Below are 144,179 nucleotides of genomic sequence, written 5' to 3' on the forward strand. Positions count from 1 at the left end.
AGGGAAGCTGCCTGCTGTGCATGTGTGGGTGCTGCTGGGCACTGGCAGTGCTGGGCCCTGGGGGTGCTGGGCACTGAGCACTGGGACTGTTGGTTTTGGGGTGCTGGGTTCCGTGCACTGGTGTTGCTGGATGCTGGGCATGTCCGTGTGCTGGGCATGGCTGGGTGCTGGTCCCTGAGGTTGCTCGGCGCTGGTCCCTGTGCTTGCTGGGTGCTGGCTGGTGCGTGGGCTGGGTGCTAGGTACTGGGGGTGCTGGTTGCTGGGCCCTGGGAGTGCTGGGTACTCTGCATAACGCGGTGCTGGGCAATGGCAGTGCTGGGTGCTTGGCGCTGAGGTGCTGGGCATGTCTGGGTGCTGGTTGTTGGGCGCTGGGAGTGCTCGGTGCTGGCCGTGTGCGGGTGTTTTTTTGCTATGCCCTGGGGGTGCTGGGCGCTGGGGCTGAGTGCTAGAGGTGCTGGAGTTGCTGGGTGCTGGGCATGTCCGGGAGTTAGTGCTGGGCCATGGGGGTGCTGGGCAGTGGGATTTCTTCCTGCTGGGTGGAGGGAATGATGGGTGCAGTGTGCTGGGTCCTGGGTATGCTGAGCGCTCTGTATCTCCACGTCCTAGGCATGTGTGGGTGCAGGGTATTGGGTGCTGGGCACTGTGGATGCTGGGCAGTGGGGGTGCTTGGATGCTGGGTGTTGGGTATGCCGGTTTCTGGGCACTGGGGGTGCTGGGTGTGAGACCTGTGGGGGTGCTGGATGGTGGGTGTTGGGGGTGCTGGGTGCAGGGCACTGGAGGTGCTGGGTGCTCGGCATGTCCGCGTGCTACCTGCTGATCACTGGGGATGTTCGGTGCTGGTTTGCTGCGTTCTGGGCACTGGTTTGTTGGGCGCTGGGCATGTTTGGGTGCTCGGCATGTTTGTGTGCTGGGAGCTTGGGGCACTGCCGGTGGGGGGCAGTGGGGGTGCTGGGTGCTGGGTATGTCCGAGTGGTTGGTGTTGGGCAGTGGGAGTGCTGGATGCTAGGTACTGGGCATGCTGGGCCCTGGCATTGTTAAGTACTATGCATAACTGAGTGCAGGACATGTCTTTGTGCTGGATGCTGGGTGCTGGAGGTACTGGGTGCTGGGTGTTAGGCATATGCAGTGCTGGGTCCATGCGCTGGGGTTGCTTGGTGCTGTGCTCAGGGGGTGCTGGATTCTTGGCCTGTGCGTGTGCTGTGTGCTGGGCACTGGTTGTGCTGGGTATGTGTGGGTGGTGGGTGTTGGGCATTGTGGGTGCTGTGTGCTGGGCCCTGAGCATGTCCGGGTGCTGGGTGGTGGTCACCAGGGAAGCTGTCTGGCTGCTGGGCAGTGGTGGGCGGTGGGCGTGCTGGGTGCAGGGCATAGATGTTTGGCAATGGTGCTGCTGGGTGCTTGCCCCTGGGGTTGGGGTGCTGGGCATGTCCAGCTGCTTGGTGTTGGGCGGTGAGGGTGCTGGGAGTGTGTGGGTGTTGACTGCTGGGCGCTGGGGCTGGTTGGTTTCTGAGTGCTGGGGGTACTGCGTGCTGGGCATGTCCAGGTGCTGTGTGTTGGTGGTGGTTGTGCTGGGTTGTCCTACACCCATCAGTTAGTGCTGGGCCCTGGGGCGCTGGGTACCGGGGTTGCTGCGTACCATGCATAAGCAGGTGCAGGGTATGTCTTTCTGCTGGGTGCTGGGGCTACTGGGTGCTGGGTGCATTGGGTGCTAGGAACTGGGGTGTTGGGTACTGGGAATGTCCAGGGGCTTGGCATGACCCCAGGTGCTGGGCACTAGGGGTGCTGGCTGCTGGGAGATAAGGGTGCTGGCTTTGGGCATTTGCAGTTGGTGGTCATGACTGGGTGCTGGGCGTGTCCGGGTGCTGGGCGTGTCCGTGTGCTGGGCATGTCCGGATGCTGTGTGCTTGGTCCTTGGGGTTTGGGTGGTGGGCAGTGAGGGTGCTGGCAACTGGGGTTTCTTGGTGCTGGGCGGAGGGTATGAGGGGTGCAGTGTGCAGGCATTTCGAGTGCTGCGTCCTGGGGGTACTGGGTGCTGTGTTTGTCCAGTTCCTGGGCATGTCTGGGTGGGGGGTGCTGGGTGCTGGGTGTTGGGTATGCTGGATTATGGGCACTGGGGGTGCTTGGTGTGAGACCTGTGGGCGTGCTGGATGCTGGATGCAAGGCACTGGGGGTTCTGGGCCCTGGGCATGTCCAGGTGCTGGGTGGTGGTCCCTGGGGGTGCTGGGTGGTGATCACCAGGGAAGCTGGGTGCTGGGCATGTCTGGGTGCAGTGTTCTGGGCACTGGGGGTGGTGGGCGGTGGGGGTGCTCGGTCCTGGGCAATGGCAGTACTGGGTGGTGGGCCCTGGGGGTGGTGGTCCCTGGTGGTGCTGAGCATATCCAGGTGATGGGTGTTGGGTGCTGGGGGTGCTGGGCATGTGTGGGTGTTGGTTGCTGGGTGCTGGGGCTGTTGAGTTCTGTGCACTGGGGTTGCTCGGTATGTCCGGGTACTGTGCATGGCTGGGTGCTCGGCCCTGAGGTTGCTGGGTGCTGGGTGCTGGGCACTGGGCTGGCTGGGTGCTGGCTGGTGCGGGTGCTGGGTGCTAGGTACTAGGTGTGCTGGTTTCTGAGCCCTGGGAATGCTTGGTACTATGCTTAACTGCATGCAGGTTATGCCTTGCTTCTGCTTTCTCGGTGCTGGGGCTACTGGGAGCTGGGCGTATTGGGTGCTGGGCACTGGGGTATGGGGCGCTGGGCATCTTTGTGTGCTGGGCCTGTCTGGGTGCTGGGTGTTGGGAGGTGGGGATGCTGGGTGATATGTAATGGGGGCCTTGGTATTGCTGGGTATTATGCATAACTGAGTGCAGGGTATGTCTTGATGCTGGGTGCTGGATGTACTGGGCATATCCGGTGCTGAGTGCATGCGCTGGGGTTGCTGGGTGCTGTGCTCTGGGGGTGCTGGATTCTTGGCATGTGTGTGTGCTGTGTGCTGGGCCCTGGTTGTGCTGGGTATGTGTGGGTGCTGGGTGTTGGCAGTGTGGGTGCTCTGTGCTGTGTCCTAGGCATGTCCGGGTGCTGGGTGGTGTTCCCTGGGGGTGCTGGGTGGTTGGCACCAGGGAAGCTGCCTGCTGGGCATGTCTGGGTGCTGGGCACTGGCAATGGTGGGCGGTGGGGAGTGCTGGGTATGTGCAAGTGGTAGGGGTGCTGGCGTGTCTGGGTGTTGGTTGCTGGGCCCTAGGAGTGCTGGGTACTGGGCGCTAAGGTTGTTGGTGTCTATGCATTGGGTTCTATGCACTGGGGTGTTGGGTGCCGGGCATGTCCGGGTGGTTGGCACGACTGGGTCCTGGGCACTGGGGGTGCTGTGTGCAGTGAGCTAAGGGTGCTGGCTGTGGGCATTTCCAGTTACTGGTCATGACCCGGACATACCCAGCACCCAAAACCCCAGTGCCCAGCACCCAGTAGCCCCAGCACCGAGCACCCAGCAGCAAGGCATAACCTGCACTCGGTTATGCATCGTACCCAGCACTCCCAGGGCCCGGCAACTAGCAGCCCCAGTACCCAGCATCCAGCACCAAGACATACCCTGCACTCAGTTATGCATAGTACCCAGCAATACCAGGGCCCAGCATCCCCAGTACCTAGCCCCCCGCACCCGCACCACCCAGCACCCAGCAACTCCAGTGCCCAGCACCCAGCATCCTCAGGGCCCAGCACCCAGCCATGTCCAGCAGCCGGACATGCCCAGCACCCAGCAACCCCAGTGCACAGAACCCAGCGCCCAGACACCTAAAGCCCCAGCACCCCCAGGGCCCAGCAACCAACACCTGCACACACCCAGCACCCCCACCGCCCAACACTGACCACCAGGACATGCCTGGAACCCAACAGCGCCATTGCCAAGCACCTGGACATGCCCTGCACCCAGACGTGCCCACCAGGCAGCTTTCCTGGTGCCCACCACCCAGCACCGCCACCACCCAGCACAAGGACATGACAACAAGCCCCCAGTGCCCAGCACCCCCATCACTCAGCACTCAGCAACAGGACTTGCCCAGCACCAAGCACCACCAATGAGTAGCAAGGGGTGCTAGGTGTGGCGGATGTTGCGCATTGGAGGTTCTGCAGGTGACTGTGTGGTGGGCAGCTGAGAAGGGGCTATCAAGGGAAGGTGAGATCCACCAACAGCTTTCAGTCCTCGCTACTTCTGCGTGGGAGTTTGACATACTGTTTGTGCGCCTTGAAACTGGGCTGAGTGGGTGTGAGAGCTATGGGGTGGAGGAAGCACAGAGCTCCTGTGTTTGCAGGGCTGTGAAGGGATTACCACGGGAAGGTGAGAGCCACCAACATCTTTCAGTCCTGGCTACTTGTGTGTGGGAGCTCAAGGGTGCTTGACTGCTTTGCAGTTGGGCTGCGGCAAGGCTGATGGTTGAGTGGTGCAGCAAGCGCAGAGCCCAGTGTTGGTGGCGCCCTGAAAGGGCTGCCAGGGCAGGCGAGTGCAACCAACAGCTTTCAATCCTGGCTCCTTCTATGTTGGAGCGCCATCTGGTGGGAAGCAGTTTCGCAGCTGGGCTCTGATGACGGTAAGGCATAGGTTGACACCTAGGTGGGGGAACAAAGCAAGGGGGGTCGGTGTTCGCGGGGCTGAGAAGGGGCTACTTCTGTGTTGGAACCCCAGGTGGTGGGCGGCATTATCTAACGCAGAAGTAGCCAGGAATGAAGGCTGACGCTGGCCTTCACCTTCCCTTGGCAGCCCCTTCTCAGCCCCACTGACACCAGCCCCCTCCCTTTCTTCTCCCATCTAAACATCAACCTACGCCTTGCCGTCATCAGAGCCCAGCTCTAAAACGGCCACCCACCAGATGGCGCTCCACACAGAAGGAACTAGGGTTCAAAGCTCTTGGTTGCACTTGCCTTCCATGGCACCCCTTTCAGGTCCCCACCGACACGGGGGTTCTGCACTTGCTGTGCAATTCAACAATTAACCTTGCCGGAGCCCAACTGCAAAGCAGTCAAGCACCCTGTCGAGCTGCCACACACAAGTAGGCAGGACTGAAAGATGTTCGTGGCTCTCACCTTTCCTTTACAGACCCTTCTCAGCTGTCCAGCACCCAGCCATCTCCAGCACGCAGCACCGCAAATGCACAACTTCCAGCACACGTAGCACCCCTTGCTACGATTGGCGGAGCTTGGTGCTAGCATGTCCCGGTGCTGGGCAGTGGGGGTACTCTGTGCTAGGCCCTTAGTGTAGTGGGTTCTGGACATATCTGGTTGCTGGTTGTTGGGCATACCTGTGTGCTCGAAATGTGCTTGTGCTGGGCATTGGGAGTTCTTGGTGCTAGGAATGTTCAGGTGATGGCCATGTCTGGGTGGTGGATGCTGGCTACAGGCAGTGCTGGGCATTGGGGGTACTGGGTGCTAGGTGCTGGGCATATCTGGGTGCTGGGAATGTCCAAGTGCTGGGTCCTAGGCACTGGGACTGCTGGGGGTGCTCTGTGCTGGATGCTCCGTGTACTGGGTGCTGGGCCCTGGGGCTGCTGGAGAATACGCATATCTGGGTCAGGGGTACTGGGCACGGGTGCTGGGCATGTCCGGGTGCTATGTGCTGATCACTGGGGATGTTGGGGGCTGGTTTGCTGGGTTCTGGGCACTGGTGTGTTGGGCGCTGGGCATGTTTGGGTGCTGGGCATGCCTGTGTGCTGGGTACTGGGCACTGGCGGTGTGGGGCTGTGGGGTTGCTGTGTGCTGGGCATGTCCAGGTGGTGGGTGTTGGGTGGTGGGGGTGCTGGGTGCTAGGTACTGGGGGTGCTGGGCCCTGGTATTGCTGGGTACTATGCATAACTGAGTGCGGGGTATGTCTTTGTGCTGGATGCTACGTGCTGGAGGTAATGGGTGCTGGGTGTTGGGCATATGCAGTGCTGGGCATATCTGGTGCTGGGTGCGTGCGCTGGGGTTGTTGGGTGCTGTGCTCTGGGGGTGCTGGATTCTTGGCATGTTCGTGCTGTGTGCTGGGCCCTGCTTTTACTGGGTATGTGTGTACGCACCTGCCAGCACCCAGCAATCCCAGTGCCCAGCACCCAGCACCCGGACATGCCCAGGGCCCACCACACAGCACCCACACTGCCCAACACTGAGCACCCACACATACCCAGCACAACCAAGGCCCAGCACACAGCAGACAGACGTGCCAAGAATGCAGCACCCCCAGTGCCCAGCACCCAGCACCCCGTACCCAGATATGCTCAGCACCCAGAACCCCCAGGACAGAGTACTCTGAACGCTAGCGCACTGCACCCATCATATCCTCCACCCAGCACCAAGAAACCCCAGTGCCCAGCACCCCCAGGGCCCAGCACTAACTCCCGCACATGCGCACAACCCAGAACACTCACCGCCAACACTCACCACCAGGACTTGCCCAGCACTCAGCAACCCCAGTGCCCAGCACCCCCAGCACGCAGCAACCCACTCCCAGCCACCCCACGCACTGAGCACCTGGGCACCCCCATCACCCCCCACCCAGCCACCTCCAGCAACCCCACCACTCACCACCTGAGCATCCAGCACTCCAAGCGCCTACCACACCCAGTGGCCAGCAGCCAGCACTTCAACATGCCCAGCACCCAGCTCCCTCAGAGGTCTGCACCCAGCAGCCCCTGTGCCCTGCACCCGGACATGCCCAGCACCCAGGTCCCCCAGAGCCCTGCGCCCAGCAGTCCCAGTGCCCAGCACCCAGACATGCCCAGAACCCAGCATGCCCAGTGCTTAGCACCTGGACATGCCCAGGACCTGGCTTTGCCCAGCACGCAGCCCCCCACTGCCCAGCACTCAGGACCCAGCATCCAGCAGGCAGAACATGGACATGCTGAGCACCCTTAGCATCTAGCACACCCAGTGGCCAGCCCCCAGCACCCATACATGACCAGCACCAGGACATGCCCAGCACCCACCAACCCCAGCGCCCAGCACCGGGACATGCCCAGCACATGGCACCCCCAGAAACCAACGCACAGCAACCCCAGTGCCCACCACACTGCACCCGGACATGCTCAGCACCTGGACACACCCAGCACCTCCAGTGCCCAGCACCCAACACCCAGACATGCCCAGCAGCCAGGCATGCCCAGCACCCCAAGCCCCCAGCACCCTTTCATGCCCAGCACTGGGAAATGCCCATCGCCCACCACCCTGCACCCAGACATGCCCAGCACTGGGACATGTGCAGCACACAGCAGTGCCAGTACCCAGTAGCCAGTGCCCAGCAGACAGTGCCCAGAATCCAGCACCCAGCACCTGGACATGCCCAGCACATGGACATGCCCAGCATCCAGCACCTGGGCACGTCCCAACCCCACACCAATCCACCCCCAGCACCCAGCAACTCAAGCACCCCACACACAGCCACCTCCAGCACCTGAGCACCCAGAACCCCCTGTATGCAGCACCCACCACCCACAGAACCTGAACGCTCCCAGCACCTAGCAACCCCAGTGCCCAGTACCCCACACCTGAACACGCCCAGCACCCAGACGTGCCCAGGACATAGCTCCACCAGCACCAGCACCCCCAGCGCCCAGCACCCAGTACCCTGCAACTCGCACATGCCCAGCACCGGAAGATGCCCAGCACCCAGCAACCCCAGCAGCCGGATATGCCCAGCACCCAGCAAACCCAGTGCTTAGAACCCAGCACCCACACATGCCCAGCACTCAGCGCCTAGAACCACCAGTGCCCAGAACCCAGCACCTCGACATTCCCAGAACCCAGACATGCCCACTACCCAGCATCAGCACTCGGACATGCCCAGCACCAGGATATGCCCAGCCCCAGCAACCCCAGAGCCCAGCACCCAGCACGCGGACATGCCTGGGACATGGCACACCCAGAGACCAACACACAGCACCCTCAGCACCCACCACACAGCACCCGGACATGCCCAGCAGCCAGCAACCCCCAGCGCCCAGCACCCCAATATGCCCAGCACCCAGACATGACCAGCACCCAGCAACCCCAGCACCCATACCGTTAGGGTCAGGGTTTAGAGTTAGGCTTAGGGTTCGTGTAAGGGGTTAGGGTTAGGGCTTAGCGTTAGGCTTAGGTTTAGGTGTTAGGGTTTGGGCTGGGTTAGGGTTCAGGCATAGGGTTAATGTTAGGGGACATTGTTAGGGATTGGGGTTAGGCGATAGTGTTTACAGCTTAGGGTTGGGTTTAGTGTTAGGGTTAGAAGTTAGAGTTAGAGGTAGGTTTAGGGTTAGATTTAGGTTTTTGTGTTAGGGTTGGGTTAGGGTTTTAGTTCCAAGCTCAAAATGGACACTCAGCACTTTAAACTCTGATACAGCAGTGGCCAGGAGTGCAAGCTCTTACTGGCCTTCCCCTTCCCTTGGCATCCCCTTCACAATGCCACCAACACCGGGGGTTCTGCACTCTTACACTAGCTGAGCCCAGCTTCTAAATGGAAAAACCACTACCACAGACAAGTGACCAAGAGTGAAAGCTGTTGCTGGCCCTCACCTTCCCTTGGCAGTCCCAGCCAACACCAGGGCTCTGCGCTTGTTCTAATCATAACCCTAAACCTTTCTAGAGTCCAAGCCCAAAATGGACACTCTCCATCATAAGCTCTGATACAGTTGTGGCCAGGAGTGAAAACTGCTTGTGGCCCTCACCTTCTCGGCAGCTCCTTCACAGCCCAACCAACGTGAAGGCTTTTGTGGTGGTACATCCCCCCGTCCTTCCTGGGCCGCTCTGCGATCTCAGAAACTCCCGTTAAACCTTGGCCTTGGTGTAACGAGTCAGGTGGTGAAGCATCCCTTTACTGTATCAGGAACTCTTGCATAGCTGAGGTTGGGGAATGTACCGATTGTATGAGAAACCCCCGCTGCCTGGCCCAAGTGGAGGATGAGAGCGGGCATAATGGTTATCCCCTGATACCCTTAATCTGAATCGTAGCTCAAGTGGAATGATACTATTTTTACTGAAACCTTGAGAGTTTTGACAGATGACTGAAGTAAATCATCTGGCAACCCTACAAACAGTGGTCCCAAGTGAGACCCTTTGAGCTCTCCTGGACCACAGCAGGCTGCACCCAGAATCTCCCTCTGAGATGAACACTCCTCAGAGTTTGCAAACTCTCAAGTTTGCGATATTTGGAGCACCATCGCCAGGTGGCATGGGACCTGGGCTGCAATACTCCTCGAGGCTCAACCCTTCTCCCGTTGAGGAATGCCAAGACATTTTACGTGAGTATTTCACTGAACTCAAGGGGGATTTTTAACAGGTATATCTTTGTATATTTATTTATCTTTGTATCTGTGTGCGTGTGTGTGAATTGATGGAAATACCCACTAGCAAATATAGTCTGCTTAAATCTTATGATCTATCTTAAAATCGGGACTACTGCTAAACACATATAATCCCTTAGACATATACTGTTGACCAAGTCTGGGACTAGGGGTAGATCTAGCTGGGTTTACTCTGAATTCTGTGACTCAACGGGAGGGTCTCCTTACCCTTTTGGCATTAGACAAAAAACATTGTCCAAGTCTGAGACTAAGATTGGATCCAGCCAGGTCTTCTCTGAACCTCATGACTCAATGGGAGGGTCTCCCTTAACCTTTTCATCCTCAGCCTCCGTACAAATCATTCCAACTCAATTCTAACACGATACCCTGGTTTTGGCTGGAATAGAGTTAATTTTCTGGCTAGTAAGTGGTATAGTGCTGTGTTTTGGATTTAGTATGAGAATAAGGTTGATAACACACTGATGTTTTAGTTGTTGCTAAGTAGTGTTTACATAGTCAAGGACTTTTCAGCTTCCCATGCTCTTTTCCATTGTATGCTTTATCTGTTTAGTAAGTGATAGAGTGAACCTTGCCATCGAATTCTAAGTCGCCCTTTCATAAATTTCTATTAAAATCTCTTTCTGCTGATACCTCCAACAGTGATTCTTTGAGCAGCCTCTAAACCACCCATTCGCAACAGCTCTGCACTTGCTTTACAATCTAAACGTCATTATCGCCAGAGCTCAGCTCCAAAACAGGTACAAACCACCTCAGGCTCCCACGTACAAGTGGCCAGGACTGAAACTTGTTTGTGGCTTTCACCTCCCTTTGGTAACTCCTTCACAGACAAACCAACATCGGGCCTCTGCGCTTCTTCATCCCTCTATGCTCTTACACTCGCTGGAGCCCAGGTTCTAAACGGAAAACCACTGCCTCGGGCTCATGGATGTGGCTAAGCTGTTGCTGGGGCCCTCACCTTCCCTTCACAGCCCCAAGAAAACCACTCGCTGCGCTTGCTCTACCAGGTAACACTCATTCTTGCCGGAGCCCAGAACCCAAGGGCAAAACATCAGCTAGAAATCTAACACAAATATGGCTATGAGTGAAAGCTGTTACACTCCCAGCGCTCAGCAACCGGACATACCCAGCACCTCCAGTGCTCAGCACCTGAGCAACCACAGCGCCCAGCACCCAGCACCCAGACATGCCCAGCACCCAGCACCCCCAGTGCCCAGCACCAAGCATCCAGCGCCCAGCACCAAGCATCCAGCGCCCAGCACCTGGACATGTCCAGCACCCAGCACCCAGAAACCCCAGTGTCTATTACTCAGCATCCAGCAGTAGAACATGGACATGCCCAGCACCAAGCATCCAGAACTGAGAACCCAGATTAGGGTTAGGATTAGGGTTTAGGGCTAGGATTCAGGATTAGGGTTTGGGGTTAGGGTTATGGTTAGGGTTTACAGTTGGTGTTAGGCTTAGGTTTAGGGTGAGGTTTAGGGTAAGGATTAAGGTAAGGGTTGGTTTAGGGTTAGGGTTTTAGGTCCAAACTCAAAATGGACACCCATCACCTTAACCTCCAATACAGAATTGTCCAGGAGTGAAAGCTGTTATTCGCCCTCCCCTTCCCTTGGCATCTCCTTCACAATGCCACCAACACCAAGGGTTCTGCACTCTTACACTAGCTGAGCCCAGCTTCTAAACGGAAAAAACCCACTACCCTGGGCTCCCACACAGAAGTGGCCAAGAGTGAAAGCTGTTGCTGGCCTTCACCTTCCTTTGGCAGTCCATTAACAGGCCCCACAACACTGTCACTCTGTGCTTGCTCTATTCCTAACCCTAAACCTTGCCGGAGTCCAAGCCCAAAACAGTCACCCACCATCTTAAGCTTCGATACAAAGTGACCAAGGGTAAAAACTGGTTGAGGTCCTCACCTTCCCTTGACAGCCCATTCTCAGCCCCACCAACGCTGGCCCTCTGCGTTTGTTCTCCCACCCAACATCAACCTATCCCTTACAGTCATCAGAGCCCAGCTCCGAAACGGCCACCCACCACATGGGGCTCCAGCACAGAAGTAACCGGAACTGAAAGCTGTTGCTGGCCCTCACCTTCCCTTGACACCTCTCAGAAACACTCAAAGTTACTCCTGGGCAGTGTCCTGCTGGGAGGAGTTGATCTGAAGCACCCTGCAGTTCTCCCCTCTTGTTCTCTGTTATACTCATTTCTACTACTCGACTCTATCACATTTAAATTTCTGTAAATTGATGCTACACTTTGCTACTATTCCTACTTGATTCGCAATTTTGAAAATTCCCTGTTCAGGTCTCTCTACTTTCTTCTCCACCCTGCCCCACATACAGAGCCGTATTTGACTGCAGGGGCTGTCAAAAAAAAAACCAAACACAAAAACCGCCCCTGAAACTTCTGAAGTTAGAGGTGGGTGAGACATATTATATTTTTTTTTTTAATCACTGCATAGCGCTGTCAAAAAAAAAACCAAACACAAAAACTGCCCCTGAAACTTCTTCTGAAATTAGAGGTGGGTGAGACATATCACATTTTTTTTTTAATCACTGCATAGCGCAAGTGAAAAAACACACACCTGCATTTTAAGGAGAACTGTAAACTACAAGAGTAAAACTATCCAGTCTATGTCATTACACTTCTTTCCAGGATACATCAACCATTTTTTTTTACATTTCAGTGGAGAGTTTTACATTAAAATCATTAATTCTGATATGGAAATAGGAAAATGTTGTCTGTAAATCTTTGCAAAGAACAATACATTGAAGGAAAAATGTAAATTGCATGTTTCTGCTGTCAAAGATTATAACGCTTTTGAGTATCTTTGCCGTCATCTTCTTTGTCTTCGCTTTCTTCTGATAACATTATAACTACCATACCTCAACATAACATTAAACTGTTCAAGCACTCTTGCAAATTATATGAAATCCAAAATGCCTTTCTGTCTTAGTTTTGGCTGGGATAGTTACATTTCTTCATACTGGTTTGTATGGGGCTATGTTTTGGATTTGTGCTGAAAACGGTGTTGATAACACAGGGATGTTTTAGTTAGTGCTGAGCAGTGCTTGCACGGTGTCATGACCTTTTCTGCTCCTGACATCTCCAGCGAGGAGGCTGGGGGTGCACAGAAAGTTGAGAGGGGACACAGCTGGGACAGCTGATCCCAACTGACCAAAGGGATATCCCATACCATATGATGTCGTGCTCAGCAATAAAACTGGGGGGAGGGTGGCAGCGGGGGCTACTGCTCCAGGACTGGCTGAGCATCGGTCTGTTGGTGGTGAGTAATTGTTTTCAATTGCATTGCTTGTTTTTCTTGGGTTTTATTTTTCTCTCTCTGTTGTTTTTCTTTTTCTTAAAATTTTTTTTAAAAAATTATTTTTAAACTGTTTTTATCTCAACACATGAGTTTCTTTCTCACTTTTACCCTTTGTCGTGGTTTAACCCCAGCCAGCAAAAATAAACGCCACGCAGCCGCTCGATCACCCCCCCCGGTGGGATGGGGGAGAGAATCGGGAGGGCACAAGTAGGAAAGCTCCCGGGTTGAGATAAAAACAGTTTAATAATTGAAATAAAACTAAGTAGAACAGTAATAATAACAGTGAGAACAACAACAATAACAGAATACACAAAGCAGGCAATGCACAACAGAACCGCTCACCGACCGCTGACCGCGTGTCACGAACGGGGGGCGAGCCCCCCCACACACCTGGTTTTTATACTGAGCATGATGTCACATGGTATAGAATACCCCATTGGCCAGCTGGGTCCACCACCCCGGCTGTGCTCCCCCCTCCCGGTGCAAGCATCACCCAGCAACAGCCAAAGCATCAATGGGCCATCAACGCTCCTTTCACACCGAACCCAAAACACAGCACACCCCCCAGGCTACTGGGAAGAAAGTTAACCCTGTCCCAGCTGGAACCAGGACAATATCCACCCCTTATTCTATACCATCTACATCATGCCCAGGTCTCACATTTTCCCATACATTCCAATTAGTCAGCGCTACTTTTTCCTGCCTTTTGATATATACACACACAGAGATATCATTCCCTTAGTCCATGGGCCATCCCTCTAAAACGTCCGTTGAGTTCATGTAGTCCATGACTTCGGGTTCCACCTGTCGTAACAGTCTTGCAGGGCAGGAGAGATGGTGTGTGGTGTTGGGCTCTTGCATGCGGAGGCCAGTTCTGGGCGCTCGTCCGGTTCTATCATTGTTGCACCTTGCTCAGTTTCATCGGCGTTCATCCTAAATTAATCTGGGTGATTCTTACTGTAATACTGTTAATATGGCATATGGTAACCATAAAAGTGATGACATACAGTACTATGTAATAACTAACATCGTACAATTCAGTTCATTGGCTATTTTCACCCAAAATTAAATCCCCCTGAGGTACACACCGGACTTCCCCATCCTTTCTCATCACCCACCAAGTGCACCCAGGCCCCTGAGCAAAAGCAATCCCACGGATAGGTTTTCCCTTGCCAGAGGCAGGAGCAATCCAGACCGTCTTCCCCAGCATATTCCTCATATGCACGACAGGGACTTTATCCCCCTCTACAGCACGTAAGGGTTTGGATTGGGCAGGGCCAGCTCGAGTGACAGATCCCCTAGTGTTCACTAACCAGGTGGCCTTTGCTAAATGTGTGTCCCAATGCTTGAATGTCCCACCACCCATTGCCCTCAGTGTTGTCTTTAGCAGCCCGTTGTATCGTTCAATTTTTCCGGAGGCTGGTGCATGGTAGGGGATGTGATAGACCCACTCAATGCCGTGCTCTTTGGCCCAGGTGTCTATGAGGGCGTTTCGGAAGTGAGTCCCGTTGTCTGACTCAATTCTTTCTGGGGTGCCATGTCGCCACAGGATTTGCTTTTCAAGGCCCAGGATGGTGTTCCGGGCGGTGGCATGGGGCACAGGGTATGTTTCCAGCCATCCTGAGGTTACTTCCACCATGGTGAGCACATAGCGCTTGCCCTGTCGGGTTTGTGGGAGCGTGATATAATCAATCTGCCAAGCCTCCCCATATTTATACTTCAACCATCGTCCTCCATACCAAAGAGGCTTTACTCGTTTGGCTTGCTTGATTGCAGCGCATGTTTCACATTCGTGGATGACCTGTGCAATAGTGTCCATGGTTAAGTCCACCCCTCGATCACGAGCCCATCTATATGTTGCATCTCGCCCTTGGTGGCCTGAAGTGTCATGGGCCCACCGAGCTATAAATAATTCACCTTTATGTTGCCAGTCCAGATCTACCTGAGCTACTTCGATCTTGGCAGCCTGATCCACCTGCTGGTTGTTTTGGTGCTCTTCACTGGCCCGACTCTTGGGTACGTGAGCATCTACGTGACGTACCTTTACAGTCAGGTTCTCTACCTGGGCAGCAATATCTTGCCACAATGCGGCAGCCCAGATGGGTTTACCTCTGCGCTGCCAGTTGTTCTGCTTCCACTGCTGCAACCACCCCCACAGGGCATTTGCCACCATCCATGAGTCAGTATAGAGATAAAGCACTGGCCATTTTTCTCGTTCGGCAATGCCCAAGGCCAGCTGGATGGCTTTCACCTCTGCAAACTGACTCGATTCACCTTCTCCTTCAGCAGTTTCTGCAACTTGGCGTATGGGACTCCATACCGCAGCCTTCCATCTCCGATGTTTTCCCACAAGGCGACAGGACCCATCCGTGAACAGGGCATATTGCTTCTCGTTTTCTGGTAGTTTGTTATATGGTGGGGCCTCTTCAGCACGCATCACCTCCTCCTCTGGGGATATCCCAAAATCTTTGCCTTCTGGCCAGTTCGTGATCACCTCCAAGATTCCTGGGCGACTGGGGTTTCCTATTCGGGCCCGTTGTGTGATCAGCGCGACCCACTTACTCCACGTAGCATCAGTTGCATGATGTGTAGAGGGGACGCTCCCTTTGAACATCCAGCCCAGCACCGGCAGTCGGGGTGCCAGGAGGAGCTGTGCTTCAGTGCCAACCACTTCCGAAGCAGCTTGAACCCCTTCATATGCTGCCAATATCTCCTTCTCAGTTGGAGTGTAGCGGGCCTCGGATCCTCTGTATCCCCGACTCCAGAACCCTAAGGGTCGACCTCGAGTCTCCCCTGGTGCTTTCTGCCAGAGGCTCCAGGTAGGGCCATTCTCCCCGGCTGCGGTGTAGAGCACATTCTTCACATCTTGTCCTGCCCGGACTGGCCCAAGGGCTACTGCCTGAACTATCTCCTGTTTAATTTGTTCAAAGGCTTGTCGTTGCTCAGGGCCCCATCTGAAGTCGTTCTTCTTCCTGGTCACGTGATAGAGAGGGCTTACGATCTGACTGTAATTTGGAATATGCATTCTCCAAAAGCCCACAACGCCTAAGAAAGCTTGCGTTTCCTTTTTGTTAGTTGGTGGAGACATGGCTGTTATTTTATTGATCACATCTGTTGGGATCTGACGACGTCCATCTTGCCATTTTATTCCTAAAAACTGGATCTCCTGTGCAGGTCCCTTGACCTTACTTCGTTTTATTGCAAAGCCGGCCTTCAGAAGGATTTGGACTATTCTCTCCCCTTTCTTGAAAACTTCCTCTGCTGTGTTGCCCCACACGATGATGTCATCAATGTATTGCAGGTGTTCTGGAGCCTCACCCTGTTCCAGTGCGGTGTGGATCAGTCCATGGCAAATGGTAGGGCTGTGTTTCCACCCCTGGGGCAGTCGGTTCCAGGTGTACTGGACACCCCTCCAAGTGAAAGCAAACTGTGGCCTGCACTCTGCCGCCAAAGGGATGGAGAAGAATGCATTAGCGATATCAATGGTGGCGTACCACTTGGCTGCCTTTGACTCCAGTTCGTATTGAAGTTCCAGCATGTCCGGCACGGCAGCACTCAGTGGTGGCGTCACTTCGTTCAGGCCACGGTAGTCTACTGTTAGCCTCCACTCTCCATTGGACTTTCGCACTGGCCATATGGGACTGTTAAAGGGTGAGCGAGTCTTGCTGATCACTCCTTGGCTCTCCAGTCGACGAATCAGCACATGGATGGGGATCAAGGAGTCTCGGTTGGTGCGGTATTGCCGCCGGTGCACTGTTGTGGTAGCGATCGGCACCTGTTGTTCTTGGACCTTTAACAACCCCACAACAGAAGGATCCTCTGAAAGACCGGGCAAGGTGGACAGCTGTTTAATTTCCTCCGTCTCCAGGGCAGCTATACCAAAAGCCCACCGGTACCCTTTTGGGTCCTTGAAATACCCTCTCCTGAGGTAGTCTATGCCAAGGATGCATGGAGCTTCTGGGCCAGTCACAATGGGGTGCTTCTGCCACTCATTCCCGGTTAGGCTCACTTCCGCCTCCAACACAGTTAACTCTTGGGATCCCCCTGTCACTCCAGAAATACAAATGGGTTCTGCCCCTTTATAGCCTGATGGCATCAGGGTACACTGCGCACCGGTGTCTACGAGAGCCTTATATTCTTGTGGATCTGATGTGCCAGGCCATCGAATCCACACAGTCCAGTAAACCCGGTTGTCCCTTTCCTCCACCTGGCTGGAGGCAGGGCCCCTCTAGTCCTGGTCATCATATTCGCTATCTACTTCTTGTAAGTATGAGTCAGAAGTCCCTTTGTTAAGGTCGGAAGTGGAATCAGCCCTTCTACTCTGTCTGGGGAACTCACTGGAGATCGGAGCAGCGGTTTTCCTGGAAGAACCCCCTTTTGTGGTTGTTTTCCCTTGCAACTCATGTACCCGTGCCTGTAGGACTGAGGTAGGTTTTCCATCCCACTTCCTCATGTCCTCTCCGTGGTCACGCAGGTAAAACCACAGGGTGCCCCGGGGTGTGTACCCACGATGTCTCCTCTCTTGAGCAGAGGGACGCTTGCTCCTAATGGCTGAGACGCTGGCCCGTGCAGGGGGGAAGCAGGACATATCCTCTTTGATTTGCTGGACCTCCTGAGACAGTTTCTCCACAGCAGAGACACAGGCCCGTAGGGAGGAAGAGAGACTTTCTTCATATTGCCGGAGTTGGCCAGCCAGTTCATCCACTGTTTGTTCCTCTCCATCTCTCCAGGTCATTACTGCCAATGAGTTTGCATGTGACGCTGGTGCGCTCCGTACAAACTTCCGCCACATGGGTCGGGTGCATTTGACCTCATCTGGGTCTTTGGATAACTGCTCGTTGTTCAGGTCATCATAAATCACTTCCAGCACGGCTAATTCTCTCAGGTACTGGATACCTCTCTCCATGGTGGTCCACTTGCCTGGGTGGCATATAACATCTTCCTTGAAGGGATACCTTTCCTTCACACCTGACAGGAGTCGCCTCCAGAGGCTGAGGACTTGTGCCCCTTGTCCAATTGCTTTGTCAATGCCCCCTTCCCTAGAAAGGGATCCCAGCTGCTTGGCTTCCCTACCCTCTAATTCCAGGCTACTGGCCCCGTTATCCCAGCATCGGAGCAGCCAGGTGACAATGTGCTCCCCTGGACGACGGCTGAAGTCTTTTCGCATATCTCGCAGCTCACCCAGGGATAGGGATCGGGTGGTCACCATCTCATTTACGGGTTCTGCCTCCTCCTCCTCCTGTTCTCGTGATGGCCCTGGTTCATCTTCATCCCTTACTAGACGAGCTGATTTTCTTGTGCATTTTCTTTTTTGTATAGGGGCGACTGATACCGGCATGGGTTGGTTCTCTGTCGCAGGGGGCGGAGTAGCTGCTGTGCTTGCCCTGGGGGGTGAGGGAGCCGCTGTGCTTGCCGTGGGGGGTGGGGTAGCCGCAGGGCCTGTTGCTTTGTCATCAGCTGCAGAGACGTTTCCTTCCCCTTGGGGGTTCTGAGTGGTGTTAAACAGGGCTCGGTAGGCGTGGGCCAGGCCCCAGCACATTGTAGTGATTTGCGTCTCCCTGGAATGGCCAGGGTGACAGCATACTTCTTCCAAATATTCTACTAATTTTTCAGGGTTCTTCACTTGTTCAGGGGTAAAGTTCCAGAACACTGGGGGTGCCCATCGCCCTAGGCATTTGCCCATGCTATCCCACTCGCCCTGCCACTCATAACTATCCAACCTTGGGGCAGATCTCTGGATGACATTCTTAAATTGCTTACTAACCTTGGAGAAAACCGCAACAATATTCCCAAGGAGTACCAAGAGATATATCTTAACTACCCAGGGATGTTCAAGGTACTGGCAAGTTATTTTAACAAAGGAGATGAAGGTAGTGAGGGTGCCATTCTCTATTTCCTCCATAAAAAATCTCTCGGAGGAAAAGGTATAATTGCTAATGGTCTCCATGAGGTGGTACCCGAAATGCAGAAACGGCTTCATTACGAATCCCAAATACCAAATAACCCCCAATGCCAGCGTTTTAGTAACAAATCTCCCAGGCAAAACATCATTAATCACGGCAGAGCACAACAGACTACAAAACCCAACTCCAATTTTTAACAGGTACAGTAAAAACAAGAGCATGGTGCAGAACAAACGAATATGTTACCAGATATAAATTCCTTAATATGTTCTAAATAATCTGTCGTTATCTCAACCCTTCGTGCCCCACGTTGGGCGCCAAAAAGGACTGTCGTGGTTTAACCCCAGCCAGCAAAAATAAACGCCACGCAGCCGCTCGATCACCCCCCCCGGTGGGATGGGGGAGAGAATCGGGAGGGCACAAGTAGGAAAGCTCCCGGGTTGAGATAAAAACAGTTTAATAATTGAAATAAAACTAAGTAGAACAGTAATAATAACAGTGAGAACAACAACAATAACAGAATACACAAAGCAGGCAATGCACAACAGAACCGCTCACCGACCGCTGACCGCGTGTCACGAACGGGGGGCGAGCCCCCCCACACACCTGGTTTTTATACTGAGCATGATGTCACATGGTATAGAATACCCCATTGGCCAGCTGGGTCCACCACCCCGGCTGTGCTCCCCCCTCCCGGTGCAAGCATCACCCAGCAACAGCCAAAGCATCAATGGGCCATCAACGCTCCTTTCACACCGAACCCAAAACACAGCACACCCCCCAGGCTACTGGGAAGAAAGTTAACCCTGTCCCAGCTGGAACCAGGACACCCTTCTGATTCTCAACCCATCACACCAGGTTTTGTTATTACTGTCATGTTAATAACATATTTTATCCTGCCAAACCTACAACCTGCAAAACCTGAAGACCAGCTTATGCATGACACATTCCACAAATTGCAATCAGCACAGAGTAGCATACGTATCTATCTTTTTCTGCCCTTGCCAAAACTACTGGGTGACCTATCATCAGCCTCAGCGACTAACAGCAGGCAAGACTCTCTCATCTGGCTTAGTTCAGATGCAGCTCCTAGGAAAACAGTTATTTAAGAAAGTCATGCCTTCTTATTTTGGGAAAGTGTTTGAAGGAAATGTTTTTAATACTCTAGAATGGTTAACGCTAAGCATGGTAATCTCACTCCAAGTTCTAGCTCTGCCACAGATTACCTTTTTTTTCTCCCCCCCCCTTTTCACCAAAAGGGTGGCACTTCCTTCTGAATGCAAGATGAGTTACATGGGGTATACAGACAGCCCACAGCAATCTGAGAAATGAGTCTGTGATCACCTCCATCCCCATTCCTTGGCACTCCAACACTCCTTTCCTCACCAGCAGTCAGGCCTTACGCAGTCTGCGCAATATGTACAAGATGCTGACTTCGCCACATATTGCCCAAATCATCTCCTACTCGAGTTCTGATCAGCTCAACTACTGCCACGACCTCTTCTGTCCTTACATATAGTCTTGGCCCATTCTGATCCACTCAGAAATCTCCTACAAGGATCATCTCACTCACTACCTTAATCACAACCAACAGTTTCCTTAACACCCTGAAGTTGTTTCGTCTCTTCACACATACAGTTAATATGGCCTTCATGAGTCAGCCTCCTCCCTCATGTTATTTCTCACCGAGTACCATGACGACAGCTCCTAATTACAGGCCCTGAGAGCAGCTTCCACTGGCTGTCACCTGCAACACACACCAACAGGAATAGCACTGTCTTCTCCCATGACCATCTCCATGCTCAGGAGCAGCTGTTCACACACCCCTGGCAGCTGGCCTTGCTGCCTGAAAATCCTTGCTGTGCTGCTCAAGGCCATGAAAACTGTCACTCTATGGCTGTACCCACATCACCGTTCCTCATTCTGAGTGACACTGCCCATTTCTGTGTATTCCCACCTGCCCACAGCCATCTGTTGTTTTCAATCTTGTAAGCATTTTGGAAAAGCACACTTTTTTTAAATACCTGCTTTGACCTCACTACAGGACAGGCCCAGAGTCCATGACTATAGCTGGTAAAGTCCATAGCAATACAGAATTGTGTAGACCCAGTAGTTCATCCCCTTTCAATTGTTTAAGACAAGGCTTTTGGCTACAACACAGACAAGAAAATGTAAAACCAGAACTAACCTACACTCCCTCCTTGATTGGCACCTTTCTTCGTTAGCTCTTTGCATTTCTTTAGTTCCTGGGGAGTACATAACAAGATTTTCCTGTTTGAAAGAAACAAGAAAGATCAGTCACAAATATGCAGAAAACCTGCCATTCACATGGTGCCCACCCAGTAGCATTATCAAGGCCCTGCATATACGCAAAAGATTGAATTAATGCACCGAGGAGGAGAGAGCAGCAACAGCACTCTGGCACCCACAATTAGTAACAAGAATTTCTGCTCTGAACTGGGGTTTAGTCAATGTGCAAGCACAGTACTGATCCAGACACGAAACTGAGCATATCACTTAATCCCAGGTGCCATATACGCTGTACCTTTTTCCATCACCGCCTGCTGATGAATTGTTTTCCAGGCTTTTCCATCTCATTGCAATTTAGACAACTGCTCAGGAATGACTGGGGAAACTTCTCAGTGGTTTAATGTTGCTTTGGGCTTGGTACGAGCATGAGGCTTCATCCCTTTGGCTTGGCAGAAGCTGGGCAAGTAGCAGGTTTGCAAGGGGTTTGATGGAACTGGGCTTATACACCTACCAGAGATTAAAAACCAACCAAAGGAAAAGCCCAGAGAAACTGTGTTAGAGAGTAGCAAAAAGAAACATCAGGGCTGATCACTGTTTAACACACGGGGTTTGGAATTTTAGAGACTGGAGCTCCCAACAGACTCGGCTCTTTGAATGGAAACATCCTTTAGCTTTTGATCCTGACAGAAATATTACAGATGCCCCATCTCTACTTTGCAGTTGCCTGAAGTGTTTGCTTGTCCATGCCCAGTTCTCTTCCATGTTTACAGAGTATGTTTAATCTGCAAAACAGTCAGTACTACAAACTGGCAGCCAAATGCCTCTTCTCTCAAAGATGTGAAAACTGTAGTTAAAGACTTACCATGACAGGTACCATGACAAGCCTTCTGGTCTGCTTAGATTTTAAAAAGCAAGGTCTTCTGAACCTCTGTTTTCCAGCTGCTGCCAACAGCTGGAGAAAGGGTCTGGTTTTGATCAGCTGGATGGTGAATACTAACCACCAAAATACAGTACAGGACGTTACACCTCAGGTTTCAGATTTTGAGCCGAACCCACTGAATAACCTCTCTCCTGCCATTGGGCTCACTGCAGTATTGAACATCCCCTGGCTTCTCAAGCTCTTCCCCAGCAGTCCCCTGCTGGCCCCTCTGCTTTAGGCTGCTATGTGGTCTCAGGGAGCCATATTCTGCGTCTACTCTGGCATCTCCCTTCAATGAGGATACAGAGATGCTCTCCCAGCACACTGTGCTCCCCTCACCTATTCTGCATTGTCCTTTTCTCATCTTCAGCCACTGGTTTTGACCTTCAGTCAGATCTCCACTGCTTGTAAAATTCCCCTGTTTCAAGGAAACCATCAAGATTACCACGTCCTCCTGATGCTTTTCTCTTATGGGAACTTTGCTCTGGGAACCAATACAGAAAACAGCAGTGTGATCACAAAAACATCAAGGCTTGCCCCAGAGGTAGGTGGGATGAGATTTGCTGGTGTTCTGCAGGGAAGCACAGCACAAAGAAAACCTGGTGAGGTTTAAGCATTAACAACTTTACTGGGCTTTACTGGGCTTTCGCTGCCTTCTGCAAACCTCTCGGCTGTTAACATGCCAAACTTCCCAGCCCTACCCCGGGTTTTGAGAAGGCTTATTTTGGCTTGGATAGAGTATCAGTTAACACCTCCACTGCCAAACCCTCATAGACCTGAGCATGCTCCTCACAGCTCCGTACTGCTGTGTCCTGTGGGAAAGGAGGCTCAGCGTGAGCAGTACTGCACAGATATGCGCAGAAAGGCAGTGCAATGGGAATACATACGAGACTTGTGGGGAAAGGTTGAGTATCAACACTGGGAAATATGATGCCAGTTCAGTGTCTGCAGCAGGATCCAGGCAGCCCCAGTACTGAGCAGTGACTCTCTTCGGAGACCATGAGGCAACAGGTACCCTCAGTCCCACAAACCTCTCTAGATGACATCCCACTTCTCGCATCTTTGCCCTCCCTTTCCCATCCAGCTTTCCAGACTGTGGGAGTCATCCTCTGAGGGTAAGACAAGAGAAAGTGTCCCTTGCTGAACTGTCACCATTTCCTCCACTGGAACCACCCTAGGTTTGCACACAAGGACATAGAGCAGTAGCAGCAGTTCACTCCCGTTCTGCTCCCTACATACCCCTTTGAAGACTTGAATGAAGTCTGCTCCTGGAATCTTCCTCATGCCCACACCAGCTTCCTTGAAGAAGTCGACTATCGGCCACTTCTGTTTGCGCAGGCGGTTATGTAGCGTGCAAAATCCTGGTGGTATGGTGCACAAAGAAGGAGGGGGTGCTGCCCTTCCCTCAGGGCTGATGGCTCTCTGGGGGTGAGCACTGGGAAAGGTTAGAAATCACCCTGTGAGTACCCTTACTCAGAGTCACCATGCCAGGAGGTGTGACATCATCTGCGATAAAGCAGCATAACTCTACTGATCTGTTCTTCTCTTCTCTTCTGAGGGTTTCTTTCAGCAGGGTTTGCTCCTGAGTTCTTGCAGATGCAAACAGAAGCCCTTCTGTTACAGCCTAGGAACTAACTCACCCATGAGCTATTTTTCAGAAAGGGCTACGGTTACTTGTCTGACACAAGCAATACCCAAACAGTTTCTGATGCACCTCCTGAGCACAGGGATGCCGACAAGGGATTGCTAAGACTCAGAGTAACTCATGTCATTTAAGAACCCGCAACAGGCAACTGAATGTGAAAATGAGCACAAAGAAAGGGGTCTTTTCAGAATCACTATCTATTTCTTTTTCATGTCCATATTTTCCTCGCCACGGGGAGGAGACACAGACTTTGCAGGCCCTGCAGTCAAATATGGTCTGCGCGACAGGGGGGAGAAGAAAGTAGAGAGACCTGAACAGGGAATTTTCAAATTTGTGAAGAATCAAGTAGGAACAGTTGCAAAGCGTAGCATCAATGTAAAGAAATTTAAACCTGATGGAGCCGAGTAGTAGACGTGAGTATTACAGAGAACGAGAGGGGAGAACTGCAAGGTGCTTCAAATCAGCTCTTCACAGCAGGACACTGTCGAGGAGAAACTTTGAGTGTTGCTGAGAGCTGCCAAGGGAAGGTAAGGGCCAGCAACAGCTTTCAGTGCTCGCACCTTCCATGTGGGAGCAGTTGCTGAATGTTTTCAATTTTGGAACTGGGCTCTGGTGAGAGTGAGAAAGATAGTGTTAGGGTCATTAGGTGGCTAGGCAAGTGCAGAGCCCCAGTGCTGGCAGGGCTGTGAAGGGGCTGTCACGGGAAGGTGAGGACCTCAAACAAGCTTCACCCCTGGCCACTGCTGAATCAGGCTTAAGGTGGTGGGTGTCCATTTTGGGCTTGGACTCTAGCAACATTTAGAGTTAGGATTACAGGAAGCGCAGAGCCCTGGTGTTGTTTGGGCTGTGTAGGGGCTACCAAGGGAAAGTGAGGGCCAGCAACAGCTTTCACTCTTGGCCACTTCTGTGTGGGAGCCCGAGGCCGTGGTTTTCCATTTAGAACCTGGGCTCCGGCGAGTGTAAGAGATATAGGGTAGAGGAAGCGCAGAGCCCCGATGTTGGTGTGTCTGTGAAAGAGATGCCAAAGAGATGCCAAACAAGTTTCAGTCCTGGCCACTTGTGTGTGGGAGCGTGAGGTGGTTTGTACCTGTTTTGGAGCTGAGCTCTGGCGATAATGATGTTTAGATTGTAAAGGAAGTGCAGACCCTCCATGTTGGTCAGGCTGAGAAGGAGCTGCCAAGGGAGGCGAGGGTGACAAGCAGTTGTCACCCCTGGCCACTTCTGTATTGGAGCTTAAGGTGGTGGGTGTCCATTCTTGAGCTTAGACTTTAACAAGATTTAGTGTTAGGATTAGAGCAAGTGCAGAGCCTCATAGGTGGTGGGGCTGTGAAAGGGCTGCAAGGGAAGGTGAGGGCAAGCAACAGCTTTCAGTCCTGGTTACTTTTGTGTTGGAGCCTCATCTGGTGGATGGCCATTTTGGAGCTGGGCTCTCATGACAGTAAGGGATAGGTTGATGTTAGGTGTGAGAACAAATGCAAAGGGACGGTGTTAATCCTAAACCTTGTTGACTAACCACCTAACGGTCCCGACATTAGCTTTCATGATAACTGGAGCCCAGCTTAAAAATTGAAAACATATGGAGACTGCTCCCACAAGGCAGGTGCCAGGATGGAAATCTGTTGCTGGCCCTCACCTTTCCTATGCAGCCTTTTCTAAGCCCCACCAACACTGGAGCTCTGCGCTTGCCTAGCCACCGAACGGCCAGGACCAAAAAACTGTTCACCTTCCCTTGGCAGCCCCTTCATAGCCCTACCAAAAGCAAGGCTCTGCCTTTGCTCTAACACCTGGTCATCACCAGAGTCCAGCAAGAAAAGGGACAGCTGCCAGCTAGTGCTCCCACACAGAAGTAGCCTGAACTGAAAGCTGTTGCTGGCTTTCACCTTACTTTGGCAAACCCCTACACCAACACGGGGGTTCTGTGCTTCTGCTGCCTCCTAAGGATCTCCCTCACCTACTGCATCGCTCTAGCCAGAGCTCAGGTCCAAAAGAGAAAATCTCCAGTGAAGGTTCCTATGCAGAGGGGGCCATGGCCAAAGCTGTTTGTAACTCTCACCTTCCCCTGGGAAGCCCATCACAGCCACACCAACACTGGTGCTCTGTGTTTGTTCTGACACCTAATGGTCTCCCTCACCTACTGCCTTGCTCTAGCCAGAGCCCAGGTCCAAAAGAGCAAATCTCCACCAAGGGTTCCTACACAGAAGGAGGCAAAACTGAAAGCTTTTTCTTGCTCTCAGTTTTCCTTGGCAGCTCCACCAACACTGAGGCTCTGAGTTTGCTCTACCACTAAGTCTCACCCTCACCTAATCCACCCCCCGCCCCCCACCCAGGTTAGCATTATGGATTGGCATTGGAGGTGCCTGCATTCACCAAAGGCACTCGGAGGCACCTGGAGCACAGCTGAAAGCCCTCTTCCAATCTTGCACAGCAGCAAAATGTACACAGATGCCTGTCCCACCCTTTAGATTTCTCAGGGTTTTGCCTGAACACACCAAAAGGCACTCGGAGGACCATGGTGGACGTCAGACAGCCATCATAGACCACTGGAGGTTACTGTTAGGGCTAGGTGTATGATAAGGTTTAGGGATGGGCATTCAGTCAGCTGGAGAAAAGGGCACGCTGAGGTTCTTGGAAGGGAAAGAAACGCACTTAGATTTTTGCAGGTAACATTGAATGGTGGAAGGGTTGCTTGGCATCAATGACATGCTCTCAAGACAATGCTTTACTGAATGGCACTCAGGGAAGCTGGAATGCCCTGAAGGGTACTTGGATGCTCTACTTTCCCTCAAAGGGCACTTGGTCTCTCTTGGGCTGTTACTTTTCCCACTAACAGCAACGAGTATCACCATGAGTGCCCTGACAAGTACCGTAGGCACCTGGATGTCCCAGGTACATAGAGGAAGCTGAACCGTCCTGGAGGACACTCGGAGTACCCTAGACAGCATGCAATGGCACTCAGTGGCCTTGGACTTCACCAAAAAGCACTGGCATGATCCCCAGTTCTCACAAGAAGGCATTTGGAGGACGCCAAACAGATCCAGAAGCCACTCAGAGGAGTCTGTATAGAACACAAAGGCACCAGGAGGAAAATAGACAGCAAAGAATGGCACCCAGAAAGTAATCGATGGCCCACTGACACCAGTGAAATGCACTTAGGAGATTGCATGTGACAAAGCTACCATTGGACCCTGGACTGCACTGAAATGCATTTAGAGGCTGCTGAATTGGAGAGAAAAGCACTCAGAGGCCACAGGCTACACTGAAAGTCATGCAGAGGGGCCTGCATTGCACTGGAAGGCACTCTGGGGCACTTTGTTGGTACCAACAAGGACTCCAAGGCCCCTGGAGCACCCGAAAGGTACCTAGAGATTGCAGAGCTGCTCTGGAGGACACTTGAGGACCCCAGCAGTACAAGATGGCACTCGCAGTTCGGCAAAGCCACCAAAGAGCAATTGAAGAGCCTTTGACACAGCAAAATTCATTCAGAGGCTGCTGGCTACATGTGTGACCCTGCACTGTCCCAATAGGCACCCGGAGAAACTGGACTGTACAAAAAGGCTCTCAGAGGATGCTGAAATTCAGGGAAAGAGACTCAGCAGTGCTTTGACAGTACTGACAGGCCTCCAGAATGCACAAAAAGGCACCTGGAGGATGCAGAACTCTTCCAGAGGACACTTGGAGGACCCTGGGTAGCACAGAATGGCACTCGGCAGCCCTTTGACTGTACTGAAAAGCACCTGGGGCTTCCTCTGAGCTGCACTGAAAGGTGGTCCTACATTCCCCAGAAAGGCACTTGGAGGCTCTTTACCGGTGTCCACTTGGACATTGAGCCATTGACTGTAACGCTTTGGATGCAGCCAGCCAGTTGATTCCTTAGCGATCTAACAATCCATCCATCAAACCCATCTCTCTCTCACTCCAATTTAGAGGAAAGCATTTTGTCAGGGGCCTTACACAAGTCCAGATAGATGACATCCATAGTTCTTTCCGTGTTCACTGATACAGTCACTCCATCGTAGAAGGCCACTGTATTAGTCAGACATGATATGCCCTTGGTGAAACACTATTGTCTCTCTTTAATCACCTCCCCGTCTTCCATATATTTCGACATGTCTTCCAAGAGGATCTGTTCCATGATCTTGCTGGGCATGGAGGTGAGGCTGACTGGTCAGCTGTTCCCAGGGTCCTTCTTTTTAGTCTTTCTAAAAAATGAGTGTGAGCTCTTTTAGTCTTTCTAAAAAGGGTGTTTCCCTTTTTCCACTCACTGGGGACTTCATCTGACTGCCATGACTTTTCAAATATAATTGAGAGTGGCTTAGCAACTAGAGCAGCCAATTCCCTCAGAACCCTGGGATTCATCTCTTATTTACTTTCTTTAATCTTCCTTCTCTGGCCAACGTACCTGTAGAAGCCATCATAATTATTTTTCACATCCCTTGCCAAATGCAGCACCAACTGTGCCTTAGCTTTCCTGATCCCATGCCTACACATCCAGGCAGCATCCTGGGATACATGTCCCTGGTTCTACTGCTTGTACGTGTCCCTCTTATACTTTAGTTGTGCAGTTGTGACCAGAGGTCCTTCCTGAGCCATGCTGGTCTCCTGCCTTCCTTGCCTGATTTCTTATATGTCGGAATCAAGAGCTCTTGCACTCTAAGAAAAATGTCCTTAAATAGCTGCCAGCTCTGTTCAGCACCTTTATCCCTGAAGGCAGTTTCCCGGGGCAGGGGGTGGTCCCATCCACTAATTCCTCAAATAACTGAAAGTTTGCTCTCCTAAAATTCAGGGTGCTGACTCGACTCTTCACCTGGCCTGTAGCCCTCAAGATTGTGAATTCCACCAGGGCATGATCACTGCACCCCAGGCTGCCACCAATCTTGACATTTCTAACTAGTTCATCCATGTTGGTAAGCAACAGGTCTAGTAACGCTTCTCCTCTGGTCGGGGTGTCTATCACCGGGATGAGGAATTAGCCTCAACGCACTCCAAGAGTCTTCTGGACTGCTTACAGCTTGCTGTGCTGCTTTTCCAGCAGATGTCAGGGTGACTGAAGTCCCTCAGCAGGATCAGAGCCTGCGAACGTGATGCTTCCTGTAATTGATGTAAGAATGCTTTGTCAACAGGCTCCCCTCGATCAGGCAGTCTGTAGTAAACACCAACCATTAGGTTTCCTTTGATGGCTTGGCCCCTAATTTTTACCCATAAGCTCCCAATCTATTAACCTCTGGTTTTCAAAGACAGCTCTGTGCAGTCAATCCATTCTTTTACACAAAGGGCAACACTCCCCATTCCTCCTTCCTTCCCTGTACCTTCTGAACAGTTTATAGCTGCTGATTGCAGCGCTCTAGTCATGTGATTCATCCCACCACATTTCAGTGATAGCAATTAGATTGCAGCTTTCTAGCTGCACAGTGGCTTCCAGCTCCTCCTGTTTTTTGCCCATGCTGCGTGCATTGGTATAGAGGACTTCAGGTGGGATATCGACCTTGTCACCTTTTTAGAGGAACATGTCCTAATTCCTCTGAGGCATTTCAAAGGTGTTTCCCTGTTGGTTCCTGATACATCAGCAGCCCCTGTCTCGTCTCTGTTGCTCAAAACTCCACCCCCTTCTCCCACTAAATCTATTTTAAAGCTCTCTGTAGAATTCTGGCCAGCTTGTTGGCAAAGTCCCTCTTGCCCCACTTGGTTAGGTGAATCCCATCAGCTCCCAACAGACCTGTTTTCTCAAAGGTAGATCCATGATCACAGAAGCCAAAACCTTGAGCACAGCACCAGTCACGCAACCAGGCATTTGTCTTCTGTTTGATTTGTCTCCTCCTTCCTAAACCCCTTCCTCTGACTGGGAGGGTAGAGGAGAACACCACCTGTTCCGCATCCTTTTAACATTGCTTCGAGGGACATATAGCCTCTTTTATCATTCTAAGTTGCCTTACTACTCCACATAGTACCCAATTTACCCAAGCGTAATTGGGTCTTCAGATTTTCCAGTCATGCTTATAATTCCCCTGTTTTCTTTCATCCACTTTCTAGGGTCTCCCCCTGTTGCTGGAGGCAAGTTAAAAATAATCAGATACTACTTCAATCTCATTGCCCTCTGTTTCATCCTACTCCTTGCTTCTCTAAACATTGCTTAATATCCTCAGGGGTGAGGCACTTGGGTAACTCCTTCTCAGATTCCCAAAGCACTGGCGGGGGGGTCACCCGGTATAGACACTGTGTGACCAGTTCCCACAAGTGCGCGCAAGGCCGCCCTGCAACTCATTTCAACTTTTTCTGCTCTCCACTATCCATCGTCCAAAATGTCATTTCCTATTGGAGGCCCATGGGTTGTACAGTAAGGCAGTAGGAGACCTTGGAATGCATGAGAACATAAGTCCTTGGAGCTCCCCAGGTAGAACAGAAAGGCATTCAGAGGCCTATGTTGCACCCAACACACTTGGAAGTCCCTGGGGTGCACAGAAAGGCACTCCAAATGAAAAAGCTCTGAGGCCCCTGTTGCATACATCAAGTCACTCAGAGGCCCCCAGACAGCATGAAGGGCACCCAGAGGCCCTGAGAACAGACTGAAAAGGTCTACATGCAGAAGCAATCAGAGCTAAGGATCTGCACAGAAAAGCACTTGGAGGCCCCTAGGCAGCACAGAAATGCACACAGAAGCACATGGGCTAAACACAAAGGCATCCAGAGGCTCCCTGGGTTCAACTAAAAGGCACTCGGAGGCCTCTGGGGTGCACAGAAAGGCAATGCAAGGACCCCTCGGGACAAAGACACTAAAAGGTTCCATAGAAAAGCATTCAGAGGCCCCTTGGTCAAACAGAAAGGCACTGAGAGGCCCCTGTCTCTAACAGATGGGATAAAGAGGGACCTGGGAGACAGAAAATCACATGGGGGCCCCTGGATTGCACAGAAAGGCACTTGGAGGTCTCTGGGCAATACAGAAAGGAACTCAGAGGACCCTGCATCTAATAGAAAAACTCACAGAGGCCCTTGGTTCAAACAGGAAGGCACTCAGATGATCCAGAACCACATGGGTCTCTTGGTGAGACCCATGGGCTTCCTTGGGCCTTTCTGTGCATGCCAGGGTCTCCATGTGTTTTTCTGGTTGGCCTTGGGGGATTCCTTGTGCCTTTGTGTGCAGCTGTAAGGCCTCCAATTGCCTTTCTGTGTAACACAGGGCTCTCACAGAGCATTTCTGTGTGGCCCTGGACTCTCGGAATGCCTTTCTGTGTTGACCTGGAGCATCTGAGTGCCTTTCTGTGCAATCCCGGGGCCTCCAAGCACCTTTTTTTTTCATGTCAGGGATCTCTGAGCACCTTTTTGTTCATGCCAGGAATCTCCGAGTGCCTTTCTGTGTGTCCCAGGGGCCTCAGAGGGCAATCTGTGCAGCCGAGGGTCATCTGGATGCCTTTTGTTGTGCCCATGGGGCCTCCAAGTGCCTTTCTATGTGGCCCAGAGACATCCTAGTACCTTCCAGTGAGACCTCCATGGCTCCCTGTGCCTTTCCGTGTTGCCCAGGTGCCATGATATGCTTTTCTGTGGACCCCAGGGACCTTTGAGTTTTGGTGCATCCCTGAGGCTTCCAAGTGCCTTTCTTTGTGCTCCAGGCAGTCTCCAAGGACCTTTCTGTTCATGTGTCAGCCCTTGTTGTCACTTGCTTTGTGGCTGCAGGGCCTCCAAATGCCTTTCAGTTAGAACCATGAGCCTTCTTGGGCTTTTCTGTGTGCCCCAGGGGCCACTGTGTGCATCTCAGTGAGACTTCTGGGCCTCTAACTGCCTTCTGGTGCATGTCAGGGATCTCCCAGTGCCATTCTTTGCTTCCCAGCAGCCTCTGAGTGCCATTCTGGGCAGCCCCGGGGCCTCTGAGTGCCCTTCTTTGCACCCCATGGACCTCTTTCTGTGCTTCTCTGAGTGACTTTCTGTGCACCCCAGGGCCTCTGAGTGCCTTTCTCACTGGCATCCTCACTGGTATGACCCAGGATCCTCACTCAGCATTTCCTAGGACAAGGTTGTTGAATAGAAAGCACCAAGAGCTTGGGTTGCTTGTGAAGACATGCCAGGCATGCAGCAAATAAATCACAACAGTTTGAGACTGCCACAAGAGCTGGCTCCAGTGGTTTGCTTCACATGCCAGTCTTGCTCTCCCCCTTTTTAAAGCTTGCCAGGTTTTGTCTTTAACCTGTGGTATTTTTCTGTGTTATAGCCAACGTTGTTCAGTTAAAGTGAACAAAATATTTCTGGGAACACTTAAGTACTTCCAGGAAGTAGATAACTAACCCCTGTAGTCCATAAGCACACCTTAGTTTAATAAGTCATCAGTTACAGGAGATTCTTGCACAACTTTGTGCCTTTGGTGCTGAGTCTGCATGTCTCACAGCAACTTGTTCTGTACCTCATACTGTGTTACTTCTTATCTCCATATCTTAAAAACATGTATTTTTGTGAAAATAATTTCTGAAAATCAACTGGTGGTGGCATCTAGCAGAGAAGGGTATTTCAAATACCAGACATGCACCAAAAATACACATTCTTTGACTCTTTCTGTCTTATTTGTCACTCCTGTTAGTGGGGTTGGTGGTCTTGGAAGTTGAACCCCACGTCCCATTCTCTGTGGTTGTGGTACAATCTAGACTGCAAAACCTAAAAGCAGACTTTAACATTAAAAAAATCACTGCTTAATGTAGTTGTTTGAGCATTGATAAAGTTCAGCACTGTCATTTAGCTGGAAGGCCTGAAAATCTTAAAAGTGGGAAGTTCAAACATAGTATTTTGTATGAATGCTGTGCTTGGTGTACACATTGCACAGTATGTTAAGGACTTGGTGTCCTCTCCAGCAGCCATCAAAATGAAGTTTCATCTTTAAGCACATGAACACTGTCACAGAATGCACATGGTTTAAGTGGTTTGCTGGACTGGAGCCAGGGACTCAACATCTCACTGTAGTGACCTCTCTTGGGAAGAGGGAGGATCTGCAACTGACTTTGGTTCTGTTCTTGGTCAGAATCCATCATTACAAATGGTAAGGGCCTGCCCCAAACATCAGACAGGACTATGTTTATTTAAATGTAACCAGGATGCAGGTACAGTAAGTACAACTAGTAATTTTACTGAAATGCTGCAGATTCTTTAGGCTGTGTGTGCACTACAAGTTGTAGCCTAGAAGAGCATTGATGGGCTTGAATGAGCTACTTTGAATAGTCAAGGCAATCAGCTGTCAGAGCCAGGATCTCAGCAGGCTAAATTAGCAGTCTTGCAGTGTGGGTGTAAATCTTTCTTTCACAGAGCGTGTCATGTGAGAAGTTCACCCTAGGCTCCCAGACATTGCCACACCGTGACTGTAGCCAAGAGAAATAAGTGAATTGGGCTGGATTTCAAAGAAGACTCCATCAAAGTTTCTTGGGAAGCACTGTCATTTTAATGAAGCTAAAATGAGTCACTGCAACTTTCTTGCTTCATTAAGGTAAAATATTTTGAAGTTAATATTTTGTATCACTTCCTTTTCAAATTAAATGTTTCATTGTTTCTGTTGCTATATAGATACAACACAGATTATAGTCAGAGGATGAGGTTTGTAGCTTTAACTCCCACAGCCTAACACTTCACTCACATTGAAAGAAATAGTGCTAACTGTACAATACTGTGGTCATCAGTGGGAGCTGACAGGCAGTATTTGGCCATAAATAAACTCAGTGGACCAACTTATTTGTGGAGGAATCCATCTCACTTAATTTTAGGTGTTTAAGAATTATGTAAGTGTAAGATAGTGTTGTGGGCTCCTTTCATAGCCCTTGAGAGTGATGGCAATGCCTGTGGGCCATGCTCCAGCTGCCTGGAAAAGAATATGTTGCCACTGCTCACAGAGGGACCTGGGATCAGACTTCGTGAACTCAGTAACAGAGAGCCACCATGAGGTAAGACGAGCTCTGTCTTGATGGCAGATTTAGTTGGGGCAACTGCCTGGATGATGGAAGCTTTTCATTAAGCTGGGTGCCTGGGCCTAAAAAACAACACCTTAGTTTTACATGCCCTTCTTTTTATTATCAGGCTTCCTACTTTAGCCTCCTGAATAAACTGTGCTTTCTCCTTCTATGGCAGAAATCACAAACTCCCCATGTACATGAAACCATCAGTGGCCTGCTTAACCAGTGCAGACTAGGGTCTGGGACCATGTGAAAAACCTGTGCCACCCTGGAGAGCCCCTGAGAGCTGATGCACCAGCAGTGATGCTTTCTCTAGTAACTTTACCAACCAAGCATGCTGCTTGGTTTTCTTTTTCTTTTGACTTGTGTGAACAACTTGAGCAGTTGTTAAACCACTTCCACCATGTCTCATTGGTATTTGGTGGGATTCTGCCGAACAAGATGTGATTGAGCCACTTGTCCATCTTGTTTGTCAGCAGGCTGGAGTGTAAACACCAGAGTGGGTGATAGTGTCCTAGCACCAGTATTTGCAGACAGAGAAATAAATAAGTTGCTAAACCTGAAACCATATATCTTGCCCAATTCAAGAGTCCATTTTGGGCAAGGGTGCCAAGTGTTTTTGCACCTGTGGCCTTCTTTTGAAAGGACAGGCTGTTTGAGAAAGACTCTTTCCCTCTATTTGTCCCCACCATTTGTTTTTAAAGGCAGACTCAAAAGTCTCCACTGTCTCTTGACTGCAGCAAGAATGTCTGGGAGGGAGGCGCAGGAATGGAGAACATGCCTAAATTTTCCCATTAAAGTCAGGTCATATACCTGATATTTACCCTACACATATACTGCTGTATGCATACCTCGTGCACCTGCACATGCCATATGCATTACTTAACATGCCTGGTTGAGGTGAGGAGTGTGGATAACTGACAGCATCATACACACAAAACTCCTGGCAAGGACATCTTTGGTGGGTAATGGCCCTCTATGCAATGCTGGCATCTAATTAATTAGAGGGTGACATTTCCACTTGGACACTGCAGGTACAATGTGGGAAGGTCAATCATGAGCTCATAGGGCTCATAATGTTATCAGTGTAATCACCAGGTATTAGAAGAGGATTATGAAGGTATGCACCTGTGAAAAAAACAGAGATTGTGCAAGCTCATCTGTGTTGCATTATTATTGTATCTGCTGAAAAGTAGTGATGGACTCAGCCAGGAGCCCCTCTACGAAAGCTAGCAATGAAAGGGGATGAGTGACGTTAGCTCATCCCCAAACAGCTGAAACATATTTGCATCGATATTCATGCATTTTGCACACTTTCACAGGAAGCCCAGAAAAACTGTCCACTTTTCTCTTTGGAAGTCATGTCCAGTTCAAATCCCATGAGAGGAGTGAGAACTGCAGATATCTGTGAGGAGCCTGCAACGTGTGGGAGTTTTTATGAAGATAAAGGCGAACAACAAAAAAACCCTTAAACTTTCAAAGGGGCTTAATAGAAGTACCCTCTGAAAAAGTATGAGAGCAGAGTGTCCTGGTTTTGGCTGGGATAGAGTTAAATTTCTTCCTAATGCTGTGTTTTGGATTTAGTATGAGGAGAATGTTGATAACACACTGATGTTTTCAGTTGTTGCTAAGTACCCTGTTAGTCAAGGACATTCAGCTCAAGAAAAACAAAACAAAACAAAACAAAACAAAACAAGTGTTAGGAGGGAGCACAGCCAGGACAGCCGGCCCAGCTGGCCAACAGGGTATTCCATACCATGTGACGTTATGCTCAGTATATGAATGGTAGGCGTGTTCCAGGAAGTAGCGATCGCTACTTAGTTATCCGTCAGCGCGGGTGGTGAGCAATTGCATTGTGCATCACTCATTTTGTATATTCTATCATTATCATTATTATTTTCCCTTTTCTGTTCTATTAAACTGTCTTTATCTCAACCCACGAGTTTTTCTCACTCTTACCCTTTCGATTCTCTCCCCGTCCCGCTGCGGGTGGGGGGAGTGAGCGAGCGGCTGCGTGGTATTTGGCTGCCTGCCAGGTTAAACCACGACACAGAATAACTCTGCATTTAGCTGATTTCTCAAATGCAATAATCAAAAACTATTTGAACACATTTCATGCTGGGTTTTTAAGAAGAACATTGACCTCCATGCAAGTAATCCTATGCTCTTGAGAAAATTATGAAATAACAAACGATCAGTTACAAAAATTGCGGGATGAAAAAAAGAATCCATAATTTCCTTCTTGTCTCCAAACAGAAGAGCTAAAATACCTCCTCAGATTTAGAAGAGCCCAGAAATAGTCGGACAATATAAGATCGCTGGGTCATCTAGTCAAGTGCTGGGGTATGACAAGTCACAGCCGCTTCAAAGGCAAGAAGAGAAAGTTTCACAATGAGAAAAATGTGCAGACTATGCTTTGTGAGTGCCTGTTCCTAGTAGTTATGTTGGATTAAATCCCGAAACGTAAATTTTCCAAGGCCTTTTCTTTTTTTAGCAGTAGCCACATGAGGGCAGTAAGCCCTATTTTCTACTGAAGGAAGTATTTTTTTCCCTCAGGTTCTGAACATATTGCACAAAGTGCTTGTTCAATAACATATGCAGCTCATATTTGCACACTAAGGACCTAATGTGAGACAGTGCAGTACCTCACCAAATTTTCCAAGTGAGGATCACTTTGAAATCCTGAATCAGATTAAAGGATTCATGAAAATAGGAACATTTATTAGGGACCTATTTTTATGGCCTTTTAAAAAAGGCATTACATTCTAGAGCATGTAATTTTCCCACATGTATTCTTTCTACAAAGTCATTTTCATGTATTTGTTTCTAAAACCAAAAACTGTGTGCATCAAGTTCATGATTCAAATAGAAAAGCCACTTAAAATCAGTCACTGACAGAATCATTAACACTTGCTACAAACATTAGGCCTGCATTAAGATATCCTGAGAAACACTGTTCTACTATTTTCATGGACTTTGGTAGAAAGCAGTCTTTCCTTGCATTCTGTGATGTTTCACAATATTGCTTTTCTCCACTATTCTTCATTTGAAATCATTCAGAAAAGTATAGTCTTTGAAGGAGCGGTGCAATTTCAGTCCCTTCTCTGACCAATTCAATTTCTTCCATATTGTCATATATAAGAACACTGAGACTTCTCATGCCTATATGCTTTTAATAATTCCACATACTGATGGTTTTCTTATTTTAGCCATTTTCCCCTTGATCCTTCTGTTCCTTCATTAAACCACAGGAACATATTTATGTGTGGTGGTATTCTACTCATCCAGGAGGTCACCTGTGCGATTCTTAAATTCATTAGTTTCCCAGGCACAAATGCAAACTAGACCTATTCTCACAGAGTGTAAAGCTCCAGCAGGCAGAACATGGGGCTTTGCAATAGTCATTCCCTGGCTGACAGTATTTTGAAAAGCACCCTGGCAGATATGGCTTACCTAGGAAGCTGACCTGCCTACAGCTTAGTAAATAGCCTACAGAGTAATATATATTATATTTCTTTAGGTCCTGGAAAACTTGTTTGTGAAACGTTGATGATCTGTGCTTCCAGTCACCTTTCTTTACCTGTTCTCAACTCTTTATATGGTTTCGACATGTGTTTTAGACACGTATGGGTAGAATTTGTGCTTAGTGTACAACCACAAACCTGAGCAGAATTACACTGAATTGAACTATTCAGTCACAAATATGGACAAAGTCCACTGGATGCTTACATCACTTCAAAGAATCAGCCAAACAGCACAAAAGTACTTGCGCGCTGCTTGGTTTACTTTCTGCTGCCCATCTTGATAGGAGCTGAAGTTAATGTCGGTAAATAGGTTAGTCAAATATTTTGCTTTCTGTAACAATTTTGCTTACTCATTAGGATGGTTTGATAAACATGAGGATGTTAAACATGACTAAATACTTCCATTTCTCCAGAACCTGAAAAATATTATGGTGCTTTTCTTAGCTCTTTACCCACAGAGCCGATCTTTCACCTGCTTATATTTAGGTGAAGAGTACCACAAACTTTGCCTCTTGCACCAAGTGTAAACCACTTTTTCCAAACTTGCTTTGCTTTTATATATGTAGATACATCAATGTGCTCAGGAAATATTAAATTATAAAATTATAAAGGCAATACATTTTGCCAATTAAGTGAGGAAGAAAGACCGACATGACAAATTGTTTGTTCTGGAAGGGGCTTCCTCATGCAGGGAGGATAATAAATACAAACAGCAGAACAGAAGACTGTAGAATAAAACAACCCCCAGACTAAGTTTTGAACCTGGTAATTCTCCAGCCTTTAAAAAATTTTCCTCTCTAGTAAGGCCTTAGGGGTAAAAATTAGCCATTGACTTTGTTGGTGTTGGTGTCAGTTTCTGATGGGGAAAAAAAGGCAAAAAAAAAATCTCTTGCTTGATGTCAGAGATTCTATGGCAGACGAATGGAAGATTTGGGCTTCTAATTTAAACACTTACGAGCATTAACAAAGGTCCTGGTTTTGCAGCTACAGCTTTGAGCATTATAGTTGGGACCCACCTGTTGTAACACTGTATTTAAAGCAGACTTATTGGACAGTCTGATAACTAGTTCTTCACACTATGCTGCTTCACTCTTGGAGAACCAGGGCTGGTATCAGAATGTTCCCACTGCTTCATAGCTGTCTTAGGCAGTTATGGAATCTTAGCATAACTGTGGGTACTGCCCATTTTAGGTACTATTTGTGAGTATCTGGCGCTGCTTTGACAGCTGTGCTGCCCTCCCTCCGCCCCCCCCGCAACGTTCCTAGAGACCACTTGAGAGGTTATGGCAGTGTTTGCTTGCCTTTTAAATGCACGTTTCCTCTCTTCCCAGTAAGGATGCAAGAAGATTCAAAGTGTCATCAGGGCCGGCAAAGGCAACAGGGCACAAAAAGACCTGAAAGGGAGGAAAGTGAATGCCAGAATCCTGCAACAGAACTCATATAGGCAGAGTGAGGAACTAAAATATCTTTATCCAAGAGTTAGCACCACGAATCCACAAAAGAGCTGTGATATTTGCTGCCACAACAAGCACACAAGCGTACCAGAGTATCTGACAAGGAAGGTGATCGGGTGCGGAGGGTGCTGAGGCCCAACAGTCATGGCACATAGAGCATCATGTCACGCTGGACCTGCCCCCAGCAGCAGCCTATACACCACTGCTGCAGGTGAGGAGCTGCACCAGACACCTGGATGTGCAGTATAACTATTCAGGGAGATTTTAAACTGCATTTCTTCCAGTGTGAACATTGTCCATGCCCAAGCTGCCTTGCACTTTCTTTCTCATGTCCTGCTCCAATCTCTTGAGAGTTTTCCCCTCTTCTTACCCACTCAGCACTCTGCTTCGCTTGAGTTGGTGGTACTATAGAAGTTAAAGGAAACACATTGCAAATAAATTATGCTTTATTATGGCTGCAGATATAGAAAGATAAGAAAATTCAATAGAAAAGGTACAAAGGTAGTTTTTAATCTTATGTGTGCACTCAGCTTTGACTGAGGATGAGACTTGCATACGCTGCAAATCTACAGGGCCTTGGTTATGCATTATACATCTGAAACAAAGTCTATGGAATTGAGCTCATATTGCAGCCTGTTTATGGAAATCTACTGGTGCAATAAGAGAGCAACAGACAGTTTTCTACTTTGGCATGAACATTATAATGAAAATGAGCCCTTTTTCAGGACTTTGTGTAGTTAGAATATCCTTTTCTTTCCTGAAACAGTGGTTGGGGAACAGTCTTTGTAAAGAGTAGCACTGTGGATCTTAGTTTGATTGCTGTGACTATAGTGTTCAGTACTGGATACTTTATCTGGCTTAGTTTGGAAATAGCTCTGGCACTGATATTAGATGCCAAGAGAAGCTTGATGGGGGTAGGGTTGGTCTGATCCAAATTTCCTTATTTTCTGGGAGGTATTCTGAAATGTAGAGCAAGAAAATCACAAAGCACTAGGCAGAGTGGAAGAACATGTCCTCACACAGCTGTACCCATCACTAAAGAAAGCACATCTGAGTGAGCATGACAATTAATAAGGAAAATGCCATAATGAAGTGTGGATGTGCTTCAGTCACCTATGGATGAACTGCTGGCATTTGAAGGGAAAAGACTACACTGACACAGCAACACTACGTAACTGACAGCAGTCCTAGTGAGTGTCATGATGCTTTGGGGGTTTATTTTATTTGTTCAAAAACTATGAAGAAATTGGAAGGAGAATCTTTTAATCCACTCAGCTGGAGGCATGTCGTCTTATCCTGTGCATTTTTCATTCTGTCTAAAATGGGAAAATCATGTGAAATAAAGGGAAGATTCTCCTCCTTACACTCCACCTGCACAGATCGGATTGTGCATGGCCTTCCCATGTGCTCTACTTATCTTGAACTATGAATACCATTGAGGAACTCAGCTGATATGCTTTGTCCCTAAAGTAGAGGAGCAAGGAACTGAACTCACTTCCTTCGTTTTAGGCTTGGTCTCTAAAGAGCAGTTCAATCTCCTTCAATCTCGGGACACAGCCTGAGAATTACTGTAAGGCACATAATTGGTATACTAGGAATCAAACAAACAGTCACAAATAGTTAATACCATTGTCCTTGCAGACCTATGTGGGTAGCAAACAAACAGTTCTGCTTTCATCCAGTAGATTGCAGTAGGAAATAGTACATACAGTATCTGTTGCCCAATGAGCAAAAAAATCTGCAGTACAAACCCCTTTAGTTACGCCTTGCATTTGAAACTATGTTAAGGAAAACTATGCCAGCAATTTGTGAGCGACTGTTAGTCTGAGTGACAGATTTTCTGAGTGACAGGGGATTATTTTAAATATTTTACAAGTGGACATAACAGTGTCTTCCCAAAAGTAGCTGCCAGGTCCTTTAATCTGAACAAACCAACCTCTAAATAACATTCCAAATAATCTCTAAATAAACCTCTACTCTTTGCTAGAAGCAACGGTGTGTATTTGCAAGCCAGAGTCTTCTTTCTCAAAATTTTGCAGAGTTTAGGGAGTGTCACAAACACAACCACTATTAGGTTACAACATTCACCGTGCTTGTATCAGGGATGTCACCAAGAGGCTACCAAGCCTCATACAGTCCACTGACTATTATCTGCTGCTGCTGTTTCACGTGGGCACCAGTGATACAGCAGGAGCAGTCTGAGGAGTATCAAGGATTACAGAGCTCTGGGAGCGGCAGTAAAGGACTCTAGAGCACAGGTGGTTTTTTCATCAATTCTGCTGGTCAAAAGGAAGGGGTTTGAAAGGGCCAGTTGAACCTGGCGAGTCAACAAATGGTTACAGGACAGGTGTGATAGCCAGGGGTTCGGCTACTTAGACCATGGGACTCGCTTTGAGAAACCTGGTCTACTGGGGGCTGATGGGGTTCATCTGTCAGAGAAGGGGAAGAGCATTTTTGGTCATAGGCTTGCCAAGCTGGTGAAGAGGACTTTGAACTAAAGTTGTCGGGGGAGGGGAACCTCAATCCATCCCACTCCTACCAGTTTGATGCCAGTGCCAGCAATAGATGCCCAGAGCCTGGAGAAGGGTCACAGGTCAGCAGGAGAGCGCCTGAAAGCAGCACAAAGAAACCCCAGCCAGTAAGACAGCTTCATCGGGGGCCCAACTTAAATGCCTCTACACAAACACATGTAGCATGGGGAACAAACAAGAGGAGTTAGAGACGTGCACACGCCTGCAAGGCTACAACCTTACTGGCATCACGGAGACGTGGTGGGACGGCTCCCATGATTGGAGTGTTGGGAAGGAGGGTTACAGGTTCTTTAGGAAGGACAGGCAGGGGAGATGAGGAGGGGGTGTCACCCTCTATGTCAATGACCAGCTGGAGTGCATGGAGCTCTGCCTGGGGATGGATGAGGAGCCGACTGAGAACTTATGGGTCAGGATCAAAGGGAGGGCAGGGACAGGTGACATTACGGTGGAGGTCTGCTACAGGCCACCTGACCAGGAAGACCAAGTGGATGAGGCCCTCTATAGGCAGGAGCAGCCTCATGGTCACAAGCCCTGGTCCTCATGGGGGACTTCAACCACCCCAATATCTGTTGGAGGGACAACACGGCAGGGCATAAGCAATCTGGGAGGTTCCTGGAACGCGTTGATGATAACTTCCTTCTCCAAGTGGTAGAGGAGCCAATGAGGAGAGGTGCTATGCTGGACCTTGTTCTCACTGACAAGGAGGGGCTGGTGGAGCATGTGAAGTTCAAGGGCAGCCTTGGCTGCAGTGACCATGAAATGGTGGAGTTCAAGATCCTTAGGGCACTGAGGAGGGCGCACAGCAAGCTCACTACCCTGGACTTCAGGAGAGCAGACTTTGGCCTCTTCAGGGATCTGTTTGGTAAGCTGCGATGGGACAAAGCCCTGGAGGGAAGAGGGGCCCAAGAAAGCTGGTTAATATTCAAGGATCACCTCCTCCAAGCTCAGGAGCGATGCATCCCAACAAAGAGGAAATCTAACTGCTACAGGATAGGCTGATAACCCTGTTCACAACTCAGTCAAGTGAGGTTAGTAGTATCCATTTTATCTGATCAAAAAAAAGCAGGGCAAGACAGGCAACTCACTCTGTTCTGTTTAAATATCTGTTGAATTGCTACTGTATCTTCATGAGAAAGTATTTAAGAATGGACAAAGATCAAGCCAGATGAAAGTCTGAGACATTACTGTGCTGACAGAGCTTGGTGTTACTCAGTATAGCAACAGTGGCTGAGATGCTTTACTCATAGCAATAAGGGCTTGGTCTGGAACATGTAAGAAAAGGAGGATGTGGCAAGGCACGGGCATTATTTGTGGTATGTGAAATCACTCAGTGATTTTCACTGGTCAGTAATGTGCACTACACAGTTTTGCAATATTTCGTTCTTGACAAAAAATCCTATACCCTTTTGGACCTTGCATTTTGTAAGGACCTTCACTTTTCCTGCATCATCTCACAGAAAGGTAAATGTGGTTATTTTGTGAGTCTGCATACGTGTTTGTGTGTACCTGTCAGGGCCCTGAGGATACTCTCCCTCCACCCCTCCTGGGCTTTTGGCTGCCAGACCTCTGGGCCTGCTTAGCTACAGGGTGCGGGTGTCTGGCCTTGAAATGAGCTGTTGGGGGAAGCTGCACTGCAAGGCCCCAGTGGGGCTCCCCACTTTGCTTGGGAGTAGCATTTCAGCTGAGGCTCTCATCCTCAGTGCCCTCCTGCCTTGCACCTGGCCATGCTCCCTGTTGATCCGGACCCTAATCCTGGCTCGGTTTTCCAGTTTGTCAACCTTGGACTTGCCTCATCACTGAAGATGTGTCTAATGATCTGGCCGACCCCGTTTGCTGTCACAGGACCTGTCCTGCTCACCTTGCCATGGGAAGGTGCCCTCGTCAGGGAAGGCCCTGCCCTGCCTGCTTTGCTCTCACCCTCGGCTCCCTGGCATACAAACATGCATACACTTACCTATCTACAAAAAGTTACATTTTGGAGCTGTTCTGTTCACTTAACTACTGATTTGTTTTGCCACTCAGGTTATCAGTGGCAAGTTGTTGTGGGACGCTGACTTACCTGTACTTACATCCTAACTATGAAGCGGAAACCTTCATTTTCAGATATCCTGGAAGATAACATGAAGGAAAAAAACAAATGGTCTTGGTCCTGTTTAAAATGAAACTGCAGTGTTTTGACTAGCAAGCAAACTGGGAAAATACCTGCTCAAGCAACTGAAACTGCACCCAATACATTTGTGCTCTGAAGGTCTTGAATAAATCAATTCCAATAAGCAGAATAATTCTGTTTCAAGACAACAAAGAGAATTGTTTGTCTATATTAAAACTGCTTGACCTGAGCAACTTGAGAAACTGAATTAATTTAAAAAAAAATACCAAAATAGAACAACACAAAATCACACTGGAGACAGCTAGGTTTCCAGACCAGATCCGCATTTAAGGTATAGTGCTTTGCCGTAATTAAAATCTGTGAAAAAATAGACAAAAGTAAAAACAATGAAAAGTAGGTATACTGGATAAGAAAAGCTGCTATAAAGAAGCCATGTTGCATGTACAGAAGCCAGGAAGTCTTGAAGGGCTGGGGTAAGATAATCAAATGTATTTAATTCAAGAGCTACATATCCATTGTGGTAAGCTGAAATTATTTCAGTCTGCTGAGGCACAGATAAATGTGACCTCTCATTTATTATTTTGATTTCTTTGGATTACAAGGATAAGAATTAATTACTAGGGAGGTCTTACAGCACCAAGCACATGTGGTCTGTGCTGAAGATACTCATAATTTTTTAGAAAATAAAAATATGTCAATTATGGGGGAAAAATTGACTTAGCTTTGCTGAGCAGTGAAAGGTTGCTACAGAAACACAGGCCACACTGCAGGCCTGCAGATGACTATAGTTGCAGCCATGAGAGGCAGAATCACCTTACGCCCTTAGCTGAAGAAACATGGTTAGCAGAGGAGATAGAGCACTTCAGCAGTTGCCACAATAAAAGATGCACAATGTCCCAATTAGGACGGTCTTACTGAAGTATCTAGCTTGCTTCTTGTGGGTTAATGGGTGAATAGAGCCTGACCTAGGTGTCAGTGTCAGGACCACAGGGAACTAGTCATAGGATTATCTGTAAGGTTTATATTCGCCAGCTAAACAGAGCCAAGTCAGGTTTGGCTAAGTTGCAATCATGCAGCCTTATGTATGTCTTTACTAAGGTTATCTGCAGGGGGCTTAGAGTTACGTTAAAGTAATTCATGACAGCTTGCACAATTATTTGGAGAACAAAGTAATTAACACCAGCATCTGTTCCCAGCTGACTGACTCCCTCCTGATTACTGCATAGATGAAAATGGTAGAATGAGCGAAAGCAGATTTGGTTTATTTTTTTAATATTTAAAAAGTAAAAGCCACTTGGAAGATAAAAAAAAAGACCTAAGAAGACATTTTAGGTTGCCTTTGTGCATAATGAAAAACATACAGATGATTTTTTTCTTTTTAAGCTGTTAATTACCTGTCCAAATTACATTCCTATCTGCTATGGCTAAAAATATGTAGATATGAATGCTGCTGAATCTGGGGGTGTAGCTGGGTTTGTAGTGATTTATTCTTTTGTTTTCGTTCTCCCCCTGCTAACATTAATTAATCTAAATCCCTCTTCTTTTTCTCCTCCTCCCCTTGCTTTCTTCTGTTTCCTTCTGAAAGAATAACACCTTAAAATTCCGTCATTAGGCACAGAACACTAGAAAGGAAAATTCTGACCAGAAGTGGGTTTTTTTTTTTCATTGACATTGCATGATCTTAAGGGTAAGGCTTAGTCTGTAGTGTCCATGCTTCTGGATTTGGTCATATGTTTGTGTGCTTTGGAGCCTTCAGCCACATCCTGGAAATTGCAGCAGGCTGGGTGGGTCTGCCCACAAGGGAAAAATGTATGAATCCCAACTCGTACTAGTTCAAAGAAGAGACTTCATACTGACACCACTGCCATCTGGCAGGCCATGACCTCCTTTTGGGACAGCGCAGTCTTCCTGCTGTTATCACACTGAAATCGAACACAGCATCAAATAATTCAAGCTCTGAGCTCTTGAAAGCGACCAGCCCATTACAAATTTAAAAGGTACTCATTCCAAACGGAGTGCCATTCTGCCCTGAGGCTGACACGTTTCCATTTGAATTACTTTCATGATTTTGCATTTTTAAAAGAATGTCATTACTTTTGCTGAGATGTATTAAGTGTACTTATTTCCTTCAAATCCCAGCATTTGCTGGAGCAGAGTGGGCTGGCTGGGCCTTCGCAGGGAAGCCATCTTGGCTCCGTGGCTGCACCCCAAACAGGCCCCCCACGCGCAGTGCTTTCCCAAGGTGCATCCCCGGCGCCGCTCCTCGCAATCCCTGGAGCTTCCTTCCGCGGGACGGCTGTGAGACCACGGAGACTGCGTTTCGCGACGCCTCCGCGAGCTAGCCCGGCCGCAACCTCAGGCCCCCTCCCCGCCCCGACTTCCACCTCAGGCCCCGCAGGCCCTCCCTTTGGCCCTGGCCTGGGCTCCCCGCCAATCACACAGCCCAACCCGCCCCGCCCCGCCCCGCCCCGCCCCTCCCCCGCCTATCAGTGCCCACCTCCCTCCCCGCCTCCGCTCCGCCCACACGGGCCGCGCCCTGTACCTCCTCCCCTGCCCTGTCCCGGACCCGCCCCCTCTGCCGCCGGCAGCCAATGGGGGAGCGGGCGGCAAGCCCGGCTCTCGTAGGGTGTGTGAGGGAGCGGCCGGCGTCTCACTCGTTTCTCGCTCGTGCTGCCGCTCGCTCCAGCCTGGCTCAGCCTGCCCCGCCTGAGCGCCGGTAACCGCCATTCTCTCAGCAGGTGAGTGGGAGGCGGGCAGCGGGCCCCGGGCAGGTGTGGGGCGTAGGCTTTCCCGGCGCTGCTCGGCTTAGCTCTGCCGCCTGCAGGCGGTGGGCTCCGGCGGTCCCAGGGGAACGGGATAGGGGGCAGCGGCGGGCCGTGTTCCTCTGCGTCCGGCTGATTCACTGCGGACTGCCGCTCTACCCCTCCCCCTTCCCCCCCGCCAGCCGGGACGCGCCGGCAGCGCACCGCCGTCCGCGTTGGGGCTGAGGGAGGAGGAGGCTGGAGTCAGGCGGACGGGCTCGGTTGGTCTGGTTTTAGCCTAATTATTATTTTCATTAGGGCGAGCACGAAGGTCTGTGGTAAATGTGCGAGTGTGCTGGGTGCTGCTTCCTAAGCGGGGCTTATCCTTGTGAGGGTGGTGGGAGCGGGGCTGCTCCCCGGCGGTGCCGGCGGGCGCGGGAGGGGTGTCCCTGCCCGCCTTTTCCCCTGGCTTGAGGGTTAGTGCGTTACTGCCGCAGGTAAGGGAGCGGAGGAGGGGAGGGGATGGGGGCAGGGGGAGCCAGGGGCAGGGAGCAGAGTTACACGGAGAGATTCACTAAATCTACGCCGCGTAAACCAAGACGACGTTGGTGACCCGCAGCTTCACGGGTTAGCGGAGCTGCTTTGACCCATTACCAGGACGAGTTTCAGCTCTGTGTGCACGCGCCTTGGTATCGGTGGGTTTTTAAGTGTGCGTGTGAGCGAGAGACTAGTCTATAGGCTCATGCGATTGCAGGCTGTGTAACCTATAAAAACCGTAGTCACTGCAAATTGCTTTTGAGATGCACCCAGGAAGAAAATGTTATCTTTTGTTCATGGTATGGCAGGTTTACAGGATGAGAATGCTAATTAGACTTGTTGCAAAAGGTAGATTAAGATTTTTGCAGCACCTCGAAACTCCATTTTCTTGCCTCATTTTTGCACAACTTTCATATTTTGCGCTATGTTTTCTGGTTTAAATGGAAAAATCAACCTAGAATATGACTTCATTTATAACCCAGTTACAACAGATCTATACTAGTGTTGATGGAACTGTAACAGGAAGCACCTTTTTTGGAAAGAGCAAAGTGCAAACCAGGATCAAGACAAATACCTCATTCTTCCTCTTCTCTGGCAGTTTGTCAGCACTTAGAGGACAATCTATTGAAACTGCAATCTAGAGGAGATTACTGTACAGAAAACTACTTGCTTCCTTATCACATGTTTGTAGGAGTGTAGCACTGAGAATGGGGGAAGATCTAATGCCTTTATTCTCCTTTCCTTAAACAGTTGTGTTTTCCCGAGTGTCTGACCTCTTCAGTTCCCAGATCTACAAGCTCTTTTATGTGTTTTCTGATCACTGCGAACGGACGTTATATAAAAGTATTGTAGTCTTCAGCGGTAATTAGCAGGTTCTTTTCCTGTTGTGAGCATATCGATATACTATATAAACTAGTAACTACCAGTTTATAATAGCGCAGGTGATGTTGTAGGTAAGTACAATGTGGATCTCTATTAGTTTAGGAAACGTAACTTTGCATGATTATACAGATATCGGGCTCTGTCATAGCTGTGACTTGGTTTAAAAGGTAAGTTGATCTGAGGGCTCTTTAAAATTTTGGGGTGTTTCAGCCTTGATTCAAGAGCCTCTTCCAGGAAGAAAACATTATTCTTGGTTAAAGAAAACTATAACATCAAACAAATGAGGCTTTTTAGCACCAAGCACCAGAATAGAAACTGTTAAGTTGCACAAACTAAGTACACCGCTTTTTTTCTCCTAGCTTTGAGATGGACTTTGCGTCTTTCATTGCTTGCGGTCCTTCTCTTTGGAAACTTTTGTTTGGCGTTGGCAGCGCCTTCACGGCCCGCGCAGAAAAGGCTGGAGAGGTCGGGGGTGCCGGCAGCCCGGGGCGGGGCTGCCCCCGCCGCAGGCCTGGCTGTTGTTGGCCTGCGCGGCGCTGCGGCGGCGCGACCTTTCACCCACTTCTCGGGAGTGGTCACGTGAGCAGGCCCGGGGCGGGGCGCCGAGCAGCGCCTGGGGGAGGGGGCGCGCCCCGCAGAGTCTCCCCGCGGAGCTGGAGCTGACCCGCCAACCCCCCGCGCTGTGGGGTGGAATTCGGGGAGAGAGGGGATGGGGCAGCGCACGCTCGGTACAGATAACAACAAATACAACTTCTGGGGCGATCGGCGGTTAGATGTGCCCTTGGCAGGGAGGATGTAGCTGTTTGCTGCATGCAGGGATAGTTGGGATGTTGAATCCCGAGCATGACTGGTTTTGGAAAACTTTGGGTAGAAGGCTATTTAAGTGAATGCTTATATTAAAAAGACAAACAAACAAACAAAAACCCACAAAAAAACTCCCAAACAAACAAACAAAAAATCCAAACAACCCCCAAACTGTGTATTTTTTTAATATTCCAAAACCATTGTCTTTGTCCTGCATCATGCTGTATCATAGTCCTGAACACCACATGTTCAGAAAAACAAGATCTAAATGACTGAAAAGCATCCCTCTTCTTCCAAGTCTGGATTAACTTTAATTTGAATGGTCAAATTAAATATTTGTAAAATGTTTGGAACTGGTTCTTCAGTCTTTCAACCTTATACAGGCTGAAAGACCTTGTTCAGGTCTTTCAACCTTGTACAGTAAATGATCATTGAACTACTGTGAGAGCAATCCATTCAGTTTGCCTTTGGTCACCAGACATTGTTGTCCATCTTCCAGGACCTCCAAAGTCCTAAAATATGACATCTTGCATGTCTCAAAAAAGTCCTGTCATTCCAGAAATATTTGTTGTTGTAGAGAAGATAATAATTCTTCTTTACTGCATGAGCGTAAAAGCTTATTAGTGCAAAGGGAGAGAGAAGGGATAAAACTCGTATAACCTAAATGCCTAGGCATGCCTCCTATAGCAGTATTAAAAAGAAATACCCAGATCCTAGAGCCTAGTTTTTGTGCGATAGGGGAGGTTTCTGCATCATATGGTAACTGTGCAGTGGTTTAGTTTTGTATGCTTTTTTCTTACTCAGCAAGATTATTCTGAATTTCTAGAAGGTCAGAGGAGGTAGCTTGCTGGGATGTGTACAACATAACATGTATTGCAATAAAGACTAGAATAATCTAAAAAGTCTAGTTACAGTATAGTATGTCCTACTCTGTATAGGGGGGAAAAACTGTAAATAATAGACAGTTGTAAAAGTTTCTGTTTTGATTACAGTTGTGGAGCATGTCAGTGTTTTGGGGATTTTTTTTTTTTTTTGGTTGAAGTGTACATTTGGAACAATCTTTTACAGGAGTATGCTATTTGGGAAGAGGAGAGAGGCCATATGATCCAGAAACTGTAGGGATTAATATTCCTTAGTGTTAGCCTAGTAATTAACACATTGTCTGCTATTGCCAGTCTCCTGTACTTCTTTGCCTGACTGTCTCCAGTTTGATCAGGTGAGAAGGCAACTTACTATCTGTGGCTTTTCTCCTGGAAGTGCCAGTGAAAACAGTCTGTTCTGTGAACATCTCTCCAAGAAATCTTGATGGCATCTGTGTTGACTGTAACGGGAGTTGAAAGCCTGCAGGCAAACACTTAAACTGAAAGCTGAAACTAACGTTGGAGTCCAGCCCCTGAGATCACCTTCCTTATCGCACTAGCTAGCGATCACTAGTTTGAGCCCTCAGAAATGACTGAGTGGATAGCAGATGAACTTTCTTTCACTCCACAGTTCCTCACCATCTCAGACCTGTTAAATGAAGACAGATCGATCCAGGTAATACTTTCATCCAGTGTAATGGAAAACAGTGTTTCAGAACTGCTCTTTGTGACTATTCTCTCCATTGCCATCAGTTTTTCTAAAATGGTTCCAGTCTGATCCATTCCCTTTGAGCGGTTGAAAGCTCTGTGTGAATCAAAGCTCAAACTGTTTTTCTTGACTTTCTATTTCAGAGTTACAGTTGACTGTTTGCCATTGCTGCAGTGTAAGGTCTATTAGGAGCTAGCAGCATTGGAATGAATCTGCCTCTCGGTGTGTCCTAACCTATTCAAGATCCTAGCCGCAGTGAGTTTGCGAGATAGAAGATTTCTGTGTGACAAATAGATCTCAAGTCCGCTTTTAAGGAAGACAGCTGTTCAGGTATGTTTAAGTTTCATTCATTGGTCTGTTTGTTATTATCTCTTCCCTTCCATCTATGCCTGTTGCTCCAGTTTACCACGTAGAAAGGGGATAAAGAAATCGGCCCAAGATTCCAAAGGAGGTGCCTGCAGAGGGTAGCTGATATTCACCCATAGGTAATCTTGGAAAGTTGCTGAGGACAGGACACAAACCGATAGGTTTGTTAGTGGGACAGCAAGTTAATGCAAACTCCTTAGCTGTTCCAATTTCAAACTGTCTGCTGTGGGTGAGGTTTGCAGTAGGTCCCAGTGTTGCTGTACGTGGGCAAATACATGTATTCAGTTCTCCATCTTGGCTTGAACCACAAAATTTGTTCATTTTTCAGATGTGAGAAATCATTTAAGACATTTGCAATTCTAAGGGACCACAGTTGTCTGCTGTAGGTGAGGGTGGGAAGGATTGGAGCCAATAATTAGCAATAACCAAAGATGAGAACTTGAAATTTACATGTCAAACGATGGCCGTTGGAGGAGAGGCTACTGTCTCTTTCCAAGTGACTTAAGCCACTTCAGTCATGGCATAGTCAGTTTACTTTGGGGACCCTGTGAGAGAGAACTGCCGCATAAACAACAGATTCAGCTTTTAGGAGGCTTAAACTGGTTTTAGCGTGTGTCAGTCACGACTAAAGTGGCATGAGAGAACCTGTCAGTTTAACTTTGTTTTTGTCAGAGCAAATGATAATTGATTGAATGCTATGTTAATTCAAGTTTTAAAGGAGAGCGATTCTTTGGTTTCTGTTTTATTTCTATGCCATAGTAATTAGGTTCATCTGAGAAGCCCTGTTGAGTGAATTTAATCCACATGACTATTTAGTGCACAGGAATTATTTGGCTTCACTCCTCTCAGATTTGTCTTAATATTGTGTCTGTAGAATATGATTAATCATTGTAAGGTATTGGTAAAACTTGAGAGCAGCAAGTATCAGTGTCTTTTTATATGCTGAAGCATGATTAGATATTATTGAAGGTTAGTATACAAGAAAGCTATTTGGAATAGAAATTCTCAAGTGAATAACAGTGTCTGGTTAATCTTTATAGTAAGTTCAGAAGTCAGCACCTTGCAGAATATCACATGAACTATGAATCAGCTCTCTACTCTTTCTGAGGCTTTGATATCTTGTTACCTTTTTGCAGAAGTGTAGTATACACTGCAAGAAAGTGGCATTAACTAGTAGAATGACCAAGGAACAAGACACAAGGGAGACCAGACAGTCTTTTTGGTCATATGTTTAAATGTTTGAGCTGTATATTTTATACTGTTTATTGAAGATTTTATAGATCAATACCTGAATTTCCTTTCAAAGGCATAAAACTCTAGACAACTTTGATCTTTTTAGGATTTCTGTTAAACTGAATGCTTTTTCTTTAGCTTTAGTTTTAACTTTGTTCAGCTATGCATCAAAGGAGCACCAGATGCACATGAGTAAAAGCATTTTTGGCATCATTTTGGCATTGTCTGGGTTACCAAAATTCTGCCCGAATACTAGATTCAGTATTTATGTCAGATAGCGGTGGGGAGGCAGTCACGCACATAAGAGAGGATGGGACCTTGAGTTACTGAGTCAGTGCTGGATGCTGCTGTACAGAGTATACTTTAGTGTCTGAAACTTGCATTTATAGCAAACTCCGTGAAAACACTTTATTGAAGTCGCATCGGTTTTATTATTGATAATACAGGCTTTCTTAATCTGATAGGAACAGTCAATGTTTCCTCTAGATAGGTATATACATGTAACATTAAATTCCAAGGTCTTATTTTTTATTAGGAGTTTGTACTGTTTCCCACTGTATCACTGCAGTATACATGGCACTTAAGGTCAGCTCCAGAATCTATCTCCTATCTTAAGACTGGCAGACTCTCATTGGACAACGTAGTGGTGTTTAAAATACCAACATACATTTAAAAACCTTGTATAATGACACACTGGTGCTTTTTAGTGAGGGCAAAGTTATTGCAATAATGTTGAAAAATTCAGATGAATCATTGTCTGAAAAATTCATACAAAAAGCTCTGTAAAAATTCTACTGCAAAATCCAGCTTCTTTTATTCTACAAACTAATAGTACATTTTCATCAGTTGCAGAAAACTTGCTCTTTTTAAATGTTTGACTGCTACTACCAGTTTGACTTCCATGGTATGCTGTTCATTTAAAGCAATTGAAGCACAGGATTTCTTGTTCAGGCCTTAGTGTTTTAAAGTAAGTTTATTTTTTGAAGCAGATTTATTATAAAAACTCCTATATTAAATTTCATAAACCATCTCTGCTAGGTATACAGTTAAAACTGTATTAAAAAATAGGATTGATGCTTCAGGCCCTTAATCCTCTTAGTGGCTCTTCACTGGACTCTCTCCAGCAGTTTCATTTCTCTCTTTTACTGGGGAGCCCAGAACTGGTCACAGTATTCGAGATGCGGCCTCACCGGCACTGAGTAGAAGGGAAGAGTCACCTCCCTCAACCTGGTGGCAACACTCCTAGTGCATCCCAGGATTCTGTTAGCTGCCTTTGCTGCAAGAGCACCTTACTGGCTTGTATGCAACTTGCTGCAAAGTTGCTTTCCAGCCAGTCAGTCTGCAGCGTTTTTTTTTTCTGTCTTCAACCTTTTAAATAGGTTTGACAGCTACTACTTTTGCATCAAACATCTGGAAGGGTGTCAAATTGATAGACTTCAGAACCTCTGCAGAATTCAGACAGGTGAAGACACACTTGATGAATGTTACAAAGACAGCTACACTTATAAAATTTTTTTTGGAAGACTCTAACCTTTTACATTTGTGTAAGAAGAGATCCTACTGCTTGATGTAAGTATTTGATACACTTTTTGGTTTGGAGAAGCTTGTTTGCATGAGTCTTTTTCAACAAAACCAAAAAACTCAAGCAACCTTGATTATCTGTAGATTGCATCCACGTCTGGGATGGCTATATAGATCAATCTTGCCAGTAAACTGTAGTTGGTGGCAAAGCGTGGAAGTAAACTTTAGGATGTTGGCATTGGCTTTGTTGTGCTTCATTACATATCATTTCATTGCAAGCACACTATCTAGGCAAAGTCAGCTGCCATAAGGTAGTCTGAATTACTTTGTGTATGTGATACTGAAGGCTTGGACTGACAGGAGCATCAATAACAGAAATCTGAAGAGAAATTTGGAATAATGCATGAAGAGATTTGGACAGACGTCTCAGTGTTTGGAATTCTTTTGCTTTTAGTTTAGTATGGTATAAAATCAACAGATTTGAGCATAAACAATTATTCATTGATTTGTATAAAACAATGCATTCATAGTTTTGGCTTTCTAGGAGAGTAGAAAATGCAAATTTCTATGGTAATAGCTTAAACAGGTGAGAGAAAATACTTGATCAAATGTCTCAGCACAAACACAGTGCAGGTGTTGTAGTGTTTTAATACTGGCTCTGGTTTCATTAAGTCATTCCTCAGACTCTTAGAATTCAGTGATCTATCCCAAAGTGTCAAAATATGTTAACAAATGAACATACAAATGAAACTTTTTGGGTGTCTCTTTTCTTCCAAAAGCTCTAGCAAGCTCATCTCCTGAAAAGAGATCTGATGTGTGGGCAATAAAATACTGGATAAAACTTCTTCGATGTTTTCAATATTTAAACAAGTTTCAGAGTTTTAAGTCTTTTAAGAGAACTTGTGAGAGCTCCAGAATTTTTTTCCTGTACGGCTGCTTGTAACATTCAAACAGTAACTCTTACTGCTTTGCATGTTGATAGAAATGGAATTCCCCCCAGCCCCTTTTCTCTTTGAAATAAACTGTTTTGGGGACAAAGACAAAGACATTGCGGCACTTGCTTGGTTTCCCAAGAGTTCAGTTCAGTTCCATCTGAGTTCAAGGTGTCTAGCTTTAAATGCAAATCTTAATATAGTTCTAAGTCTGTTTCCTAACTAAAATTGGGTTTAATGTACTTTCAACTGATATCTCTCTCCACTTCCCAACTTGAAAACTTCCCTGAAAAATGTAATTGTAAGTGATTTAGTATCACACTCTTCTCCTCACCAGTCTCTATTCCTGTTTGAAACCTGAGCGCTAAGCTAAATTTTGAAGTTGTAAGTTTATTTTAAGAAAGGAGCGAATACTTCTTCAAGGTCAGGTTTCTGGTTGGGTGTGGTTTTGGTTTTGCGTGGGTTTTTTTGTTGGTTTGGTTTGGTTTTTTTTTTTTTTTTACTTTTAAGCTTGCTAGAAGGAACTTGGCAGGAGTCAGAAGACGCTACCTATGTGATAAGATGCTTCTTACTGCTTTATTGGTGGTACCTTGCGTCTGTATGAAGTTAGGAGGGCTTCCAGGTGCTTCCGAATTCAGAACTGCCGTTATACTTCAAGATGCAGCATGTTCTAGCTCTTAGCACAGGGACATGTAATGCTGCAAGTTTGCACACCATCTATGAACAGCCTGGTTTGGGTACCAAAGATGTCTACTTGAGGGATCTGACAGTATGGCTGGGGTGAAACCTGTGTGGGGTGGTATGTAGCAGTGTTCTTGGAGAAACTGTATGCAGCAATCACTACTTTTCCAAGAAAACTGTCAACCTTTGATCATCAGAGTAGAATAATTGGAGAGAATTGTTTTGTGAGCTTAGTTTGGTTACTAACAGGTGTATGCCCTGTATATAAAAGCTGATCTATAAATAGATGTAAAAAATCTGTGAGGAGCACCTCAAACTAAATTGTTGAGGTAACTTGCAAGTGACAGTCATAGAACTAAGTCTTTCACCAAGGTTTTAGCTATTCTCGGTCATGTGAATAAGACTTCTCTCCAGTTTCCTCTGCATTTGTTAACTTGCTTCCTTTGCAGGAAAAGGAGCTATAGATGTGCAAACTACATTTAAATGATACGTCTCTTTCCAGTGGATGTTTGGACTTCTGCCAAGGAGAAATGGCAGGGTTTTCTCTATTCCAAGAGGAATAGGAAATGGGGAAAAAATGGATTACATGAGCCAAGCAATGTATGGGAATCAAGTGGCTGAGTTCTGAAATAAAAGGTGACATTGATATCCCCTTAAAGCAGCGGAGTTGCTTTTTGTGAGGTAGAGGTGGTGACTTTACTTTTTTTAGCGCTTTTAGCATTTCCAGAAGTAACTGCTTGAGGAATTCATACCTTGTTTTGTGCAATGTACTGTAATACATTTAACTTTTGTATCATGGCTTGGTGCTTTTTAAGATGCACATGGTAATTCTTTCACTGTCTTTTAGACATTGTGTTCTGTGTTATGTGCTTCAGAGAGACATTACCAACCACAAGTGACTTCTTGCATGCCTGACTAAATGGAATCATCCTGCACATGGGATCTCTTTTAGCTTCAGATTTTCCAGAGCTGAGGCCCTCATCTCCTTCCATGGCTGTAGGAACATGTAAGCCCTAATACAGAGTTGACTGTTCAGTGTCTGCGACCTGAAATCATAAGGTCTGTGAGCAGTCTGTGAGTTAAACCTTGGTCTTCATAGCGTAAATATCCTGAAACTGCAAAAATAGCAGTCTGGGGAGGCTTTATGCATAGTAGGCATAGCAGCATAGTTTTTCAGACCACCAGGTCTATCAGGGCTTAGGCCTTCTAGTGTGCTGTGTGTTTTCTTGACTTAAAAGTGATATCCAACCTAGCAGTACTTGTTTATAACAATGGAAAAAAAATTGTGGTAAGTTTTGATTGGCTCAAGCAGAGGTATGAAAAGGGAAGAGGAGAAGCATCTGCAGCTGTTACAACATGTTTGAATTGAAGTAAAACCAGAAAAGAGCAAAGCACAGGCATCTTTCTCCTTTAATTAAAAGCAAAAGAAAAAAAAAAGCAACCAAGTTTTAAGGGGCAAGTGTGTTTTTTAAGGTATGTTAATATTATGAGAGAACACTCAATGAAAGGAATGAAAGTAGCCATTTCAGATTACTTTTAGAAATTATTTTGCTCTTTTTTTCGCCTTTAAGTGAGACTTGGCCAAACTGCTAAGAAAGTCAAAAGCTCTTGTTTATGGCTCTCTGTTGGGAATGAGGTTAATTAGTATGTGCTGTATTTTGCTGACCAAAATGCCTGAAGTTAGAAGAAAGTTATTGTTTCAGTGTTAGTTAGTTAGATTGATGTGGGTGCTGCCTTACTAACATTGGCAAGTCTCACGCATGCTCCTCTAGCCTGTGCCCTTTTACCTACTTTGCTAGCAAGCACGTGACAGCAGAGGAATGCAAAGGAGGGGAAGTGTACAGCAGCTTATGATTAAATTGGCCTTTAAGGAGGAAAATAAGTGTTCAAAGAAAGGGACTTCAGGAAGTCTTCAGTGTTCAGCCATCGTAATTCAGAACACTCTTAAAGGCTTACAGTTTTCTGAAGTAAATGAAAAGGATATGAAAAGAAACAAGCCGTTTGATTGTTTCACATCTTGGGGTCAAGTAATACAGTCCTAGAACTAGACTTGTCTTTGCTTTCAGGGCTTGTTTACTTGATCAGGATTAATTCTTGCTGGATGAATATTTCTTCATTTGGGAATAAGGAATATTTTCCTTATTGAAGCTTATTTAATTTTATGATCATGCTAAGTTAAAACTTAATTAAAATATCGGTTTGACTGTTTATGATTAATGCTATTTATAATTTTTCTGCCTTGTGCAGTAGGAATGCATGTGCCTAAAAAGGGAATGGTTCCTGAAATTCTTTCTCTTCAGAAACAGAGAGGAGGATAGTTACAAATTCCCAAGCTGAGAAGTCACAGGGGAGTTGAAGGGTAATAGAAACTAGTTGATGAGGTACTTAAGACACTGGCATTCAGAATACAAAGTTCCATGAGTGAACTGGAGAATCTGTTGGCCCTTCTTGAGACAAATCCAGGTACCTGATTCTCCGTATGAGGATATGGTTGTTTTTGTTGTGGTTTGTTTTTTTTCGTCGCAGTCTTAATGGTACTGCTAAACATATGTCGAATTCTTAACTTTGAGAATATTTTAACTTTAACTTTTGCTCTCCCCTTTTGCAAACCCTGTTGAGTCCAGGGTATACCATGTATTACTGCTGCCTGTCTCTGTTTTATTGCTCTCTTGAAGTTTTGGTCTCAATGTCGGAACTGGTGATGCACAATTTAAATGAATGAATGGACAGCTGACTTTGACTTCCTGATACTTGTCTACAGCAAGGCCCCTATGAATAAGCAGTTGTTAGTGACAGAGTCATTAAGTACTACAAATTGCAGTTGTTAGTAGGGCATACAGGGCTTGTCTTAAAGGTTTTGACACTGATTTGGTTTCTTTGTTGTCCTGATCAGACACTGTACATGTATAGATCAAATTGCGTATTATCTGTACGACACTGTGAGCTTTAGCTACCCTTCTGGAAACCCAGAAGCCTGATTCACCAAGGACTCTGCCTCTAAAACTTGAGCAGTGGCTGATGGATTTGGGAGATCTGTGAATTGCCTTCAGCCACTGTAGTAGTAGTTGTATTGCAGCGGTTGATCATTGCAGGCTGGTCTAGGGATAGGCATTTTAAATATTGCGAACAGTCACTACCTATGGGTCAGCAACCTGAGTAGATGCTGCGCAACAGCACTTACTGTGTTCATCTCTGCCTAATGCTCCTTCTCTTCCTATATTGTGTATTTATTTCCTAAGCCTACTATTACAGCAGCATTCCTAGTGCTTGCATTCCCTAGTTGTCTACTCATATACCTTTGCACCCCTTCTTTATGCTGCACATGACTCTGACATAGTAGAATGTTTACAGACTAGAGGAGCATCACTACAGACATAATAAACTTTTGAAGTGCCCAGCTAAACTGCACTGGTTAGACCTCACATGCTGTTCAACAGGGGTGAACGTCTACCAGAATTTAAGTTTAATTACAAAGTCTAAGCTTCAGGTTTGCAAGAGAAATGTAGATTTCAGCCTTTAGGATTCAAAAGGCATGAAGTAGTTGTACTTTCTTCTGATTTTGCTTAAATAGGAATGCCAGTGCCACGTTAAAACACTTGGTATTGAAAATTATGTGTTTTGTACAAGTAAAAATGTGAAATTAAAACTTGCCCTTGAATCCTGACCTACAGATGGGATTATGGATTCCTCTACCTTTTTGCCATACTTCTAAGAGGATGTTGTTTTTAGGATTATGCACAGAAGTTTTGGTAAGCTAATAAGTGAATGTGGACAAAAGACTTCGGAATGACAATGGTCTCCTCAGGAATATGTAGTTTGGACCATTTCAGTGTTATACGTAGAGCCTGTCTGCAAAAATCTATGTTCTGATTGTAAGTGCTTAGACAACATTACTCTGAATGAATGATTAGTAGGGGTAACTTCCAGGATATTTACGTAGAAATGCTGGTTACAGAAAGAAAAAAGCTATAAAGATGAGCTGATAAATAAGAGCATACAGTTCAATTCAAATTGGCTGTATCCTCAGACAGAGTTGAGACATAAATATGTAAACAGAATCACAGTTACATTTCTGTTTTAACTTCCAATGGTTTTTATTTGAGCCTGTTATGCCTGCCCATTATGATGGTCTTTTGCATATATTGGCACCGTTGTTGATATTTGTTTGGGTAGTTAAACTGAGCTGCAGTTCAATTAAATTTCCTCTTAATTTCACATTTGTTTATGTGAAGGTCATTTTTCTGACAGTTGTGACTTGGTTTCCTCAACTCTGCATAGTTTTGATTTTGCACTTATTTGCCAGTCAGAACTCAGAGCTACAGGGGCTGTAGTGTCTTACTGCTGTGACTAATCAGCTTGAAATTAAGATGTGAAAAAAATTTCGGAGGAAGATATGGCCAGAAGCAGCTTTGTTTTGCTAGCTGAGGTGAAGACTTTAAATACCTTTTGTTTCAAAATGATGAAAAAAACATTTTCTGAATCTCCTTTGTCATTACAGAGTGAGACGCTATGTACCTGCGATACGCTTTTTCTAAATATTATGGCTTTAGTTTTCTGCTCTGCTCTGAATTTTTATATATTGCATGTATGCACGACATTCAGCTTGCTGCAATCCCGCCAAAAGGCCTAAGTTACATGAGAGTGTTTTGCTTCCATTTTCAGCTGTTGTGGTTAGAAGAGGTACCTTAATTAACATACTGGACTCTCGGACTGAAGTGCAAGCATAGCCTGTAAGGAAGAGGCAAGTAGTGTATGTAAATTTGTCATACTTTGAAATATTTCCAAAAATTACTGCGTAGAAGATATCTTGCTAGAAATGGACTAGGTCCTAGTTCCTTTGAACAAAAAGGAAATAATTTTTTAACTTTGCTTTTTGACAGAGCTCTCTCTGAAAATGGCAGAAGCTCATCAAGCAGTAGCTTTTCAATTTACAGTAACTCCAGATGGAATTGACCTGCGAATGAGCCATGAGGCACTGAGACAAATTTACCTATCTGGTGTCCATTCATGGAAGAAAAAGTTCATCAGATTCAAGGTATTTTTAAATTAGTCAAGTCCACGAAACTTGAGTTTTATTCAATGTTTTATAGATTTATTGAATTTTGTTTAGGCAAAACTTAATTTTTTTGCCTTTATGGCTAATGAAGTTGCTTATTGTGAAAGACTTGTGTGGGTTTTAGTTAAGACAAGGGATACTGAGGAAAGTAGCACTGGGTGGTGCTGTACAAGACTGAAAGGGTACATATTTTTGATTTATTCTATGGAAGCAAGATGAAGCAGATGTAGAAATTAACAGTAGCTTTAATTTACTTCATTCTCTTCATAATACATCATGTAATTATGTAATCTTTTAGCATAAGTCAGAAATATAACTAGTTGTGATTTTTAGTGTCATATCACTTAGAGGTACAAGACTACACTCTTGATTTTGTGTGTTCTTTGCCAAAATTAAATTTTCAAATTAAGGAGAATGTTTGCTGTTTTCAAAAAGTTACCTGAACATCTGTCTTGCACAAGTTATGCTAAGTAGTAATGTTTCTGATGAGGTATTTGATAGAGATTGTTGTGAATTTATTGTTTTATTCATAGGATCATAAATGGTAAGTATCTATTTTACTAGTAGCAAACTAGATAAGCTACAGGCTATCTTCAACATCTCTTTCAAAAACATGTTTTTAACAGTAGCCTTAAAATCTTTTTATAAAGCTATGAGAAGGATTGTTTAAATGATATAAAAAAAACTTGATTCCAGTTTTCAGTGTCTTGCTCAGTAGAATATTTTTGTATTCATTTAGAGAGGCCTAACTCAGTGTAAGTGGGAATTGTTGAAGTGTCATTTGTTCCAAACTTGTTTGCTAATTTCACTATTTTTAGTAAGACTTGCAGCAGGATCAGTGTTGTCTACAAAAGAACTTAAAAGTTCCTTTAATTCTTGATATCATTGTGACAATTTTCTGTAGCAATCAAACTTACCTAAATCCATTCCCTTCTCCTGAGTTAAGCATACATAACAAAATGTTGGATAATCTTAACTTCTTGTTTAAAACTGAATGACTTAAATGTATTGATTTTTGTTTCTTTCCATGGTAATATGAAGTCAACCACTTTGGTATGAAAAAATTATGTGAAGGCTTTTCTTTCCAGAATGGAATTATCACTGGCGTTTATCCTGCTAGCCCATCTAGCTGGCTTATTGTAGTTGTGGGTGTGATGTCAACAATGTATGCCAAAATTGATCCTTCTTTAGGAATCATAGCTAAAATCAACCGAACACTTGATACAACGTAAGTAGACTGAAAAGTTACTGTTCCTCTAAAGGAAATCAGTTTTATTTGTAGCTACTCTTAAAGCTAATCCTGTTGAAGTGTATCAATTTTTGAACAGAACGTTTGTGACAGAGTAACAGATTATGAGGGTATGGAATAGGTAGGTGTTTGTACAAGTATTACTACATTGTTTTCTGAGTATACTTGGGAAGCACATTTGGCAACTGCTGTGGCCTTTGATCTTGCTGCATGAGAGGGTGTTTGGAAAGGAGTTTATGAAAAAGGGCTAACCAGGCATGAAGCTTGTGTAATGCCCGTCTGTAGTACCGTTAGACTTAGGTTTGCAATATTAGGTTCCCTTTAGAACTTAAACTGACATTAACTGGCACATGCTGGCTTTTGTTTTAAATAGCGGCTATATGTCAAACCAAACGCAGAACATCGTGAGTGGAATACTTTTTGGCACAGGGCTTTGGGTTGCCCTTATTGTAACAATGCGCTACTCTCTAAAAATGCTGCTTTCCTATCATGGTTGGATGTTCGCTGAACATGGCAAACTTTCTGCAGGCACCAAGTTTTGGATGGTAAGGATATATTGTCTTCCTGTTTCATCTTAACTTCTACCTGATCTGTATTCAAAGCCCTAAAAGAGAAAACTTTGTAGGTTTTTCTTGCTTATGTTTTCTGTGTCGTGGGACAGGAGGCTGTTAGGTAGATATTTCTACTAATTATTGTCATCCTTTTGATGCTATAATTAAACTATTCAGCATGGCCTTGTAGAAGGAAGAGTAAACACTTCAAGAATAACTTCTAAATTTGCCAGAAGGCTTTGGGACTGTGCGACTCAAATACCTACTTTTTCTCTATGTGCAAGTACGGCTTAAAGAACTTGGACTGCAGCACCAAAAAATCTTGTTCTCCTCAGAAAGTGCTACCCTAATTCTTTGTTGAAATGTTAGGATTTCTAGTCGTCTATTCTAAAATTAATCTTACGCTTGAAGAAAATAATATTGAATGTCCTTTCAATTGATTTAGTGGTATGCCTCCAAAATGAGTTGGAGAGAAAGCGTAAGGTAGGTAGCTTGTTATGCAGTTTTGATATAAGGATAAAATGAGAGTGGTCTGGCTCCTGTTGGTTATTGTGGTGCTTTGGGAAAGGATTCTTAAAGGATATGATAGGTATAAAGTGAAGAAATGTACATGTAGGTGCTCGAAGAGATAAAGTGGGTTTTTGTTACTTGGACTCGGTTGTTTCAACTCACTTTTGCCAGTATTGTTATAGAAATAACTTAAGTGCCTTACTACGATAAAATTAGTCTCTGCAGCCTCAAAAATTAACTGATGTGTATTAGACTAACAACATGTCATGATTTATTATGAGAGGTGTTCAAGAACAGGTATCCAGAATGGTACACTAAAATAGAATTTAATGTTCATCTGTTACAAATGAAATTTCTAATTGATAGTTTCTCCTGGAAGCGGTATCAGGAGCCTCATGACTCGAATTTGTACAGTACAGGCTCTGAATGGTAAGGCTTTCTGTCAATTGCTTGAAGCTGTAGCTATCTCCGTTTTCAGCATGCCCTACCAGATAGATATTTTAAAGCTGTTAATATTGCCTTATCAACCTTAAATGGTATGAACTGTAATGCTACTTACCATGCTTTGTCGCGTATTATATTTATAAATTTTTGTCTATTATATGTTGCATATGTATTTTGTTGTGTATTATATATGTTTTAAAATACAGGACACTGTAAAGTGTATGCCCAACAGTGTCTCATCTATACTGAATATGAAGCTCTATTTTAGTAACTTATTCTTTCTTTAGCTAGTCCCAACAAAAGAGAAGACTGGTTTCCCTAGTAAAACAGTACCAACTACCTTAGCTTTCTAGATTTTTATTATCCTTTAATATTGTGTAATTTTCTGGAGGGGTTTTCCTGTTGTGTTTTTTTTTCTTAACTGTTTTTCATGGTGATTAACAGCATGAAAAATGCTATCGTGAATATACTGTCTTCTGTTCAAATAGTCATGCAGATCAAAAACCTGAGCTCTGATTTCAATCACTACAAAGTGATTTTCAGGCTGGTTGGAAGTTTGGTGGCACTTTTAATGAACATATTTCATCTTCTAAAGTCAGATTTCCTGTACTAGCATAAGGGGAGAAATCCAAGTATTAGTTGCAGTTTTAAAAAATAAGTTAAAAAAAAAAAATAATCTGTGAACACATGCAGCGCATGCTAGAATGAGATTATTTGCTGTGTTTGCATATGAAATTAGAGATATAATTAAGTATGCCTGTCTGTCAGATCAATTTAATGGTCTCAAACTGTTATAAATTCTCTACTACAAGTTTACTTAAGGGATAAATACCATGAAATGTGTTTGCTGTTTTTGTAGTTGAGCAGGTACTCTCTGTCTGAAGATAATTTCAGCCTTTCCAGACTTAAGGGTTCTGGAATAAAATTGTCCCCAGAATTAGATTTTTTTCTTATGAAAAGCTGAGCTTTTTTTCTCACCTGGCTTCAAATTTATCTTGTCATGAAACACAACTAGATTTCAGTGGGCTGATCACTGTGGTTCATCCATGTACATCTGACAACTCTCTGATGCAGATCCATTTGCAAGGGAGATGTTTGCTGGGGTAATACTCTGCAATTCTTAATAGTTTTGTGCTGCCTAAAACAACCTCCTCTAGCTGTGCTCACCAAGGAAATTGAGAGAGTTGGGGAAGGAGTAGAAGGGAGAAGTTCTAGGAATTTAGTAGTGAAATGACATCCTCTGTTTTCTTCTGTCTTTAGTCTATTGGCCTATATACAATATATGGTATAGTATATTGGACCAAGATTGGCCTTTGACGATAAAAGTTCCACTGGATTGTTGGTGTAATACTTGACCTTACTTTCATGCGGAAGTAGGGTCATAATGTCAAAATCCTCTCATGTGTAGCCTAGAAGTTGCATGGTCTAGACTTTCAGCCTAGTGCGTGTCACAGCTGAGAAGTAGTCGTAGACAGAAATGCTGCTTCTGTCTTCAGTCTCCCGTAGAAAACAGGAGATGCTGTAATATCTGAAGCTAAGATGGGAACTGTCATCTCTGGCTTTTTTGTTTCGTTGTTGTTTTTTTTTGTAACACAAGCACTGAGTATAACACTGGCATGCTTGCATAATTTGGTATATTTAAATCATGCAGTAGACTCCCTGAAATAGACTCATGCTTGAAGAAACTCCGTGTAACATCAATACTATTATTGATGTTGAGCTATAACTTTGGAAAATACTAAACCATGATTTGAAAGCATAATTATTATTTTTAAAGGTGGCTATAGTTATCTAGAATCCTTAGCTGAGTGATGGGCTTGATAATGATTCCCATTTTGAAGCACAATATAGATATTTTTGTAGTATCTACTATATAGTTAAAGATCAACTGGTAGACTTGCTTTTTTTTAATCTTTACAGAGGGAAATGTATAAAGAAAGGAAGTGTTAAGTAAGTGCTCTGTCTTTATTTTATCTTGAGATCAAGGTGTGCCTTGATCTCAAGATGTTCATAGACAACAATACTGCCTAATGACCAGAAGATTGTCTGGGAAGTCAGGAATGTCTATGACTTTCTGTCTCTTCCACTGACGTGTTGTTTAACCTTGAGGAAGTTAGTTTATGTCAGTGCCTCTTTTATTTATGAATCGGTGATAAATATAATAGTTTGCTAAATTTACTACTGTATAATTTACCACTGAAAAGAACTATGAGTTACATTACACTTTATTACTCTGTCATTTTTCTTTTGTTGAACCTAATAATTTGATGTGTGTGTTTTGTTTTTGTTTTTCTTCAGGCACTTGTAAAACTCTTCTCAAGACGTAAACCCATGTTATACAGTTTCCAGGCATCTTTACCACGATTGCCAGTTCCAGCTGTTAAAGACACAATCAATAGGGTGTGTACATTCATTAATTCATTTTCTTCAGTAACATTGAATCCATATTTAGATGCCCTTGTGGGTTTTTTTGCCATGTCTTATAAAAGTATTGCATGGTGGTATTAATATGGTGTAATGGATTAAAACCTTTGCATAGGAATTAAAATAAAGGCTATGACAAACTACTGAAACTGGTGACAATTTGAAGCTGGCATAATTCATATTGGATGATGTGATGTCTGTTGATGTAAGACTATGCAACAAACTGTGATTTCGAGGGCTTTTGAAACATACTGGTTTTGTTATCTTCCACAGCTTGAACATATCAATGTGTGTTTTATGACACAAAACCTTGTAGCAAAATGTAGCAGGACAGTATGTTACAGAAACTGAAGGTTTGATTTTTAGAGATGAAAAAAATCTCTGCCTGATACTGAAGCAGCACTATGTCTTCCCCTTTTGAGTGGAAAATATATCTTTAGAACAGTAACCTCTTCCACTTGTGATTTGCTGACAAATGTCTGGAAAAAGATCTCATTTTTGTAGTTTGCAGGCAGATGTTTAAAAGAGTGTATACTCTTATTTTAACAACACAGTAATTGCAACCTTATGAATTGAGTCTGGATGATCTTTGTCTATTGTTCAAATGCTTTGTGTAGGAATGGCAAGAAGCTACATATTAGTTACTATACTGATGCTGATTCTTTTCCTGTATTCTAGTATCTGGAATCAGTTCGGCCACTTATGGATGATGAAGAGTTCAGAAGAATGGAGGGTCTTGCCAAAGATTTTGCATTTAATTTGGGACCAAGGCTTCAGTGGTATTTGAAGCTAAAATCCTGGTGGGCCACAAACTATGTGAGTAGATAAATAGGAGGCTCAATCGTTCAAATGACATAACTTAATTTGTTCCCTGTTGCCTTTTTTGGCTAAACTTTCATTCTTTCTTAAATGTAAAATAAGGTAATTGAAACTGCCTAATATTTTTGTAAAGTGCATCAGAAACTACCTGATTTGCACAGAAATAAGTTGTGTGATTTGATAAAGAAACAGTGTGGTGAATGGAACTTGAAAGAATGAATCCTCGTTTGTGGTTGTTATTCTGGAGCAGATTTAGCTTTTGCTGTTACGATTGCTTTTGAGGCTGTTTATTTGCTTGTTAAGCTTGATAACTCGACAATGGGGTGGCTACCCAGCTAGTTTAGAAGATTGATTTCAAACGACTTTTTTATATAGAGCAGCTAAAGCATATGGAAGAGAAATAAAGAATTGTAACAATAAATTTTCGTTTTTTGTTTACCAAAAAGAAAACCCAAACCCCAACATCATAGTGAGAACTGTAATATAATTCCTTCCTCACATATTATCTAACATCTAGCTGTACCCAGTAGCCTAAGCTGAGCTACAGTGTCCTGGAAAAGGCTGCAAAACATTCAGGAGATCTGATACATTTTAAATATTAGCTGAAGATGGTGACGTCTTCAGCAGCTTATTAGAGAGCTACAGCTGAATTTAATTTAATTCTCTTGCCCCTTTTTTGCTCTTTTCCCTAAAGTTTAACACAAACTAGGTTTTTTGTTTGTCTTTAAGTAGGGGGGCAAGCTAAGTTTCCTTCCTGCTTCTGTATGGAATGTTGTGTTGTGGAGTCATTAACATAGAAGACGCAATCTGTGGAAATTCTGAGATTTTAATGCTTTTGTTTTCCTTCCTGCTACAGGTTAGTGATTGGTGGGAAGAATATATCTACCTTAGGGGACGTGGACCAATTATGGTTAATAGTAACTATTTTGCAATGGTAGGTAAATACTATAAACACGTTATGTGTCAAAGAAGCACTGTAAAATTTCTGCCAGGTATCTTATTTCATGATATCTTTCTGTTTAGAAATCCATTGCCACTGAGTATGTGACCTTTGTTTTTCTTTCTTCTAGTATAACCTGCAGCCAATGTCTCCAAGTACAGTGCTATCTTAATAATAAACTTAGCGCATCTGCCACTTAGGCAAACTCATACTGTAATGACTTACACAGTTCTGTGCTTACTGCAACAAGCAATCTTTCAAAAGCTCCATGTAAAACTTCATGGGTAACACAGTTCAACAAGGTGTGCACTCATATTCGCAAATGTCAGTGCGGGGCGTAAAATTGTAAAAGACCCCAAAATTAAAAGCAAGAAGAGGAAATATGGTAGTCTTGGATTCAAGTTTTACGTAGCATCGTCTTTTCTACGGGGACAATTAACAGCTATCATGTATGTTTTAGGACTGATGCTGTTTAAGGAGATTGTCACTGTTGAAGAAATTTAAGTTTCAAGACATCAACTCACTGCACTAGTGCATTTCATATGTTTCAAAGCCTTTTCTATATCGACCAGAATAAAATTCAAGAACGTGGTTGAGAAGTACTATCGGTATTTTTTTTTAAATGTAGTCTGGTAATCATTAACTTATGATTCTTATGTACTTTACAGGACTTCCTTTATTTATCTCCCACAACCCTGCAGGCAGCTAGAGCTGGTAATGTTATCCATGCCATCATGCTCTATCGGAAAAAACTGGACAGACAAGAAATCAAACCAGTATGTTTATCAGTTTAAATGCTTTTGATCTTTTTCCAGCACAGTCTGTAAGAAGTTGATCAGTTTTCAGAATGGGAGAGGAGAGGAATGTCTTATTGTCAGAACTACACGTAAGATGTAACTAAATTTGTGGTCCCAAACATCTTGGTTATTACTTGAATTGCACATGGGCAGAAACTACCAACTATCAAAAATACAGGATTCTGTCATGCCAACTAATTGCAGTATTTGAAATTAACTATTATTTGCCCAAAAGACAAATAGAGGCTTGTACTTGCATATGTTAAGTATTCTGTATAACGAATGTTATTGGTATGTGCTAAGCATGTAATGGTACTTTTGAGCCCCTGAAGTCTGTAAAGGCTGTGGTATCATGTAGGCTGAGCACAAGGGGTGGTTGGGACAAAGGACTGGGCCTTGAGGCCAAGAGTGGGCCAGTGGCAGCCTAAGTATAGATGATGATAAAATCCTGTGTTGCACTAATTTCTAGGTAGCAAAGGTGAATAGGCAAGGTGAATCCCATTCTGAATTTCTGTTCTGTGCAGTGGCTGTGTGTTGTAGTGAACAAATACTGTGGAAATAATTAAGTAGTTTTGTTGAAGGTCATGGCAGGGATGTGATTAGTTGTATCTAACTACAAATTTGAGAAATGTGAACTTTTGTTCCTACACAGCCAGAAATTGCTTTAAAAGAAGAAATTAAGGGGTAATGCATGCTGCATGTGTAAGTTTTGCGTCTGGGCCATCCATTGAGAGCTCTTTGGATTTCAGATGCTAGCTAGCTTCAGTAATCCCTCCTGAAGGGTGAGCTTTTGGTAGGAGGGAAAAAAACATAGCTATTGGAATGTCAGTGGAATCTTCCACATATTGTTCAAGGAAAGACAATGAATGGAGGGGGGCGGGAACCAAACCTGAGCTGATGTGTTATAAATCTTGCTGTTCTACAGCCTGTCTTTAACCAGATCCTATTTTTTCTTTCCTTTTTAATTTGCTAATTGTATATGCAAAATTACATTTTAATGTACATTTGCGGCACAGATTCTTCTGATGGGATCTACTGTTCCACTCTGCTCAGCTCAGTGGGAACGGATGTTTAATACCTCCCGTATCCCAGGAGAGGAATCAGGTAAGCACGGCCAGCCAAGGAGAATAAACATCTTAACGGAATTCAGTTTTTGGAGTATTTTCTGCTAAAATCCTTTTTTTCCAGATAAGGATCTGACAGACACAAGGACACACCAATACTGTGTTCCGATACTCAGGAAGTAATGAATTGCTATAGAGTGCATAGTTGTTTTTCCTTTTAGGGTGATTTTGATACTTCTTCAGATTTTTGTTTTTTCCTCTTCCTTTACTTAAATTAAAAACTAACTTCAAGAAACTGTTGTCTGCCCTGTGTTTTTAATTTATAAATACCTTTACTTTTCTCTATTTTACTTTTTCAGGATCCTTTGATATCCATGTTTTTATCTTTGTAAAAGTTGTGTTCTTTTATCTCAACCATTTAAAAATCTTTTGCTTGCTTACTTTCCCTTTTTCTTTTCAGCTTATGATTCACAACAACACCCCAATGTGTTCTTCTCAATGTGAACTAACGTTCAACACTAGTTGATTACCTGGTTTAGAGGCAGGTACAGTCTTAGTCCTGTCAAGGTTTTCAAGGCCACTGTTACCTTGACCTTTTGTATGCACTGTAAGACATCAGCTACATGAAATCACCTGTAATAAGGACTGTGTCCAAAACTTTTTGTAACACATTAAGAAAATATATACTCTGGGTTTTGTTAGTTCCTGCCCTGCCATAACTCCCAGCAATGGTCTGATTGTCCTAAGCTACGAGTAACTAAGTTTCACATTTTAACATTGAATAGAGGGGTGTACCTGTTGACTTACAGCAGGGTCATTTTTCACCTGAGTCTGTTCCTGCAACTTCTGCTTATTGTGGGAGACTAAGGATATGTTTACATGATCACAAGCAATCATGTTAGCTCAGTCAAAAAAAAAAAATTTTAACTGACAGTTCATATACACTTTCTCACTGTAGGCGTACATATGCTTTCATTGCATGCATTCATTAACACTGCCTATATACATAAAAGCATTTTACTGCAGTCATTGACAAACCTTTGATAAATTGTTTGTTGTTGTATCTCAACATAAAAATGTATTTTTTTGATGGTCAATACATCATCCAAGATCTTGAGGCTGATTCTTCTCCATATGGTGTTTCTCCCCAAGGTAGCCTCCAAAGATCTCCATCAGCTTATCCTAAATTTTCCAGGCTCAAGCTGGTTTTTATGATCTTAATATTAAAGTGGCTTTTTTGTTGTTGGTTTTTTTTCCTGAGTTGCGTCACTGTAAAAGGAGGCAGATTTACATCTAGAAATACTAACATTTGTAGTCAACAGGTGGAAGAAAATGTTGCTCTCCGTTTTCTTGTTCTTTGAGAAGCAAACTAATAATTTCACAGCAGATTTGAATGGAGATTTCTGTTGTGCTTTCTACAAAAGCTTAAGCTATATCTAGGTTTCTCTGATCTGGTTATATGCTGAAGAGCCTCTCAGAACTGACTTCACATGTTTATCCAACACTGCATCATTGTGGCAGCATCAAAATGAAATACAGCATTTTGCAGAGTTATCCCGACAGTCATGATTCGTGCAGAGGACAATCACTAGGAATTTGGAATGCAAGGGGTTATTGGTTAGTCACCTCCTTTGGGAATGTACAGATAGGCTGTCACTTGAAGATAGGATATGGTTTTTTAACTTACTTAGAGATGTGTAACTCACTCTTATGTTTCAAGCTGCCTTTGAGCGTGTTAGTCCCACTCAACTACAGAATAAAAAAACCAAGAGTTTCTAAACAGATGCAGGGATGTGCCCACTCTTCCCTGCTGGAGGTCTGACATTTGCTGTACTGTATGTAGTTAGGTAAGGGGGGGAAGTGGCATTGGCTAGTAGATAAAGCGGTAGGTGCATGTGTCAGATAAGGATTTTACTCTCAGTTCTGCTGCTGGCCTTTGGTGGATTATTGAGGAATTATTTCCCAGCTATGCCTCAGCTTCCTTTATCTGCAAAATAGAGAAAAGCGTATCCCTGATGTGATTACTCCCTGATCATGAACTAGTACCTTAAGTAGACGAGCAAGTTTAAAAATATCTATTAGACAACTGTAGCTATTGTTATTTAGAATACTTCAAGTACGGAAAGTGCTACCCTTGCCCCTTCCCTGTCCTCAGTAAAATAAAAGGTATGAACTGTTTGCATTTAGCTTTGGATTTAGTGTTCTCTAAGTCTAAAATGAGTTTTGCACAAAAGTGTAGAATTGGCCCATTCTAACTATAAGACCTCATTAAAATACATCCTGTATATCTTAATGGTTCTCCTCAGTTTCTCCTGCTTAAAGTCTTTCGAATTAACATACAATCAGCATCATAAAATTACCTTATTTTCCTCCTAAGCACTTCACATTTCCTATTTTACTTTTTCAGTTTTTCATTGTTTCTATTTTTCTAAAGGAAAAATAACTTTTGTCTTTCTGTATGTAGATAAGTGAGTTATAAAGACATTTTTCCCAGATTCTTATGAGTAGCTTGATTTCTTGCCCCCTGATTTCAATTATATTTTAAGGATTTTATGTATGTTACAGTTCCTAAAGGAGCAGCATATTAAAAAAAAAAAAAGAAAGAAAAAATTCTGTGGCATGTCTTTATGCTATTTGATGGTAAAATCTTAGTGAACATTGTACCCTGTCACTTGAGTAGTTGTTTAGTTTTCATGTATTTTAAGAAAACACACTATGGAATGAACCACTTCTTTTAAGCAGGGAAGAGCCTTTATGTGTTTCCATTCCCATTTTTTAAATAGGAAACCCATGCAGCATGTTACATGCATCTTCAGATGTACATAAATGACTTCTTGGACTGGCAAGAAAAAGGAAAGGATTTTTTCGTATTACAACAAATCTGTAGTCCGGGCGCATAAACCTGTATTTAGGCCCATAAGTAAGGTATCTGAAAGGTAATTGCCAGGGCTCAACAACAGTTGTGAAGTCAGTTGTTGATGTAGATGATTAATGATCTCACTCTTGCTTTTTACACTCAAGAGGTTGTCTTGTTTGTACGGACACATCATGTACATGAGACAAATACTTGGGGTATCCCGACTCAGGTTGGGATTGTAGAAAAAGTTAACCTCACTAGCTGATTGCTTTGCTGCTTGTTTTCCCCCTATGTGGGGTTTCTTCTCAATTCACAACCCATTGTATTAATGTACTTGACAGTTGGAGTGATGCTTTTGCCAATTCCAGCATTTTTACCACAGGCATCCTGTCTTTGGCAAGAAATGCAAAGTGGAGAGCCAAAGGCACGATTAGCATAAAACTGCATACCTACCAAAACTTCATGGATAGCTGAGAGCAGCTAAAGTATAGAACTCTTTCCTCAGATCTCTCAGAATCATGACTTTTAGGCTCAGCCCTCGTTTTTGACATCTTTCTTCACTATCTCAGTAATGGGCCTTTTCAGATTCATAGGAATATAACAGTTCTTTGGGGTAGTGAAGGAATTCAGTTAACAGTTTTCATCAATTGAGGGCTTTTCCTGGCTGCTGTAGAAACCTTCAGCTGTGGTTTGATACAATGCCTTCATGACTAAGTTCAGGCTTATCCCAATTAAGCCGTATGAATAATAAAGCAAGGAAAAATTTGTGGCCTAGGTTTCTGCTTCACTGACTTCCATAACACTACACTTTTTGGCCATAGATGGAGTATTCACCCTGCATCTGCCAGGATAAACATGAACAAAAGCTTATGGTACTAAATAGGGGCTCTCTTAAGACTCGCCACAGATTGTACCATGAGTTGTCTAGCACTTGAATGCAGGTGATTTAAAAGTACCTTTCTTCAGACTCATCTAGTGTGTTCTTTTGCTGACTGCTTAATCAGACTACGCTCCTAGTACTCACTTTTCAGATACAGAAATACAGATTTAGTTGTTTATATTGGCCTCCAGTGTGGAAACTGGTGGTGCTATATATGCAAACGATTATCAGATCTGGGTATTTGACTGTTTCATGCAGGAATCTTTGTGCTGAAATAACATGGGGGAGGGGTTTATGCCACGCTATTTATTACTTTGTTGAAATAAATAAGCTGTGGCTAACTGGGAGTGCATGCAGTAGTCTTTTGATGTTATTTAGTGCATTAGTGTTTTGAGACTTCAGCTTTGTTTTCACATAAGCAATTGCAATTCTAGATACTCTCCAGCACGTGAAAGACAGCAAACACATTGTTGTATATCATAAGGGGCGTTACTTCAAAGTGTGGCTGTACCATGATGGTAGACTGTTGAAACCCCGAGAAATTGAACAGCAAATGCAAAGAATTCTTGATGATGATTCAGAGCCTCAGGCTGGTGAAGAGAAACTTGCAGCTCTTACTGCAGGAGATAGGTATGGTGGTTATTATTTTTTAAATTAATTGTAATATTTAGAAATAGTTGCATAACATACGAAATGAAAATTGCCTTTGGAATTTTAAAATAGTCTGCAGTCAGTTAATTATACCTTGATCACTGATTTTGTATATCACTAACATGTAACAGCTCTTCAGTCATCTGTAACTACGTGGAGTTAAAAGTAATTTTGCAATGGCAACCCTGTATACAGATTACCTGTACTTAGCTGCAGAAGTTTGGTTTAATTGTGCTTATAGTAAGAGTGGTAGTTGGAAGCTTTACAGTATTACACATATTGAACTACTTGAGTTTTATATCTACTCTGGGGTTCACTGGCATTTTAAAGAACATCTGAAAAATTAAGATTGAGAATGTGAATTCAGTAACTGTTACTCCATATTCATGACTTGCACTTACAAAATAAAGCAGTATGTACTCAGTTGGTTCTAGGTGCAAGATCATTTAATTCAAGGTGGCAAACTTAGTTCAATCTGTCTAGTTGTTTCTGGACAAGGGAGAGAAAGAGCTGTGAATTTTAATATAATTTCTTACTAGGAGTCCTTCCTTTTTCTCACTTTCTGCTTTAAAACAAACTGAAATATTTTTTCATTGGAAAAACCGCATAAATTTATAAATAAACATGGTGCAACCATACAGAAATTACATTGTTCAGGACTTCTTTAATTTCAGATCTATTTCAGGCATTTACCATGGAACTTTTTATTGACAATTGTCCAGACTCTTAGATTTAGGCGTTACAACAATGGATATTAATATCTGTTGATTGTTTTCATTATTATCATTAATTTCTTCCATTTAATAGATACTTTCTTTTGTTTCATATAAACATAGATGATCTATGCTATACGTATTGCATGCCGCAGAAATGTTGAGGATTAAGCTTCACACGTGATGATATGTTGAATTGGTTCTTAGGATTGCATTGTACGTGTATTTTCAGAGCTTTTTACTGCTGATATGGTTTAAATGCAATGAAAGTGGTTGCTTCAAATTTGATAAAAGTAGGAGGAATGTCTCATAGTGACTTTAAGGCTGATAAAACATTGACAAATTCACGTAATCTGGCTATAAACCAAATTCTTTTTGCAGAGTACCATGGGCTAAAGCTCGACAGGCTTATTTTTGCCGTGGAAAGAATAAACAGTCCTTAGATGCTGTTGAAAAAGCAGCATTTTTTGTGACATTAGATGACATCGAGCAAGGGTACAGGAAAGAAGATCCAGTGAGGTCACTGGATGCATATGCAAAATCCTTAATACATGGCAGATGTTACGACAGGTAAAGTATTGACTCTCTAGAAAATGCCTTGTCTTTTTTAGAATTTCACTAATTCATGTGGCTAATACATATGAATTAGCTGATAAATTTCGTAGACTCACAGAATGGTTTGGGTTGGAAAGGACCTTCAAAGATCATCTAGTCCACTGACCTTGCCATGGGCAGGGACATCTTTCACTATATCAGATTGCTCAAAACCCTGTCCATCCTAACTTTGAACACTTCCAGTGATGGGCCATCCACAACTTCTCTGGGAAACCTGTCCCAGTGTCTCACCACCCTCATCGTAAAAAAAATTTCTCCCTTATGATGAATCTAAATCTACCCTCTTTCAGTTTATAATGATTGCGCCTTGTCCTGTTACTACGAGCCCTGGTAAAAAGTATTTCCCAGTCTTTCTTATAAGCCCTCTATATATTGAAAGGCCGCAAGAAGGTGTCCCAGAGCCTTCTCTTCTCCAGACTGAAAAACCCCAACTCTCAGCCTTTCTTCATGCGAGAGGTCTTCCAGCCCTCTTGCCCGTTTTCATTGCCATCCCCTGGACCCGCTCTAACAGGTCTGTGTCTTGTACTGGCAACCCCAGAGCTGGATGCAGTATTTCAGGTGGGGTCTTATAAGAGCAGAGTGGAGGGTGAGAATCACCTCCCCTTGACCTGCCGGCCATTCTGCTGCTTGTACGTCCCAGGATATGATTGGATTTCTGGGCTGCAAGCACACATTGCCGGCTCATGTCCAATTTTTCATCCACCAGTACCCTAAGTCCTCTGCAGGGCTGCTCAATCCATTCATCCCCCAGTCTATTGATACAGGGGATTGCTCTGACCCAGGCACAGGACCTTGCATTTGGCCTTGTTGGACTTCATGAGGTTCAAATTTATGTCTATTTATTTAAACAAACTATTATTTAAAAAGAAAAAGCCAAGAACTAGTGCATTTGAATGTGAATATTTGAGAGAGATGAAGGTACAGTATAAAAATGCTTTTGAAATGTACAAAACCATAAGGAAATCTTAATTTCTTTTGTAGGTGGTTTGATAAAACATTCACTCTTATAGTATTCAAAAATGGCAGAACGGGTCTGAATGCAGAGCACTCTTGGGCAGATGCTCCTATTGTTGGACACCTCTGGGAGGTAGGTGTTTAGTACAAAAAGTTAATGCAGAAGATAATGTGTATGGTCATGCAACAGCCCTGAAGATCAGCAGTTCCTTTTAATCCCTTGCATTCATGTTGCTGGTGAGTGATTATGGGCCTGTATCTACAGCGACTGTAGGATTTAAAAAACCCCCACCTTACTTAAAAGAAGAGGTTGCTGTCCTTTAAATTAAAGGTCTTTATTGCATTTTAAGGAGCATAGATGTCTTCACAGAAAAGTCATACACCTCCCAATCTAACTTGTTTATAATATTCTAAATCAATAGATTGTTGCCTCTTTGATATGGCATTGTATTTTGCATATATACATATACATGCTCCTGAAGCACTTAAGCTTTCTTGTGCTATAAAAATCCCATACTTACTTTCAAAATTTAAAGAAATGGTACAGAATTTAACTTTTCCTCTAAGCCATTGTTTGATAAGCTGCAGATTGATATGCTGTTTAAATTATCTCTTGCATTTATTTGCAATGAATGGAATAAATGCACTTTTTGTCAGATTTGTTCATCATGAGCTTAGTTTATTACTTGAGATCCAATTTGATTTTTTTCTTTTTCTTTCTGAAGCTTAAACCCATAAGCAGTTACATGACTCAGTCACTCAAAACTATTTCATAAACTTGAGCTAATTCTGATTTCATTATGGATTTGTGCAAACGGGTCTCAGGTGTGACTGGTGCCCCAAGTAATTTCCTGGTTTTATTATATAAGCATTTCCATGTGTGTAAGAACAAAAAAATCCTCATTGCATTCTCTAACCAGAGAAGAAAGAAGGCCAAACTGATTTGAGATTGATGTGACAGTGTAGTTTAGACTAGCTCAATGGAAAAGTTACTTTGTTTTCTTTTAATGAATGATGTTATATGCTTTAGTTCTTAATCTCTGTACTTACTATTAGGTGGTTCATTTTCTGCTAAGATAAACTGCTAAAATAAACTAAGTAGGATTTTGTTCCCTAAAAAGTTACCTGTTGCTAGCTTGTTATAGATTGTTTATTTTTAGAATAGAATGAATTAAGCTTTTTTTCATAGTTGGCATGTTCTGACCACTAAGTGAGAAAATTAAATTAAAAGAAAATATTAGAAATACTTACGTAGAACATGCAATAAATTTTTGTCAAGCTTTTTCTTTCTATATTGAGCAGATTCAAATCTATTGATAATACTGGGGTTTTTTAATTTATTTTATTACACTGAGGATGTTGTTTGAAGTCTTGCAAGACAAAGCCTTTTTTGTCTGTTGTTCAAGTTGTATTATTTATCTTGGAAACATTCTACTTCCCCACCCAAGAGGTCTAGTGCACGTACAAAATAAACTGCAATTTTGAGTGGGATGCAAATCTTAAAAATGATTAAATTCTTGCAGGGATATGCACTTACTCTAAAATAAACTGTTTCTTGATGGACAAGTTTTGACAGATAACAAACTTGCAGAAATTCTCTAGAATCTAAATTGAACAAAGGTTGTGAAGTCTAAGACTCTTAAGACTGACTTTTTTTTTTACTACTAGTAAGTTGGAGGTGGGTTTTTAATTGAAACATTTTGATTAATTCAGTAGCATTTAACAAAATGCACCAGTGTAATTGAATAGGTGTTTATGCATATCTGGTATTCTTCCCACTCAGAACAAAAGTGAAAATGCTTTAAAACAGGACGTAAAACAGAGGGCTTCACTTGCAGCTGTTTTCAGTATTTAGAAATGGATTGTATATTGTATTTCACTATGTACTGAAAATGGGTTATATTGATTTCACAATGAAATCCTAGTTCCACAGCAATATGTAGTGTGTTGCAATTCTGAAGAAGTATCGTTCTTTGCAGAATGCAATGGCAACTGAGTATCTTGAACTGGGCTATTCAGAAGATGGGCATTGCAAAGGAGATACCAATCAAAATATTCCTATTCCTACCAAACTACAGTGGGAAATTCCAGAAGAGGTAAGTACAGAACAGCTAGTGGTTTGAGGACCAAGCTCCTCTTTTTCTGAGCAGACAAATCATTTAAGTAATTACTGATAACCCTATAAATCAGCTTTAAATTCCTTTGAGTCCTGTAAGATGTGTATTTCATGTGTGGACATTACTCAGTTTACCTAAAAAGATATCAGGGGTTTTTAACATCACTCTTCAGAAATTCTGGCTAGGAAATGCCAACTTCTTACTAGAAACTTTGTTGGTTGGCAACATGTCAAAAATAAGTGGCCACCTATTTTAAATAGTAACTGTATTAAAATGAAGTTTAAGTTGCTATGGTTTCATTATTATTGTCACAAAAAATACTCTTGTGTAATAGTTCCTTGAGATTAGCTATCTTTTTTGTGTTCAAAATTCTGTCTAATGACTAATAAGGTTTGATTTTTTTGCCTGAGTTCAAGACAAACTGCCATCACCTATTTGGATTTTAATTTTGAATAAAAAGGTAATGGTTGGTGATGTGTTTAATTAAGCATGTGTGGCAGATTGGAAACCACACAACTATTGCCATTCTATCTTTGTGGATCATTCTTTTGTGTTTTAGTGATCTGAACAGTCTTAATGCTGGTGGTTTTTTAAAGTGTAATTTTTGGACTCCAGATGTGTATTGGCTTAAAACTTATTTTTTATTAGCTTTTTGAATTTTAACTTTCTGGCAAAGATATCTTCTCCTCCTTCTCCAAAGGGAGATTATTTAGATAATGATGTTTCTGGCATGCATAACGGCAGCATTTCTTATTTATCAATTAAAAATACTTGCACTTTTTCAGCAGTTCTCTCAAATGCCATCGAATGTGTGCATATGCACATATGTGCATATATTTATTTATTTATTTATTTATTTTAGTGTCAAGAAGTGATTGAGAGGTCTCTGAGCACTGCCATAGCTCTGGCAGATGATGTGGACTTCCATTCATTTTGCTTTGATGCTTTTGGGAAGGGACTAATAAAGAAAGCAAAAACCAGCCCTGATGCCTTTGTGCAACTTGCCCTGCAGCTTGCTCACTATCGGGTAAGAAGAACAGACTGTTTCTGGCTTATAAAATCTCATTAAGTTGGGTATAGCATGTTTGTGATTAAAACATGTGACTGTGTAAAGTACTTTAGAGTAATACTGCACTGCTTGTGCATCTCCATGCTATTAAATTTTTAACTGAAAGTACTTTCAAGGATATTACAGTTTTCTTGATTACTTACCACAGCTGTGTTAATTAGGAAGCCACTGAACTTTCAGATAGGTTTTTGATAGCCTTTAAATCAGCTTCTGTTATAAATGGAATAAGATTGAATATAAAACACAGAGGGTAGTCCTTGCTAGTTTGGTTGTTCTATTAGCGTTTATCAAATCCCGCTACTAATCTTATTTTTGCCTTCATTATCTTTAGGTAAGACTGCTAATGGTGGGCTACTAAAAACTTAGTGTTGAGTTTAATTTTGTGGAGTGATTCATATCCTGTGTGCTTACCTTGAACTGTTGATTAAAAAAGAGTGGCTAAGTCTGGCTATACCTTTAAGTTCTTATTTTTCCATTTTCAAGGACATGGGAAAATTTTCTTTAACATATGAAGCCTCTATGACACGCTTGTTCAGAGAAGGCAGGACTGAAACTGTTCGTTCGTGTACTGTTGAATCATGTAATTTTGTTCGAACCATGGAAGACCCAACTGAAAGTGTAAGTTCACGGTGTTGTTGCCTTATACAATCCATAAGGCACATGAGTTATCACTAGATATCTGTATAAGTTCCCAAATAGTTTTTAAACACTTAGTGATGCCTTTGTTTTTTAGGAAGGAAGTGCAGCATAAGGTAACTGTCCACATTTTCTGTCAATATGGCAGAAATTCAAGGCTATACCAAAAGAGAATGGCAGTAACTTAGCCAGATATGCCATTTCTTACAGTTCCTGAACTCCAGAAAACTGAGATGACTTGTGAAATTTTTGTGACTTGTAAAACTCAAACATAAATTTGTAAAACAAGTAATCTCATACCAGTTAGGCTTTCCTTTCTGATAGGGAAGCAAGTATTATTAACAGGAAATAAGTAGTTGCTCTTATATGTTGATTTCAGCAGGCTTTTTAATCTTTCTTGTGATGTTCTGATTAGCAAACAAAGGAAGCATGGTCTAGGGGAAAACTTGGGCAATACTGGTTAAAACATTTGCTGTCAAAATGGAAGGGTGGAGGACGGTCATCTTGAGGGCTGTCTGTTTTTTAATCCACTGCTAGTCACAGTTTTCACAGATACAGTTGATGAAATAAATCATTACATTTGCAGGTTTTGCTAAGCTGAAGAGGATTTCCATTTCTTCAGAGTCAATAAAAATTTGGCCTGAAAAAGAGGATTTTGTTAAATAGGAATGTACTCAATGTATTGCATCCAGGCCTGAATAACAGCTGCATGGGTAGAAGTTCTAACGAAAAAGATCTAGGACTATAATAATCAGTAACTGAACACTTACATAGCACATTCACTGCTATGCCATTGGGAAAAGTGGAGGCCTCACTTCAGTTAATCTTATCCTTTATTTTTAGTCTTTTGTCTCTGCACATTTTTTCTAGTATAGCATTAGCTGGGGTAGTGTGTCCAGTTTTGGACATGACACTTGAGGTATGGATGGATTGGAGAGAGTCTAAAGGAGAGCAAGAAGGATGGTTAGAAACCTCTGAAGAGGATTTGTGAGGAGAGTTTGAACTTAATTATTCTTGCCTATTCTAAAGAAGAGACAACACTGTGAAAGAGGTAGGGAGCTGGGTTGTACTCAAGAGGATAAAAAGGCTGATGCAGAGATGATGGCAAAAATTTGTTCTCTGCCCCAAGAAGTAATGGACCTAAATTTCAGAAAGAAACACATTAGGGAAACATTTTCTGCTAGTAAGGATAATGAGTAAGGAGGGAAATAGTGAGAACCCTGAAACTGATTACTTGGGGAGGTTGTTTTTTCACTTTGAAAATCTGAAAAAGTAAGTTACATAATGGTCCTTCAGGAAAGAGTTTTGGTTGACCAGATCTTAGGGCAGAGAAGTCTAAGCAGATGAACAGTTGAGGTTGTTTCTAGCCCCATGATTCTGTGAATAAATGTTACTGCAAGAAAATAGATGCGCAGAGAAAGACAGAAACTTTTTTCTTCCTCCTCTTTCTGGAAGTTTTATGTAGGTAAAATCCCCTATGATTTCTCAGTATGCTGTGCTGGGAGCTGTGATCAGACCAGTGCAAGTCTGGAAATCCAGCCATGTCAACATGTCATACATAACTATATGGCACAGCTATGGTACAACTACCCTGTGTATAGAAAGTAAGTTTAACATAGTCCTCATGTCAGAATTAACTGTTATTACATCTCTACAGTTAACATCTGCATTTTTGTTAAAGGAATAAGGCAGCCCCATAAATGGCAAGATCATATATATAGCAGACTTCATTCTGCTCACCTTTTTTTTTTTAATGGTTACTACAAACATGATTCTTTTTCAGACTTGTTGATTCATTACTGCCCTCCCTCTGGAATGATCAGCCACAGAGCAGAGGAATCCTGCCTTCATAATGCAATTCTTAGGTTTTTTGTGTTATGAAGATTGTATTACATGCATTTATATATCATTTTAAAAAGAGTTGTCTGACTTTAGTGCTTGCTTCTACTTTTCTCTGGGTTTTTCCTTAGAATTTTTCCTGAGCACTTATATCCTCCATGGACTATCCACAAAGCTTTACTCCTGAATGCCAATGGTAGGCATGCTTAGCATGATACAAGTGATTTATTAGTTTCTTATGCTGGAGAATGAGAAACTGTGTCCCAAATAAGTGGTGTAAAATGCAGTGATGCTGGAGATAAGGAGTGACAGGTTGCCATATACTCAGTGTGTCGCATTCCACATTATAAAATCTTAACAGAATAGCTATCGAAGTATTTTTAACAGACACTTTTTTTCAGCCTTTGCAATATTCATACAGTGTTCACAGAATATCTTGAGTTGGAAGGGACCCATGAGGATCATTTGAGTCCACCTCCCTGCTCCTCGCAGGACTATCTAAACCTAAACCATATGACTATGGCATCGTCCAGATGCTCGTTGAACTCTGACAGGCTTGGTGCCCTGACACTTCCCTGGGGAGCCTGTTCCAGTGATTGACCACCCTCTCAGTGAAGAACCTTTTCCTAATGTCCAATCTGGACTTCCCGTGATACAGCTTCATTCCATTTCCTCGTGTCCTATTACTCGTCACCAGAAAGAGGAGATCAGCACCTCCTCCTCCGCTGCCCTTCTTGAGGAAGTTGTAGACTGGGATGAGGTCACCTCAACTCTTTGATCCTGACCTGTCAGCCAATTGTTCACCCAACATATTATGGGCTTGTCTAGCTGTATGCTGGTCATTTTGTCCAGAAGGATGCTGTGAGAGCATCCAAAGCTTTGCTAAAATCCAAAAAAACCCACAGCTACTGGTTTCCCTTGGTCACCACTAGATGGGTGTCCTTGTCATAAAATGAAACTAAGTTAGTTTAAACAGGACTTTCCCCTCATGAACCTGTGTTGGCTGTGACCAACGACTACATTGTCTCTCAATTATTTTTCAATAACTCCTGGAATGATTGTGTTCATAATTTTACCACTGAATTGAGACTGACAGGCCTGTAATTACCAGGGTCTTCCTTCTTACCCTTCCTGAAAATTGGGACAACATTTGCCAGGTTCCAGTTGACTGGGACCTCTCCAGGTTCCCAAGACCATTGAAAAATAGTGGAGAGAGGTCCCACGATAACATCGGCTAGCTCTTTCAGTACCCTGGGATGAATCCCACTGGGCCCCATAGACTTATGTGCCTCCATCTGGAGCAGCAAGTCTCAAAGAAGTTCCGAGTTGGCTGGGAGTTTATCCCCGCCCGACACAGTCTTCCGACACAGGGTTCCCAGGGCCATTCATCAGTGTTAAGGGCAGAGGTGAAGAAGGCATTGAACATCTCTGCTTTGTCTATTTCCCTATTTGTGAGGTGACCAACCTCATCAAGTAACAGACCGATGTTATCATCTCTGATCCTCCTCCTTTTGCTGTTAACGTATTTTAAAAAGCCCTTTTTGTTGTCCTTCACAGTACTGGCCAGCTTGAACTCTAATCATGCTTTGGCCGCACAAATTTTCTCCCTGCAGTGGCAAACAGCATCTCTGTAGTCCTCCTGTGTCACCTGTCCTTGCTTCCAATGTCCGTACCCTTTCCTTTTCCACCTAAGTTCTAGAAGAAGAACCCTGCTCAGCCAAGCAGGCCTTTGGCCCCGCTTGCTTGACTTCTGACACTTTGGAATTGCCTGCCCCCGAGCTCTTAAGAGAAGGCTTTTAAAAAATGACCAGCATTCATGGACTCCAATACCTTCTGTGTTGTCAGTTTGCCTTCTAAAAAGGCTGTTGCAGTTCCAGGTTTTCTTAAATTATGTTGAGATTTGCTCTTCTGTAACTTTTTAAGACCAGTGTGTCTAGAAACTAAATATACAATAATGTAGTAAAATTGAGTTGTCATCATGTTTGTTTGATTCTGAGGTTAGATCCCACTTAAAATACAAATTTGTTTTCATTATGCACTGTTTACAGTAGGTAATAGTTGACACTTGTTAATACCTGAAATTAAATACATGAGGTTGAAAAGCCAGAGAATACTTAGTTGCATGCATTGTCTTGTACTTGACCCTTAAGTGCTCTAGGCTTGAGAGCCATTGCTGTAACTTAGTTTCTGCACCTCCATCCTCAACCCAGTTCACTTAACTGATTTTTTTTCATCTTTTTTTCATTGTTAGAATGAAAATAAGCTTAAGTCCTTGCGGCTTGCTGCTGCCAAACATCAGCACTTATATCGTCTTGCCATGACTGGTGCTGGCATTGACCGCCATCTGTTCTGCCTTTATGTCGTGTCCAAGTACCTTGCTGTAGATTCTCCTTTTCTTAAGGAAGTAAGTGCCTTTTATTGATCACTATTAATTGTAGTAAATAATCCTTTATTTAGTTAGTGTTTTGTGGTATCTGCTTATATACTTGTAGAACTCTGGTTTTCCTAAGAAAAAAGGTATGAGTTTAGCTAGCGTTGCTTAACATCTGTTGGTAGATTACAAGTTAGTTTCATTTTGCTTTATGTATACACTTATTAATAGACCTATAGTAATGCTTTCTGTGAGCTTTGTAGTATCATGTATGCTATTAAGGATTGCAAGAAAGATATAGTCAGTGTTACAAAAAAAAATATTGGTTGCCTGTGTTTTTTACATATTTTCAAGGCAGCACAACAGAGGCTGTGTGTTTTCTCTCAAGAATGTTCTTTTGGCACTGTGATAAAATTACTTTCTTTTACATTACTGTGAGTTAAAGGAGCTCCATATTGCAATTTTTTTTTTTTTTAAATGCACAACATTAATGTCACTGTTTATTACCATGACAAATACTTTATTACTTAAACTAGATTTTAAGGTTGGGTTTTATAAAAGTAATTGCATTGCACTTGTTCATGTTTTCTGATTAATTAAAAAATGTGTTCCGGCTTGCCTCCAAATTAAGCTACTCACATTTGTCTGCTTGCCTTCCTAAATGTGAGTAGTGGCTGAGTCAAGAATAAAACTACGTTCTACAGCTTCTGCAGACTTTCAAGATACGTGTGTATTGGTAGAGATTTTACAAGCTTCTAACTTGATGTAGTATCTTACCAGGATTTGAATATGGCCATTAATGATCTTGTTAACAAGACCTGTTATGCAGAGTTTACCAGGCTATAGACCTGGTAAATAATGTGTTTTGAAATAGCATTTCTATTGAAGGAACTTTTATTGTCTTTAAGGAATTGACATCACGACATCATATGTTAATGGTTTCATATCAGGACAAGTTTAGCTGTTTATTTTAACCTTCTTAATTGTTCATTCCATTGAAAGAGGAACATTATCCTTAATGTTGCTTTATTTGAGTGCTTTCTAACTTATCTTGACTAATTTTTGAGAAAGTTGCATGTTCTTAAATAGTGCGTTATACTTGTTTGCATCTCTTTCATATCTAATAAAGGTTTTGTCAGAGCCTTGGAGGCTGTCAACGAGTCAGACACCACAGCAACACATCGATCTAAAGAAGAACCCTGAGATGTTATCCTGTGGTGGAGGATTTGGACCGGTATGTTCGCTAAATACAAGTTTTATTTTGAATATGCCAGTCTAAAAATTTCAGATCTGTAATACCTTAACGTTGCACATCAAAGGTGCTTTTAAATGCATATGTTTAATGCTTTCCTATGATGTGGATGTGCTCAGAAAAATCTGCATCACCTTTTTCTCATATCCCACTACAAGAATGGATTATTCTTAAAGAAATACACAGTTATCAAATGTGGTACAGGGCTCCATGGCAGAGAGATCTGATAAAGTGGGGCTTTTATCACATTACCTATGCCCAAAGCTTCTGTACATCAGGCTATTATTACAGTGACAAATGCCTTATTACTTAAACTAGATTTTAAGATTGAGATTTGTAAAAGTAATTATACTTGACTTGTTATTTATATTTCTGATTAATTAAAAAATATGTTCATGCTTTCCTCCAAATTAAGCTACTCCCATTGTTCTCCTTGCCCTCCTAAGTGTGAATAGTGGCCAAGTCAAGAATAAAACCATGTTCTACAGCTTCTGTAGACTTTCAAGAAACTAGTATATTGTTAGAGATTTTACAAGCTTCTGACTTGCTGTAGTATTTTACCAGGTTTTGAATATGGCCATTGATGATGATATTGTTGTTAACAAGATCTGTTAAGCAGACTTTACGGGGCTATAGACTAAATTAGTCTGTTTTCAAAAAGCGTTTCTATTGAAAGAGAGATCACAAGACTACTCTTTGCCACACAGAAATTAGGATAACAAGTAGAGTGTATTTTGGCTTGTTTGTCAAGCTGGAAGTTGTTTTTTGTGCGTTTTTAAAAATTTATTTATTCATGTTTCTGATACAGTTTTCAGTAGTTCTTCAAGTTGGAATGAGTTTAAATAGCAGTATCAAGGAAGCCTAGTTGTTGCAATACTGCTCATTCATGAGAAACAGGCTTGCTCCAGCAGATTATAAAGTCGGTATTTAGAATCCCCAAAAAGGTGTGGTCTGGCAATAAAATAGGTTTTTGGCTGCAGGAATTTCTAACACTTCTTTTGCCTTTGTTTTTGCTGATGCTACATTAACCGTTTCCTTCATACTATTTCTTCATTCCTTCAGTTGTCTGCCTTTCCAAATAACAGTGCTTACGTTTCCCTTCATCATTTCTTGTATCCTTATAAAAACTGTGCTTTGGTTTGCTGAAGTAGCCCAGAGATTCAATACATCAGGCTCTCCGTGTGTGTGCGCTGTTTGTTGGTTTTGGTGTGGGTTTTTTTTTTTCCAAGCGTTCTGTAGAATATAGCCCTGTAGCACTAATGGAGATGAGACTATCAGGCTGCTTAGCAGCAGTGACAGCAAAGAGTCTGAAGGTTGTGATTCTTTGAGTTAGAAAAGAGAGGAAAAAGGGTGGCAGCGGGATAGCCTGTGTTTACTAGGCATACTTTAAATATAACATCAGACTGAAACTTGGGACAGTTAATGCTGCTAATGGTGAAATCGGACCAGAGCTCTGCTCATGGTACGGGTGTTCAGAATCGTATGTTTGCTTTAGAGTTGGAAGACTTTGCCTTTGGGCAAGTTTTCATAATACAAGGCTTGTATACTCTGTATTTATATACTCTATTTGTTTACATCTGCAGAGTGATCCCATGAAACAGGATGTTTAGGTATACAACTGAACTATTTTATTCCTTTCTACTTAAGCACTGAAGCTGTATAGCTGCTTAGGACCAGACTTGGTAGGAGAAGGTCTTTGAATAAGTATTCTATTTCAAAATATTAAAGCTGGGAAATATTACAGACATATATTTAGAAAATGTTAATTCCGTGCATTTCAGATGAGACTAGAACTGTTTCTTTAAGTGGAATCAATCTTCAGAAATGATGCATTAAATGTGGAAGCTTAATTTTTGCTTGAGGAGAAATTGCAACTGATTTTAAAAAATGCACAGTAAGAATTGTGTACTTATGTATAAAGTAATTTAGGAATGGAAGGAAAAAGAAAAGGTTTAGAACTTGTTTTTCTCTTCTTTCTTCCCCTAGGTGGCTGATGATGGTTATGGTGTTTCTTATATTATCTTGGATGAAAATTCCATCCATTTCCATGTCTCCAGCAAAATATCTTGTTCTGAGACGGTAAGGGTCAGTCCTTTCCTATGGTTTAATAAATCTGTTCTGATATCTGCTTATAAAACTGTTCTACTCATTATCTAAAAAAATGTAATAGGACTTCCAACATGGAGTTATAATGTCTTTTTTCTTTCTCAACATATGCTGTTTTGTTGGGGGGGGAGTTTTGTCTATTATTAAATTCTATAAATTTAATAATTTTATGAACCAAGGAAACCATATTCTATTTCACTTATGCTTTCAAGCATAAAGAAAGCATGTGGCCCAAGGTCATCTTTACACTTGTGTAGTTCCCTGGAATTCATGTAAAATGACTCATATCTGTCCCATAAACAGTAAGATGGGTGTCTCCTGTTTTTTGTTATTACAGTTTTGCTTTGATTTGTCTGTGGTTGCAGTTGTGAAGACAGAATAAAATGTATGCTCCCTATTCTTTAAATCTTCTTGGTTTAAATAATACTGAAAGAAGCTGTCCCGTAAGTTGTAATCTGTGCTTGAGAAACATGATTAATCAAAAATTTATTAGAATAACGCCCATTATTAGAATGTAGTAGATGTCATCTATTCAATATTCTGCTGTTGCGGAGGTCTGCTTTGAGTGAGCTTCAATTCATCCTTCCCCTTTAGATTTTTATGACTTTAATAAACATGCTGAGTTTGTTCAAGATTACATAGCTGAACTAGTTTTCCTCTTCTGACCTTAACTTGTCCGAGAGATCTTGGTGCCTTTGGTTAATCATTAAAGATTAGGAAATACAACTTTGTTTTTTTATAGTTCAAATTGTTCTTCAGATGCCTGTTAGCTTGTACTTCGAATTTCTCTGTATTTTTTTACTTATTAGTCAAGTCAAAGGTCCATACAGAAAAGGCAGCGTTCCATGTGCCTTGATATTAGTAGGGTCTTTGTAGTAGATCCTGTAATGTAGCTAATAATTTATATTTGTAATCTTAATTTTTTCCTTGTACCATTCATTTGACATTTATAATAAACAGAACAAGTTCACAGTTTGTTTACACTTAGATAATTGTGATTTTAATTTTCAATACATTATGTAATTTTTCAATGGCAAACGATTCAGGATTCTGATAGAAACTCAAATACAAAATGTTCTTCTGCTCTTTCAGTACTTCTAGGTCATTAATCATGCACTTTCTGAACATTCTTTGTTTTCTGAAAATTAGCTTTTGCAAAATCTTGTATAAAAAAACAATACCAAACCCCAGCGATTTTAAAGTAACAGAAAGCTATACATACATCTGATTTCAAAAGGAGATGATCTCAGTTCTGTCTGCAGGAAAGTAAATGCATAATGAAGAACTCATTAGTCCGTAATAGCATAAACCTGGATTAATTTGTATAGCATTAAAATTTTTGTGGTTTAAATTCCCCATTTTATGGTAAAATACATGCCCTAATTCCATAAGCTCCAAAATAACAAAATGTTAAAAGGTTCCTTCTTTTGCCTGAAAGATAACTGTTGATCGACAGTACAAGTCTTTGGTTTTGTTTTTTGTTTGTTTGTTTTTAAAGGATTCTCATCGTTTTGGAAAAAACATCCAAAAAGCAATGGTTGACATCATGGGTTTATTTAACCTTAGTAAAAACTGTACCAAGTGATTTGCCTTATTGGTGCCAAGCAATCTCCTGTTGTTGGGATGAGAACTCTTCTGAACAGTGAACAAGAGCAAGGTTTGTCAAACAGTAGCTGGCGAAGAAACTGAGTCAACATCTCGATCACCTATGAAAACCTTAGCAGTGTATCGAATGTTTCATTATTTTTTTCAGTAGTTTGGAAGAGTTTATTTCCACAAAGGATGACTTTTGAAATCTTGTATGTTTCTAGGGATGAAGTACAGTATCATTGCATGAAGTCATGTATATTCTAACTCCTGCAGTTTTCTCTTAATTTGTATACACTTGCTTTTTCTTTTTTACTTAAAATTAGTCTACTTATATTCCAGAATCAAAGGGATAAAACACACCGTCTTAAACTCAAATGCTAGAAAAAGTTTGATTTGCTATGTGTTAATAGCAGAATGTTCTTCAGTATATCTGCTGCTTTATGTCAATGAATGACAAAACTTGTGTCTGTTTACCTTCATCGGTTGTTTTTGTTTGTGGTGTTTTGTTTTTTTTTTAAAGGTGATTTCTGTAAAACGTAAAAAACATCCCTGATATAACCCACCATAACACACCAAATTGTAGACATTTTTTGGTTTTTGGGAAAAAAACCCAAAACATTGGGTAGTACTACATTGGGTAGTAAAATGCGTCACCTAATTAGCAGGTATCACATTTTTCTTATTACTTACAAGTATGTTTGCCACATTCTTGATTTTATTTCGTATAAATAAATGGACTTGTGTGCTTGTTCATGGAAGTGCCTTAGAAGAAGAAAGATCCTAAACCCAGGGAAAAAAGCTTATGCTGGGAGTTGGTTTTACATTGCCTTGCTGGTGAAGGAGGTGAAGTAATGCAGACCTAGTTTTCATATTATGTTAGGTTGATGTGGCATAAGTAGACTTGAATATGTTGCCATGTGGTGCAGTTAGGTTTAAAGCTCTAGTGAAATGCTCCCATCTTAAATGGCAAAGATCAGTCCCTATGAAATGCAGGAGTAACTTTGTTTCAGAGCTAGAGATACTCCTGTTTAATTTGGGGAATGATATTGGTGGTCATGTGAGATAAGAGTTTCTGGGTCCCAGGGAATGTCAATTTAGATAATGCAACCTGTTGGATAGGCTACGAAGCAAGGCTGCCTGTAGAGGCTGATCAGTTGCAGTTTGCCTGCTTTCAGCCTAGAAGGACCACTACTACATTGCCAACCATCTGCATGAGAAGGGCAAACTATCAAAGCCATGGAAAATAGCTCCAGAATGGGAAAATCCTGGCCTTCTCAAACCCCTCCTGGGAGACGCTCTTGGTCAAGCACAGTTTCTGAAGGATACACGGAGGGACGGGAAAGCTATTTCATTCAAAAAGGAGCATTATGTTTCCAAGTGCAGAAATAAAGTGGCTACTAAAAAATGGAGTAACTTTGTGCGCGATGCTTCTCTTCCCCAGGCTTTGTAGGTGTGGTTACTTTTTACATGCTGCAGTGCAGTAAAATGTACCTGTTAGTGCAACATTATTTTTTTTTTTAATGTAAGGTACATGGTGTTTAGTAATACAGTGAATGCGGCTCCAGAGCTATGCTGATTTCAAAAGGCTTTTGGGGTTGACACAAAACTTCTCATTAGACTTTGAAAGTTTTCTGGCCAGTATTTCTAACTTTCTATGCCTCTTCATGGTTTTTTTTTTACTCTGGTCTGGCTATTAAAACACCTGTATATGTATGTTTGAGGTGGGAAACCTCACAGATCCCAGATGCATACTTAAGCAAATGCATGCTTACGTAAATGTAGGAACCCTCAGAGGAATTGGCCAAAGACACTCATTATTTGATTAGGTGTACAGTGTGTGGGAAAGGACACTTTGAAATAAGCCTTACTGCAGCTGGCAGGCCTGGCACTTATCAAACTACTGCAACAATTTTGGAGTGATCTGTTCTTTTGGAGCTGCAGAAATAATGCACTGTTTGTTTTGGTTTTTTTTTTCTGACTCTGCTTAAATTAACATTAGGGCATATTAGCTTGTAGGATTTTCTTTAAAAAAAAAAGTTTAGATTTGACTCTCAGGTTTTAAATGTTTCAAGTCTAATTGTAGTTAGTGTAGTTATCAATGCAATTTTACATTCTTAGAGAGTAAGTATAATTGGCATAGAAAGCTGTTTTTTATTGTAAATGTTTTAAACATTTTTGTGGTGTTAAATGTATCTTTTTAATTTGAGATAGATCATAATTCCTAAACAGATAAGATTTTATTTCATTTTCTTTAAAATGTCAACAGCATGTAAATAAAATATGCTTTTTGGATGTAAATCTTAAAAATCCACCATGAATGTAGGTTATTAATAGATAATTAATTTAAATCTTGATGTTCAATATTGTGTACATACAGTAAAACTGCTTGCTTTTTTGCTCAAAAGCCATAGGAATGTAATTGAAATAACCTAGATTTGAATGAATCTTCTAGTACAGTGTACTTTATGATAAAGTAAAATGTTCATATTCCAGAAAAACTACTAATTTGTTACTAAAACCTTGAATTGCTTATTCGCAATTAGTGATTTAAGAGCTCAAAGTTAGGATTGAGTAGGTGGTAAAAGGTTGGATGATAATAAATTGACCTGTTTATTAAATAGCAGTGTGGAATTGGTAGAATACCTCAAATGTACATTTTCCAAATTTCTTTTTTCAGCTATTTCATGCCAGAATGAGGAGAGTGTTAAGTGCATTTAGAGGCTACCATTGTCCAGGATTAACACCATTCCAAACTAAATATTCTTTTAACGGTTGGGTTTTTTGTGGTACTAAGGAAGTGTGTGCCTGACCTTGAAAATCATGATTCTAATTCAGCCTTTTTACCAATTGTTTTCTCGTATAAAATATATTAATTTAAGCTAGAGGGTTTTATCTTGTTCAATTTCTCTACATGTATGGTTGGTTATTTACATCCAACACTTTGTCTCTATTTTCTACCCTCTTCTGTGACTTCAAAAAATAAAATAAAATTTCACAATTACCACTACTTGGTACAATGTTTAATATCTTTTGTATCTTCTTCCCAGCTCCCTTGCTGCTGTTTCTGGACTTGTGAAATCATTGCTATTAAATCCAGTTAGGAATAGTAGTAGCAGACTATTCAGTTTATTTTAGCAGTGATTTATACATGTCTTGCTAGTAATAGGGAATGTGTAAAGAACAATTTTTCTTTTTCAGGTTCAGTAAAAAGAAGAAACAACATAGGTCTTTAAATGAGCTTTTTTTATGAGATCCAAATAACTGCTGGAATGTTTTCTGTGAAACAGTGTCTCTGCAAGCTAGTGGATAGCACTGGTTTTGATCTTTACAGTGAATAATGTATAGAATATGAATGGTAAGGCAGTGGGGAACTAGTTCAGGCACAGAAAGTTAACATTGTTAAAATGTTATTTGCTTTATCTGAAGGTTTCCAGTACCTGAAAACTCCTTTGAAATTGCATTAAAACTGGGGACTACTTTGAGACAGTCGAAGAGGATTTTTTTACCCTTTAAAGGTTCACGTGCTGTTTTTTGAATTGCTGTTTAATTAAAAAAAAAAAAAACGCCAAACAACCACAGCAAAAAAAAAACCCCCACAAAACCCACCAAATAATTTTTTGTGATAGACCATTTTCACATTGTTTAGCTTGTTGCTTTTCTGGATGTTGCAGCCTTCGCTACATGAAAGAACACAGTGATTTGAATTTCAGACTTCATCTCTTAGATACTGTTAGTTCCTGGTTGTATTTCAAACATCTCCCACCAAGGCTGGATACTGAAGTTATAAATTGATATGTTCAATCTGAGCAGAAATGCTGTATGGAAACTTTCTAGGCACAGAAAATACTGAATTATTTTTTGGTTTTTTTTCCCCTTTTCCCTTTGCCTGTTTTTAAGGATGGCAAGTGGCAAGTATAAGATGCAACTCAGAAAATGTTGCTGTAGTTGTACATGATGCATGGGATTAACCAGCTCTGGCTGAGATTAATGAACTCCTGTTGGAAAGTACTAGAATAAAAAACTTAGCTCGTAGATGAAACCTTTGAGAGGGGAGGAGAAAGCATGGGGTTTCTTTGTTTTGTTTTGTTCTGTTTTTCCCTAACTTTCATGCAGATCTGGGGCTGGTGGGGTGGAAGTTTGTAACTGAAAGCATAAGGAAAAATTGATTCCAGTTTCTTCTTGGATTAATTGTATGGCACCTTATGGATGAAAGGTAGCTTGAAATTGTTTTGGATGTTTTCAGTTGCTGTGGGTTTTTTTTTTTAACACAAGATTTCCTAAAAATGAAGACTTTAACATATAAAATGAAAAGTTCCGTTTCAATTTCTGCTTTCAAGGAAACCATCTTTTATCTTAAATGGCCATAGGTAGTGGTCTGGTGGGTTTGAAGTGTTTTCTAAACAATGAAATCTTTATGGTACCGGGGTGACAATTCCAAGATTTACATAGTGAGTTGTAGAAAGGGCTCTAAGAGCAGAAGCTGGAAGCTGGCTATTTCACAGAATCACAGAACGGTTGAGGTTGGAAGGGACCTCTGGACGTCATCTGGTCCAACCAGGTGATTGCCCAGGACCATGTCCAGATGGCTTTTTGAGTATCTCCAAGGATGGAGACTCCACAACCTCCCTGGGCAACCTGTGCCAATGCTCGGTCACCCACACAGTGAAAAAGTGTTTCCTGATGTTCTGGTGTTTCAGTTTATGCCCATTGCCTCTTGTCCTGTCACTGGGCACCACGGAAAAGAGCCTGGCTCCATCTTCTTTGCACCCTCCCTTCCACCCTTTGCACCCTTTATATCTCTAGGCTAAACGGGCCCAGCTCTCTCAGCCTTTCCTCATAGGAGAGATGCTCCAGTGCCTTAATCTTCCTGGGCCTTTGTGGGACCCTCACCAGTATGTCCATGTCTCTCTCGTACTGGGGAGCCCAGAACCGGACACGGTACTCCAGGTGTGGCCTTACCAGTGCTGAGTAGCACTCTCCTGCATGAATTACACCAAATAATCTCTTACTCAGTAAGAGTAACTCAGGGTCCTGGTTAATCTTTGACTCCTTGTAATGCGAGATAATCTCCAAGGGAAATTATGCTTTAAATACAAAGCCTACAAAAAATCCACCAAACCCCCGAACCCGACCCGTAGGCCGTGCCCGCTGCTGCCCCTGCGGAGTGCGAGACGCCCGCGCGGGCGGGGCGGGGGGCGGCGCAGGCTGGAAGCGGCTCTCCGGCGCATGCCCAGCCTCCCTTAACGGCCTGGCGCGCGGTCGTCCCCCCCGCTGACTGAAGAGCGGGCGCCGGCTGTGGGGGAAGGTGACTTCCTTGGGGGAAGGGGCAGAGACCTGCCCGCTGCGGAGGGCCCAGGGTGGAGGTGGGGCCCGTCCCTTTCCCTTCCGCCCTGGAAGGCAGCGTAGTGGTGAGGGGGAGGGCAGCTGGAGCTTCTGGGCAGGGCTGGTCTCCCTAGCCCGCCCCGCCCGCGATGTCCCAGAGCTGGTAGTGGTGGATGCGTATGGGTCAGAGAGACTTGAGCCTTCAGAGGGCTGCCGTGTCCCAGTCCAGCCAGGGGGACATGGGTAGTTTGACCCTCCCCATATTGCCTTAGTCTAAATCCAGAAATAGTAGTGATGATAGTGCAGGTAGGTCCTGGCCTATGTCTTTTTAATGGTGGCCTTGTGATGCTCTGGGTAGAGGTGCTTTGGCTTGCGTTGTCTGTAAGTGGCAATAGCGATGTGGAGAGTACAGGTAAGGTTTGGTCTTAATGTGATACTGACACAAACTTAAACCAGTGTAATTATAGCTGGCTAAGTGTACTATGTCAAATTTGTTTGATTTTTTTTGACTACTAAAGCCAAGTAGCAAAATTCTTATTGAAGTCTGAATGCTGTTAATGTGTTTAAAAGTTATGAGGAATGTGTTCTTATGGTAAAAGCAGCTTGTTTGTGTTGGCATGGTGGCCTGTATTTTCTGAATGCTAGGTTCAGAACCCCAACAACGCATTACGTTTTTAAGTTTTACAGTTACATGTTAATTGGGTTAATCTTCAGTATTATATATACATGTTGTTTGGTTAAGACTATTTCATTCACTCCTAGATAGAAAAACTATTCAGAAGAATACTGAAATAGAAAATTTAATTATCTTCAACGAAAAAAATAAATATGAACCAGTTGACAGTCTGTCCATGACTATGGAGAATCAGATATTGCTTGATATAAGATCAGTAACAGACAGTGGACTTGTAACTGAACTATTTAGTCAAAATAGTCCTGTTAGTTCTGAAAACTTTAATCTGGAAACTGCAGTAATTAATAATCCCATTGAAGAAGGATTGCTGTCTAGTCAAGACAATCATCTATGCACTGTAAATGTGGGAGAGACTTTGTCAGATCACTTCAAGTATCCACTTGAAAATCAAAATACAATAGTAAAAGTTGAAGTACATCCGCATGGAAACAACAGCTGTGATGATGAAGATCTTGAAAAATACAAGGAATTAAATCTTCCAGAAGAAGCTGAACATACTCATTCACCTTATCTGCCTTCAAATGGTGTCCACTTACTTTCTTCTGTAGCGATGCGACATAAACACTGCAGTGTTTCAACTTCAAGCATTTTCTCTCCAGAAGGAACAGTCAATCAAAATGTCAGAATGATACCAGTAAGATTAAGTGAAATAGGAATTTTTATATATTCATACTTATTTGTGACTTAAATGTGGGGAATTGCCACATTAAAACTTATATGGGATCCACATAATGTTTGAAGTTATGTCATAAATTTTATACTAGAACAAACTTAGTAGTAAATACAGAAATAAATTTCTGTTTTATATTGCCAGAAATAGCATGCAGTGTGAACATATGGTTCTGACTGCTGTTCTTTTTTGTCCGTGTTAAGAGCCATATTTTTAAATGGCTGGGTAGTTATTTTGCTCATTAAAAAAATCTTACTATGGCACAAATATACCCACTTTGGTTTTATATATTGCCATCTGTATTAGCAACTATTACATCATTGTACAAAGTACAAATAGGATATTGACTTTTGTTCTTTAGTTCCACAGGTGACACACTTCTCATCTTAAAATTTATAGTCCAAATGAGTTAAAAAGCAATTTATTTGCAGCAGTAAACTGTAGCCTGTATTGTTAATCTCCATGGGGAAAGTAGTTTTGTAAGAGAGAGGGTGTTCCCATTGCTTGCCACGTTTGGCAGTTTTCCTGTATAGTCTGAAGTGACATTTTCTATGTTGGATCAACTACTATCTAGAAAGGTACACAGCATAAAACTTCTTGTGATGCTCACAGGATCAAATCCATCTGCTTAATGCAGGCTATTCATATGTAGAATACTTGTTGTGTCCTTGCATCTTTGTTTATGGCTGTAGAATATCATCTGAAGAAATCTCCAAATTTTAAGTTTGCACTGTGGCTGCTTCTAGAGGGGCACTGAGGTTTCCTCTGAGAAGCTATCCTGAAATAATTAAGCATACCAGTTGACATTTTTTCCATGTAAATATTTTGACAAACAGTGCTGTTCTCAGATTAAAAAATCAAAAGCATTTAACAAAACCCCCAAAACTCACAAAAATCACTTGGTTGAAAATGAGGTCTGATTTTCCCTTGCAGTATCCCACCGAGGTGCCAGGCTGAAGCCAGGTGGCAGCTATGGGGCTGTCTGTGCAGGAAACCTCCCATCACAGAAATCATTGCTGACACTACCCAGCCCAGTGTGTTTCCCAGCGGCATTTCATCCTGGGATGCTTGAGGTCTACCGTGACAGTTACCTTATGTGTTTTGGTTTTCGTTCTGATTTCAAGTTATGGTTGTAGTTTAAAAGTATCCCTGGCTTGGAAGGTTGTTTACACACATGCTCAATATTATCAGTAGTTCTTTAATAATCAAGACCTTCAATCTTTTGAACCGTTAATGAGATTCAAAAGACTGGTGGAAGCCTCTAGAAAATAAAGATGTGATCAAGGCATAACGGTTGCTTTCTTCAAAGTCAAGTTGAAGATAATGAAAATTTGTTAGTCTCTGTACAAGGAGTTAAAAAAGAGATTTAGAAAAAATTTTTCTGACCAGCTCTCTTCCTAGTATCCTTACAGTTTATCACACTAAATCTTCATGTTTCCTTAATCTGCCCTGTTTCTTGAAGGTATTAGAACAAAATTCTAGTCAGGTTATAAATAATTTTATTGAAATAAAGAAAACTGATTGGTTGTTTCTACACTGCTTGCTTACCCTCCTAAAGTGCTGTCTATATTAAGAGGAAGCACAGCATACATAGATAGAGAGCAAATTGTCTAGTTCGAACTATCTCAATTCTAATTTGAAACTAGAAAATAGCTGGTTTCTGTCTGTGTTCTATTTTCTCTTCATTTGGTTTGTTTTTGAAAATACAAATGTAGGTATTAAATATGATGCTATTATAGTTGTAAATGCATTAGATCTGAACCATAACTATATGTTGAGCAAAGAAAGCAGAAATAATATTGAAGGTATATAAAGATGAATGCTGAATAGGCTGCAGCATTTATGAGCTTAATTATGTCATGAAAATGTAAATAACTTCCAATTTTCAAGGTCACTTTAAGTCATTTTTTTGTTTATTCATTTGATTTTTTTAAAAATGAATCATTTAATGCATAAAATAGTTACAAATAAAACATTCTTTTCTTCAGGTGTTCAGATCATTCATACCTCCAGCTGCAGGTGAGAATAAATGTATTTGTTATGATCAATTTAAAGGAATCCAAACCAGTACTATGCAGTACAAAACTTGATCAGTTGCTTCAATGGTATGTGCCGCAAGTGATTGAGGGGGATTTTTTTTTTTTCTTCTCCTTTTATAAGCTTAGGGAAGGGTTGAAATAGCTAAATAAATTAATTTCTGGATTTCGCAAATTGCAGTATAAGCCTTTTCTGATAATGTTAATATAACTAAGGATGTTTGAAAGGAGAATGGACCACTGTTCGTTCATGTACGTTCATGTTGCTTCAACCACGTAGTCCAGTCGTACTTTTGATTTTCCCTTCCTCTCATACCACCTCCCCATTCTTTCAGGGGACTGTGAAGAAGATATTCCTTCTTGCAGTACCTTTTTTTTTTTTATTGAGTTGAACAACCTTTTTATTTAATTTTGAAGTTTGACCACTGGTTATGAAAGTTAGGTGGTTTGCACTGATGCTGCTGCTGACAGTAAGCTTGTGAGCAGTTGTTTGATGCGTTCTGCCCATAACCTATTTACAGTCCTGCTTAGGGTTAAACTAACTGCTAGATTTGATCTTAAAAGGTAGTTTATCCTGAAGCTAAATGGATTTTACCAAATGGGCACAATAAACCTTTTAAAGACATCAAAAAGACCCAAACTGAAGTCTGTTTTTCCCAGCAAGTCTGTTTACAAAAGAATATTAAATATTTCTTTCACAAGAATGTAATGCTGTAGTGACATCAAAATCTCTTTTATTGATGCTGTAAAGGAGTTCTTGGTGTAAAACACTGATCTTTTTGTAAACAAAACATGCTTTATTTTACGTACTAGAATCTTCCAGTGATATCTGTGGCTTACCTCGGACTAGTGCTTCTGTCTATGATGAAATAGTAAGTATGCATGCAAGATTTTATTATTGGCAGAATCTGTCCAAGTGTTGAATGTCTAAAATGGGATTTATTCTAAGTGACAGAGGGTAAAAGTTTTTTTCAAACACTGTCCTATCTGATCTGTTCACAAAAGAAAGGGAAAGAAAAATGTTGTTCTGTAGATTTCCTACACTGCTACATTGTGGAGGAAGGAAGAATAGCATCTGGATTTTTCACCTGTTTCCGTTCCTATTGGCTCAAGTCTGGTTGGCTCCTGTTTGCCACTTGCACATTCTGGTTCCAGTTCAGGCCAGTTAGGGAGGGGGCTTCTCCTAAGGCCACCTGAACACAAACTGCCTAGCCAGACTCCGCCAAATACCCTTGGGCAGCTGAATAGTGTTTGAGCCTTTATCACATGTGCAGTGTATATAAAGGAACAGACCTGAGGCTGAGGATGAAAATCTGGCTTTAACATTAGCATTCCCTGCCTATGGAAAGATGTTCTTTGCAACTTAATTATTCTCTTAAAATGCTTGAATTTTTCAAATATAATTTCCTAGATACATGCAAGACAAACTATAGAAATTCAGGTATTTCATGAAAGGGAGATTTCTGAAAATTACTGGAATTTTATAGCCAGGTTTTTCAAGGTTGTCCAATGCAGTGTTTTAAAGTGTGTACTAAGAGGGGCAAGGAGGTGTGACTGTAATGGATTGGCAAGATAGGTGATAAATTGGTTTTCAACAAATGCAAGTGGCACCACATCTATGATGGAATACCATGACACACAATAGTTGATCATCATAACAAAAGTTCATTTTGGAACAATCTGATTTATAGGTATAACTGAATTTGCAGTCCAGTCTCAGATGACTACTTCTTACTTAGACTAACTCCCAATGATCCCCAGTCAAGATTAATTCTTGTTTAGCATAATTTGCTGTGACTATTGCCTAACTTCTCCAAGGCAGTTTAGAAATCAGTTGATGCTTCATGATGTTGGAGACACCGAACGCCATTGTTACTGTGAAGTATGTTACTGTTCATTGTTATTCTTCAGGAATATTCTTACTTGAAATATAAGCAAAAATCATTCTGCCATTGACAAGTAAATTAACTCTTCTCAGTATTACATTTGAATACAATGTTTGCTTTAAAATATATGATTTATGCAGATAAATTTTTAAATTTATTGTATTTGCTTGGAATTTAAAGTAGGTTTTAAAGCATGTCTGTTAAGATTTAAAACTCTATATTTCAGGCTGAAGTGAGAGAGGCAGTTAGTAATATTATCGAGAATCACCAACACACAGCAATTTTTCAGAGTTCAAATGTTGACGAGTCTGGCTGCAAGTTATTAGCATTGCACAGTGTAGTGGAAGAATCCAGATGTTCACACAGAAATGATTCCAACCCTGTGGTAATTATATCCTGTAATTGATAGCAAAATTATACGCTAGAGAAAATTAACTTATTTGTACCATGCTAGCATCAAGAAGTCCCATTTAGTAAGTGCTGTGTCAAGAATAATAAGGCAGTTCCTTCCTTGGACTCACAGTCTAAATTTTATCTAGTTGTAGTGCTACTTTAAATATATATATAAAACAATATGTATAAAAAACATATTATTTTCTATTTAACAGCTGGAAACAAAAAAAACACCAATGTGAAGGTAACTTCATCGGAAGGAAAAGTCTTGATTTAAAATCACAGCTAAATAAATGAAATTAAACATGAACAATTACAATGGCCTGTTCTGGTTAGGGAACTGAATCTGAAGCCAGCACACTAGTAAATAGCTAGAATATGCTCTGCAAAGCCCCATGGAGCAATTTAGAGAACCAGGAATCCATATCACCTAGGTTGAAGAGCTACAGTCTTAGATCTCAATAGCTGCTTCCAAAAAGAAATTAAAATTAAGGGTCAAAAAGCAAACATCTTAATGCATAATGATCCATTTGTTTGAGAGATTCCAATCTGTGCTTATGAAGCTTTATAAGACAGGTGGTACTCTTATGAAAACCTTTATATCTATATGCTTAGAATTACAGTTTCTCAGATGAAAGCTAATCATCAGTTATTCATTCCAGGTTATCTGCCAGTTGGAAGGAGGTACTCAAATAGTCTGTATAAACAGTTGTGGCACACAAGAACTAAAACCAGTTCATCTAATTCCCGAGTATCACGACCAACATAATTATCTTCAATCAGGTACAATAAAAATGAAAATTATCTCTAGCCTGTCAGATAGTATATCATAGATTGTTAATGTGCAACTGCATGTGTTTGTTCTTAAGCAGCAACAGTAGGAGATGAGCCAAAGCTAATGTAGCTATCACCAGTTATTATTTTACTGTATTTTATAACTGAAAAATTTCTAGGCACTTCAGTGTAAGAAGAATGATGTAACTGATGTGTTGGATTTATTGAAATTTTTTTAATGTAAAGATTACTTTCCATATAAAACGCATTTAGCATAAGCACCTGCATACATTTGCATTTACCCTAACTTGCCACCAAGTGTCACTCTTTCTCTATAAATGAAGAGCCGTATTGTGGGCTATGACTATACTCCAGCCTTGGGATTCAGAACGTCTCACTAATATTTACGCAATTATGTGAACTTGAAATGCCATCAGTTTTTAAAGAACGTGGTTTCTGAGGTCCTAAAGTTAATGCTATTTAGATGGAGTAACACATTTTCATCTGAGCAGGAACAAAGTATTTGAGTGTAGTTTAATTTAAATAAATATTTCTTTACCTAAATATAGCTTCCTCATTATTAACATGGTTTATTTCATTATTTATTATTATAATTTTATTACAGTGGTGCATTTTGATGGCAAAGTGAAAACAAAGCCTTTTAATATTAGGCACCAGAGAAGCACAGATACTGCTCTCAATATCAATAGGTGCCGAGTGTAAGCATCTCTCAGCAGATGCTCCAGGTATGGAGCCTGTTTACTCATATTTGTCAGAAGCCATCAGAAGAGTAGAGCAGTCACATTCAAATTAAAGGTCATGTTCCTTTATAAAATTCAAACTCTTACTCATTTGCTCTAATGTTAGGGAAGAAAAAGCTGAGGAATGCGCTGGCGTATGTTTTTTATTTTTTATTTGCTTGAGCTTTCTTCTGTTTTACTCATCTTCACAGCAAGTAAAAGAATTAGGTCCAGAAATTATACCTGAAAGTTTCTAGGGACTAATCTCTTCAACTTTTCAGTTAAGCTGTCCTTTGGCTTCCTTTTCTTTTTTTCTTTCTTTAAATGGGAAGGAAGTAAGTACAGGTATAAGATTCATCTTGTAATCTTACTATGACTGATGTTTGCTTTTTTCTGCATAGGCTAAGATGCTCTTGTACTCACATGCAGTTCTTCACCAGGACCTTCACAAAGACTTACTCTTACATATATGGTTTTCTCCAAGCGTCTTTAGTAATTTTTTTTAATAAGCTAAAGACCTCTGTTCTAGATGCTCTCTCAGAACTCTAGAAATTTGTAAAATAAGAACTCAGGATATATTTATTAAATATAAATATATATTTAATTGTTTCTGATATTTTTCTTATTTTGTCGAAGTATTTTAAGTCTATGGCATTTGAATTAAAATGTACTGGATGTCATAGAGTAAAAACATCCTATTCTCAAATTCCCAGCTAGCAAATTGGTGGTGGGTTCTTCTATCAGGGGTATCTTTGTGTGGTCAGGTTTTTATTCTTGGTTTTTTTGCAATGAGAAAAACATTTCTGGAGAGAAAACTTCTAGGTCTTTCATTGACACTATTTATTGTAGGGTAAGTTTGGATTCAAAACTAAATTGTAGGAGAAAGTGCTAACACAGGACAGACAGCCTCAGGTAATTTTTTTTATTAACAAAAGAAGTTGAAGATACCAATTTGCCTGTATCCTTAATTCAAAAAATATTTATGCATAAGTGAAACTTTATATGCTTTGAGTAGTTCTGCTGTCTTCAGGTAAATGTCTTCTTTTCAGATGTGGACAACTCTGTAACAGCTGTACTGGGGCAGTTTTTGCCTGTCCCAGGTGAACTGGTTCTGAACGAACAAGAGGTAAGGAAGCTTTATCCTTTAAACTTGTTAAGTACAATGTACACTCTTTTTCCTTTTCTTAAAATGGATTTTTAAGTCTATGTTAGGAAGTAACAATTGTATGCATTTTCTAAAGACAGTTTAGCTGATTTGGACAGATTAGTTCTGCACTCAGTATACTTTCTGCATATAAAGGTTTCTGATTTCAACAATTTCTAGAAGTAATACCAGAATTAAAAATAAAGTTTTCCATAAGAAAAATAAAATTATTCCAGCCTTGAAACCTTGAATTTGGTATTATATAATGTTATTTCTGAGAACAATTTTAAGACTCTCTTGGGGTGAAGGAAAGCACATTGACTTTTACCAGAAGAAGGGGAATATTTTCTTCCAGTAGGATTTTTTACACTCTTTTCTCTTGATTAGGATTTAACAGTCATCAAATCTATAATTTTTGTCGATTTTTTTTTGTTGTTGTTGATGAACATTGAACAGAAGACTGAAAATCCTTGCAGATGTTTGGCTTCTCATGTGTTACTTCCAACAGAAGTGGTAGCAAAAATAACTGCAAATTTTTAATTGTTAACTTTTCATTTGTGTGAAGTGAATATGTGATGTTGGTACAAACACAGGAAATGGTTTGTGGATAGCAGCCACTATTGTAAAAGAAAAAACCCAAGGGTCAGATGGAACAATGACCTAGGGAGTCGTGCATCTCTAAAGGCAGTATATCTGCAATATGGTGCCTAAACATTCTGGAGCAGTGATGTAGACAGGCTTGTAATTCTTCTTTAACTTTATCCCAAATTAGTTATTTCCTAGATTTCTTCTCTTGCTTTAAATATATTAATTTTCCTCTTCTTTATGGTGAGCGAGATTAATCGCCTATTAAAATACCAGTGATTTACAATTATTCACTGTCCCTCCATTACCGGTAATACCAGCATAATCCTAATTGTTCTCCCCTTGTCTCCCTCCATAACCAGGCCCTTATTAATCATATGTCTGAAGAGACAACAGATCCGCAGTGTATTTCTTGGCCTGTGAGATGATTCTTTTTTTTAAATTTTGCTTAGCCTTCAACCAATTAGATGTCATACTGCAGCTGAACATAATGTAAATCATCAGGTCACTAGTCAGTTTCAATCGACTACTGGAATTAAAAGCAACTGAACCTAGAATTATCAGTAAATTGAAAATAGTGTGCCAACACTGCAGCGCTGAGAGCTGTTTTTGGTTCTTTGCATCGGGATAAATGGGATTCCTAACATACTGAATGGTTTCCAAGAGGAGATGCATGCTGTTTTCATGGTCTTTACTTCTATGAGTTTTTATCAGTAACCTTGGCAATCACATTATCCCTGGAGCATTTTCTTTGTGTTACTTTTTCTCTGTTAACTTACAAGAGTCTTTTTTAAAAAGTTAACATAAACAGAATATGTGCATTTTATCTTGAACAGTTTGAAAATGGACCCTTACAACCAGTAGCTAGCACTGCCACATTCCATCTAGAATCAAATCTGCACGGGCCAGTGAAAATTACCTCAGAGGGGTAAGATGCGTGAAACATCTTACATCCACGATGACTTTTGAATTTTAAATTGGCAATGACTCCGAGACATTTTCATGTTGCATAGCTGCTTCTCTCTTGTAAACAAAAATGCAGTTCTGTAAGAATGCTTTGTGTATATATCTTGGTAGTCATGATGCCAGTTGCTGGCAGTCAAGACTATGTAGCGTGGTTTCAGGTTTTCTTGGAATCAGTGCAATTGTGCTGTCCATTTGCCTGAGAAACATTTAATTTTCTAAGTTAATTGATATGTTTTCAAATCTAATTAGCGTATGCTTAGCCTGTATTTCTAACACTAATGGAATTCTTTTAATACTATTTAATTGCAGATCATTTTTAAATAAGAGGCAGATGCAACCCCATTGTGAAAGGTGAGAGAGCTTTGCAGTTGCACAACCATTACCAGGCTGTATGACCAAAGGGCAGACCTGTCCCAAGTAATGACAGCTGGTGGATAGAGAGAGATTGTAGCTTGCTTATTCTCTTTTTCTCACACACTCTGTGAGGTCACACTTGTTAATAGCACCAATATTGGTGTAAAAAAATAAAATCAGTATTTATTGTTTCGAAACTATAGAATAATTAGTTTTCATTGTAGTTGTATTTGTATATTTTTTCTAATTTTTTTTCTTTTTTCAACCTGTGTAGCTTACCTTTTGGTTCAGGGGTTACAAAGTCTAAGAAACCATGTAACTGCACAAAATCTCAGTGCCTTAAATTGTAAGTAATAGTTTATCAACGTTTAATAAATGCTAATAACAGTGTATAGATGAGAGGGCAAACATACAAGAAATGTGTGCTTTAAAATGAACAGTACATATGTGTCAAAAATTACTCATCTGATACTGAGTTAGAAAGATCCACAGTTGATGTAAACTAGTGTCACACAAGCGCAGAATTTGGTGCAGAGGTGTAGATGACTGTATATAATCCAAAGTATGAAAAGTAAAAAGAGGAGCTAGAAGAGTTGTTCAGAGCATATCTGGAAAATCCTATGTAGAATGTAATTGCTGTATATTAAAATATAATTTCTCTGTCTTGCTGATGCTCTCATAGATAAATAATGTGCACAGAGATGTATACATGATAATTAAAGTTTAGTTCATTGATGGACTGGGTGTATTTTACAAAATGTAAAATTGGAAGAGAGAGAGACGCTCTTTGTCTACGTTTGCATATGATTAAATTACAGAGGAAGGAATATTTTTCATGAGTAGAAACTGAACATTCTGTCCAGAAGTAGAATTTATATTTAAAAATTTACACTTAAACCAGTTAATCTTTTCATTTCTTATGTTATTTTACATGTTAATCATAGATATTGCGATTGCTTTGCCAATGGTGATTTTTGCAACAACTGCAACTGCAATAATTGTTACAACAATCAACTTCATGAAACTGAGCGATTTAAAGCCATTAAGGTAAAACAAAAAGGAAAAAAAGTACGGTACACATTGGTATCAGCTTCATGTATGAAAAATATAGCAGTATTGTTTTTTCCACTAGTTACAGTATTTGAAATATGTTATTTGTAACCTAAATAAAGCTAAATGTTGCCTCTGTATTATTCTTACATAAAGAAATTTAGGGATTTCTTTCCTTCCTTTTATAGAACTTCTGACAATTTGGGTTAAAACTAGTGATGTGTTAACTGAATGATAATTTTTATTCTTGGAAGGAAGTATTCAAACCCAAATTTAATTTCAGAAAATTTTTTCACTTGAAGGAAAATTTATTGTATGCCAAAGTCAGACAGTAGTTAAAGGAAGACAAATTATTACTATCCAAATTATTATTCTCATTGACAGGTCTGTATTAGTCTTTCTGTTTGACCCACGCAGCAATGCAAAGTTGGCTCTCCTAGCAGTGACACTGAACGCTGCAGTAGTGAGAAGCAGGTTAATTCTACATTTGGAGACTGATTTTATTAGTGGAATAAAGAATAATATGTGGGCTAATTTTTGTGTGTATATCAAACTGCACAAACTGGGCAATAATTTAATCTAATACATATGTTATGTTTTGTAAGTTTTGAAGTGATAATGAAAAGTCTTACTCTACTGCTGATTCTTTAAGGATATATTAATGGCTTTGTGCTTCTTGTATGCAACTCTCCAGAACTCTTTTTATATCATTCACATCATTTCGGGATTGTACAAGATGATGATCTAATTAGAGTTAGAGCTTTGCCACATCCAACCAGTCAAAGCCACAGCAGTTCTTGCTGTCGATATGAAACAACTAGTTTTCAAATCAGATGCTCGTCTGTAGTTCAGCTGATGGGGTTGTTGGTGTCTAAGCACTCCATTCACTGCTGTGGATAGCATCTCGTAGAGCATAATAGATCTTGTTTGTCACTGACAAAAGCATACCTGTGCCATCCATCAATCTTGTACATAAAGGGCATATAACCTTTTAAACCTGCCTTTTAGTAGCCCATGGCATTGCGAGGTCTTGGGACCTAATTAAAACCTGCTGTTCCAATCCAATGCTGATTTCAGTGTCTTTGTATTGGGCCATTAATAAAACAAGATATGTTTAAAACTTCTGAGACGTATGTTACTGTGTTTGCAAGGGTTCTTTCTTCACTGAGAACTTTTTATTTCTGGTGAAAGTAGTGTCAGCAGTGAAAGAAAACCAGCCCCAAGAGAACAGTAGATGGGTCATTTAGGTTATTCCATAAAACCAAGGAAGTTGCTTCCCATGGTAGAGCAAAGTTGGCTTATTGTTCTGGAATCTTTGAATTCCTGCTCTCACATGCCATGGAAGACTCTTTTATCCATGGGCTTCATACCACCAATAATGAGAGTGCAAAGTAAGAACTTCTGTGTTAAACATTGGATCACAGTCATTCAGGTGTTTAAAAACATTTCTTTGAATTTCTCATAATGTAGCAATTTTTGGTTTAGGCCTGTCTTGATAGAAACCCAGAAGCTTTCTTACCAAAGATTGGGAAAAGGAAACTAGGAGAAATTAAACCTCACCATAACAAAGGATGTAATTGCAAGCGCTCAGGATGCCTCAAGAATTATTGTGAGTGCTTTGAGGTGAGTCAGGTGAACTTTCCTCTCATCAGTTACTACCTTAACATTGACTATATTCTGTAACTAGTAGTTGCTAAAAATAATCACTTCTCATCTTTCTGTGCATTTTTCATCATAAAACTTTTTGAACAAAGGAGGCATGGTCTCTTTCTTGTCATGTCTTTAAAGAACTGAATCTGGCTAAAGTCGATCAGCTAAAATTTTTGGTATCAGGAGCTCTCAGCCAATGCCTCACTCCAGAAGAAATGAGAAATGGTTTTCTGCTAATCCTGGTAGTTTCTTTGCATCCGTGGTATTTTGGTTATCTTGCAAATTTATCCACAAATTGAGGGGAGGAGTGATTTGTCCATGCACAGAACATCAATGTCCACAGAGAATCTGTGGAAAAAAACCTGTCTTGCTTGCTTGTATTGATACTGATGGTCTTGCTCTGGGAGTATCCAAGACCAGCACATCTAGAATAAGTCCCTCGTGGTATAGCTCCATTGTTTGCTCGAATGTATGTTTAAGTTAAGATTTATACAATTGTGCTGGTTTTGGCTGGGATAGAGTTAATTTTCTTCATAGTAGCTAGTATGGGACTATGTTTTGGATTTGTGCAGAAAATAGTGTTGATAATACAGAGATGTTTTCGTTATTGCTGAGCAGTGCTTACACAGAGTCAAGGCCTTTTCTGCTTCTCACCCCACCCCACCAGCGAGTAGGCTGGGGGTGCGCAAGAAGTTGGGAGGGGACACAGCTGGCACAGCTGACCCCTACTGACCAAAGGGATACCATATGACATCATGCTTAGCATATAAAGCCGGGGGAAGAAGAAGGAAAGGGGGGATGTTTGGAGAGATGGTGTTTGTCTTCCCAAGTAACCATTACGTGTGATTGGAGCCCTGATGATGATGGAGATGGCTGAACACCTGCCTGCTGATTGGAAGTAGTGAATGAATTCCTTGTTTTGCTTTGCTTGCATGCGTGGCTTTTGCTTTACCTGTTAAACTGTCTTTATCTCAACCCATGAGTTTTCTCACTTCCAATTCTCCGGGGGGGAGTGAGCGAGCGGCTGTGTGGTGCTTAGTTGCTGGCTGGGGTTAAACCACAACAACAATTTTTATTCTAAGTATTCTGTATTTGTCAGGCTAAAATTATGTGTTCCTCTATTTGCAAATGCATTGGTTGCAAAAATTATGAAGAAAGTCCAGATGAAAAAAAACAGTTGAATATGCTAGACTACATGGACATTGGAAATAATGAAGGAAATAGCCCAGTTTTAACATCAACATTCAAAATGTTACCAAAATTGAAGACAGACAGGTGAATATTTGGGAATAGCAATGCATAATCCATTGCTCTGACTTCATTAACTTTTTGTGTAACCATTATCATAATTATCTAAGAAATAGTGACTAAAATGACAGATGGCTTATATACAAGGAATCACTTCACAAAGCATTTGCCATCTTGTTTCTATAAATAAAAAAAAAATCTAAAGGAGAGGCTATAACTATCTTTTAAGAATATAGTATACGGAGTTCAGGGATATATGTGTTAGTTCTGCTTACAAAACAGCAGTTATTTGTGTATTGATCACATACTTCATTCTCTCAACTTTTTTTCCTCCTTAGCTACTTTATGTTTTTCCTTCAGTTTCTCTGTTCTTAAATTTTTCTATGTTCAAGCATTGATTTCTAACAACATCTTGACCAAAGAAGTACTGAGAAAATTCTGTAATTAATATGTTTGTGATATTCAATTAATAAGCATGTTTATATCACTGCTTCTTTCCCATTTCTTCTTCCTTTGGTCCACCTCCTGTCAATTTTATTTGTGTTGGCAGTTTGGTTTGTAAAATATTCTAAGGCGGCCGTACTATCCTGATGTTGTTATGCTTTCTAACATAGTTGTAGCCTAATCTCTATTTTTGGTTGGTGTATAGTCATTTGCCTAATAAATAGAAACACCTGTTAATAACAACTAAAATTAATTAAACTACCTCTTAATTGATTTTAGGGAGCTTTACTCCAGGCTCTAAAATTTTCAGTTTGCATACATCATTTTCTTTGCTTCTTTGCATCAACCATTACCTTGAAATTCTTATCTTAATTCCGTTTTTAAAATACTTTCTGATGACCTATTTTTAAAATATATTAATAATTTCTGCTGTTGGGGTAGATGGTGCTAAGTTATGCCTTTGCTTGAATTGCACAGTAGGATGAGTTATGTTATTAATATAGTAAAATGAGTTATGATGTTAATGACTGGTAATTTCAAGAGTTTATTCAAAGCAAGGCTGCTAAGGTGCCATTCAGGGAATCCTTGAGGGGCTTGTTGCTGTTTCCTTTAACAGCAGTAGACTGAATTTACATTTAGTACCTCCTAGACCCTGACTAAGCCTTTTTAACACATTTCCTTGTACATGAGGCAGGATCTGACTATTGCATGCAGATGGAGGAAGAGGCCTTCTCTGCCTGCACCTGTTGGGCAGCATTTGCATAGATTAATTATGTAGTGTGAACACAGTCTTCCATGTGATAAATTAGAAGAACTCAGAAGCAATCTGTTAGAAGCAGAAGCTAGTCAGTGTAGGACAGTGAAATTCCTACAAGGATGTATCTTACAGTAACAGTGCAGCTACTCTGATTCAGCTCTGTGCATTCCAACTCTTAACTGAGTTTTGCAGTTTGTCTTTTTTTTGTATGTGTATTTAAAATGGAGATATTTCATACTAGTTTCTTTTCCCCTGTCAGGCAACCAGCTGTATGTATATCTTCGGAAGAAGTGAAAACAATATGCGCTTGTCTCCTGGTGCAAGCTGAAGAGGCAGAAAAAAGAGGTTACTCTGTCTGTCTAGCTGAGCGGATGATCATGGAGGAATTTGGGAGATGTTTATCCCAGATCCTACATGCAAGGACTGAAAGTTGAATGATGTTCAATGTATTATAAGGCCAATAAGTATTAATATTGATATGTTGCCATAGTCTCCACAATTTTTCTACGTAATGATCTTACTTTGATCTTTCATAGGAATAATTTCATTGACTTCAGCTGAATTCTTTCTGAATTATGCTGGTGTAAGTGAAACAGCACCACATCCAGCATTTTTGCGAGTAACTTAATACTGTAGCTTATCATATTTTCTACTAAAACAGATTTTCTCTGTACTTAGGGCTTTCTGAGCCGATTTTTCAGTCTTTACCTAGACCTTATTAAAAGTAAGTTTAACTTAAAATAACTTTATTGGGTGTTTATGTGAGTGGAGATGCAGTAAAAACTGAGTAAGAATTTGCTATCTTAGATGGTTATTTTATGAATTGTGAAACAATTCCATTATTCATTTTTCTTATGTGGACATTTTCTCTGTGACATTTCTTCCTCTTCTCATTCTCACTGTTGAGGTAATAGTAGATTTTATTTTCTCTAACAGAAGTAAGCTATTTGCTGCCTTGTTTCTTGAAAAAAGAAAAAATTTAAAAATTGTTGTCTAAATGCATTGACAGATTATATAAAAATTAATGCTCTTTGGTTTTAGACATTTTATGCTAAGTTAGTAATATATGCTTAAATATTTTTGGCATTTATTCTTAAAAGAATAAAGATATTCTTCGTGTTATGTTGTTTCATGAAAAATTCTTGCCAGGACAGCAGGTGAGACTGCATGCTATTTTAAAATTTTGTTTAATAAGAGGGAGGGCTTTTTTATTAGGGGTAGTTGATATGTGAATGGATTGCATTTTATATCTTTGTTTTTAACAACTGCTGCTGGAGATTGCTGAAGGTCACGGGAGAAAATGGATTCTCAAAATGTCCATAAGTGGTACGGTACCATCTGTACGTTCACCCCTTCCTGGGCCCTTCAATTCCTAAGATGATTTTTCTTGGTTTTGGAACTAATACCTACCTAAAGGCATCATCTTAAAAGGTATCCCCAGATAGAGTCACTATGAGGTCATAAATCAGAAGAGCACACAAGGGCTGTAGAGTCAATAGATACTCCATAAGGAAGGAAAGCATGAAGAAAAGAAGAAACCAGCCTGTATCAAGTCTCAGAAATCAACTCACTAAAATTTCCAGTGGAGGTGAGGTGCAGTAGGATTAACACTAGTAAACAAGAAACTAGGGTTACGACTAGTGATGTAAGTATGGATTAAAAATAACAATTAGGAATAGAATGCAAAACAAAATTAAAAATTATTGGGAGAAGTAGAAAAAAGATAAATTGTAAGAGGAACTGTTAGAATCCTTGAAAAACTGAATTTAATGTAATACAGTCTCATCTTCAGATACATCGTAATTTGAATACACACAGCAGGAGACAATGCCATCATATAAAATGGCAAGTTATTAAGCCCAAAAGAGAGCTGAGCTTAAATGAGTAAAAAACGATTAGGAAGAAAAATCGTAAGATTTTGACTAGTCAAGAGGTTGGAAAATAATAAAGAAAGAGGAAAAAATCATGGGGAAAATTTAGAAGAAATAATACAGAGAATTAAAATGGAATTAGAGTGGGAAAGATAAGAAAATTCTACCACCAAAAGTAAAGGGTAGGACTACAGAGCAGAGATACGAATAGCATGGTAAGGGAAATGAATGAAGAAGACATGAGCTACAACTTTGAGCAACATCCCTAGGCTCTCATCTCTGATAAACGTGATATATATAATGCTAAGACTTTCACCCAGGAAAGGAAAAGAAGGGGGATAGGAATGCACCACTACAGGGTGCCAGCTAAGAACCCTTGAGGAAAGGTTTCTGCATTTTCTGCATAAATTTTGAAGTCACTGTATAAATGAGACGAGCATAAATGAAACTAATATCTATCTGATAATAAAAAATACAAGGCACTAGGATGTTTAAGAGTTTACACTGAAGCAACAAAAAAACAACTATTAGCTGTAAAAAGCTGAAATTAATTATCTTTGTCATTATAGAGAGGTAATACTGGTTTGATTTAGTGTTTTTTATATTACAGATAGTATAAAGTCAGCCTGTAAAAACACTCCCAGGCTGTGTGGTGACTAGGATTGTAATTATATTCTGAAAACAAAAAATAAATACAAAGCAGTAGTTGATAATATCTAATGTAATAGGCAAGCCTAGCAGAAGCAACTTCTGTAATTGTTAACAAACTGAAAAACTCGGTCAGAGAGGTTTATATATTCAATAAAGAAAGCTAAAACGAGCTTTGTGCTCTTAAAAATAATGCTTTTTGCAGTCAGTGGTGAAATTATTTGAGAACAACATTGACACAGCCACAGATTTCTTCCTGAAACAGTCAGGTAGGAAGTATGTATCAGTTTTCTTAACTAAGTGTAGCCCTTTTGTACTAAAGAAAGGTTTGGTTTCATAACAAAGTTGAAATCTGTCTTGGGGAAAAGGGCACCAGAAATCTAGTCCTGAGTAGGTTGAGGGGTTGATAGCTGTACAGAAAAGATTGAGAAGAGAATCTTTATCTGAATAGAATCAGAACATATGGGTACTATATTAGGGGGAAAACAGCTTTTCAAGTAAGTTGATAATTTGCCTTTCTGCTTCATACAAGGGTCTTGGAAATTAGACACTAATGAATGGAACTTCTTCAAATGGCTTTACGTGAACAAGGAGAACTAAGCAGAATTGCCTTCAGTCACTGCTGCTTTGTCTAGCAAAAGAAACCCTGGCCCTAGCAAATAAATAAATAAAAAGGAAAAGGCTAGCTAAGAGATGAAGCATGGATAGCTCTCTTTATAGCAGCTATTGTGCTGTTCTTGGTAATGGAACTTCTTTTCTTTTTACATTATTTTATAATTTGTTCAATTTCTGAATATGAAATTATGACATATCAGAAAGATACAATATTCATGTTTCTGAGGAAACAAGCAGGAATTAAAAAACAAGCAAGCCCATGGATTCATAATTCCATTTACTTTTACATAATTCCACTTACATTTTAACCTTGCAGATAAACACAAAGACCTTTTTGAAACTGGCAATGTGTTAGTCTCCTCTGAAAATAATAAGAAATATTAATTTTTTAGAAATAGGTAAGGATAGAGATTATTTTGATGGGTACAATTGAAAAGTTACTTAAAGCAAACATTCTCATCAAATGTCTTTTTTCTATTTCATTTTTTACCTACGGGTATATCAGACAGTACTCTAAAGGCGTGGTAAACTGTTGTCAAGATCTTCAGTGCAGAGACCAGGGCTCAGCACAGTAAAATTATTTCAGAGAGGTCTCTGAAATTCAGAAGTTCAGACACTTGTAACAGGTATCTCTTGGCTTATAACCATGCAGTTCAGCTGAAGGATGTTGTAATGTGGTATGTGAGATATTATGTAGAGGTATGGATTAGTACAGAATAAAAATTACGTGGGGAACTGAATTTCTCATATATATATATATTGGATGAGAGAAGCGAAACACAATACAATCCACTCCATGAGATCTTTACATAAATATTTTAAGTTGCTATCTGATGCCTTCCCTATTAGTTAGGTTTGGAGTTTGTCCCTGTTTGATTAGGGCAGGTGTCATCAAATTTAGTCAACTGTTCTTGAGGCTCTTAGGGATTAAATATGTCCCTTTCAATCTACAGATTAAAAAAATTGTAACACATTCTGACAGGAGACCCTGTCTCTTTTTAGACTACTTGGTCCATTTGAGAAGCTGACCTATGTGGACAGAAGAAGAAATGGGTAAATGTCCAAAGAGCCCCAATTTTAATAGAGAGCAGGATGCAGAAGAACATGAAAGCAAATGGAGATATGAGAGACACACCTTGGAAAGAATGTCAGTTGGAGCAAAGTAGCAAGGTGTAAGAAAATCTAATTCTATATTTGCTTTGCATCATTTTTAGGCAAGGGGAGGAAAAAAGGAAGATGTGAATTTTATGGTTAATCAAAAGGTGACTCTAAGCTACTAGTATTCATTCATTTCATACAGCTATGAAAAAGATTAATACTGTTCTAGGGAGAATTAGAAAAGATATTTTTAGTAGAGAGAGGAAAATGTTTGTATTATTTTATAAAATGCTGCTAAATCTTCATTTGGAATACTGTGTACAGTTCTGGTCATCTGTGCTCAAGAAAGATAAACTTAATTTGGAACAGATGCAGTTCTCAGAAAGGCTCCTGGGACAAAATGAGAGAATGAAATATCTGTCTCTAGGTGGAGAGAACAAAGGAGTTTGATTTAGTCTGGGCAAGTAAAGGCTGAGAGGAGATATGATTCCTCTTTATAAATAAATTCGGGGATAAATATCGAAGAGGGATAGAAGCTGTTAAAGATAAAGGATACATATCACTTAAATTTGGAATGGAAAGTAAGTTTTCCTAATCATTCAAAGAATAAGGTTCTGAAATGGTCTTCCAGATAGGATAGTGTGAGTCAGGAACCTGAACTATTTAAAAATGGAACTTCAAAGGTTGCATAATTAAAACAGATTTCCTGGAAACAATAAATTATGTCTGTGGTACAAGGCTTTGAGTGTCTATATATTGGCATATTCAAGGGATTTTGAAAGGAGGGACAGTAGATTATACCATATTTCCCTTGCATGAATCTTATACTTCAGGGCTTTTGCCAGTCACCTATGGCACCCAGAAAAATAATTCTTCTCCTTGGTATGTCATTCTTAGAACCCCTAAGTACTGAACACTAACAGATGCTGACGCAAAATGCAGGCAGTGTGTGTTCACCTTCCTAGAGATATTAAATTCCCCTGTTTAAAAGAGACCTATAAAACAGATATCTCTTTTTTCTCCCTCTCAGATAAACAGCTTGTCTTCATTTTACACTTTTACCATTGTTCTCAGCTTTATTAGGGTTTGGGGTTTGGTTTTGTTTTTTTGTTTGGGGAGTGGGGGAGTGCATCCTTGCTTGATAGTTTCAGCCTTTGTCAGTGACCCCAGTAAGTCAACACGTGCCTGTTCACTATCTTTTCAGTCTTCACCCAAAGGGAGTTCCAGATACTCCCTTTTCAGTATTTTATAACTAGAAATTTCTCCTGTTACTGTCCTATTAATTTAGTCCAGGTTAAGTTTGGCTAGATTATTTTTCCCCTTCCATTGTCTGCAGTATCTGGCAACTTCTCACACCCTGTTGGATTAACCCTGGGCAGGTCTGGCCTTCTGTATGCATACCTTAACAATTAGTGAGTATTACTGAAAGTGATGAATTTTGTACTGATATAAAATTATTATATTCATTGCATTCTATTTACTGCACTGACAGTCATTTCTTATTGGATGATAAAACTCTAGTTTCATTTAATCCCTGTGTTCAGGTGATTTTCGTTTACATTTTCCAGTTGCAGGAATAAAAAAAAAAGAGACAAAAAAAGAATGACTATACCTGTTGTAGTGACAGTTCTATGTATGTTTGGTACTTTGGGCATGTCTGTATTTCTGCTTCTGGAGTAAAGCAATGGTAAGTCAGCTCAGTCTGTAGAGCTACTTGTGATCAATTAACAGAGTGCATGGGCAACTGTACACAAACGGTCTTCATTCCAACTGTTGCAGTGTGGCAACCTGCTGTGGCATACTTTATGTTGCTTATTCATTATAGTTCTTTTTTACAATCATAGTAAATAACTAGTTAAGCTATGTCAGACAGGCCTTTTGAGAGGTGCTAATAGTTAACAAATTTACTAATTAATTACACATCACAGAGCTCTGTTTACAGAAATGATGTGGTTTGTGGCTAAGACGCTAAAGAGGGACTTTAAAGACCTGAGTTCAATTCTTAGCTCTGCTACATGCTTCCTGGCTGGTCTTGAGAGATTCACTGAATTTCCATGGCCTTGATTCAGGAAAATGTTTGAGTGAATACTGAATAATAAAGTCAAGCATGTTGTCAAGGACCTTCTTGAATTAGGACTCTTGGAAGCGGCATGACAGGCCCCTCTCTCCCCCTTGTTTTCCTTTAGTCTGCCAGTTATTTAGGGCTCAGTCCATAACCTATCCAAAGTCTCTCCGTTTACTCCAGTAAGCTCTGAGTTAGGCCTTTAGAAAGAATAAGGAATATCAGATCCTGGGCAGGTACCTAACAGAACGGGGCCCTGATCCCAGCTGGGGCCTCTACTATAACATAAATTACAGAAATACTGCTAGTATGTTTGGAAAAAGAAGAGGTGTATAGTGAATTTGCAAAACCCAGTAGCTCACCTATAAGCATACCCCAAAATAATGCTTTCATAAATCTTCATTATGGTGCGGATATTTGCCATTCAGTATTACCCACTTCAGAGACCAAATGTGACTCATTATTAAATTACTTCAATCTGTGCTGATGTAGAAGCACCCCGACACATCTCTTTGTGAGCCATTTCTTCAGAGTAATTGCATTAGTAATAGCCGATTACACAGCAATCTTACGCTCCTACAAAATTAAGGTAATTACTGTAACTAGAAACACATCCCTCTGTATTCTGTCCTAGCAAGGAAGCTGGTAAAAGGCAATGTAATGCTTCAATTCTTTGTAACAAGAGAAACATTAAGGTATAATTATATTATTGATGTGGCGTAGGAGAAGTTTTCATATCTGAAAGGAGCATGGAAACAAAATCATAGTTTGAAGCTACAAATTCCTAGTCCATAAAGGGGAAAAAATGATCTTTTGATTTAGGTTCCTTAACAAGTATGGAGGAAATGTATTTGAAATACGTGAAATACATTTGTATTCTGTACTTTGAAAGTAGTAGATGTCTGTCTTCGAAGTATATTTATTATGAAAAAGGTGCATTTTTCTTTGAACTGGATTGTCCAGAGAAGCTGGTATGGATTTATTTTTATACTGAAGTAAATATGTATTAATTTGTTCATATGGCAAACCTCCTGAATACTAGGGTCAGCTTCTAATTAGTCTGCATGCTATAGAATTTAATTTGTGTTTTAATTTTCACCTTTCTTTGTGTCTTTGAGGGAAACCTGACGTTTCACATTTTCTTTAATACAATATTAGATGTTTAATATAACAGCTGAGGAAGAACAGACAGGCCATTCCCTGTAAACTTAGCTAAGTAATTCAATCCTAAATAGTCTAGAAGGGATACTGAAAAGCCAATCACAGATATTATGCAGTGTCAAAATTTGTAGACAGAGGGTGCCACTAGATTGTTTGAGAGTGGCAGTTTCTGTTTGGGTGTGGGCTGATGAAAGTGTGTTGGATGATGTGAGTACTCCTTGCAGGTTTTACTTTCTGTTGCATTAACGTGCCATGTTTGAATTGCTGAGTGCAAGCTGATGGCCCTGGTGTAGAAAAGAAATGTTCACTTGTGGAATATTTCTTGCAATATATGATATACAAAACTGAATAACATGGTGCTCCAAATTTCTTTGATTACAAAGATAAAGCCCAGCAACTGAGTATGGATCATTCAATTAACGTAGCAGAATATGAGAAAGTCATCAGGTTAAGCTAAATTCCTTTGGTGCAAGGATCTTAGCAAATGTTCTGTATAGTTGCCATTTATTAATAATATTTATGGTGAATGAAGTGGCTCCTTTAAAATGTCTAGAAATGAGAAATCTTGTGGGATCAGAGTAATAACTTTAAAAACATCTTTTTTGCAAGAAGAGAAATTATGGAAGAAAATTCTGTATTTTTCTGTCACATACCAACGGGACTGGAATGGAAAGCAACTTCAGTAGGAAACTGTCCAAATTTACAGGTTTTTTTCACATTTTCATATAATTAATCCAGCCTCATTTCGTTGCATATCTTTTCTCTTGTGTCTTGTTCAGAAGCCGATTAAGATGTACATACTGTCAAAAGCAGTACAGGCAGTCCTCACGACACATTCTGAATGCAGTGAGTATAATAACAGTAGTAATAATTGTCAGAGATTGCTGCAGGTCTGCCATGCTTTGGAAGCTGTCAATGCTAGTGCAGATATAATTATGGAAAAAGTATAAGTGGTACATTGTCAGAGTCTAGTAATCATATCTGAATTGTTAATAGAGCTTGGTTAGGCACTACTATTTGAAAAATTAGAAGAATAGCAACAAAAACATTAGTATTTAAGTTTATCTGGTTGGTTGGTTTGTTTTTTTGTTTTTAATCAAGTGGAATGCAGTACTGCTCCTCTGTCTCTGGGAGTAAGTTTGTGTTATTGATCATTTCTATTGTTTGTTCCAATCACAGTAGTGTTTAAGTAATAGCACACATCAAAATTGGGACTATTGTACTAATGCAGCAAGAGAAAATCTCCCTGTAGAGAGCAAGGTCTAGCTCACTGGTGTAAATGGGAAGTATATGGGAAGTAAGTGAAAACAAATGTTATGAGATCTATTTTTTCAGACTGGGAAGTTTTGAAGTTTCAAGCAACTTTTCAGTTTAGAGCCGTAAGTATCAGACTGTGTGTGGCTTCACAGAGTGACCATGAGAAATCCAGTTTTGCACTTTTCTCATTATGCACTTACTAATTACTGAGAAAATTTGAGATAGACAGATGAATACAGAATGGACTTCTTCACTGGAGGTGAATATGTGTGTATACACACATCACTTTTTTTTTTTACTTCAGTAGAAATGAGTAGGCGTTCATCTTTTTTTTGTCACTTCTACGTTTTAACATTTTTGCTTCATTTAAGAAATTATTTTTTTGGAGGTCTACACTGTTTTCCTGAGAATCCGTCTTGTAGAATCTCTTTCTTTGGTTTTACAACGTAAAAATCCCTTTTCTTTGCTCCAAGTGGATATAAGCACATGTAATAGCTGTGTTCTTTATTGGAAAAAGAGATATGGAGTGTTGAAAACGTTTCTTCCTTGGGAGGTGTCCTTGCAATTGGAGCTGCTAGTGGGATTTTCATAGCCAAATAGGCCATCTTGAATATGTTCTTTTCTGCATTATAGTACTGGGACAGGCAACAAGGAAAGATTTTCCTTTCTGATGAAGGGACAGGATTGACTAGTCTGTGAAATCAATAGAAGTCTTTCCCTTGACTTCAGTCAGTTATGAAAGGCCTTATACATGGACTTGCCTATACCCTGCTTTGTGCCTTTACATCTCACCCACACATAGCTCTGTGTCTTTTAGAGATAAAATGTTGTATTTGTGCAGTGTCATTCACTATTTCCTTTAGCTCTGCTAAAAGAAATAGTGAAAAATCAAGTCCAGTAATTTTTCCTGCTCTGCTAGAGCACAGAAGATAGAACAGGTGTATGGCAAAAGTGGCAACAAACTTCACTGAATGCAGAACTGAGAGCCAAGGCACTATTTGGTATTTATCAGGAAGCAACAGCTGGCTATGCGATCATCTACGCTAGATGATTCTTTCAACTATAAATTATGCAGAGATGGTGAAAATTATCACAATTTATTACAATTATAATATATTAGACTTAGACTAGGGCACCTGGTTTTCATGTTACCATTGTGCCTAGGACCCTTGGAGTAGGACTGGGACTCTTCAATGGCAGAAATTCCATCAAAATCCCATCATGGTAAATTAAAAACTAAACCAAACAGAGGTGATTAAAGAACATTGTAAACTAGTGTCAGCGCTGCAGTAGAGAAATGGTAAGATGTCACAGAGAGCAGAGCTCAGGTCACTTTTTGAAACTTACATCATCTTCATACCCAAACACAGAGCACAACTGTTTGCCAGATCATAGCAATATAAATAATTTGATCTGTTTTATGGAAGTGAATGTGGCAGCTGTCCTGTGTCAGTATGATGGGTGAGCAGCTGAGGCAGCTTTTCAGTGGGTAATTAACAAAATTTAACATTTGCACAGAAAAGATCAGAAGCAGCTTGCTTGTGAGATGCTGTTATTTTTTCTAGATCTTATGCAAGAATCCAGCATATTTTTTAGGAAGGTTCATGAAATTGGCAGTGACAACATCCATTAAATATCTGTTCAGATTTCTGAGCTCTGTTGTAGCAAAGTTGGAGAAGAAAGCAAACACTGTAAGTTTAATTGAATTAAAATATATGAAATAGTAACAGGTGAGACATGTATCTGCTTATTAATGTTTCTGGCAATTACCTGAATGAGAGGTAGACACACTATATTGTTTAACTTCTTTTTAAAGATAATGTGATCACTTGCACGTGTTGTGTTGTAGAAGATATTTGGCATCTTCTGTGTTGTGAGAATCACAAAGACTGTGTCTATGTGGAGACACCGCATTCTCTTTAGCAACCTAGCATGTGAGAGTGATAGGCCCAGGCACAGAAAGAAGCTGAATATAATTCGTGGAGTTGAATGAATATTGTAGCATCACATATGACAGGTTTTGGAAAGAAGCTCTTTGAGGACAGCAAAGAAATATTTGTCTGATGTTTTCAATACTGCTGCTTCCCACAGACAATTATGAAAATTATAAGGGGAATTACATTGTCTCCTGTGTCTAAAGTAAGGAAAAAAAAAAAGATGAGCCATATTAGTAAGCCTTTAGCTTTCATAACTTTCAGGTGTAAATTTAATGAGATAAAATGAAGATTCATCTTGGAACAAGCTGATTTAACACTTTCTGGTCTTTAAAGAGACTTACACTGTGACATTTAGAGTAGTTACGTTCAGTTAACATTTTTTTTATTATTGTTTTTCGGCACGAGGAGATGTTTGCAGCAAACAGCAGGAATTTTTTAATTTAAAGCAGCTGATGGCTGTGTTTTGGGCTGTAAATCTTCTTTTGATGTTCAGAAAGTCCATTGGTGTTGAACTCAGCCTAAAGTTAAAGAAAAAACCAAAAATGTATGTATTCTCTGGACATTCTGCAGAAAGCAGTGCTTGGTATCTTATTACCAAGCTTATTAATTGATTAATTTTCATAACCTATTCTAGCTGCACTGAGGACAAGATCTTTTCTCTGACATATGCAGGTGTTGGATTTGGATCTGACATCTGTACAGCAGCTCCTGCAGATGTATATCTGTGTATCTTACAAGCCTGGAATATTGTTTTCGCTGATCCAGCCTTGAAAGGGTGTACTTAGCTAATCCCATACTACGAGTTGAAAGCTTAACCTTGAATGTTCTGCCTAGGCCCAACTGAACTGTGGCCCTTTCTTTCCACAACAGCAACCCAAGTGTAAGGGAGAGGTTGCCCATGCGAGAGAACTGCTTTTCCATTACTTTGGTCAATTTTCTTTCAACCTTTCAGCAGCATCCCTATGGGCTAAGTCAATGAAACCAAAACTAAGTGTTCATTTTCTAGGGCGGGCTGAACTGGCGTTGTGAACATCCTTTATTTTCCCATTTAAAGTTTAGTTTCTGCCATTAATCTTCTGCTAATGATTACTTCTACAGGAACTATTCTAGGAAGTTTCTGGAGCATATATTTAAAGTCCATCTCTACTATGTATGTGCTTAATCACCTTTCTTGTACAAGAATGTTTTCCCTAAACTGTTGACCCAGTCTGCAAACTGATCTCATAATGCTGCCAATTTCTGATGTTTCTCAGAAGCAACTGAAGAACTAGGGATTATGCTGAAGACTCACAGGTCTCTTTCTTAGGACTACTCCAAATTCATTTTTGCCTCCATTAAAATAGGGGGAATGTAATCTGTGCGGCCCCACTCCAGAAAAAGTGGAATCTTCAGATTGTGCTGTTGCATTGTGAGACAGTGGCACTGTATCTCCAAACAGCCACTTCCCAACAGTGTAACTCTGCTTTGTACTCACAGAGAGGGATTGTAGTGTCATAAGCACTGAAGAAATTCTATTTGCCATAACACTGAAATTGCTCTTTCTTTCTGCCACCTGGCATCATCTCATGCTGTCTGTATGTGGTACTTGCACTACTTCATGGCACCCTTCTCTTGTCAGAGCTGCTCCTTTCCCTGCTGTGATCCTGTTGCAGTCACAGTTCTTTTGGGTGTGGGAAATGCACTAAACTGCTGCTGGCATTTCTCAACTCCAGATATACAGAAAGATCACCAAAATTCTGATGTGTTTTTTTCTTCCAAGAAATAATTGAATTCTTAGAATTCCACTGGTTTTGGAGGGAAAGCTGTGCTGTGTGCTTAGTGAATTCTGCTTTTAGAGAATTCAAATTGTCACAGGCAGCAGAGACAGAGTAATTTTGACTACTTTGAAAAATCCTGGCCTCCATCTGTTTTCCCTTAGATTTCAGTTGGTGTACCAAACCAAGGAATGGATCCTCTGTAGTGTAAATAATCCCGTGGAGTTAGAGCTTACTTACACTAGCAAAAAAGGATTTTGTTTTTAATATGATAAAGAGCAACAGATACTTATCTGTAGCTAGTATTCTGGTAAATTATGTATATTTTTTCTTTAGAAATTACTACTCCATATGAAGTCCTCCATATTAAGCTTGTAATACAGTCCATCATTGTCAGAGGCATATCTCCTGCCATCTGGTAAAAATGAGAGAGAGAAACAAACAATTCAGCAAAACCATTCCATCAACATGGCATCCAGTTTAAGGCAACAGATATTAGTGTACTGTGTGTATAAGAGGGAAACTGGATCTGGGCAGAGGAATAATTGTGCAGCTGCTTGCTACAGAATGAACGCTGACTTTAAAAGGCAGGGCTCTGGCCGTTGCTCAGCTAACCTGAAGGTTATTGCAGTAACCCTGTGTCATGGTTTAACCCAGCAGGCAGCCAAACACCACGCAGCTGCTTGCTCACTCCCCCCTGCAGTGGGTCGGGGAGAGAATCGGAAGAGTAAGAGTGAGAAAAACTCGTGGGTTGAGATAAAGACAGCTTAGAATAGAAAAGGGAAAATAATAATAATAATGATAATGATAAAATATACAAACTGAGTGATGCTCAATGCAGTTGCTCACCACCCGCATTGACCGATAATCAAGTAGCGATCGCTACTTCCTGGATCACGCCTATCATTCATATACTGAACATGACGTCACATGATATGGAATACCCTGTTGGCTAGGTGGGCCAGCTGTCCTGGCTATGCTCCCTCCCAGCCTCTTCCAGAGCATGGAAGCCGAGTGTCCTTGACTAGCAGGGAACTTAGCAACAACTAAAAACATCAGTGTGTTATCAACATTCTTCTCATACTAAATCCAAAAGACAGCATTAGGAAGAAATTTAACTCTATCCCAGCCGAAACCAGGACACCCTGAGTTGAGATTTGCATTGCCCAGGCAATTAGATTAAATAATAAGTTCAAATTCCTCGTGTAATGTTTTCAACGAAGAAATTACATGGCCCCTGGGTTCTGCTTATCACTGTGGGACAAAAGATACTGTAGTCCTGTACAGCTTTTTGTGCTCGTAGATTGAGATTCAGTCTGCCTGACTTTAGACATATCTACAGTTAGACATTTACATTAAACTAGTTGCACAGGCTCTTTCCACCATCAATGAAGAAGGAGAACAAGATAGAGAGGCCTCCAAAGACAATTAACTGATTCCTGGACATATTTCTCTCTCTCTCTCTCTCTCTTCATTGATGGTTTGATCTCATCTTAGGATGGGATACAGCATCCTCTGGAGGTGCTTCTTTTCCTCTGCCTGGAGAGGAAAATTGGACAAGTGGCTTAGACTAAATAACTGACTTCTATTTAGCTAAACTTAGGGAAGATGAATTCCAGCCCTGCCTGAACTCTGCCATCTCAGAAATATGGTTAAATAACACCCTTACTAGGCTATGTGATGGAATTACTTAAGCCATGTATGTGGACCTTTTGGAGGGTGAAAAGCGCATAGCACAGGTCAAAGGAGGATATTTCATATAAAACCTCACACATTTCAGTTTCTCTGTATAATATACTCAGCCAAGTCAGGATATCCTGTAGTTTTCAAACATGTTCACATTCTGTACAGTGGCTATAAAAGTATAGATACAGATAGGGAAGAACATGAGAACTCTGAAAAATCAGTTCTGGGAGCTTGAAGTCAGTTCCATGGTTTGGTGTGATTAGAACTAGAAGATGTCTATCTTATGTTTTGGAGTTTCTTGCTCTTGAGGTGCCACCCTCAGTTGTATATGTACAGTAGAGATACATTGAACAACTCAGAATATATATCCCAAAATCATAAAACGAGCAACAATTACAGGATCCACCACAATTATTGGCAGCTCCTTTTCATCTTCAATGTATGATAGTTCACATCACTTCTTTGTCTGGTGTGTTTTGGAGAAGAGTCTTGGTTTGCAGACAGTATTTAGAATGGAGATGAGGTCAAGGTAACTATTTGTATGAGTTTATCTTATGACTAATGTAGGTTGGGAAAGGAATCACATGATTATGGTACCTAGCTATGAGTGGTCAGGTGCTTTAGCTGTGATTTCATTCCTCTGAGTTGGTTTAATTTTGTGAATACGTGACATAGTTCCTTGTAGGGGAGGCACGATGAGCTGTTTACAGGTAGAGGTGTGAAAACATGTGATTCTTTGGCTAGAAAGCATATATGAGAGGAAAGTCTGCAGTTTATATAATCTCATGCAAGGTAAGATTTATATAAGCTTTATATAAATCCTAAGCTGCAGGTTCTTTGGAGGAAGGTAGTGAGCATATGATTTCTTTTGTCATATGGCTATTTTATGACGATAGAGAAGTAATTCATTATCATCAGGCTTGTAAAGAGAAGCAAAACTTGTGGCCAAATGGGTTCTCTTGTATAATCAATGTTTGTACACTAATATGTAAATATAGCCCATTTACTGGTGCTATTTGATTGTAGAAAAAAGGTATGGTTCTTCAGAAATATCCCATGATCTTAGATGGCAGGAAAAGATGCAGGTAAGATTGTTGGCTTGCATCTGAAATCTTTAATTCTTCGCAATTTTTGAAGCACTAACACACACTTAGCTTACAGAATTTTTTTTTTTTTTTTTTAATATCGCAACAACATTCTCCTTGGTTTTTCTGGTTTTTTAACTGCTGATCCCTACTTACAATTTCAAGTCTATATGAAAACTTTTCAGAGGAACATGAAAAAAAGTTACTGAAGTAATAGCAAACTCTGAAAGAATATCAATGTGGTATGCTTGGTAAATTTAGAACCCTAACAGAAATATGTTTTGTAGTAGTGCTAATACTGCTGGTTGTACTTCTTCAAGCATGGTCCTTTTTATCCAAGATGTCAGCGTGACAAGGTTTTACATTAGGGCCTTCACTGTTTTGTTTCAGTGGGCCCAATGCTGGGGTTCAGCTGCAAATCTAATGCAAACTAGATGGACTAGGAAAGCAAAAGTAGTTTTAAATCCTTCTCCTTATTTCTTTGATTATAGACTACCTGCTGTTGGCCTGCACTAGTTTTCTGCCAGCACAGATTCAAAAGCACGGAGAAGATATAATTTGCTGCAATTCCATAAAGGTATTCTGACACCTGGAATAACTGGAAGAATCATTTGCTACTCATCTTGCCTTTCACTGTTCCAATGAGAGAGAGGCAACTGGAATATGGCATTAATGACATCTCTATGCTAGCCAAAGATTATCCTACTTTGAAGAATAATCCTGTGACTGGTTAAATTCATCTCAGGCCTATTGTCTATGCACCTCCAAAATATTTTGATTTCAAGTTGAACCCCTCCAAGATCATTCTAGTAATGTCTCAATCTAGAATAAAACTTCTTAGGCAAGGCTGACTTCAGAAATCAGATACCAGAAGGCATATAGTATTATAGCAATGACTCCTGGGTCATCAATCACTCTTTTAAATTGTTCCTGAGATATTGCACATAAATCCTTAAAGTCAAGAGTAGGTCAGATGTAGTCCACAATCTCTAGAGCAAATGCCACCTGAATAATGTCTGAAGATACTGAGCAGGTGTACTATTCTCTGTTCTTTAAGTACCTTATTAATTCAAATGTCTTGTTTTCAAAGATGTTTGTAGAGGGGCTGCCTACTCAGTGACATTCTGTTGTCAAACAGAAGCAAACTTCTCATTCCACTCAATCATTATTCACAGGTGCTTGTCTTTTTTCAGTTATTCAATATAATAAGATGATTGCATACCATGTAGATTCCTTAAGTATCAGCAAAAAGTATGCCACATATTTACTAGCTAGCCTGAAAAATCATTGGAACTGGAGTTTAAAACCCTGCAATAAAATGCATAGTTCAGTTTGCAGGTAGAAGGACAGGTCATTATGTTTGTTTATTTTTGAAAGCTTGAATACAAGCAGAAATATAAGATAAGAGGTATCTTTTAGCCATGTGGCATCGAACTACCACATGAATTAAGAATCCTGTAATTCTGCAAATACTGCTGGACAGTTTCTCCATGAGAGCCACATGTAAAATAAATATGTATCTGAATAAAGTATTATGGCATAAACATAAAAAAAATTCTGCTAAAAACAATTTATACATAATATAAATATGCTTACAAGAATTTTCCTAATAGAATATATTGATTTGCATAACTTCATTTAGCACAGCTGTTATATCATAAAAAATTTTAACATGATTGAATTTCTGTGATAGTTTAAATATCTATTAATGTTTTTTAATGTCTTAGCCCAAATAAGCATATATCTTCATTGTTCACAGGATAAGTTTTTGAATATAACTTGCAGCGTCCTTTGAGGTATAGCATTGATTGTGGGTCCCAGCTTCTCTTTAGTCTGCAAGTTACAGAAAGAAAGCAGGTATTATTTCACCAGAAATGAACCCTCTCATATGATAAAGACATTTCTAACACAATGTTTACCTTTGGAGCACACTTGGTTTCAACGATAAGAAAAACCATGAAGATGGCACAGGCACAAAGCACAGCAGTTTTAGTTTCCTGAAAGAAAATAACAATAATTCTATTTTTTTTTTCCTGATGCAGTTAGCAAAAAGGAGCAGTCATCATGATCATCAGCTGCATGCATACACTGTAATCTTACCATTCTATCATGTCTGGTGTCACTCCCTTCTATGATACAAATACTGTCAAAGATTTGCTTTGCAACCCTTTCACCTGTAAAGAGCTAAAGTATCTGAAGATCATAAAATGTACAAATCTCAGTTCAGTTGGTCGTGGTCCTTTCCAGCCATCTGTCTTACTGGCAACAATGTTTGCGTGGAGATTAGTTTGTGAGAATTAGGTATAAAGTATTTACCTTCTTTTGTGATTAAAGGTAGAAAGTTATGTGTCAGGCTTTTTTATATCAGGGTAGTTAATGATAGTTGGCCCCAGGAGATCTGGAAACAACCTGTACCTGAAAGAAAAAAACCGCAACACAGAAGTTGACTAAAAGTCAAGCATTCTCAGTAGGTGGTGCATACATGTAATCTTCATCTTCAGTCCTGTCTTCTACTACAACAAACAAGAATATTTAGAAAAAAAAGTCTCCTTTCTTAACTGACTCCGTTTATTACGTGTGCATTTTTCTGTCACATTCTTATTTTCAGTTTTTATAAGTTATGCAGTGTCTAGCATTCTTGTATCTGTAAAGATTTTATTTTACTTTCAAGTATTCTTCAATGTATTCATTGCAGCCATTATTTATGTTTACATTGCTCCCTGGCTTGTTATATAAAAATACATTCTTATTTCACTTTTTTGATATTCCTTTGAATCAGGCCTTTGATAATTTGATTGCAAAAGCAATGACTGTATACATTTAAGTGACTATTATAATGGCAGGATTCATTAGGAAAGTAGCTTGTTCCTGTTAAAAGTGGCCCCGTTGATCACATAGGATCAATAATGATAATTGTACTGATAACGAGTAATATCATGAGTCTCAAATTGATGTAGTGGATATAATTTGTTAAGATTTGTTGTTTAAAAGTTAGGTAACTAACAGGTGTTGTGTTTGTAGGTACGTAGATAAATTGTGTATCTTGAAAGCCTTGTTAGGCTCCAGTGAGCAGTAACCACGGAAACAGAACAACCTTATAAGGAAGGAAAGGAACAGCGAAGAGACGTGAGATTTCTTGGTTCGAATGATGTAGATGGGTTAGGAATCCTTCATGAATAGATAGGCCGGACATTCAATAGATAAAAGAGCCTTGAAACTTTGTACTTTACGTTAATTAGATGGAGAAGCTAACCTTGTAGGGTTGATAGGGAAGGTATACTGGAATAAGCTAGCTTGTTACAAGCAAAAAACATGTAAACCAAGCCAAGGGACAGATGGAGCATGCATGAAGACTGAGTTCAACCAGAAGGCACCGTGATGAAGACTATCGACGACCACCAGAGGACCCCGAAAGACCACCAAAGAGCACAAGGGCGCATGCGTCCGGGACATTTGCGTATGTTAATGAATTCTGGGAAATAATATGAATATTTAGATTATTTCTCAGAAATGTAATGAATATGTATACTCTATTTGCATTTAACCCCTATGGTTAAGTGATTTGGCACACACACTAGGTGGAGCGATCCCCTGTGCATCCAGCGCTGCAATAAAGAATACCTGCTTTCTAAAACTGTAAATTGAGTCTTAGAGAGTTTTTCGGAGACTTCTTCGTTTCAGTACTGGTATTGTTATGATTTCCAGATTTACTAATGATGAGATGAAAAAAAAGCAAAAAGTTATTTAGTATCTTATTCTTAAAGAACTCTCCAAAATTAAAATGTTTCAACCACAAAAGAAAGGTTGCTTTTTTATACACCCATATATGAAAATGAAGCTATGGATTATAGCAAAATATTTTGTCCAGAGTAAAATAAAATTAAGGGACAAGGAAGTTATAGTATTTCCAAGATTCCTGCTTTGCTGTTCGGTATATTTAGAAGCACAGCCTGAAAGAATGAGATTTGGTTATGATTGCATGAACATGTTTTTCTCTCCAGTTCTCCAGCTCTTAAACACCATTGCCTATGCCGCATTTGAAGGAAGGCCACTTCTTACTTTTCTGATCTTACAAAGGGCTTCCCAATGGATGTAAGTTTCAGTTCCCTCTTTTTAACTTTTTGTGGTACTGGAATGGTTTGAAGACCTGTTTTTATTATAAGATGAAGAAGCTGATAGAATCTGATTTTGTGTTTCTTTTCTCTGTTGAAATTTCCTGTTGTAGTTAAATGGAATTTAGGAAAGGCCTGAAAGGGGAAACAGGCCAATTTTTGCTCTAAATTTTAACTTCCACAGTTTTATACCTTGTGGAAACCAATGCTGAAATAGAGCCCGAGGATCTCAGAAGCTGTGTTATCAAGCAGTGGCTCATCAACCAGTGAACTTAGAGATTCACTGTGTTTGGGACTACATACAGATAGAGAAATTACGTGAAGTCTCAGTGTGCATGGTATTTAGGCGTTTCTCTGCTCAGAGCTGCCTTTCGCCTGTATTGGATCCCATTATTCAGGACAAGGAGGGAGAGAGAGGTGAAGTGAGCATGTTCAGCAAGTAGAGTTCCACTGCAGTTGCATGCAGAGATGTGACAACCCAAAAGCTTCAGTAGCTCCTACTCTGTGCCCCTACTCTGCAGCTGGGTCAGTGGCTTTTGTGTCCACGTGATCTGGCTAGAACTCAGACAACTACCCCAGAGTTTGTGTTTAGCAACCAACAGTGTTCTTGAACCCCTGCAAAGAGACTCTCTTGTAATGTAGAGTTGAGCTAGCTGTCTGTTCCTCTTCTTTTCCTGGCTTCCTCATCTATTCTCCAGGTTCAGAAAACACAGGCAGATGCATCCCTATGCAGCAGAAACCCGATTTAAATATAATTTCTTGTGGTGAGGCAGGGGAGTCTTATCTTCAAATCTGTATTTGTTCAAAGACTAAATGTATCAATACATGTGTTCTTTCGTTCTCAAACTGGTAATATTTTAACAAATTGTAGCTGATGTTATTTTTGTGTACAAATGATTGCAGTACTTTTTAGGCTTTAACCAAATTACTTTATTTATTAAGTGTGTTTAATTACAGTCTCAGAGAGTTATTATCCACTGTTCCAAGACAAATGTGTAGAGTTTTACAACTATTTACCACTTCAAACCAATGATTTCATTTGAAAAGATCTAATAGCTTTATGGCTTAGTGGCAATATGAATTCAGAAAATCTGTAAGAGAAAAGTCATATCCCTGAGGAAAACTTTGGTTCATATTAACTAACTAGAATGATTTACAGAGTTCCAGGAGTTGGGGTATAGACAATAAATATAAACAGACTACCCCAGTTCTATTGTGTAGAAGGTAATTGTGGCTGCTGAGCAGTTCTTTCTTTATTGAACACACCTGAGATGACATTTCATGAACCAGTCCTTGAAGAGATGAAGTCTGGCCTCTGACAAGTCTTTCCTGTATTATGGGTGATAAAATGAAGATTTACAGGTGGCTTGTCAAGCACTCAGCTCTTTCTTAAGAGAGAAATAATGTCAGTTTGGAAGCAGCTGTTACTTGTGTTATAAGGTGATGTGATAACCAGAAACACAGGAAGATATTTTGCATAAATCTACTGTGAGTTGGATCATTAAAACTACAGTCAATTTACAGCTATGGAGATTTTTATTCTCTATTAACTCAAGTAGCTTTCTCAAATCAATGAAATACTTCAACTGTCCATGTTCTGCTTTGTTCTGCTTTGCTAAATGTTGAACCAAAGCTAGGCAAAATCAGATTTGCTCTTCATCCTGTCCAGACTCAGACCCCATTGAATTCAGTAAGTTTTTCACTGGCCTCAGTTTTGATCTGATCTGCAAACGGTATTGGTTTTGCCAGCTTTCATAATTTCTCTTGAAGTCCTGTCTACTGGAAACATATGATTGGGGAAAATCTTTTGATATGTATTTTTAAAGTAAGCTTTTAACTTTCATGGTTGTGGAGAAAATGATAAAAAAAAGTAACTCTGTGTGTTCTCTCAACAATAACTTTTGATTAGGATTGGCAATAAATCTTTTTTTTTTTTTTTTTATTTCTAGGCTGCCAAATCCTGGAAGGTTTTGGTTCACTCTGCAGTAGCTGTCTCTTCCATTTAGCCATGGACTATACTCTTCTTTGTCCTTCTCTGTAAACAAAGAAGTACTTTCTGGTTTTGGCTCTTGTGGTTTTTGCTAGTTGTGAACTCTTTTTCACTGCAGCTGTAAATGCTGGTGTTATTTATCTGTACTTCACTTGAATTACATGGCCTTTTCCTCGCTTCTTGAACAATTCTTTTTAAAATTTTGGGCACTTAAGGAACTACTGAAATAGCAAGAATGGTCTTTCACTGAATGAATAACTTTACCTTATCTTGAGCTAATTTGCCCTTGAATATTTAATGCTGCTTGCTTGCTACTTTATGCCCTTTTTGCCTTAGATAATATTCGTGAGTAACTACACTGTTCTGCTTGGTCTTTGGCTTCCTTTCATCAGAAGAGTGAACTCTCTGATTGTTTTTACCCTTATTACATTCTAACAGTTCCTCTCCAGCTGTACAAATCTAAACCATCTGCTCCTCAAATCATTTTTCCCCCCTTTTGAAATTAAAGATGTCCTCAGTGCACTCTAGCTGTCTGATGGATTGTCATGCTTGTTTTCCCATGTATGGACAGGTAAAGGCCTCACTGCTATAGTGTTCAATTCTTTAAATGCTTCAGTGTGTGTATTGGGTTTTCATGGCAAGTTTTTTTGGGGGCAGGGGTGGGCTGCAGAGGTGGCTTCTGTAAGAAGACACCAGAAGATACCCCCATGTCAGACAGAGCCATTTCCAGCCAGCTCCAAGACAGACCTGCCACTGGCCAAAGCTGAGGCAATCAGAGACATTGGTGGCACTTCTAGAATCATGGAATCATAGAATGTTTTGAGTTGGAAGGGATCCATAAGGATCATCAAGTCCACCTCCCTGCTCCTCACAGGACTAAGTAAACCTAAACCATATGACTAAGAGCGTCATCCAGATGCTCATTGAACTCTGACAGGCTTGGTGCCCTGACCACTTCCCTGGGGAGCCTGTTCCAGTGATTGACCACCCTCTCAGTGAAGAACCTTTTCCTAATGTCCAATCTGAACTTCCCCGTGATGCAGCTTCATTCCATTTCTTCGTGTCCTATTACTCGTCACCAGAAAGAGGAGATCAGCACCTCTTCCTCTGCTGCCCCTCTTGAGGAAGTTGTAGACTGGGATGAGGTCACCCCTCAGCCTTCTCTTCTCTAAGCTGAACAAACGAAGTGACGTCAGCCACTCCTCGTAAGTCTTGCCCTTGAGATCTTTCACCATCTTCGTCACCCTCCTCTGGACACACTCTACTAGTTTGATGTCCTTCTTATATTGAGGCACCCAAAACTGCACACAGTGCTCGAGGTGGGAGTGCAGAGTGGGACAATCACCTCCCTTGACTGGCTAGCTATGCTGTGCTTGATGCACCCAGGACACGGTTGGCCCTTTTGGCTGTCAGGGCACACTGTTGACTCATATTCAACTTGCTATTGACCCAACCCCCAGATCTCTTTCTGCAGGGCTGCTTTCCAGGCTCTCGTCCCCCAGTTTGTACGTATAACCAGGATTACCACATCCCAGATGCAGAATCCAGCACTTGCTCTTGTTAAAATTCATATGGTTCATGATTGCCCAGCTCTCTAGTCTATCCAGATGCCTCTTTAAGGCCTCTCTACCCTTGAAGGAGTCCACAGCTCCTCCTAAATTAGTATCATCAGCAAACTTACTTAATGTACTGTGATAACATATTTAAGAAAAGGTAAAAAATGCTGCACAACAGCAGTTGGGAGAGAGGAGTGAGAAAATTGAGAGAAACAATCCTGCAGACACCGAAGTCAGTGAAGAAGGAGAAGGAGGAGGTGCTCCAGGTGCTGGAGCAGAGATTCCCCTGCAGCCCATGGTGAAGACTATGGTGATGCAGGTTGTCCCCTGCAGCCCATGGAGGTCCATGGTGGAGCACATATCCACCTTGCAGCCCATGGAGGACCCCACTCCAGAGCAGGTAGCTGTGCCCTGAAGAAAGCTGCATCCTGTGGAGAGCCCATGCTGGAGCAGGCTCCTGGCAGGAACTGTGACTCCATGGGGGACCCTTGGTGGAGCAGTCCATTCCTGAAGGACTGCACCCATGTAAAAGCCCTATGCTGAAGAGTGTGAGGAGGAAGGAGCAGCAGAGACAAAGCATTATGAACTGTCCACAACCCCCACTCCCCATCCACCTGCACTGCTGGTAGGAGGATGAGGTAGAAGAATTGAGAGTGAAGTAAAGTCTGGGAAGAAGGGAAGGGTGGGGGGAAGGTGGTTTTAGATTTGTTCTTATTTCTTATTATCCTACTCTGATTAACTGTCAATAAATTAAATTAATTTCCCTAAATCAAGTCTGTTTTGCCTGTGATGGTAATTGGTAAGGGATGTCCCTGTCTTTATCTCCACCCACAAGCTTTTCGTCCTGTTTTTCTCCCCCTGCCCTATGAAAAGGGGGAAGGATAGAGCAGCTTGGTGGGCACCTGGTAGCCAGCCAAGGTCAACCCACCACAGTGTGGTACTGCAGAATGCCGCTTCTCCCTGAGCAAGAGTTTTTGAATAGGTATCCTGTTATATCACTGCTCCTTTTATCTTCCTGTGCATCTTTTAAAGAGATTTTCCACTCACCTTCTTCTGAGTTTCAGGATGGAATAGATATACACTGTGGTTACAAACAATCCAAAAACTCCTCCTTTTTTTTCTTTCCTATCTTTTCCTAAGCAAACTGTAGCGATCTGTAACAATTTGCCCAAGCAAGCTCCTGTAATGTCATTTCAGTCATAGCTTTGATTGTTTATTAAAAATTTAATCCCATCCACATCCATCCCATGCACTAATACTAGCCTAATTGTTAAAGGGAATTGGCAGGTTTTTCCCTGGTAGCCACTCATAAATTCTTTTCTGCCTTGTTGAGTTTAGTCTTCTTTTGATACTCTTAATGCTGGATTGAAAGGATTTTGATTATCTTTCTATGATGAATACAAAAGGAACATCAAATGAGTTATGACAAAGGAAGATGTAACTTTTTAGTTTGGTTTCTGTGAACTAGCTATTTCAGAACATCTGTATTGTGATGACCATTCAGGACAATAAGAACTCTAATGGCATAATGTAACACAATACCAAATGTATTCACTGTGCAGAAGAAAGATGTGGCATTTGCCTATTCAGCATATGCTTTTATAAGGAAAGAGCTGAAGGCACCTACATCCCCTTTAATCTCTCTCAGAAATGTCACATCTTGAATGAACTCTGCAGAGCTGTTGTTTGATTTAACCTTTTCCATGGCTATACATCTTGAGTATGTATAGCCAAAGTGAGGAATAATATGTAGGCAGCTCTATCCATTTAGGTTCTGCATTCATCTGTGTACAGCACTGATTCCTGGGGGCATAGCTGATTCTACTTATTGTTCCTTAGCATGTTGAAATCCTTGGGCTGAGAAGCAGGGCCAATTCACTGCGAGTAACAGATATCTCTGTACAGTACTTCCCTGTATAGTGCAGCAAATCTGTAGCACAACAGGAGGTCAAGACCCATTCAGAGTGTCAGGGTGAGAGTGCACACCCCCAACCCCTCCTGTGGATTTGGCTGTTTGGCAGCTTAAATATGGTGCAGATACTCTTTGCTCAGAAGTAGCTTTTCAGCTGAGGCTCTGATACACGGTCCTTGCCTAATCTGTTTGTGAGCCATTCCTGTGCCTGGCTGATACAGACCCTGACTTTGACGCATGGTCTTGACTTCCTGGCTTGATCTCAGACCTGCTTCATTGCTCTGACGTTGTCTGGCAACTTGGCGGAACCTGGTTACCATCACTGTACCTGCTCTGCCCTTCTTGCTCAGGTACTGTGAGACTGTGCCCTTTTCAGTGTGGACACTGCCTCTGCCTGCCTTCCTGTCACCCTCAGCTCCCAATTGGTTTCCCCTGAGGCTTAGCCTGCCCTTGCGCTGTCACAGAGCTGTTGGAAAGTAAATAATTTTGAATAAACATGACAAGACTGAAGATTTTACCTACCCTGACAGTGTCTCTATATGCTAGGAAAAAATCCATGTTATTAACAAGCATCTGATACTTTGCTATGTGGGAAAAAGTTTATATAAACTGGTTGCCAACAATAGCAAACTTGGTGGGCCAAGAGGTTTGTGTTTTCTACCATCCCTGAAATTAAATCCTTTAACTTTGCTGTGCAATTCTGCATGGTCATTGCCCAGTACTAATGTCTCACTCTGCCTTGGCCTATCTAAAAGCTGTTTATTCTTGCTGCAACTGGCTCTGGTGAGAACTACAGGCTGCTGTTCTGAGAATCAGTCATGGAGTTCAAATCCAAGTGTTGGGTACCCCATAAGTAATCTAGTTTCTCCCTGTTCAACTGCTTAAAGGCCGCTGCATTATTACCTCTTTTACAGGAAGAAGTATTGTAAACCTTAGAGTGGTTAAAACTAATATCTTTAAATGGGTCAATGGGGTCAGGAGAAGAGAAACAACGAAGTTACAGAATGAGAAAAATATGATTGAAAAGAAGCAGCATGTGTGAGCTCTTTTTAAGGAGAAGAGGGAAAAAAAAGAAAGCCTTGTGAAAAAGTGGACTAGCTGCTCTCCTGTTGTATGCTTAAGTGAGAATCTCTTTGTACCAATACAAAAGGAAATTGCTGTGGGGCAAGATAGTGTGATTATTTTTTTTTTTTCCACTGACCTGCTACCTTCTGAAGAGATGACAAGCATCAAAATCACATCATTACATAGTCTGTTTCTGCAGACTGAAGTGAACTCCCACATGAATAGGGAGTGATTTATGAGTTGAGTCCTTATGGTGAAGAGTGTGTGAAGAGCATTCATTAACCATGAATTAGATATAGCTAGATGAGTGAACTATTACTCACATGATTCAATCATCTAATTATCACAGACAATTGATGCACTCATTCTACTTCATTTGGTCAAGGATAAAAGGCCTGATTCTGATACTTTTAGTTGAGGTAATCTCTAATTGTGCAAATAGTGCCTTGACTTTACAGGTCAGCGGAGAAAGTCACTTGGAAGTGATGGATGATTCACTCTGGTAAAATTTAAATTAATAATTTTCCTTTTGTTTCACACAGAACCTATGTAGAACACTATATGCTATAAAGTCTGTGTGGCTAGCAGTGTTTGAGTGGAATGGGAGGAGAATTACAGATCCAAATTCCCACATGATTGCTTCCATTGATCTGAAATAAATTTTAAATTGCAATACTGTTTTTCAAGTATCAGCTTATAGTCAGTGAAACTTAATAATAAAAGTGTTTTCCCACATAATAATTGCTAAGCTGCATGATTAGAAATGAAGTGTCACTTTGCATGTGTCATAGCCTTTATCCTGCATGAATACAACACACCTCCATCCCCTGGAAATTCTTTTTTTTCCATGCAGCCTTAACACCAATATGTTCTATGGAGTCCACAGCCATACACAGTTTTAGAAACATGTTTCTGCTGATTTATCTGAATGATCAGACAATTGACTTATTCCTGGGATTCCTGGGCTGTCTCCAAACCCAAGTATCCAAATTTATGACTCTTTAAATTAATACACTTGCCTTAAAATAAAAAAATACATATATTGGATTTTTTCCCAGTGTTTTTGAGCATGGAAAGTATGCTTTTTTTTTCTTGTGACCACTAAGATTACACAAGTTTAGCATTTTGTATTATCAGAAGATGAAATCCTCACATTGTCATATGACTTCAAGACCCAGAATTTTAAACAGAACTCTAGAGACGACAACAAAACTAATGGTAACATCCCAAAGATTTGGAAAACTGGTGTTCCCTCAAGATATGGCAATACAATTCCAAAGAGTGCCTATTTTTTCAGAATGAAATGACTGTTCAGGCTTTGCTTTCCTTTGTCCTTTCACTTGGTGGGTGACATAAGCAGCAGCAGCGCATCGAAGTATTACCTTAGTGTTACCTTGCTAGGATAGGTAAGTATAGCAGGCGTAAAACTGACGGGTTGGTTCTCCCTCAGATGAGAGAAAGTAACTCTGTGTTAATGATCTCAATGACAATTAATTAATTTATCTTTTCTTTAGATGAGTTGCACTAGCAACTCGGATGAAATCTTAGTCAGGAACAGTGTTTGTTCTAGATGGTTCTTTTCTTACAGGTAAAAAATCACAGTAGTACCTAACCCTGTCTGTCTCTTTTACCAGTAACTCTGATTGTGATTGGCTTAATTTGCTCTTGATGAATGTCTGATTGTCATTCACTCCACTCTTCCCCCACAGCTTTGGGGGTCAGTACCCTTGTGTGATTTGAAGCACAGAAAAATGACTCTTCAGAAGCCTTTGCCTCCTTTATGTCCATCAGGTTTTTGGATGACCAAGGTCTGATACCCTGCATTTCAGGTTTGAGGCCTCTCAAAGTGGAGTGTACTTGTTCCAGGTTAGGTAACTCAGAGACACCAGTATGTCCGTAAGGCATTAGGCTGTAGTGAGTAATCAGACAGGATGGCCTTTGTCTCTTCACTCTGTTTAGTTATGACCTGTGTGCTGTCTGAATCCTACAGTCACATCATGTCTTAATCACTAAATTAGAGGATTTATAACACCTCGAGACACAGCCAGAAAAGGTCGGACTTAAACACAAATGCTAAAGCCTGGCATGTTCGCCCTATAATTTCCTGGCACTGACTGCAATCACGCAGCTTCCACATTCACAAATGGGACCTGCAGGATCATCTGTTAGAGTCAGACAGGACCTCTTAATCCCCACTTCTTTGTTGGATTCTGTGCTGAGATTGCCTTTTCTGAGACCTATTTATGACAGTAGTGGCTATGATTCTTTACATTCAATGAGTAGTCCTAACTTGTTTTACAGACATCAAATAGCCCACGGCAATCAGTGGGGTAATAGAGAAAGGGTTGTTAAGCTCTAAGTCAAACAGCAGTTTCTGCTTCTGGCTAGTGGGTAAATTTAGGTCTAGATTTGCACTTAAGTGATCAATGATCCATAGCTTGAATGAAATTTCAGGTTGGCAGCTGCACATTTTCTGCTTATTTTCATTAGCTATTTAAGTTAATCATACAGTGGCCCGTATTATTTCTGTGTCTTCATTTTCAAAGCTCATAATTCCTTTTTAAGTACAATTACCTATCATACCCAAAGTGGCGTTCACACTGTGACTATCTTGTTTACAGTTACAAGTGTCATGTTACTGTTATATGTAACTAATTTTTGAGAAAGGATTTAAAGGCACTTTTAGAGATCAAATTCTTTCATCCCTCCTTTTTCCTAGATAATGAGTTGAAAGCACTTTGTGCAGATAGGAAAGTAATGCTAGGTTCAGTTGGGACAGAACTGCAGTGTGGGAGTCTACAGGGACATCACATCTGTCCTATCTCATTTCATCAGTCCTGCTCCTGAACTCATAACACTCCAGAGCAATACAAGTCAAGTCTGTCCATACTGGGATATCCTCTCTTGCAGACGTGCCTGGTTTTCGTACCTGCAAAAACCACGTTCTTGTTTTATTTTATTGAGCTCAGTATGCTTTGGCCATTGCTATAATAATTCCCTTTTGAAGTCTATCCCCACCCTCAAATCTTCTTGCAGATCAGTGGTTGCCAGAGTGTGATATGTGCAAACTGGGTCCCTGAAACTGAAGCCTTTTATTGCAAACGCTCAGCTTTGAACTTTTGTCAGTCTGTGTTGTTAGTCCACAAAAGTAAATCTGGGAATCCTCAGTGTGGAGAACAGTAAGCACAGAATCCAGAGAAAAAGTGCCAAAGATATGTCATAAAAAGTTATACCTAAATCCAGAGGTTCTCTATCTCATCCAAATCACCAAACCCACATTCTGCTGCTGATAGACTGTCCTGTTCAGATGCAGCCTGGGATTGTTGGCTGTGCTCACAATGTTTTCAGAAAGAGAGGGCCCTCAGAGCTGTTCAGATGAGTTGGCACAGTAGTTTATAGGATGCTGTTTGGCTCTAAATAAGATTTGGTTGCATGTAGCTGGCCAAGTCATGAGAAACACGAAAGCAGCTGCATGTTTTCACTTTCCTTCCCAGGCAATGCTCACTGATCACTTTGGAGGGTTGTGACTGCTCTCTGCCATGTACTACACTTTTTTTTTTTTTAATGAAATACAAATACATTTTCAGTGTTGGAATTTCTCTGTTGAAATTTTGCTTCAGCACAGTCGTGGGAGTTGTATATCCCTGAGCAGTTATTTTTCCCTCGTAACATCTGTGACAGCGACCCCCCAAAGCTCCACATGTAAGATTTTACACTGACCTTTCAAAGGAGCCAACCTCTAAACGGGCAATTACCTTCAAAGTGATATTGGCATTTACAGCTCCAGGCTGTTGCAACCATCTCAACATTAATAACGATCACAGTCACATAGGGTGATTCTACTCAAATTCAGAAAAGGAATATTTTTTATTTTCTCTATGTAGTTTCTTCTTCTGTATTTAAGCTGATGCTCTAACGAGCACCAAATAATAGCTCCCTCAAATAACTAAGATAAAGGAAATATTCTCTGTAGTCACTTGATGGCAGATTTACAAGAAAGCTTATTTGCAATGTGAGATTTGCACTAACAGAAAGATATACTTCAGAAGCTGCCCTATTACTTCTTGACAAGATTGTTTTCCAAAGAGAGCACTATACTGTAACCTTCCCTATTCATAGTATAAAACTTAGGAGTGTTCGTTCCCCATTATTTCTCACTAAAACATTGGTAAAGCATCCAGACAACCACTGCACAAGACTCTTGTGGGTTTTATTACCTGACTTTACTCCAATGATGTTGTTAATTTTTGTCATGCTAATACAAGAACATTTTTTTAATAACAATTTACAGTAGGTATGTATCACTTAGCCGCTGCATTTCTCTCTGTTAGCCAGCACACAGTGTTTCATTAGTTGTTTTCACTTCCTCGTTTCTACTCTTCTTTGTAATTACAATTCTAGGTAAATCAGACGTTTGTATTGATTTAAACCTGTTCTGTTAAACACGCTTGCGCTTTTTCATGTAGAGCACTATTACCACCTTGTGGCCATTTAGGCCATCTATTATTACACTCAGAAGAACAGGACTTGCCTATACTGCAGTCTTCTAAATTGCCAGCCTTCTCTGCTTTATAGTTGTCCTTTGCTTTCACCTGGATGCACAAAACTTAGAGAACTAAAACATTAAGAACAAACAACCTTAACATGTTCTGCGTATTATTTTAAAATCAAAACCATTTCTTTAAAAGAAAAAAAAAAGCTATAAACCTTGATCCTGCAAACACTTGAACCTTTTCTTCTGGAAACCCTTACCATGTTTCCCTCAAAGTTTAGCAAGTTGTGGTTGTTCACCTTTAGGAAAAGAATCCAAAAGGGTTGTAAGAGAGGGTATAGTAACTGTCTTGAAACATACTGGTTTAGTAACAGCAAAGGGAGAAATTATTCCCATGTCCGTGGTCAATAAAATAAGTGCTTGGTAGAAAAGGCAGAAAGAAAATTTCAGTTCTGTATCAGGAAATGCTTTCTAATAGTAAAGGACAGCGAAGCACTCACTGATTAGTTTGTTGGAGGGACTGTGGAGACTTTAACACTGGAGGTCTTAAAAGCAAGCACTCTTCAGGTATGGTTTATGAGCAGCTGATCTTGCTTTGAACTAGAGAATAATTTAAATGACCTCTTGCATTTCTTTCCTGCCCAGCAACTTTACGAGCTGAAGAATTATTGGACTTGCAAGTGGGAAAAGAAGTCCATCTGTGAGGAATTCCTGGCATTTCCATGGTAGATTGGTTGGCTTAATTGTTTATTTATTTACGTTAGGAAAGGATATGATGGCAGAATAATTTCTTGTCATGTAAGAACTGGCTTCTGAATAAAAAAAAATTTTTCTAGAATATCTCCATAGATTTCTTCTGTCTTTTTTCTTATACAGATTAATAAAGCTACAACTACCAAAACTACCAGAAAATGTTACCAGAAGCCATCTTCTTGCTTGTGTAGAGTCATAGAAATAATCTCTTTACACAACTTCAGTAGCTGCACTATGTATCTCTCTCCAATACCAGCATCAATCTTCAAGATTTCTCCTTTGCTCACTCAAAAAAAGATTGTCAGCCCCAAGGTCAGCACAAAATTAAGTCCCTGCTGAAATACACTTACTTCCAAATATTGCAGTTTAAAGACTATATGTAGCTTTGTCACTGAAAAAAATATCCAGAAACCACAGGCATGGCCACCTACTGCTGTTGATTCCCAAAATCCTTGCAGCGCAGTGTAGCTTCCAATGTCAGCTATAGCAGCTTGCCTCTGTTGAGAATAAAGCCCAAAAGAGACAAATAATCCAGGTAGCAACATGAAGTCATCCTGCTTAACAATTGTTTGAACAAACGTCTGCTCTTACATTACCTCTTAAGACTGGCTTTTCAACTGGTATAAATCCATGTTGTTTCCCAGAAATCAACAAATTATTTCAGTTGGTACCATTCCAGCCTTTGGCATTCTAGCTCAGCAGCAGTAAGCTACCAAGCAAGCGGGGCCAAAGGCCTGCTTGGCTGAGCAGGGTTCTTCTTCTAGAACTTAGGTGGAAAAGGAAAGGGTACGGACATTGGAAGCAAGGACAGGTGACACAGGAGGACTACAGAGATGCTGTTTGCCTCTGCAGGGAGAAAATTTGTGCGGCCAAAGCATGATTAGAGTTCAAGCTGGCCAGTACTGTGAAGGACAACAAAAAGGACTTTTTAAAATACGTTAACAGCAAAAGGAGGAGGATCAGAGATGATAACATCGGTCTGTTACTTGATGAGGTTGGTCACCTCACAAATAGGGAAATAGACAAAGCAGAGATGTTCAATGCCTTCTTCACCTCTGCCCTTAACACTGATGAATGGCCCTGGGATCCACGGAACCCTGTGTCGGAAGACTGTGTCGGGCGGGGATAAACTCCCAGCCAACTCGGCACTTCTTTGAGACTTGCTGCTCCAGATGGAGGCACATAAGTCTGTGGGGCCCAGTGGGATTCATCCCAGGGTACTGAAAGAGCTGGCCGATGTTATCGTGGGACCTCTCTCCACTATTTTTCAATGGTCTTGGGAACCTGGAGAGGTCCCAGTCAACTGGAAGCTGGCAAATGTTGTCCCAATTTTCAGGAAGGGTAAGAAGGAAGACCCTGGTAATTACAGGCCTGTCAGTCTCAATTCAGTGGTAAAATTATGAACACAATCATTCCAGGAGTTATTGAAAAATAATTGAGAGACAATGTAGTCGTTGGTCACAGCCAACACAGGTTCATGAGGGGAAAGTCCTATTTAAACTAACTTAGTTTCATTTTATGACAAGGACACCCATCTAGTGGTGACCAAGGGAAACCAGTAGCTGTGGGTTTTTTTGGATTTTAGCAAAGCTTTTGATGCTCTCACAGCATCCTTCTGGACAAAATGACCAGCATACAGCTAGACAAGCCCATAATATGTTGGGTGAACAACTGGCTGACAGGTCAGGATCAAAGATTTATAATAAACGGGGTTACATCAGGCTGGCAGCCAGTCACCAGTGGGGCTTCCCAGGGCTCAATTTTGGGGCCAGTGCTCTTTAATGTTTCTATAAAGGATCTGGACACAGGACTTGAGTGTACATTAAGTAAGTTGGCTGGTGATACTAAATTAGGATGTGCTGTGGACTCCCTCAAGGGTAGAGAGATCTGGCTAGACTAGAGAGCTGGGCAATCACTAACCGTATGAAACTTAACAAGAGCAAGTGCCGGGGGACAGGGTAATCCTCGTTATACATACAAACTGGGGCACAAGAGGCTGGAGAGCAGCCCTGCAGAGGGCAAGACTTATGAGGAGTGGCTGAGGTCACTTGGTTTGTTCAGCTTAGAGAAGAGAAGGCTGAGGGGTGACCTCATCCCAGTCTACAACTTCCTCAAGAGGGGCAGCGGAGGAGGAGGAGGCTGATCTCCTCTCTGGTGACACGAGAAAATGGAGTGAAGCTGCATCAGGGGAAGTTCAGATTGGACATTAGGAAAAGGTTCTTCACTGAGAGGGTGGTCAATCACTGGAACAGGCTCCCCAGGGAAGTGTCAGGGCACCAAGCCTGTCAGAGTTCAATGAGCATCTGGACGATGCTCTTAGTCATATGGTTTAGGTTTACTTAGTCCTGTGAGGAGCAGGGAGGTGGACGTGATGATCCTTATGGATCCCTTCCAACTCAAGATATTCTATGATTCTGTAAATCTATTCTACCAAGCTCTTTTACCATTAATATTTCCAAACTTAGGAAGTCAACAAAAAATGTGCAGCCGTTGAAACTTTTAAAGCTCTGTACAGCGCAATGCTATTGAGATGTGAACAACTCATGGCTGAATGAGAAACATAATTGTTAATATTGCTTCAGGGCTGGCACAACTGAACAGAAAATGATCCCAGGAAAATATGGTACATGTCCCCTCTGATTGTGATTTTGCTGGGAAGTGGCACTAGGGAGAAGGGAAGTGCCGTGATAGCAGTTCATATATATAAGGTTCTGTATACAGGGCTTTCTGGCTTTTGTCAGAACATGAATGTATATTCAGTGTTCACTTCTATATTTATTTTTTCCTTCTTCTAAAGAAAGGTCTTTCCTGCTGCAAGCCATAGTTTTAAGTTTTTATGTGATTTTAGTATTATTAATTCTAAACTGAATTGGAGGTTCTGCAAAAATTTTTCCCAGATTGCATAGCATAAGGGTACAGTTTTCACAAGGAGATGCAAGTCCCAATTTCCAGCAAAATTTTAAGCATTATGGTGCCAAAGTCTTATAATCTTTCAGAGGAAACTTAGGTGATGTCTGTGTCATAAACTCCAGCCGGCCAAGCCTCGGTCAGGTTTCAGCTGCGGAGACTCAGGCACTGTCATAGCATATGCACACTCGACTGACGGTATTTGCCAGTGCAGGGCGTTCTGTGTTGTGTAAGCAAAAGATATGGCCCATGTTACATATGGGCCCAGAGCTTGTAATTACAACATTGCTAATGTATTTACCTTGACATTTTGCTAGCAGTTTTTTGGCCTTGAGATGTTGGTGAGATCATTTTATTTGCTGGCTAACATCACATTTGTGCTTAGATATATATATAACAATAGTAACAAAGACCAGCTTTTGCTAGCACAAGTTAGTAGTGTTCTCCAGGCTTTCACCTATAAAGGATCAGGTTTTTGAATGTATTTTGGCATCCTAAGATTCAGATTAGTATCAAGTTGGATTTATAAGTGCACACAAGTTCTTGCTTTAATAATGGTTCAGACTGCATATAAATAATCAAAATTTCAAATCTTGTGGGTAGTCCAACACCTGACTTCCTTGCATGCTCCCATAAATCCAGTCAAGTGTGTTTCTGCATCTCAAAATAAATTAAGGCCTCCAAAAAACCTGTCCTTAAATCACTTTTGAAAATAGGGGATTAGAATTCTTTTTTGCTTTGATTCTTCTGAAAAATGTATCTCAGGTTTGACCACAGATGTGATTCCACTGTGAATTCACAAAAGGTAGTATGGTGAAAGGATTTTTTAAAATTTTTTTTCCCCACAAAGGAAAGCATCCTTTCTATCTGGCTGAGGCAAAGAATAACGCACATGCGTAATAGCCACTAGAGATCATAGAAGGAAAAAATGTTTTCCTTTACCCAGCCAAGAATATCTGGCTTGTCAACACTGCCACAAATATGAATTATTGGTAATTACTGTGTTTTAAGCTAATAGATAGCTAGAGTGGGGAGAAGAATTACCAAAATAACGATTAACACAACAAAACTATTATGTTTAATCAAACTGAGTTTTAGAAACAGATGTTTGAGGGCTGCGGTGAGAGATAAAATACTGTCTATAATGTGCACTGAAAAAGGAGTTCAAACAAAAATGGACCAAAAGGCAGAGAAAAACATAAATATTTTGAAAAAAGAAGTTATATAGTTTGAACTACATAAAATTAATTAAGATTTCACAGATGTGGGGATGTTTCTAAATAATACACAGACACAGTATCATTTCTTTAATGGCTAGAATCAGTAGATGGTTCTGAAGGCCCAAGGTGACAGAAGGATTTAATGAACAATGTACTTTGCAGCAGGTGGGAAGGAGGAGTATTATTTGTGGAATGAGGGTGACTATAGCTTTTATTTCTGAAATTATACTCAGCTGTCGTGAATGAGTGGCTTAGAGACTGCCCGAACAATCACCATCAAAGGTATTAGCAGAAAGTGATTTTAATAGAGAGTTATAAAGGTGAAACTTAACAGAGTTCAATGGCAAGGTTCACTCTATTACTTACTACACGGATGAAACATATTAAAAAAACCTTATGTCTAAGGGTTTATATCCTAGGGACTATATGTGTTTAGCAGCAGTCTAGGGTTCATTCACAGTTTTAGCAGCACTTAATCATTAACTAATTTAATATTTACAAAGTAAGTGTTAGTAGAGTCTACTACAATCACGACTTAATTACAGATTATGCTTACTATTAGTTCACACACACAGACAGAAATATATATAGATAAATGTACAAAAGGTATACCTGTTAAAAATTCCCCTCGAGTTCAGTGAAGAAATATTCACGTGAAATGTCTCAGCATTT

At 41.5% G+C, this 144,179-nt stretch overlaps 2 protein-coding genes across 24 annotated transcripts; both read left to right on the forward strand.

The window, feature by feature from the left end:
* The first annotated feature begins 45,432 nt into the window (after positions 1 to 45,432).
* On the forward strand, positions 45,433 to 90,620 carry LOC142088027 (carnitine O-palmitoyltransferase 1, liver isoform-like). Of its 23 annotated transcripts, XM_075162841.1 has the most exons (24): positions 45,446 to 45,581; positions 46,872 to 46,964; positions 49,520 to 49,706; positions 52,355 to 52,437; positions 54,957 to 55,168; positions 58,772 to 58,850; positions 58,990 to 59,144; positions 60,254 to 60,393; positions 60,788 to 60,959; positions 64,218 to 64,319; positions 65,022 to 65,159; positions 66,019 to 66,096; positions 66,771 to 66,878; positions 67,916 to 68,003; positions 72,135 to 72,330; positions 73,446 to 73,634; positions 74,661 to 74,766; positions 76,613 to 76,729; positions 77,613 to 77,777; positions 78,303 to 78,437; positions 82,546 to 82,698; positions 83,795 to 83,899; positions 85,904 to 85,996; positions 87,522 to 90,620. In XM_075162841.1, exons 7-24 carry the CDS (start codon positions 59,004 to 59,006, stop codon positions 87,606 to 87,608), a joined length of 2,313 nt encoding a protein of 770 aa, XP_075018942.1. In that variant the 5' UTR covers positions 45,446 to 45,581; positions 46,872 to 46,964; positions 49,520 to 49,706; positions 52,355 to 52,437; positions 54,957 to 55,168; positions 58,772 to 58,850; positions 58,990 to 59,003; the 3' UTR covers positions 87,609 to 90,620. The 23 variants fall into 23 exon arrangements, with proteins under 23 accessions (XP_075018937.1, XP_075018951.1, XP_075018953.1 ...); XM_075162836.1 differs by lacking the exon at positions 46,872 to 46,964 and having other exon boundaries at positions 45,433 to 45,581; positions 58,772 to 58,859; XM_075162850.1 differs by lacking the exon at positions 46,872 to 46,964 and having other exon boundaries at positions 45,433 to 45,581; positions 60,207 to 60,393.
* Positions 90,621 to 93,792: 3,172 nt separating this feature from the next.
* Positions 93,793 to 109,448, forward strand: TESMIN (testis expressed metallothionein like protein). Its single transcript, XM_075163821.1, has 12 exons — positions 93,793 to 94,263; positions 96,288 to 96,318; positions 97,149 to 97,207; positions 99,277 to 99,397; positions 101,178 to 101,254; positions 102,694 to 102,785; positions 103,133 to 103,174; positions 103,452 to 103,523; positions 104,122 to 104,224; positions 105,713 to 105,850; positions 106,977 to 107,152; positions 108,586 to 109,448. The coding sequence occupies exons 1-12, from the start codon at positions 93,793 to 93,795 to the stop codon at positions 108,758 to 108,760; spliced, it is 1,557 nt and encodes a 518-aa protein (XP_075019922.1). The 3' UTR covers positions 108,761 to 109,448.
* Positions 109,449 to 144,179: the final 34,731 nt, after the last annotated feature.

The sequence above is a fragment of the Calonectris borealis genome, chromosome 14, assembly GCF_964195595.1.
Source record: "Calonectris borealis chromosome 14, bCalBor7.hap1.2, whole genome shotgun sequence".
In the NCBI taxonomy this organism is placed as follows: Eukaryota; Metazoa; Chordata; class Aves; order Procellariiformes; family Procellariidae; genus Calonectris; species Calonectris borealis.

Bases quoted from the DNA above. Each gene is read 5' to 3' on its own strand.
- TESMIN (XM_075163821.1), top strand. From the start codon at position 93,793: ATGGAGAATCAGATATTGCTTGATATAAGATCAGTAACAGACAGTGGA. The intron at 104,225-105,712 runs GTAAAACAAAAA...TTTTTGGTTTAG, and splicing joins AGCGATTTAAAGCCATTAAG to GCCTGTCTTGATAGAAACCC. The intron at 107,153-108,585 runs GTGAATATTTGG...TTCCCCTGTCAG, and splicing joins CCAAAATTGAAGACAGACAG to GCAACCAGCTGTATGTATAT.
- LOC142088027 (XM_075162836.1), top strand. From the start codon at position 59,004: ATGGCAGAAGCTCATCAAGCAGTAGCTTTTCAATTTACAGTAACTCCA. The intron at 64,320-65,021 runs GTGTGTACATTC...CCTGTATTCTAG, and splicing joins TTAAAGACACAATCAATAGG to TATCTGGAATCAGTTCGGCC. The intron at 85,997-87,521 runs GTAAGGGTCAGT...TTGTTTTTAAAG, and splicing joins AAATATCTTGTTCTGAGACG to GATTCTCATCGTTTTGGAAA.